The sequence below is a fragment of the Dendropsophus ebraccatus genome, chromosome 11 (genome assembly GCF_027789765.1).
Source record: "Dendropsophus ebraccatus isolate aDenEbr1 chromosome 11, aDenEbr1.pat, whole genome shotgun sequence".
Classification (NCBI taxonomy): domain Eukaryota; kingdom Metazoa; phylum Chordata; class Amphibia; order Anura; family Hylidae; genus Dendropsophus; species Dendropsophus ebraccatus.
Genome location: NC_091464.1, coordinates 71,802,496 through 71,932,906, shown reverse-complemented (window position 1 = coordinate 71,932,906; position 130,411 = coordinate 71,802,496). Strand labels below are relative to the sequence as shown.

Below are 130,411 nucleotides of genomic sequence, written 5' to 3'. Positions count from 1 at the left end.
AATTCCCATCATGCCTGGGCAGCCAAAGCTAATGCATGATGGGAATTGTAGTTTTGCAACAGCTGGAGGGTCATAGGTTCTCCATCCCTCCCCGAGACCATAACCCAATTGAGGGACGCATGTGACTGTCGATTTAAAGTGTACCTGTCGTTCTTTCAAAATTGAAATCAACGGGATGAGCTATAAAGCATGTTTGTAATGATTTTTTTTTTGGTTATCATGGCAAAAACGGCACTTGCTGTATTTAGACAGTGCCAGTGACTTGTATCGGGACCATAGGATATTGGGGATTGCAGGGGTGTCCACTTCTGGTAGATAGTGTACAGGCAACCTTTGACTGTAGGGTACTTTAACACAAACTAATAACCGCTCAATGCAAGTACCAATAGACTATGTACAAGTGGATCAGGACTCTTTGGACAGGCCAGCTCTTCACTTCCACCATTTACACAGGAAGATTGATGACCAACATAAGCCTCTATTATACGGGGTGATGGAGAGAAGCAAACAAGTGCTGTCGGCGGTCGCTTGCTCCTCGTTCCCTGCCAGCGCCATTACACGCGTTGGCAGCGAGCGGGTAAGAGCAGGGGGGCTGCCCGGGTGATTGCTAGATCGTCCTGGCAGCCCATAGAAGATAGCAGCGGTTTGCTGCGGCTGTTCCTATTCCACAGAGCGATGGCTGCAGATCATTGCTATCTTAGTCGTTTGTCTTTCATCATGTTGAAAGACAACGATTAGCCGACATCATTCATGTTCGCTGATCGTTGTCTTCTATTACACGAGATTATTATCAGCATACGGCTGATAATTGTTTTGTGCAATAGGGCCTTAACAGTGATTAGTCCCGACTATGCAATACATGGATGGTCCTTCATCTGACTGCCCACTATGTACATCCTGCACCAGACACTGCTCCACATTGGCACACATCCCTCTCCAGCTATAGAAATGTCTCTGTTCCTAAAGACATTATTCTGCAGTTTACCATGCATTACAAACATAATGTAGCTTCATAATAAAAGCATGTATAGTATTTATAGTATACACTGAAATCCTCCTTATTTGATGCCTGCACCTCACACATACATGAAGTTACATTAGTACCGTCTTAAAATGATCTGTGTGCCAGCTCCAGATTTCTGCTGCTTTTATCTATATGATAATTAGCCAATGCCATCTGTGATGGGTAATAAGGGCCTCGCCGCCCCTACCCTGCCAGTCCTATTATTTCATTCTTCCTTTGTCCTCTCATACCAAATAATTAGCACTTTCCACATTTAGTCATTTCCTTCTGAGTTTCTGGTTTGTTCTCAGATAAAGGTTTATTATAAAGATCAAGATGAAACTTTTTTGGAACTCGTCCTCACCATGAGTCAGATTATAGCGTCTGTTGTGTGACAAGGCCCAGATTATGTGTCTTTCTGCTTCATTTAGTTTTTGGGAATGTATTGCCTCAATTTATTTTTTTTAACTGAACGAAGCCAGGTACTGACACATTGTCTTTAATATTATTATTTTATTTATATTTTGTACCTTGTTGTTAAGCAGCCATCTTGCCTGAGCTGCTGTTAACCACACTTGGTGATCTGCTTTACAGCAACATGGGCATCATTGGTCAGGAGCTGTCCCACTGATGAGATTGGGAAATGTTGTGACTGAACATACTCCATGACCTCAAGGGTGCGTTCACACCTACAGGGTCTGCAACTGATTTTCTGTTGCAGATCCGCAGCAGATTTCATTTAAATAACTGAACACAACATTAAATCTGCACCATCAAATCTGCTGCGGATCCTGTAGGTGTGAACGCACCCTTAAAGAGGGGGAAGGTCAAGCTGTGAGTTTCAGCTATTGTCTTATCGATCTACTGGTGTCCCTGTTCACTGTAATGCTAAACAAATCACTTTTCAGGATTCTCCTACTTATCACAGACAGAACAGGAAGTCTCAGCTTAGTTTTAGGCCTCAGTGTCCAGACTGAAATCTGAGATTACAGAGTAAAATGGAAAAGTAGAAAAACGAGAGTGACTTCTGTTAAACCCATGATGGCAACTCTGGAGAGGACCCTGTGCTATGGGACTACTTCCCAATCCATTGGTGAATGGGTTCTGGGTCTGTGAGAGTCATTTATAAACCTGCATACAAGAGACCTATAAGCAAGGCAATACTTGACATCCAAACTCTGGCATATGGTGCAGCCTCTTCTGCCTGATAGACATCACAGTAGAACACAATGGACACTGGTTTACGTTAATGAGGTCCATTAGGCAGTGTTGGCACCTGTTTTGTAAAGGCGCTGGAACTGAAACATGACTACTGCTCAGAAAAGGAAAATAAATGATGTTTAGGCCACACCCTTTATACAGGACACGCCTACAACTGATTGCATTTGATTCATTAATTATACATATTAGCCCTTCATTTTACTCCTAAATGGATTACGATTACACAACAGAAATTCCAAAATACAGGTATAGGGGAAGATTTATCAAACCTGGTGTAAAGTGAAACAGGCTCAGTTGCCCCTAGCAACCAATCAGATTCCACTTTTTTATTCCTTACAGACTCTTTGGAAAATGAAAGGTGGAATCTGGTTGCCAGGGGCAACTGAGCCAGTTTTACTTTACACCATGTTTGATAAATCTCCCTCATAGTGTCCAGGCCAGGTATTCCTAAATAATAGCTGCCGTACTAACCAATATCCCCCATGATGTAGTGATCAAATAGTGGTAGATATAATAGCAGCCCTACACTGTACAGACCGTGATTGCAGTGCAGTTATAGCTAGCTGTATCTTCTCTGAGTTTTCCTGCTTTTTCGATGAGGCCGAGGTCCCCATGATGGAGTGGTCTATCCTGCTATGACTAACCTTTGTAGAAACATCTTGGACTATTTATCCTCCACACTATGCTCCCACACTGCAGTTGGGCTCACCTTTTGAGCTAATATAATACAGTTTTCTTTGTGCATTTACAACAGTTAGGACCTTTGTGCCCACATATTGTAGTTAGGCCTTTTTGTGTGCCTACATATTGCAAAGTCTTCTTTGTGCTTTTAAAGCAGTTAGTCTTACCTTTTGTGCCCCCATATTGTAATTAGGCCCCTTGTGTCCCCACATAGAGGTTAGGCCCTCCTTTGTGCCCATATAGTACAGTGGTACCTTGGTTTAAGAGCGTTTTGGAAGAAGAGCTTACAGTTTTGTGACTTGGTTTAGGAGCATTGCTTTGGTTTTTAGAGCTCCCTGTACTGGGTGGGAGCGCGAGTGGGGGAGGGGCATGGTCTACATAGAAGGGTCTACAGCACTGTACTCTGACCCAGGAAGTCTCCCTCACCTTCCAAATCATAGCAGATCCACTTCAGGCTGTGGCTTGCATCGGGGGACAGGGCTGCGGAGGTAATCTCTCCATAGCTGTAACCCTTCTCTCCCGAGACAGAAAGTGCTGCATGTATGTGCCCACATTTACCCTGCTCATTCCTTCATGTTCCTGCAGCCTCTGTCAGTCCTGATTGGTCCATGCTGAACACCCCCCCCTCTTCCCCATTGCTGTCATGTGACCACACAGACCTCTGACAGCAGCCCTGCCTCTCTATTCTAGCCTGTTGTACTACGCTACTGCATTATCTGCAATCTCATCCTGTATCTACAAAATGCTGCTGTTTTTCAGGTTTATGCAGTTACTATACATTATATACCACATGCTGATTGCTATACTATACAGTAACTTATCACATATCCAGCTGTTTATAAATGTTTGTTTCATTTGTTTTACATGTTATTCAGAATATAAAATCCTTATTTTTGGGGTGTGGAACCAATTGTCTGCATTTCAATAAATTTTTTAAGGGAAAATTTGCTTTGGTTTGAGAGTGGATTTGGATTACAAGCGCGGTCCCGGAACGAATTATGCTCATAATCCAAGGCATCACTGTATTTTATTCAATTATTCAAAACAACTTACCAATCCACATTCTCATGGCTGTCTCTCTTTGCTTTAAGAATGATAGCCTATGTGATAAGTCCTTACTAGTGTTCAGTGGACTTCCCGAACTGCTTGGGTTCGGCAACGTTTTCCAAATCCTAATGCTTGGCATTTTCCTCATGGCGGCTGGAGAAGTTGGAGGCTTGGAAAACATGGCTGTGTTTTCCAGGCAGCCCTAGGAAGGCATCCGGAAACTGGGAGTTAAATTCCAAGTGTTCAGGTTCAGAGAGTGTTGCCGAACCCAAACAGTTTGGCAAGTCCACTCAATACTAGTCCTGACCAACTACTTCTAAGTGTTTTATCAGGGAGCTCAGGATGAGCAAGCTAATGGTGTAGTCTCTATCTATCTATCTATCTATCTATCTATCTATCTATCTATCTATCTATCTCCTATCTATCTATCTATATCTATATATATATATCTATATATATCATTTTATAAGACTAAAACCCTCTTAGCTGTAATTTGTAGGATCCTGATGGATTGGTTCTTTATTAAAATCTATGTACATCTGGCACCTAGGCTTCGATATCACTGTCTGGATTTCTCTGACTGCTTTGGTTTCCCTGACTTGTAAGTAAATAGTATTGTACTTGTCTATAAAGATTGGGATTGACTTGGATCTTTCCCTCTGCTCGTCTCCTTTCCCACAGTCAGTATGTGAGTCATATGCAGTGACAGGATTCATGATAATTGGATAGAGGGTCAGTGTCCTCAGATCGCTGCCAGACATTTCCAGATTGATTACTATTAAGATTTTTCCTCCCTGAGTTGTGCAGCAGCCACCAACGATCAGCGGCGACTCCATATCTACACAGAGAGGAGGATCGAAGTGACATCTTATAAGTATATTCCTGTTCTCTACCTGAAGGAATTAAAGTGGACAGGTCAACAAAGGCTATTGACCCTGTACAGCAGAGGGTACCTTATACATACAGATCAGGCAATGGTACTAAAATAACATTGTGTTAATTGTACCTATTAAAATAACTATATTTTTTTAAAGAAAAAGTCTTTTTTAATATCTTACGTCTGTGCTGAGATTTGATTATTTGCAGTTACTGTAACCCCCTAGATGCTGGAGCAACTACTGATCGGGGCATATAGGAGGTTAAATGGGCAGGATTGGAGTTTACTCCAATCTCAGCTGTTGCCGTTGCTGTGCCTGTGCCATTGTTTGCTGCTACTGCTTAACTCCTGTATATTCAGACATCACAGACTCACACATGCTGCTCTCAGATGGCAGTATACCTCTAATCTGTGGGGTCCCATCATCCTGGATCCTCAATGATCACCAAAACAGTGTGCATATCATTATGCCTAGTGCTACAGATTACCCCATTCAGGCTTAAGGAGCTGAACTGCAGTACCAGTCACAACCACATAGGTGATAGTGGCACTGTATTAGATACAAGGACCCTGGGGCTCTAGAACCTCACACATTTCAAGCTGATGATCTACTAGGCATAAGTGATCAATGTAAATTCGTAATAATCCCTTTTAACACTGCTAAAGAGTTTAAAGATGCTGGGTGGTCATAAGATAGCCAAACTGGGCCCCACATATAGCAACTACTTTTACCAGGTCTTAACTGTGACTCTGATACCTTCAGGACTTACATCAGGGCTGAATTGAGGAACAACCAGACAATCATAAGAATAAATATATGTAAGCAGCCAGGTAACAATAAATTAAGAATGGAATACATTCCATGAAGATAGGAAAGGATATAAGTACAAACAAAGGATGAAGATAAACTAGGAATATAAAAATAAAAGGAACATGAACTACAGCTGACCCGAACTAGATTTCCCTTAATCTTTCCCAAGATCCGTCCCTAGACACTGACCGTAAAGTGATACTGTCACCCCCTTTCTGTATGAGGACTTTGTCTACACAGCTGTAAAGCAGTTTACTATTACTTTATAATGGATTTCCTGGTGCTTGGTCCAGTGAAAAATGCTTTTTACCATTAATGGATTGTGCCACCTCGGCGGGGCTTCACGACAGCTTTGCCACTTCACCCTGACCACATCTGTGCTGTAGGCCCCCTCAGCATCCATTGAAATGGACCGCCTTAGAGGTCTTGGCCCCACTTCTTCTAGGTCAGTTCATTCCAATGGCCACCGAGGGGCGGGGCGAAGTCGCACAGTGGTCAGGAAGCCCTGCCCAGGTGGCACAATCCACCAAGGATAAAAAGCCCTTATTTACTGGACCAAGCACCAAAAGAATCTATTATAAAGTAGGGTATGAAAACTTCAGAATTCAGGCTTTACAGCTGTGTAGAGAAGTCCTCATACAGAAAGGGGGTGACAGTGTCACTTTAACAACAGACACCAACTGAAAATATCTTCATTTCCAGGTATGCTTATTTCTGTGGTACGCTGGGTCTATAGACCGGTCAAGCTACATCTTCGCACATTGCACCGGTAGTCTGCTGAGCACAGTGTGGCTGCTTTAATAGACTACGACTCTCTATACAGATGTCTGTGATGAAAATCCATGGTAATGTAATCTCACTACAGCCAGGCAGACTGCTGGGAGACCACAGTGGTCCCTAAGTTATAAACAAGAACTGCACCATGTATAGGAACAAGGAGGGAAAACAAGATGGGAATCCATTATTAAGCCATTTGGTGGGTCGATCTAGCTGAACAGCTCATCTTAAGTGTTTATCTCCCTCTTATCCAGCGGGGAAATGGCAGATGGTAAATAAGATGCAAATCACCTTCAACAATGTCTTCTCCACTGGATGTTAATTTATTCTATTTCCAAACATTTTTTCTGTCTTCTTTTACTGTAAATTCTAATCCTAACCCCTCCAGCCCTCACCAGTCCTCACCGTGAACATATGTCTTGCTCCCTCGCTGCTTAGTGTTGACAACTAACACAAGTATCGGTATGTGGCCTCGGAATATCTCTTCTTCTTCCTCTACTACTTATCCAATTTATCTTGAGGAGAGGAACTCTCTGGGTACATTGTATACAGTAGTTATTCTTCTAGAATGTAAATGATTACTCTTATCCTAAATCGTTAAGAATATTTTGAACTCCTCTTTATAGCTTCTACTCATACTAGTACATTGTAACAAAGTGCAGGATACTTTTTGATTGTATAAAAAAATATTCCATTCCCCAGAAAACAAGCAGGGGTCTTAAAGGGGAACTATCAGCAGGTTAGACTAATCTAACCTGCTGATAGCCCCCTAATGCGCATAGGGTGCCATTCCCATGCAGTTAGTAGTTGAATCTACAGCCCGGAGCACTGCCCTGCCCCATCGCGCCGAGGCGGCCTGCTTTATCTAATGATAATCAATAGCGCGGGCGGGCCAGATCTGCACAATGGGGGGGGGGGGGGGGCAGAGCTCTCTATTATAATTTTATAAAAATAAACTCCAGCAGTCACATTACTCCATTCCCATTGCATACAGACTCAGTCTACATTACAATAGCGCTCTTCTTGTTCCACCAATGCCACCTCTTACATGACTAGAGACTAGTGTTGCTTCTTTTGCCATTTTGGATGTAAAAATTAATGTCTGGAGGCAGCAGCTCTAGGATCTACATTTCCCATTATACCTTATCTGGTCTGTTTTCCAGCAGTACACAAACATAAAGTTCTTTCCCTTAGCTGCCTGTCATGGGACAGGATCGACTTCTCATTGCACTGGTATAGTGCACGGGGCTGAGGAGGCTGACACTGGTCTAGGGATTGTTTACCCAGTACAGCTCTATGGATGGAATATGGGGGAGAAGGGGGTTATTAATGCATTGGGTTTGTAACAACAACAGAATCACAGGAAGGAAGGGTTTACACTAAGCACTGAACTGCTGCTGCTATGTTTATCTTGGCATCCCTCTTCACAGAGAAGAACTGAGCCAAACAACAGGAGGTGGAGGGCACCTATGGAGGGTGTCCACTGACTGTATGTGGCACCTTCATGCATGCATATTGTTTTCCCACCCCTGTTTGTGGTTGGTGCCACCAGGAAGAGTTAATATGGTTCCTGTTAATGTTCTCCCTCCCATTTCCTTGCAGCAGCCCAATCCTGGCTTATCCTGGCTTTTATGGCTTATCTTGTGTCCCCTCAAGTCTCTCATCCCTTATTCTCATTTACAAATGGATTCTGAACTAGCAGCTCCATGGTCCCTGATCTCATGTCTGCACACTACCCTCTCTACCACCCCTTCTCAGAAAGTCCCTGATCATACTAGACACAGTGTTGGGGTGGAAGGCAGTCCGAAAAACATTTGGCCTCCCATTTCTCATGTCCAAGAGGCTACCCCTCTGGAGACACCCTGAAGTTAATACATGAGTCTGAAAAATGATGGTTTACGGAGGTGGAACTCCGGGAGCGTTTGGCTTGGATGGACGTCACTTTTCAGCAATTAAACAAGTGACTTCTTTTTGTAAGAAGAGACTTACCAATCTCAATAAGAAGTTTTCTTCCAATGGCTTTGATGACTTTATGGGCTCTGATCCCCGACAGGTGACCCTTTCATGAACCTACCGGGCCCTTAATGACAATTTCCTGTCTATCGACAAAATGGCAATCTTCTCCAAATTGGTGGACAGATTGGAGTGACGATGATATCCAAGACAAGATCCTGGAGGGCTGGGATAACGTCAGGAAACATGTAATTCGTGAGGTCTGGAGGGAAACCTTTTTTGGGGCATGCACAATGCTTACTTTGGTTTTAACCTACCAGCATCACCATTAGCCCCAGATAGAATCCTGCACTGTCCTAAACACCGGACTACGGCGACGGACTTTTGGCATGGCATCTGGTCCTGTCCTTAGTCCCAGTCCTTCTGGAAGAGGGTCCAAGATTATATAGCTATACATTGGAAGCTGACTCTTCCTAAGGAACCCTTGCCTATGATATTCCAGTGTATTGACTCTTCCATAGTGGAATCCTCAGGACTGAAACTGGTTCAGCCCCTGATCCATGCTATATTGCTGATAGTCAAGAGAGGTTTGTTATGGGAGTGGCACCCACTATTTTAATGGTAATGGGAGATCTGAAGAGCTTTTTAGTAGCGGATCGGTTGGAGGCAGAACGAAACACAGAAAAGCATGGCAAAAAAATTTTTTCTTTCCTCTCTCCTCTGCTTCTGATCTCTTTTCGCTTCTTCTTTCTTCTTCTCCTCTGAGCCAAGTCAATTTCTCTTACTACTACTTGCAAGAATCTACATTGGTGGTTCATGTTTTACTGCTGTTGATACGGTTTGCTACCTGATATGTGTATCTTGGCTGCCATGTCATATTCATACTGTCCCTACGATAAAATTGTAAAATAAGCGCTCGCCCTCCCATCCTTTGGTTCAGCAGTTCACAAGTTACTTTGATAAGAAGTCACAGTTGGTGGAGAAGTAGCTGCCAAGCAGGCTCTGGGCAGTAAGGCAGGCATACGCAGTAGGACTCTGCTGTGGCATACTACTTACTACCCCACCACTAAATGGCTCTGTGTGCCAGTTGGTTTTTTGCTTATGAAGGTTTATATTACATGCTATGGCCGATCACCACCCAGCAAAAGATAACCTTGTGTCATATGAGTCTTATTCCTGATGTTGTTATTGGGGGGGGGGGAAGGGGGTTGCTGAGTTCAGTATAAGGCGTACATGCAGTCTAAACACTAAAATAGACCTCTGGCTGATTTTTTTTTACTGGAGTCACATGATGGCACAAGACAATTCACACGGGAAATTATGGTTTTTACGAGTTTCCTTTTCAACTCCAAACTGGATACCCTCTTTAGAGAATACCTGTTGTTTCCAAGGACTTTTATAAACCTGTCTGATTTCTTTATATTAACCCTTCAGAGTGGTGACAAGGTGATATTACTGCTGTTATCGATCCAATGAGAACCCCTTAATGGTGCACAGTTAGTCTTATCATGGTGCACAACAGCTAGTCTCATCATAGTACACAGCTAGTCTCATCATGGTGCACAGCTAGTCTCATCATAGTACACAGCTAGTCTCATCATGGTGCACAGCTAGTCTCATCATAGTACACAGCTAGTCATATCATGGTGCACAACAGCTAGTCTCATCATAGTACACAGCTAGTCATATCATGGTGCACAGCTAGTCTCATCATGGTGCACAGCTAGTCTCATCATAGTACACAGCTAGTCTCATCATATTACACAGCTAGTCTCATCATAGTACACAGATAGTCTCATCATAGTACACAGCTAGTCATATCATGGTGCACAGCTAGTCTCATCATAGTACACAGATAGTCTCATCATAGTACACAGCTAGTCTCATCATGGTGCACAGCTAGTCTCATCATAGTACACAGCTAGTCTCATCATAGTACACAGATAGTCTCATCATAGTACACAGCTAGTCTCATCATGGTGCACAGCTAGTCATATCATGGTGCACAACAGCTAGTCTCATCATAGTACACAGCTAGTCACATCATAGTACACAGCTAGTCTCATCATAGTACACAGCTAGTCATATCATAGTACACAGCTAGTCATATCATAGTACACAGCTAGTCATATCATAGTAACATAGTAACATAGTAAATAAGGTTGAAAGAAGACAAGAGTCCATCAGGTTCAACCTAGGGAAATCCTACTGTGTTGATCCAGGGAAGGCAAAAACCCCTATGAGGCAGACGACAACCGCCCCATCACAGGGAGAAAACTCCCCCCCCCCCCGACTCCAATGGCAACCAGAACAATCCCTGGATCAACGTATCACCGGAAATCTAATGCCCATAACTTGTAATATTATATTGTTCAAGAAAAGCATCCAGGCCTCCCTTGAACTTATTTAATGAATCGGCCATGACAACATCATGTGGCAGAGAATTCCACAGTCTTACCGTTCATACAGTAAAGAACCCGCGTCGATGCTGATGATAAAATCTTCTTTCCTCTAGACGTAGAGGATGTCCCCTTATCATGGTTACAGACCTAGGAGTAAAAAGACCACTACAAAGACCTCTGTACTGTCCATTCATATATTTGTACATTGTGATCAGATCTTTTTTCTAGCGTAAATAACCCCAAGCTTGATAACCTGTCCTGGTACTGTAACCCACCCATTCCCTTAATGACCTTTGTTGCCCTCCTCTGCACCCGCTCCAGTTCAGCTGTGTCCTTCTTATATACCGGTGCCCAAAACTGTACACAGTATTCCATATGTGGTCTGACCAGTGATTTATAAAGAGGCAAAACTATGTTCTCATCTTTAGCATCTATACCTCTTTTGATGCATCCCATTATTTTATTAGCCTTAGCAGCTGCTACCTGGCACTGATCACTAAAGTTGAGTTTACTGTCCACCAATACCCCCAGGTCCTTTTCGGAAGCAGTTTTACCCAGTGTTTTATTATTTAGCACATAACTGTATTTATTATTTCTATGGCCCAAGTGCATAACCTTACATTTATCCACATTAAACTTTATTTGCCATTACACTGCCCAAGCCTCTAGCTTCTCCAAGTCCCTCTGTAATATGATATTATCCTCCTCTGTGCTGATTACTTTACCCAGTTTAGTATCATCTGCAAAAATGGAGATTCTACTGTGTAGCCCCTCTTAAAGATCATTAATAAAAAATATTAAAAGAAGTGGACCCAACACTGACCCCTGTGGTACCCCACTAGTAACTAAAACCCAAACTGAATATGTTCCATCAATGACCACCCTCTGTTTTCTATCACACAACCAGCTACTTACCCATTTGCATACGTTTTCCCCGAGTCCCAGCATCCTCATTTTGTAGACCAACCTTTCATGCGGCACAGTATCAAATGCCTTTGAAAAGTCCAGATACACAACATCCACAGCCTCCCCCAGGTCCAGTCTATAACTTACCTCTTCATAGAAGCCGGTCAGATTAGTCTGACAGGACCGATCCCTCATAAATCCATGCTGGTGCTGCGTCACAAGATTGTTTTCATTAAGATATACCAGTATAGCATCTCTTACAAACCCCTCAAATACTTTACCTACTATAGATGTTAGACTTACGGGCCTGTAGTTTCCAGGATCGCTCTTTGACCCCTTCTTGAATATTGGTACCACATTAGCTATGCACCAGTCCTGTGGAACAATCCCTGTCGTAATAGAATCTTTAAATGTTAGGAATAACGGTCTGTCTAACACAGTATTTAATTTTTGCAAAACTCTAGGATGGATACCTTCTGGGCCCGGTGACTTATGGATTTTAATGTTTTTAAGGCGTCTCCCCACTTCTTCTTGTGTTAGGCAGGTGAGATTTATGGGAGGATTTATATTATCCCTAGTCATGTCGTCTGTTATGGGATTCTCCTCTGTGAATACAGTAGAGAAGAATGTATTTAGTAGATTGGCCTTTTCCTCTTCCCCCTCCACCATTACACCCAGATTATTTTTGAGGGGACCAACATTTTCAGTTTTAAGTCTTTTGTTGTTTATATAAGTGAAGAACATTTTGGGATTCGTTTTACTTTCTGTGGCTATCCTTCTTTCTATTGCAATTTTTACTTTTATTTGCTTTTTACACATTCTATTCTTCTGTCTATAGTTGCTCAATGCTTCCCCACTACCTTCTTGTTTTAGTAGTCTGAATGCTTGTTTCTTATCATTTATTGCACCCCTTACAGCTGAAGTTAACCACATTGGATATCTCTTGCACCCCTTACAGCTGAAGTTAACCACATTGGATATCTCTTATTTCTACTATGTTTATTCCCATATGGTATGTGTCGTTCACACGATTTACCCAGGATGCTCTTAAATATGTCCCATTTCTCTTGTGTACTTTTATTTCTGAAGGCTTTGTCCCAGTCTATGTTCCCAAGGTCCTCTCTTAGTTTTTGGAAATTAGCCTTCCTGAAATTTAATGTTTTTGTAGCCCCTCTGCTAATTATTTTATTGAAGGATAATTGAAAACTTACTATATTATGGTCACTATTACCTAGGTGACCCCCCACCTCTATTTTTGATATTCTGTCTGGCCTATTGGTTAAGATCAGGTCCAGAAGGGCCCCCCCTCTTGTTGGTTCCTGTACTACAACTGTGCACAACAGCTAGTCTCATCATAGTACACAGCTAGTCTCATCATGGTGCACAGCTAGTCTCATCATGGTGAACAGCTAGTCTCATCATGGTGCACAGCTAGTCTTATCATGGTGCACTGTGACCACTCTCTGGGACCACGGCCAGGCTCCAGGATCTCTAGCAGAGTCGACTTCACAACCCGGCTGATGGACAGCCCCCTCAGCCAGTCAGTGACTAGGGGGAAGGATTCCGCTGAAGTCACTGATTGGCTGATCAGGCTGTCCATCAGCCTGGACGGACATCAACACAACTCGTGAGAAAATACCTGGCTTTACACCTTGCCAGAAATAGGTCTCACATATACAATATATGTAGTGTTCCTTTAAGGACGAGCCTTTGAGTCCTATGAACCTTGCAAATATAAAATTTTCCATGAAACCCGTACTGACTACATAAACTGTAATCCCATCATTTAACATAAACACTTCAGTATATGGTGTGGGCAGATCACTTGTGAGCTTTGCACGGTCTCTCAGCAGCTGAGGAGTTTAATATGATTCCTATAATTCCTTGGCTGTCGTCTAATAATTGATGGGAAGCATCTTGTGTTAGGCAGGCCGCGGCTCACTATTGTATCTTCCTGTTATTCCCACTACGCCCATTCTCCAACTTGTTTTGACAATGATGCTTTAGGTGACATACCGAGCAATTATCAAAGATTAGACTAAGCCTAATGATACGTTGGCCCAAAGTGCGGATATTTATTACATCTGCACTTTGCGTCCGCAGACTTGTTGAGGGATAAGGAGGTGGGTGGATTCATACCAGAGACAGATTATAATAATATTGTCAGCCCGTCTCCTGCCATCAATTCCCCGCTGGTAATAAAATGTGCAGCAGCTTGATAGATGATATCCTTTTAATGCTGATGTTTGGCAATTAGCATCCAATTAATCAACAACCCCCTCTTGTGGTAAATGGCGCTAATGACAGATAACGCTGCAATCGTATAATTAAGAATCATTTCATCAGCCGATCCCGAGCGGATTACGGACTCTTGTTTTTTTTTGCTGAGAAAGATATTTTGTGTGATTTTTTTTTTGTTCCCCTCTTAATATTTATTCATATTCCAGAATTCAATAAAGTAAAAACAAAGATGTCACCCGCTGCCATTCCAGTATGACGTTTGTGTTTGTTGTTTAATCTTATATGAACAAATGGTTAATCGCTGGACAAGGAAATGTTTTTCAACTTGCTACCATACTTTACGTCTATTTATTTGTGAGATTTCACATATTAATAATGTATAACCCTTCTATATCTGGTAAAACCCTTCTATATGCTCTGTGCGCTCACTTGAACTCCAGACTGATTCCATACATTATAGCAAACCCTCAGGAGAAGGATTTATGCTGCTTAAAGTGAATGTTCCATCAGGCCTGGGCTGAATCACTGGAGGCGGGCCGACCCACCCCCAGTGGGAGGAAACCCTTGCTCCTCTATGACATGGCTCCATTAGAATCAATGGAGGGGAGGGGTTTCCTCCCACTGGGGGTGGGTCGGCCCGCCTCCAGTGATTCAGCCCAGGCCTGATGGTACATTGACTTTAAAGTGTCACTCTCATTATAACTTTCAAAATCTAAATCAACAGTAGATGTAAAATAAAGCAAGTTTGCATTATACATTCATTATTTTTTTTGTTGTTATCATGCTGTAAAACAAAGCTGAACTTACCAGAAATCCAGGTCCAGTCTCCTGAAGGCAGATTTTCTGACTTGTGCTGGTTGTGAAAAAGAGACTAAACCCAGGAATTCCGGCCAGTACAGAGAGTCACGACTCAATGTGTTCATCAATCACATGACTGCCCTCTCTCTGTGAGTGCTCAGATGGCCTGGGATACACAGGACTTCCTGTTTTCTGACTGTTTCCTGTTTTTTGAGAAAAAAAAGAGTCAGAAAACAGGAAGTGCCGTGTTCTCCATGATAACTAAAAAAAAAAATGAATGTAATTTGCAAACTTGCTTTATATCACATCTACTGCTAATTTAGATTTTGAAAGTTAGAGCGACAATGACAGTTTAAGTATCTCTTTAAGGATTGCCTAGACATGATAATTGTAGCAAACACTCAGCTGTGAGATGTATTAGGTCATTACACATTACAGCCTCTGCATGTAAAGGAGTTGTCTAGGTTTAGAAAAACACAGCCGCTTTCTTCCAAAAATAGCACCGCTCCTGTCCTTTGGGTTTTGTAACTTAGTTCTGTTGAAGTGAGTGGAGCTAAACTGCAATACCACACACAGCCTGAGGACAGGGCTGTTTTTTTTTTATTCAAGAAAGTAGCTTTTCTAATCCTGGATAAGCCCTTTAAATGGTCACTGTTGTTTCAACAAACTATTTCAATTAATAGAACCAGTGAATATAAGAAATGTAATATATCTTATTAGAGAAAATGATAAGCCTCCTACTAAACTCAATATTGACTCTGAAAAAAAAAAGTGGCTAAGATTAATACAATAGGTTACTGAAGTATATTGGTACAGCTACCTATACTATTCTATGGACAGGAGACAAGGGGGGAGGGGAGTAGCTGGAGACAGACAGAGACTCCCATACACACACACACACACACACACGGAAGCTTCAGGATGTCCACCATGCTGCTCCTGCTTCTGAGGGTTTATAATGGAGATGCATAATGCAATCCAATAAATAATACTTACAGTTCCTCCCTTCCAATTCATGTCCAAGCCCTAACATTGCTACATATTGGTCTTCATTGATTGGACTGTTACTCTATAAGGTAATCCTATACAACAGATGGCTGTCTCTCTATTCCACCATACACATGAATGCTCGGCTCTGCTAAACATCCATGTGTTTTCAATAGTAAGCCTGAGAATAGGTGATGCTTCTCTCCCCTGATATACTCTGTCTGGGTAGGGTCTGGAGGCCACTATACACTTTTGGAATTTTAATCAGCAGGTACTGTAGTCTTCTCTAACCACAACTCAGGAGAGTTATAGGTCTCTCACAGTGGCTGTACGTAGGCCTGGTGTTCTACTCTACATGCAGCATTAACATGGTCACTACTCCACTCACTTCTTCCTTGTACTATTGAGGTGTCCCACTGTGGGTGTTGCTATCCTTTATACCCCTCGTAAAAGTCTGTACTTGTTTGTGGTCTTGTCACAGCTATAGTGTTACCAGAGATGACCAGTAGATGTCACTTTATTGTATAACTAAGGTCTAGAACCTGTACGGCTGAAGTATCCTAAGGGGTTATTGTTTGTGTCCCATATTCTGTTAGGATTTCTCCTTTCTTCTCTCCTATTATCTCTTTCCTATCCTCTTTCCCTATTGCACTCTTTATACCCAACCACAGCACACTTTACACGCACGTTGGACGTTGGTCGGTATTTCGCACGGATAGGACGCAGAGCAGAACTCCCTGACAAACCTCTTTCTTGAGGCACCACACACGCTGTGTGATGCACTGTTAAGCCCTTCACGAGACCTCTAGCCTACAGATAACCTCAACCCACACTGAGGACAAGGAGTAACTACAGTGCAGGACAGTATCCGCAAGAGAGCTAAAGAGCTAGGAACTGATCCGGGTGGAGCAAATTTACGTAAAGTCTATAAACTCCATCTCACAACGCGGGTGTACTTAGGAAATCCTAACCATTCTGCTCATGCCAGGTAACAGGGTCTTGGGCCTGTGTCACCCATCAGTACGGTTCAGCCAAAGCTAGTGGGCATCAGGTGGTGTGAAGACTATAGGAAAGGTCAATACACAGGCACAGGTTGTTTTTCTTCTTCTACAAGTATTTTTCTCTACACTCCAACATCCCGGCAGAGCACATTACTAATTTGGTTGTGACTCTCACAGCACCCTCCTCTCTACTACTTCAGTACAACCTTTAACAACTCTACTACATCCTACTCAGCACTTATCTCACAGATCTGGTGTATTTATCGGAACTGTATCAAGATTATTTCAAGATTCATTGTTCTACCTGTTGCACCTTTACAAGTAGTAAACCAAGTCAACGTTATCAATTTAGTTTGTGATTATTCACTACCACCTGCACAGCACATACATCGCACCCTTGGGACATTACCCCTATTTGTGGGTGGTGGGTCCTACAAGTATTTGGGAGGGTTACTACACCACTCTGGCCATCTGCGACGTAATCCCAAGGGACCCTGCAGCAACCCGACAGGACACCGACCACAGGGGAAAATGGTACAGCCGGCCTTACACTCTAAAAGCAGGAGTGCCATCACACCTGTGTGTCCACCTGGCACTGGCGTCACATAACCCAAAGGTCCGGCTGTATCTCGGCCATCCACCACATGTAGTTGCGTCACACTTCCACCTAGCAAGTGACCGCCGCCCCACCGCTACAACACCATCCGGGGGCTCACCACACTATACCTTGCTGCTAGCAATGCCAGGCTATAGGGCTCAATGCCACCATACTGTCCCTATGCCATTGTTGAGCCCTGAGGGGTTGCACTGACACTGAAAGGTACAACAGTGACCCACCTAATATCTCCATAAAGGGGGGAAAACACATCCTGGTCCCTGCTCCCCATCCTCTGTGATATTAGATAAGAGGAGGACAGGCTGTGGCTACTGGCACTGGATGGACTAGTGGTCTGCCAGGCATTGGAGGAGGGAAGCAGCTGCCCATCTATCCTCATTTCTTCTCACAATTTCGTTGTGCAGATACTAAATTCCCTGATCTGCAAATCTTCTGCCGATGAATCATCCCTGCCCTCCCTCCCACATAGGATAACTATTATTATTAATGAACAATTGTTCACAGCAAGTGCTAAGTATACAGGAGGCGCACTCTGCCTTCTGTTCAGAATAATAGATATGCTAAATTCTGGATTTTAGAGGAAGATTGTCAGCATATTTGGGCTTAATTCAGCCACTTATTGCATTTTCAGCTTACAAAGGTGAGCAATTCAGTACCTTGCATACGATGCACTTACAGCTACATCCATGGGTGTTAAATTTCCAGTAAACTGCTCTATTCTTCCCCTAATAAATTCTGCACTGATGATTATGTGCAAGTGGATTCTTTTTGCAGAGAATGGAAAAAATATTTGTCATTGAACAAAGATGCCATCTAGTGGCTGAAAAAAATTTAACACAAATGTAGAATCGAAAGTATGTAAATCTCAGGTTACTACGGAGGGATGACCTAGAGCAGACGTGTCAAACTTGTGGCCCTCCAGCTGTTGCAAAACTACAATTCCCATCATGCCTGGACAGCCAAAGCTTTAGCTTTGGCTGTCCATGCATGATGGGAGTTGTAGTTTTGTAACAGCTGGAGAGCCAAGGCTCTCTACCCCTGAGCTAGAGGCTGTGCTTACCATACAACCCTTTGAGGAGAGCCAGGAGCTAAGGGGCAGCACTTTTATTTATTTTACCTGTTAGCTGCAGGTGCCAGGTACTTTTTTAGAAGCCTAAAACACCATAGGGTGAAGAAAGGGCCTTTGCAGGGTATAAGACCTCATTCACAAGTTTGCAAAATTTGTCCATAATTGAAGATCCCCAATTACAGACAAATTTAAAACCAACAGGTTTCTATGTGCCTATTGACACAACCACAATTTTTGCAGATCCGTGAATGAGTGATCTGTCCTGCAAAAATATAGGACATATGGTACTGTGGATCCGCAATTACGGCACCGGTCTCTGTCTAGAATGTAGTGGTCCGTAAGTTGGAGACCACTATAGAGGAACAAAGTGCAGTCAGCAATTGTGGACATCACTATGGATATAGTTGCATGAATGTTGATGCTTGCACTTATAGTCTGTGTGTATGAAGGTCGGCATTTTATAACAAATGTGTACTGTATGATGGGAAATGAATTGCTCTGTTATATATTGCTGATCTTGAAACTATACACAGACTACATAGAATTGTTTTTGTAGGTTGAAAATTCTCTGTTGCAGTGACCCAGAGGACATCTTGCTCTGAGTATCTATGAAAATTGTAGTGTAATGCTGCAATGTTGAGGAAATTATTATAAACTGTGCCAATGGATATTAGAAAATCCACTGCATAATATGTATATACAGCTATGGATGGTCAAGCTACAGTGTACAATACTGCAAGTGAGGGGAGGGGTCCGTTGAGGATGAGACTATGCATGACTACCATGAAGATTTCTTCCAGCCATCTGCAGAGATTTCCACCAAGACATCTTTGACTCCTCACTTATCCGTCACCCTCCCTACCTATTTCCCACCCTGACCTCCCATCCTGCCACCTCTTTTCTGCCAAGTGTAAAAGAAGCATTCGCAAGTCGCTAAAATCCTGAAGACAGTAACGCCTTCTTGCTGCCGCTCTCATCCCATCACATCTTGCACCTGCACATTTGTATGGACAGTGCAGGGATGAAATTTGGGAAAAGAGCTCAGCACTTTATGCTGCTTCCTGTTAATTGGGCAGGGTCAAGGATGGGAGGGGGAGCAAGGAGGTGTTCCAGTTCTTAGTACTTCAAGAGTTTGGGATTGCCTCTTTGACACCTGGCACAAGAGAAAAAGAAAAGCATTCTTCAATGTTACAGAAGCACAGACAGATATACAAGAGGTAGCATGTGTCTTCTTGACCTAACAGCATTTTGGAAAGTGAATTACAGCTGATAGATTCCCTTTAAAGGGGAACTCCAGGTAGAGGTATAAAAAAATAAATAAACCTGCAGCAGAAGCAAATAGCATTGCTTACCTATCTATCCCAGTTTTTGAAATACCAAAAATCCATTTGCTTTGGGGGGTTTTGTTCTGTATTATGTGGCTGTATTTCCTGGTTGAGCAGTTGTACACAGTACTACAGGTTCCAGAATGCAATGCTTTCCCTCAGCTGTTCATCACAGTCCCCCACCCTGCACATTCCGCACCCAAATCTGTTGCAGAATATCTAGGCTGTGTTCACACATTGCAATTTTATTGTGTTAATGAATTAATTGCAGTACTTTATCATTTCATTGTGGTCCCACCCACACAGCACACTGTTACTACCTATAACGCCAATATTGGAATAAAGTTTTTTTTAATTTATTTATTCCTTTCACTTTCCTTTACAATTTACACACTTTAAAACAACAGTTTACATATAGTAAAGTATACAAAAGTACAGAAGATCATAATATTACAATCACAATTTACCCTCACTTTCCACCGCATTGGTGATGTGCCGTTTAGCATCATTTCATTGTGTTACTGCATCATTTTTGTGAATACGCTTCAGTACTGCAATGAGACTCCAACATGTATGAACACAGCCCGAATTTCACTGCAGACTTTTGCACATCAGTGAAGTTGCAGCAGCTGCTTCTAGCCGGTCAGAGATGGTGGATCACTCAGGGGATTGGGGGATCCAGCCAAGCCTTCTGGAACATCACGCCCTGCCCCCTGTCTGCATCATCAGCCTGTGCTCAGCAAACACACACAATGTGAGACAGAGGCATGGAATATTTGTCTCCTTAAGGGGAAAACAAAGGAAGCAGGAGACAAAGTGGATTGGCACAAAGGCCATTTTTCTTCACTTCCTGGATGTCAATCAGCTACCAGTGTGGCAGAACCGTACATATAGGGTAATACATTGTATAGACACATCTATATAACTTTCAATGTACTTTTAATAGAAGTAAGGAAGGAAAATGTTTTTCATATTTGGAGATCCCCTTTAAGGATGCGTTGATACCACATTTGAGTGAACAGGTTTGTACCAGAGTGTCCTTTTGGCCTTTTGTGGGATAGTACATTTGGACCAGAGTTGCCACATGAGGCACCCCCTTTAAGACCTGTCTGACTGATAAGGGTGGGTTCACACTGCGTTTTTGCAATCCCTTTAACGGATCCATTTTTTTTTACGGTCAAAAAAGGAGTGTCAACAGTACTTTATTGTGCGTAAAAAAAAAACGCATGGATCAGAAAAAATGGATCAGTTAAACGGATGCTGAAAACGTAGTGTGAACCTAGCCTTACCTTAGTTTGCATGCCTCTGAATGATCCCTCACTTGGAGCTGAACATGTCACAAAAACAGGATGTGTAAATAAATTCACCTAGACTGGATACAATTTTACTTATTTGAGTTGTGCACAGGACTTCACTTCAGAGTCTTGAAGCTTTTTAAGATACAATAAATAAACCATTACTGTCCAATAAAACATGTACATTAAAGATGTGGCGGTCAGTGCCACGATGAGCAGCAGCAACACTGGGGGTAGATGTTAGGTAGGTTGGAAGTACAGGGGTAGATGTTAGGTAGGTTGGAAGTACCCCACAGGCACTTGTCACAGTGAGCCAGGAGTAGGACCAGCTGGCCCCCCTGAGCGCTGGCTCGGCAGCATTGTGCGCAGTTGAGAGTTGTAGTCACTGTATTGCAGTGTAGAGAAGAGAACCGTACACAGATGCAGACGTGTAGGAGTGCAAGTGAGACCCAGAGAAAGTAAACCAGGAATAGCATTTACTTGCAACTAGAGATGAGTGAGTAGTGCTCAATCAAGTAGCTATTCAATCGAATATTACGCTATAAACGCAGTAAAATTTTGTTACTCCTCCCACTATGCTTGGCGCTTTTTTCTAGCCAATAACTATGCAGGGGGCGGGGCGGGGGGGAGAGTGACAGGCCCTAGGAGCACACTGGCATCGTGAGAACTGCGTCTACACACATTGGCTGGCTTAGTAGAGACAGCAGTTAAAGGGGTTATCCAGCGCTACAAAAACATGGCCACTTTCTTCCAGAGACAGCCCCACTCTTGTCTCCAGCTTGGGCAGGGTTTTGCTGCTCAATTCCATTTAAGTGAATGGAGCTTAATTGCAAAGCGCACCTGAATTGGAGACGAGTCGTGCTGTCGCTGAAACAAAGTGGCCATGTTGTTGTAGCACTGGATAACCCCTTTAAAGGGGTTATTCAGCTCTACGAAAGCATGGCCACTTTTCCCCCTACTGTTGTCTCCAGTTCAGGTGCAGTTTGCAATTAAGCTCCATTAACTTCAATGGAACTGAGTTTTAAAACCCCACCCAAACTGGAGACAACAGTAGGGGGAAAGTGGCCATGTTTTTGTAGCGCTGGATAACCCCTTTAACCCTTATCCAGTTTTAGCAATTAGCCGTGCAGTACATCAGTGACACCTAGTGGCGGGAGTTGTGTAATACAGGCACATGGTGTTGACCTATACCTGTTTAGAAAAAGACAGCGGACCCCTCTCTGGGACAATGCAAAGATCACACTAGGTCTTACCGCTGCCATCACAAGATATAGCTGGGTGAAGCGTGCAGCAGCAGTGCTCCACATGGCCATATCTTATTATTGTAATGGGTTTCAGGAGTGACACTCTGTGTGATCTTTAACCCTTGAGTTGACATGTCTTACAACACATCGAAATTTAATGCTTTAAGCTTTACTGAAACAAAAACATGAATCCCTTTGATGAGTTATTACGTCATGACGTTGGGAATGGAGTATGGAATTACAGCTGACACCTGCTAGAGAGAACTCTGATCCCAATTGTTTAACACCCTAGATGCTGCAGTCAGTAGTAATGCTGCAGTCAGTAGTAAGGCCTCCTGTACACGGTCATATTAGTTTTACTGTTAGCCACTCCGGGCTGTGCACAGAGGCTATAGAAGTATATTCAATGCTGTCATCTCACCCCAGTAAAATGTCGCAGGAAGATGATCCACTGACAGTGAAGGCCGCCACCCATTGTCTAACCACCTATAGGCCGCAGTTAGGCCCCTTGGACACAACCATAATATATGGTCCAGATACTGCTCTCAGGGGCAGACAGTATAGAACTCATTGTATCTGATAGGCCATTGTACATGACTGCGGTTTCCATGGTCTGTGCATGTGCCTCGAGGCCCGACCGCGTACAATATGGGGTCCAGATTTATTGTCCAGGCATCAGACAAGTGCACCAACTGTGAGATCTACAATAATGTGCAAAAATGTACCCTCATTAAAAGAAAAAGGGCAAAATAATAATAATAATAATAATAATAATAATAATAACAACAACTTATGTCCTTAAGGGGTTAATGCAGCTCACTTGGGACAGATGGGATAATTGCATTCACATTCATTCCTCTCCTGTGGATAACATGCCACTTTACAGTATTTCTTTAGTAAAAGTCAATGAGACACTGCTTAGACCGGTGAAGTGAATATAGGAAACATTTTCCACATTACAATTTAACACCTAAACTTACAGATTATGGGTACTCTGCCCACAACCAAAATGGCGGCGACTCTTCTCAGCCTCCTCATCCAGCTGATTGGAGGAATTTATCCGGCGCCACAGCGGCATCTGGTGGTGAGAAAGTAAAAACGCAGTGGAATGCGTTCCGGATGGCGGCTGACGTCAGAGAGCGGCAGAGCGGGCGGGAGCTTCTCCCTGTGAGCATCACCCCGTCCCGGATCAGCAGCAGCGGCGGCACAGCCCGGCTCCCATGAAGTCTTCCTGGGGTAAGAGAAGCCTTGTGTGTTACCCCGGGGCAGGTGCAGCGCCTCCTGGCGGTGTCTGATACTTTGACCATTGTTCTATATGAAGTTTATTAGTAAATATTGTGACTTAGTGACAAGTTGTGTTCCTGTATAATCCTATAGCTGAGACTGGTGGGATCCTGTGCCTTATAACCAATGTGGTCAGTCAGTGACCGTAGCTTCGATTATCCGTCGCCATTACCGGACGTGAGTTACGTTTTCTTTACCGTGTTGCGTCCAACCTTATATCGATCAATGTACGGACCTAGAATGACATCAGAATATGACCCGAGGGAAAGGGTGAAAAAATGTATGTGTTCTTGAAGGCGTCGTAGCTTATTAGCGCCTTTCTTGTACCTGTTTGCACACAATGGCGCACCATATGACGTCCTCCCGTTCATCAGTGTGTGCTAGTATAGGCAAAAACAAAGGTGACCTGTTCTTAAATTTTCTTCCAAATGTATGTTGGGGACATTTATTAAGACCCGCATACTTGTATGCCGGTTTTAAATTAGGCCCCACCCCTTTCCCTCTGCTGAGGCGCATGAATAAATAGGGTGTGGTAGGAGGCCACGCCCCCTTGCGCCCACCTGCCCATCAGGGGAGCAGGGGTTGTGACAGGCGTACCCCAGGGAAAAGGGGTGAATCTGCTTCTCCTCCTTGGCGTATGCCTCGGGAACAGCAATGATAAATCCCCCATTGTGTTCACCCACCTATGTCGCCCTTGGTTGGTACTCACAATCTGGTTTAAAGTATATGGTGCCAGAGCTATTGTTTTGTAAATGGCGGCTTGAAATAGCACTGTGGCTTCAAGATTACCCTTAAAGTGACTGTACCACCAGGCCCAGGCTGAAGCACTGGAGGCGGGCCGACCCACCCCTAGTGGGAGGAAACCCCAGCTCCTCTATGATAGGGTTCCATTGATTCTAATGGGAGTCACGTCATGGAGAGGCTGGGGTTTCTTCCCACTGGGGATGGGTCGGCCCGCCTCCAGTGCTTCAGCCTGGGCCTGGTGGTACAGTCACTTTAAAAGTGTTATCCAGCACTACAAAAAAACATGGCCACTTTTCCCCTCTCTTGTCTCCAGTTCAGGTGCGGTTTGCAATTAAGCTTCATTTACTTCAATGGAACAGAATTGCAAACCCCCCCCAATCTAGAGACAAGAGAGGGGAAAAGTGGCCATGTTTTTGTAGCGCTGGATAACCTCTTTAAGGGTTTCTCTAGGACTGGGATAGGAAACCTTTGGTGCTCTAGCTGTTGCAAAACTATAGTTCCTATCGTGACAAAGCTTTGGTTTGGCTGTCCAGGCATGATGTAGTTGTAGTTTTGCAACAGCTTGAGCTCCATAGGTTCCCCATCCCTGCTCTAGTACGGTGCTCCCCAACTGCTATGAAACTACATCTCCCAGCATGCCCTAAGAACCTTTGGTTGAGGAGCCACAGGTTGAAGACCACCATGTTTGGATATTCCTGTTGCTTAGCTCTTGTCTTATTACAGCTTATAACCCGGCCTGCCGAAAAGCAAAGATCAGAGCCGCTATGTGTCAGTGTAGTTGATGCGCGGGTGTCATCTCATGTTTACCTGAAGTTATTCTGCCTGAAATTTACCGATGTCTGTGCAGCCCTTGCCCTAAACTGTTCATACATTACGTCTCCAAGCTCCCAGTCTCCTCCTGCCTTCTGCTCTCTTGCCGGCACCGCGCATTGCAGCTTCTCCGCGCTGACAGGCCGCTCAGCCAGTTGCTGGCGGTGGTCCCAGACAGTGATTGGCTGAGCTGTTTGTCAACTCAGAGAAGCTGCAGAGCGCAGTGCCGGCAAGAGAGCAGAAGGCAGGCCACAGGAGGAGACCGGGAGCGGGACCAGGAGACACCTAGCGAAGCGCGGCCGGTGACTTTGGGTCTGCTAATCATTGTCTGTTACACGTTTCGGCCTCATTCGACTAGTTATCGCTCCGTGTAATAAGGCCCTTACTGCCAGGTTTCTCCATAGATTACAACTAATAGTTGGGGGTCCCAGGAAATTAAAATCCGGAGGTTGCCTGTGCTCTATAAGTTACCATAAGCAGCAATAATGGACAAAATCATAAAGTGCAAGAGATGTACAATCACCCCAGGCCCCCATACATAATCCTGGATACGTGTGCGCTATGGCCGGAATGTGGAGTGTCACTTACATTGTCCCTTATCTGCCTGGCCGGGATCCATTTCCTTCTCTGTTCATGAAAAGTCCGGATTGTGTTCTATTGATGGTGGCATATAGTGAGGGGTACTGTGCACTTACTTGTGTTTCTGGTAGGGCTGAGGTCACACCATGGGAGAAATTTATTAAAGGGGTAATCCAGTGCTACAAAAACACGTCCACTTTCTTCCAGAGACAGATCCACTCTTGTTTCCAGTCTGGGTGCGGTTTTGCTGCCCAAGTGAATGGAGCTTAATTGCAAACCGCACCTCAACTGGAGACAAGAGTGGCCATGTTTTTGTAGCACTGGATAACCCCTTTAAGGGTTTTGCACCCATTTTTGGTCTAAGTTCTATTTATGAACCAGTATTGGGGCGAATATTTTTTAGATGCACTTTTTTTAAAAAAAAATCTGCAGTTTTTTTAGTATTCACCGAAAAGTTTGCATAATCTGAAATAAGCGCCCTATTAATCATTTGCAACTTTTTAAAAAGTCGCACAAACATGTGAATATGCTTGTGCAATTTTTGCTTTTTTGCATTTTTTTTTTTTTTTTTGTACTTTTTTTCTTTGCAACTTTTTTGGGTATGTGTACAGTACAGAATCCCGGCAGAACGCCCACCACGGGCATCTCCACTGGTCCCATTCTATGGTTTGGCAGATTTCGCCGTCTGCCCAAAGAATGAACCCGCTCATTCTTCAGGCGAACTGCGGAATCTGCTAAACCATAGAATGAAATCTATGGAACCAGTGTGAGCTGCGGAATCGGACGCAGGTGATATACAAGTCACAGGATATTGGAACAAAATATATACCAATAGTCTCACACACATTAGACTTCTTAGTAGATGTCCTCCATGTCTTTTCAGGTGTACACTTAGGGGGAGATTTATCAAACATGGTGTAAAGTGAAACTGGCTCAGTTGCCCCTAGCAACCAATCAGATTCCTTCTTTCATTTTCCAAAGAGCCTGTGAGGAATGAGAGGTGGAATCTGATTGGTTGCTAGGGGCAACTGAGCCAGTTTCACTTTACACCACTTTAAATCTCCCCTAAGTGCATGGTGCATAAGTTCCATATCTTTATCCTTTGAGCCCATAGAACTCAATTGGTTCATTGTACAAGTTTATGTAATGCTTTTACGTAATTCACGTTTGGGCTGAACAAATACAGATGAAGAACTGACAGTGTGTAAAAAAACTATGGAAGACATGATATATATCACATCTACTTCCATACAGAAGTGTGAATGAGGCCTGATGGTGACGTCTGTCACTCACAGACTAATACGGCATCTGTTTCTTTATGAGCCTTTTCCTGATGTATCTGTTACATACACCACACATTGGTATCCATCACCCAGAGGCTAATTTGGTGTCTTTACACAGATTATTTTGAAGCCTAAGCCAGGAATGGAGAAATCTCAGTTTTTCCTTTATGACCTGTTCTCTGTTTAGTCTGTTCCTGGCTTTGGCTTCAATAATCTGTCAGATAAATCTTTCTGTACACACCATTGCAGATTTAGTTACTTTAAAGTTGTAAACACAGCTCAGCAGATTGGTGGGGATCTCCTCTCTGCCACTCCAGCCGATCCTGAGAACAGAAACTTAATCATCCCTAAAATGACGGCTGTGGTCAAGTTCATTGTCTCCTCGGCCACTGAGCGACCAGGCAGAATCCGCCGGAGCTTATCCGCTTTATTTCCGTAGTGTGCAAGGGTCCTAACAAATGATACAACATATAGTGGCCAAACCGGTGCTTAATGCGACGCTCTTCCGGCCTCCATCTTACTACTTGTAGATGTTTGCTATCTACATCAGTGACTTAATGTACAAGAAAGAGTGAGCAGCCTTAAAGTGAAGCTTCTCCAGGTTCCTTTTGCAGAATACACAAGGTAGTTTCCTAAAAAGCCGATCCCCATGAGCGTCTCTACCTGTTGTTGATGCAGCTGAGGAGTCACGTTCCCTGTAGCTTTCATGATCGAAAACAACTACAGGTTGTCACTCTCCCATGGGTGCGGCACCGATGACGCCTGTCTTTTCTGTGTTTGTGGTCCCGGCGTCACATGTATTCATCCGTCTCTGTGTGTGTGTGGCAGTGGTTACAATGGAGGAAGGCCTGACCCTCCGCTCACCCTCCTACCAGTCACTGTGACTACATGTCATCTGGTTATTTCTGACCATAAGCTTCCTTACAGAGCAGGGGATATCTGTCAGCTTTGTGGTTCATTTTTCCATATAGTAGTCAGATGTGTTAGAGCTTCTCTACTGAAAATGATGTGAAATTCTGATTAAAAGTGTACATGGCAAACTTTTTTTTTTTTTTTTTTTCAGATCAACTGGTGTCAGAAAGTACCAGATTTTTGTAATTCTTGTACTTCTATCAAAATCTCAGGTCTTCCAGTACTTATCAGCTGCTGTATGTTCTGCTCTCCAGACTAGAAAACAAAACACCACTTCCTGTAAAATAGGTTTTCTATGGGGATTTGCTGCTGCACTGGCCCGTTCCTGACATGGACAGAGGTGGCAGCAGAGAGCACTGTGTCAGCCTGGAAAGAATACACCACTTCCTGCAGGACTTGGAAGACTGGAGATTTAAAAAAAAAAAGTGAATTACAACTCTCTAGCACTTTCTAACACCAGTTGATTTTAAAGAAATTTTCTTTCACTGGCATACCGCTTTAATAGTACAGGGTTAGATGGGCAGCAGTCGCCTTGTACTGTCCCCTCGCTTCTCCACCATTATTACCCCTTTTTATGCTGGAACCAGATATGGCAGATAATTTCCAAGGCAACTGATCTACTACCACAAAGGGGCCTCTGCTGGTTATAATAGAAGGGTGTGAGATCACACAGGGATTTATAAGAGCACATACAGACCCTGCTGTGTCCTTTTCACCCTGAAAAGTGCCTGACTGGGGAGCAATGGAGGTATGAGGGAGAGACCAGGTGTGTGTGTATTTATGTAGCTGCAACTATGACATGTATCACGTACCTAAACATCTTATAGGCCCGGACCTCCTCTTCATGGCAGCGGGACCCAGTGGACTTTTTTTTTTTTTTTTTAGCAGCAGGTTTATGCCCTGGCCACATTGCAAAAACTGTTCAGGAATTAGGAACACGCGACAAAGAGTTTAGGGTCTCCAAAAAGCCTTATCCTTTTAACCTTGGCAGATGCCACTCACAACTTACCAGGCTTTTGGTGGCTGTACACCTTCAATAAGTGCTGGTGGTGGCTTATCTCTATGAGAACAAAGGGGATGGGCAGAGATTTTTGATTGCGCCTGTTCCCTATCTGTTGGTGGGTGTTTGGAAAAGCCCCATACACCTCATACTAATGGCTGAGAAAAGTAGAAACTTCTGATCTCCCAGCAACAAGATGATGTGTTGATCAGTGGTTGTCTGGATGTAGAGACTGAAATGAACAGGCATTAGCTCTCGGCTATAGGTGCTGTGCCTATTTCTGCTCATCGCCACTCGGTTTTGTTAGGGGAGCATGTCAGCCGTATATAGATTCACAACGTCTGTAGGCTTTCTGTGCATCAGTACACTGCTTACACAAAGCCAAGTGGTGGTGATCTAAAACGAATGGGCACGGCCCCCAGGTCAGCACTGAACGATCATTGGGCTCAAATTTGACTATTCCAGGAGGATTAATAGAGCCGACAGATCCTGTGCAAGTGGCTGACATGTCTATGTATAGCGATCAGTTCTCCTTCTCTTCCGCTTCTTGCAGTGAGTAATATCCTGGATTATAATGTGTCTCTTTACTTTATAACGGCCGCTGTTTACAGAAGTGTCCACCATGATGCCGCTCTCTAGAGGATGTCTTGTTTGGTTTCTGCTCGGAGAAGGCCGCGTCCTTGTCAAGGATGACACGTGGAAACATGGAGTCCGCACACATTAACCTTTCTCTATGGATTTACCAGAAACATCCTGACAACGTGACCCTTGCGCACAGAGTACGAGACGTGGGCCTTGTGTACATGGCTGTCGGGTGACCTTTACAACCCTAGAGACGTGGGCCTGCTAGATCTAAACAGAACATGAACGACGCCTCGCAGGACTGGAGATCCTTGTATTTCACTGACACGTTTGTGTTTTGGAAACAAGACTCGGACATAGTAAGGGCCGGCGTGACATACAGACCTTACATGGGGGTTATATCTGTCTCGTCTACAATCCTGCAGTGTTTCCGTCCATTGAGAGATCTATGAAATTGGTGAAAACTGCTCCAAAATTATACAGATTTTTATTCATAGGGCAAAAGTCATGTAATATGTCGGGCTTCTTTCACAAGAATTCATGAAAAATATATAACACATCATTATTTGTTTTTAAATCTTTTAAAATCCAGTTTCCATTCTGGCCACTAAGCTGGTAATCTGAGAACGTTCTGCATTTGATTCCCAGCAGCTGGAGAAGTTGGATGCAGTCTTAGGACTGTATGGGCCTGTTCACACTATGAAAAACAGGCCGAAAGTCAGAGCCTTTTGGCTTTGGCTGCCAGGGCATGATGGGAATTGTAGTTTTGTAACCGCTGGAGGGCCAAAGGTTCCCTATCCCTGATGTAGGGGAAAGTGTCTTGGCTGCAGTCAGTCCATGAACATCTTTAACGCTCTTTGATTTATGTATAAAGAAAAAAAATTTGTAGAAGAAGAAGAAACCCACGTGCCTGGCAGCCATCACTCTTAGAAAGTTACTGCAAAGACATAACCTTTTATATAAAGCATCAGGGGGGATAGTGATATGACATCTGGAAGTAATCTGCACCTGCAGAGACTGTGACCCCCGCAGAACCGTCTGTGACTCATCTGCAGGTCGGAGCGTTATATGTTCTGGGGAGAAATGATTAACACGATGAGGAACACGAGAGGAATGGTGGTGGTGGGGGGAAGCCTGCTCATAGCCGGTGACGCCTCCGCTCTACCATGTAATCTGTAGATGATACCGGATCCTGTATCGCTGTTAGTTATCAAGATACTTTCCTAAAATAATAAAGAATATAAAGGCCCTATTCCACGGAACGATTATCGGCTGTTACGCCCGACAATCGTCCCGTGGCATAGAAAGCGAAAACAAAAAACAAATGACTGTGATAGCAGCGATCGGCTGCCGTCACTCTGTGGAATAGGAGCGTCAGCAGTGGGCCGCCAATATCCTCTATGGGCTGCCGGGATGTTCTAGCGATCACCTAGGCAGCTCCCCGTGGCCTCCCCTGTACTCACCCGCTCGCTGCCGCCGCTTGTAATAGCGGTGGCAGAGAGTGGGGGAACGAGGAGCAAACAAGCATTGACAGCACTTGTGTGCTCCTCACAGTCCGCCTGTGGAGTAAGGGCTAAACCATATTACCATTACAGACCGCAGCTTTCCCAGGTTTTTCATTAGAAGCCAGCTGAACATGCCAAGTAGCCATTGTAGGCTTCACAAGTGACCTGTCATGCTGCTGGGAACTATACAGTGTGACCTCTGCCAACATCAGTATATTTCTTTGGTGCTATGTTTTGCCATGGTGCCCTTTGTGTGTTTGGTTCTGCTGGAGTGTATTTTGTGAGGCTTGTGATTCATTGGGAGGAGGAGGGGTCATATATGCTTTTTAATTTATTTTAATTTTTACACCTCTGGTAAAGTATTTTGTGCTGCTAGGGAAGTATATTGTTCCACCCAGTGGTATATGGTGCTCCTGGGGGGTATGTTGTGCTGCATTGTGGTATATGGTGCTGCTGGGGGGTATGTTGTGCTGCATTGTTGTATATTGTGCTGCTGGGGGGGTATGTTGTGCTGCATTGTGGTATATGGTGCTGCTGGGGAGGTATGTTGTGCTGCATTGTGGTATATGGTGCTGCTGGGGAGGTATGTTGTGCTGCATTGTGGTATATGGTGCTGCTGGGGAGGTATGTTGTGCTGCATTGTGGTATATGGTGCTGCTGGGGGGTATGTTGTGCTGCATTGTTGTATATGGTGCTGCTGGGGGGTATGTTGTGCTGCATTGTGGTATATGGTGCTGCTCGGGAGGTATGTTGTGCTGCATTGTTGTATATGGTGCTGCTGGGGGGTATGTTGTGCTGCTGGGGAGGTATGTTGTGCTGCTGGGGAGGTATGTTGTGCTGCTGGGGAGGTATGTTGTGCTGCATTGTGGTATATGGTGCTTCTGGGGGGTATGTTGTGCTGCTGGGGAGGTATGTTGTGCTGCATTGTGGTATATTGTGCTGCTGGGGAGGTATGTTGTGCTGCATTGTGGTATATTGTGCTGCTGGGAAGGTATGTTGTGTTTATTCTTAGTGGTGGTGGGGAGACAATAGTATGTATTCAGTGATGATTCCCCTGACATCACCATGGATTGGCCTGAGAATCCCTGATCATGTCCAGCTTGGCTCCTGTTGGTCATGCCTCTGTGGTTACACCTCATCTGCGCAGAGTCCTGGCATCACATTACCGCGACTCATCTTATTTTCAGCAGTTTCAGTAATGTGTTGCTGTTTCCATTGCCAGTAACCTCTGAACCGTCCCTTGTAGTCAGCTGCTATTCCAGGAATCCCCATAACCATTGCATTTTTTTTTTTTTCATTGCCCTAAATAAGTGAAGCCACTTTGCGGTGAGTAGACAGCATAAAAGACGGATCTGATTACAGGACGCCATCGTGGGAGCTACAGCCGCTCCTTCCAGCCCTCATGTCACCAATATGTTAATGGGGTTGGCCACTTTATAATAATTTCAGTGTACAGTATTAGTAAGTGTACTCGCTGTATATACTGACAGCAGCTCCCTGTGTACCGTAGCGCTAAAATCAGACTCCCCTGCTCTGTGGTGAGTCTGTCTATAAGATGGCTGACAAGGAGGAGCATGTGACCGTGCCCCCCCCCCCCAGTGTCCACCACTGAGTCAGTAGATGCCTATAGAGGACACAGGGGGGGGCATGGTCACATGCTCCTTCATGTCGGCCATCTTATGGACAGACTCCCCACAGAGGAGGACAGTACAACCTGGAGGAGGGAAGTCTGAAGTATGTTTTCTTTTTTTCTTTTGCAGATCCTTATAACCAACCTACATTTCCATTTTTTTTTTTTCCTTTTAATTTGCGTGTGGTAGAAGATGAAGGACGAAATCTCCGCAGTGGTGCTTTTCCTTTCAAAACTGTTGAAGAATAATAATAGATTAAGTAATGAGGATATTGAGGTGTTTTCCGAAGAACTGAGCCGAGTTCTGCATGACAAGTATATCAATCACTGGTACCCGGAGACCCCGACCAAGGGACAGGCTTACAGGTAAGGTAGAAGGGGGTGTGGGCTGGCCTGATCCCACTTGTTTATATTGGGGACATTACAGAACTTCTCTGCTCAAAACAATTTCCAACGCCAGCTATTCTGCTTATTGACAATTTTCATGTTACTGTGGATTTAAAGGGGTTATCCAGGATTAGAAAAACATGTTTCTGTCTAGTATTGCAGCTCAGTTCTATCGAAGGCAATGAAGCCAAGATGTAATACCACACACAACCTGACAACAAGAGTGGTGCTGTTTTGTTTTTTTTTTTTTTTTTTAATCCTGGGAAACCCATAAAATCTACTGCACAGGTATAAACAGGAGTGGCCTTGTCTTATTCTGTATATATAACATTTTTTTCCTATGACTTGACAGCTGGGACTCCACCAATATCTATATAGATATAGTGTTTTTGAGGTTTTATTTCACATTTTTATTTAAAAACACTTAAACTGAAAACAAAAGACGTCATACTCACCTGCTCCGATCCCACCCTCCCTGTCATGACTGCTTTTAGTCTCCTCTGACATGTTGACCCCACAGGAAGTGCCTCCATAGCCAATCACTGATTGAGGCCGGTCACTTCTGTGGACAGTGATTGGCTGAGCAGGTTCTAACTGCAGAGTGGACACATGAGAGGATGCTGGGGCAGGGAAGTCTCGGAATAGGGCTGGGGAGTATGGTTTAGACCTGTTTTTAAAGCATCCCCACTATTGGGGGGGGGGGGCGAGGGATCTATAGCTTGAATGACCCTTTAATGGTGATTTAGCATTATCACAGCCCATGTGTGCCTCTGATTGTACAATTAATGTAGGGGCCGGATCATGTCATACTGCTGAGGGGAGTGAATGTTGTTGTCCTGTGTTTCCGCTAATGGCAGATGTCAATGGAGAAGGTGGATCAGGCTCTTGGATTTCTGTATGCCTGATCCCTTTGTTTCCAGGGGAGATAAACCATTGTCACAGGCAGGTTTGGCTGAGCATGTATTGGGGAATTGGGGGGGGGGGAGGACTAGGTATGTGTGGCCATGAGAAGCCAATCTACAATAGTCCAAGACAACTATAAAGCAGCTCTGTTGATTCTCTTTCCAGATGTATCCGTGTAAACCGATTCCACGGTCTAGATCCAGACTTGCAGAAAGCTTGTTTCAATAGTGGCCTTTTGTATGAAGATTTAGGGTTGCCTCTGGAGATGACCTTGTGGGTGGATCCTCATGAAGTGTGTTGTAGGTAAGTGGTGGGCAAATGTAATTGCCGTATAAAGATGACGACTGACTGCACCAGGCCAGTGATTGGGCTAACTTGTCTCCTCCCCTATGCACAAACCTAAAGGGGTACTCCAGCAAGATTCTAATCAACTGGTTTCAGGAAGTTGTACAGATTTGTAATTTACTTCTATTTAAAAAATCTCCAGTCTTCTGGTACTTAGCAGCTGCCGTATGTCCTGCAAGAAGTGGTGTATTCTTTCCAGTCTGACCTAGTGATCTCTGCTGCCACCTCTGTCCATGTCAGGAACTGTCCAGAGCAGTAGCAAATCCCCATAGAAAACCTCTCCTGCTCTGGATGTTTCCTGACTTGGACAGAGGTGGCAGCAGAGAGCACTGTGTCAGACTGGAAAGAACAACAACAAAAGGATGCCCCTGCGACTGCTCACTGAAACCAGCCAACAAAGCCCCATAGAGTGGCAATAGGCTTCTAGTGTTACACAGCGACTGACAGTGTGTATCATCTATAATCAGCCCTGCGGGAAGTAGTGTATTGTTTCCAGTCTGACACAGTCTGTCCATGTTAGGAACTGTCCAGAGCAGTAACCAATCCTCATAGAAAACCTCTCCTGCTCTTTAGACTAGAAAGAATACACCACTTCCTGCAGGGCATACAGCAGCTAAGTGCTGGAAGAATTGAGATTTTTAAATAGAAGTAATTTACAAATTTGTATAACTGACACCAGTCGATATAAAATATTTTTTACCTGCTGAAGTACCCCCTTGATGTGGGGAAAAAAAACCTTTTAATACTTGTGCCTCTTCACTTCTACAACTGGACAGTGAGGATGTGATGCCGCTCCAGGACGCTGCTCTGGGGGGGGGGATCAGCGTTGCCAGGTGCTGATGAATAATAAATGGAATTGGGGGGGGGGGGGGGGGTATGAAATATATTGAGAGCTCATTTACAAGATAGCCAGACGGTGAGAATCCCCCTGCACTCCGGAGATAATGTCCTCTCATCGGAGAGCCCAGAAGAAACAAGAATTCCTTCAAGATGAAACCTGCTTAAAATGTCATGAGAACAAGCTTCTCCCATTGTCTCTCCGCACTCCGGAGCAGACAATGCCGCCTCTGCACCTGATCATTTCTACATTAGATTAATATCCGTCCGTCTGTCTCTTTTTTTCTTCTTTCCTATAGTGAGGGGTAATTATTTGGTCGAGCACTCCATGCCATTCGGAACGTTGTAAGACATGGCGCAGGCTTCTCTCTCTAATCCCTTTACTTGGCATCTCTTCTTTTTATGGAAAATTCTTTAATCTGGCAATGACAGAGCCTAATAATTCCAGGATTACAGCGGGGCAGACGTGTAAAACCAACAATAACAATTGCCAGCTGGCTACCAGATATCCACCCGAGTACTGCACAGGCCAATGCTATAGGGGCAAAGGAAGGTCACCCTGGGTCCAGGCCTGCTTAAAGGGAATCTGTCAGTAGTTTTATGTTGCCTTACATGAGGGCAGCATAAACTAGTGACAGGATTCTTGCCACACCCCTCCCTGCCCCCGCCCTCCAGCTGCTGATTGACAACTGCCTAAACACAGCATGGATAATAACTGCCGATTAGCAGCTGTTGGGCAGTTTATTTCTTCTCATGAATATCCAGGACTACTGTGCTCATGCACATAATGGAGAGGACTACTCATTGCACATGTTATTCAGGAGGATATCTCTGGATCAGCTGCACAGAACAATGTAAGTTATACATCATTCTGTTCAGCTTTTCTGTTACTAGTATATGCTACCCTGAGGTAGGACACCATAAACCTACTGACAGGGTCTCTTCAAAGTGGTTATCCAGACTTGGAAAAAGCCTGGCTACTTTCTTGCAAAAACAGCGCTACCCCTATCATCAGGTTGTGTGCGGTATTACAATTCAGCTTTATTAGTTTCAATGGAACAGGGCTGGAAACCAACAGCAAAACTGAGAACAGGAGAGGTGCTGCTTTGGGAAGAAAGCAGCCATGTTTTTCTAAGCTTGGACAAGGTAGAATTCAAAAATGTTCTACCATTGTGGTTACATAGAATCTGTGCAGCTCCTTAACATGGCAGGTTACCCTGCTAAACAAGAGTACCTTAATCCTAGCTCCCTCTCCTCCTTCCCTTCTGTTAGAAATGGCATATTTAAGTGATCAGACACAAGACCTGAACCATATTATTAAAGAGATTGATGAACACCAATGAATGTACAGTGGTACCTTGGTTTAAGAGTAACTTGGATTGAGAGCGTTTTACAAGAAGAGCTCAAAGTTTTTCAGAATTGTAACTTTATTTAAGAGCATTGCTTTGGTGTAAGAGCTCCCTGTGTGGTGGGAGCGGGAGTGGAGGAGGGGCATGGTCTGCACAGCGGGGTCTACAGCCCTGTACTCTGATCCAGGAAGTCTCCCTCACCTTCCAAATCATAGCAGATCCACTTCAGGCTGGGGCTTACATCAGGGGACAGGACTGTGGAGGTAATCTCTCCATAGCTGTAACCCTTCTCTCCCCGGACAGAGTGCTGCATGTATGTGCCCACATCTGCCCTGCTCATTCCTTCATGCCCCCTGCAGTCTCTGTCAGCCCTTGTGTTTCCCATCCTTTTCATTCCTGCTATAATGTGCCCGCACTCCCACTCAGCTGTTCACACTGCTGCTATAATCTGCCAGCACTTCCACTCAGTGGAACTCATGTTATTCAGAATAAAAAAAAAATAATATTAATATATATATATATATATATATATATATATATATATATATATATATATATATATAATATATACACACACTGACAGCTCTGATATGCATATACAGTGGGGAAAAATAAGTATTTAGTCAGTCACCAATAGTGCAAGTTCCACCACTTAAAAAGATGAGAGAGGCGTCTGTAATTGACACCATATTTAGACCTCAACTATGGGAGACAAAATGAGAAAACAAATCCAGAAAATCACATTGTCTGATTTTGTAAGAATTTATTTGCAAATTATGGTGGAAAATAATTATTTGGTCAGTAACAAAATTTTATCTGAATACTTTGTTCTATATCCTTTGTTGGCAATGACAGAGGTCAAACGTTTTCTGTAAGTTTTCACAAGGTTGGCACACACTGTTGTTGGTATGTTAGCCCATTCCTCCATGCAGATCTCCTCTAGAGCAGTGATGTTTTGAGGCTGTCACTTGGCAACACGGACTTTCAACTCCCTCCAAAGGTTTTCTATAGGGTTGAGATCAGGAGACTGGCTAGGCCACTCCAGGACCTTGAAATGCTTCTTACGAAGCCACTCCTTCGTTGCCCTGGCGGTGTGCTTTGGATCATTGTCATGTTGAAAGACCCAGCCACGTTTCATCTTCAATGCCCTTGCTGATGGAAGGAGGTTTGTACCCAAAATCTCACGATACATGGCCCCATTCATTCTTTCATGTACCCGGATCAGTCGTCCTGGCCCCTTTGCAGAGAAACAGCCCCAAAGCATGATGTTTCCACCCCATGCTTTACAGTAGGTATGCTGTTTGATGGATGCAACTCAGTATTCTTTTTCCTCCAAACACGACAAGTTGTGTTTCTACCAAACAGTTCCACTTTGGTTTCATCAGACCATAGGACATTCTCCCAATACTCTTCTGGATCATCCAAATGCTCTCTAGCAAACTTCAGATGGGCCCGGACATGTACTGGCTTCTGAGTCCCTGGCGGCATAGTGTGTTACTGATGGTAGGCTTTGTTACATTGGTCCCAGCTCTCTGCAGTTCATTCACTAGGTCCCCCCGCGTGGTTCTGGGATTTTTGCTCACCGTTCTTGTGATCATTTTGACCCCACGGGGTGAGATTTTGCGTGGAGCCCCAGATCGAGGGAGATTATCAGTGGTCTTGTATGTCTTCCATTTTCTAATTATTGCTCCCACAGTTGATTTCTTCACTCCCAAGCTGGTTGCCTATTGCAGATTCAGTCTTCCCAGCCTGGTGCAGGGCTACAATTTTTGTTTCTGGTGTCCTTTGACAGCTCTTTGGTCTTCACCATAGTGGAGTTTGAAATCTGACTGTTTGAGGGTGTGCACAGGTGTCTTTTTATACTGATAACTAGTTTAAACAGGTTCCATTACTACAGGTAATGAGTGGAGGAAAAAGGAGACTCTTAAAGAAGTTACAGGTCTGTGAGAGCCAGAAATCTTGATTGTTTGTAGGTGACCAAATACTTATTTTCCACCATAATTTGCAAATAAATTCTTACACCATAATTTGCAAATAAATTCTTACAAAATCAGACAATGTGATTTTCGGGATTTGTTTTCTCATTTTATCTCTCATAGTTGAGGTCTACCTATGATGTAAATTAGACGCCTCTCTTCTTTTTAAGTGGGAGAACTTGCACTATTGGTGACTGACTAAATACTTTTTTTTCCCCACTGTATCTGTCCTCCCAGTTGTTTTATCACATCAGCATCACATACCTTTTTAGTAATGCTTTGTGATCCGGCATCTTCTAAAAAGCGCTGTTTATTTTGGGCTGGCAATGTCAGAGGTGGGTCTATGATACTGTCTCCGCCAGCCCTGCTTTCGAGTTACTACTATGTCTTTAGCCCACCATCCCCACCTCCTCCAGAATGATTGACGGCCGTCTGATCTTCAGCTGCCGGTTGCTGGTCATTCAGAAGGAGGCGGGGGCGGCCTGATGACAGAGCAGTGGCTGGAGAGCAGGGCGAGGGCAAACAGTGTCATAGACCCCTCCATGCAAAACTGTCAGCCTGAAATAAAGAGCAGGGTTTATTATTTTTACAAAGATGCAGGATCACAGAGCCATGCTAAAAGTATGTATACGATGCTCATGTGCTCGGAAATTATACACATGGCTATATGCATATCTGTGCTGCCAGTTTCCCTTAGAAAAATTTTAACTTTCTACTGTTCTGACGTTTTTCTGCTGTAGAGTTTGTATAACTTTTTAACATAGCAGACTGTCCTGCTGAATACATATAGATCTTGCAGCACATTGCTCCATGCTCTTTCCCCTCCTGCCTCTTGTGTTAGAGGTTGAAGACTGTACACTGTACATCAATTGTGGAGGTCAGGAGAAGTATCCAAGTCTTCAGGGAGGGCAGATCACACAGCCTGTAGTTGGAGAGAAAAGCATGGTATGGGGGGGGGCGCATAGGCTGTGTATTAGAAAGAAAAGACCTCCTAGCAGCTGTCATCACAAGTAGAAAAAGATCCCCCTCATGGACTGTAGAAGAAATCAGTCAAGGAATATAGCTAAGGTAATACTTGAGAATCCAACACACAGTAATCACATCCATTACTTATTATTGTGAGGTACAATACCACACACAGACATGGAGAGCTGGATTTGCTGTGGTAATAGTAGTAATATCAGCATCTGTTTATAAATCAAGAGGATTTCCCATACTGCACTCCTCTTAATGGTGCCCCTGCAGCACTGTTCATCCAGATCTGGCATGATGGAAACTGTAATTTTGCATCAGCTAGAGACCTGAGGTTCCCTATGCCTTTTCTAAGGGTATTTGATGGGCGGCAGGAGGTGGTTTTGGCCTGGTGTGCTGCTCTCCACACTATTTACTGGTTTACTTATTTTTGGACAGCAGAGGTCACCATAATGCTGAGTTATGTGTAGTACCATCTTGTGAGCAGCAGGTGGTGCTGTTTACTCAAAAATAAAAAATCTGTTTTCTCTTTCCTAGATAAAGCAAATGATTTTTTTTTTTTTTTTTGTAAATAGGACATTCCAATAAGGGGTGTCTTACAGTATAAACACTGTATGTAGTGCAGTAGGTAACCAGCAGGAGAGCAAACCTAAGGTAATGAGTGTAAAACAGGCACAAGAGAGGGGGAAAGAACAAAAAATAATGAAGTTATCTAGGATTGTAAAAACATTGTTGATTTCTTATAAAAAGAGCGCCACCCTTCTCCTCTGGTTGTGTGTGGTAGTACAATGTGGCTCCATTCACTTCAACGAAACGGAGATGCAACACCACACACAAACTGAGGACAGGTGTGGCGCTGTTTCTGGAAGAAGGTATGATTTTCCTAATCTTTGAGAACCCCTTTTAATGAAGACTCTTGTTTCATTGGTTAATTTGATGATTTGCTTCTAACTCTGTTGCATCAGGTATGGAGAGAAGAACCCTTCCTTCGTGGTGGCGAGTTTTGACAGTAAAGATGACAAGATGGAGATCTCTCAGAAAGTGAACTACGCCATAGAGAAAGTAACTTCGGATTACCACTCGGGCTCCTCCTCGGATGATGAAGTCTATGTCAATAAGAAGATACTCTGTGCCGGGGATCCTTCTCAGGTATTTGCATCCATCATGGCTACAGAACATGCAGTATTCTGTAGCGGAGCATCCCTACAGTTAGAAGTATTTAATGCTGTGATGCTTTTTTTTTTTTTATTTTGTAATGGCGGTCATTTCTATTCTAGCCTAGGGTTAGAGAACTTGGCTGTCCAGGCATAATGGGAGTTGTAGTTTTGCAAGAGCTGGAGAGCCGAGGTTCCCCTGCGTTTTCCCATCAGGGCTAGAATATGGTGGAGCAGGTTTCCCTTGTAGGAATTGAAGGGGAAGCTCCCACTGTAACTGCTAGGAGTAGAAAAACCTCTGTTACCGGTAGGTTAAATGGGTCTAATCCAGGATTAGAAAAAGCTAAGCTACTTGCAAGAACAGCGCCATCCCTGTCCTCAGGTTGTGTGTGGTATTGCAATTCAGCTCCATTCACTTCAATGGAACTGAGCAGCAAAACCCCACACCCAAACTAAGGACAAGAGAGGTGCTGTTTCTGGAAAGAAGCGGACATGTCTTTCTAAGCCCTTAACCCCTCACACACCATGGTCACCAGGGCTGTGGAGTCGGTAAGCCACAGCTCAGACTCCTGCTCCTTCATAAATGGCCGGTCAGATACCAGGGAGTTATTTATCACACTGGCTCAGCAGCTTCTCCCTAATGTCCTACATGATCCTGGGGCGATTTCTGAGGGAATAAGGAAAGATATAAAGCAGCTTCTCCTGTGTGTGCAGTGGATGCAGCCAGTCTCCAGCCTCCATGTCCTGAACTACTCTCAACTAGACTAGAAGGAGCAGGTGATCTTTTAGTTTCTAACTAAATATTCACCATACACACAGAAACACTGCTAACAATGCCAGATCCCTGTGATATAGAGGGGGGGTCACACATGGTGATATAGAGGGGTCACTGTGGGTGTGGGGGAACGCCATAGCGCGCGTACACACACACACACACGCATACACACACGCATACACACACAGCCTGCTGCTGCCATAGCACACATACATACACACAGCTGCAGCCATAGCACACACACAGCCTGTTGCAGCCATAGCGCGCACGCGCGCGCACACACACACACACACACACACACACACACACACACACACACACCTATAGCATATATACACACACACCTATAGCGCACACACACACCTATAGCATATACACACACACACACACACCTATAGCATACACACACACACCTATAGCATATATATATATACACACACACACACCTATAGCATATATACACACACACACACACCTATAGCATATATATATACACACACACACACACCTGCAGCTATCGCCTATACACACAGCTTCAGCCATAGAACACTGAAGAAAAACACCACATTGAGGACAGAGGTTACTGCTACACTACTTATGTCTCCTCCTCCTCTTATATATTACACAGGATATCTTCATATTACACTGCTGCTCATATACAGTCATCCAGCATCCAGGAAGAGAACAGCACAGATCTCCCCCCACACAATGGACTCTTTCCCCCGACCACCCTTATGTAAAGGGCCAGTGTCCTATTAGAATGTTGCTCATAATATATATTGATGAGCAAAACTTATAAAATCCACATCAAAACTCAATTCTAAATTGTTCTAAGATTTATTTTTTTTTTAAAGCTGCAGTCGGAGTCGGTACATTTTTTCCAACTCCAGCCAAAACTAGCTCCGACTCCACAACTCCAACTCCACAGCCCTTATGGTTACACCACGTGTGGGAGCCAGTGCTGACCAGCTTCCATGGTGCAGTGCATTATAGCAGTAATCTGTGGGCCAAGTACAATAAAAAATTAACCACTCCCCCCCCCCCCCCCCCCCCCCCCCCACACACACACACGGAAAAAAAACCTCATCTTTCTCCCCTTCCTGTACTTCTCAGGTGCCAGAATTCAGACCTCAACCAATTCCTTCCTGGAACAAGAACCCAAAGAGAAAGCAAGGCTCCCAATACAACTACCAGCCCCGCTTTGCTTCCGCTTACCAGCAGGGAAGAAGCAAGGCCTATGGCCGCGTCCCATGGCTGCCGCCGATCATGCAGGCCGAACGCAACCACTGGCACAGCCTACACCTGCTGGGCGCCGGGCACCAGTGCCTCATCTAAGCCCTCAGTATCTCTCATCTTCTGTGCGCAAAAATAATGCTGGACCAAATCCTAGGAGCATCTTCCTTTTTTTTTTTTCCCCCTATTAGATATTTTTTTTATGGTTATTTAACTAAAATTTTGCACTTTTGTACATTTACTAATAAGTCGAGGAACACTTTTTGGATAGGGTTAATAGTTAAGTGCCTAAGTGTTTTTTTTTTTTTAATATTTATATAATCCAACTTGCACAGGATCATGTTAATCGTTTGCTATTCTAGACGTTTCAATACCAAAATGTATTTATTTGCAAATCTCAATTTGATATTTTATGTAATGGACTAATAAATGGTATTTTATTAATATAATATAATAATAAAGGTTATGTATTACAGCAGAGGAATGGGTTACAATGTAATGATGGACTGATGTTACTTGTAATATTGTTACAAAGAGGTTACTAAAAAAAACAATACCAATGCACCTACAGGTCTCCGTTGTTTTTTATAGCACCGACATATGCCTCAGCACGGTACAGAGGATACACCTGCATCAGTCACTGCCCCCTGCAGAGCTTACAATCAAAATAGTAGAATTTTTCTCACACACACACACACACTCTCCTGGTGTCGCTGCCGTTACAAATAACATTTATGTCTCACACTCAAACCGATCAAAACCTTTTGACATTTGTTCAGTCCCGCACCAATATGGAGAACGAGTGGGGAGAAAACGCGCCTCAGCTTGTCCTCTCCCCCACTCTGTTAGGGGAAAATAAAGTCAGAATCCGTAGACTTTTTTTTTTTTTTTTTTTTTTTTCTCTTTCTCTACAAAAAAACTTGCAACAGTAACCTACAGGTGCAAGCGCTTACCGTATATACTCCGCCTGGTGTACACATGATAAAAACCTGCTCTGTAGATTTTTAAAAATTAGGATCTTGGCAAACAGTTTGCTCAGAGTGTACCATGTCACCATGTTATGGTGTCCTCAGAGACATGGTCCCTACTCTAGTATTCTCATGGCCTCTCCTGGGGGGTGTGGCTACCTTCTGTTGGCTTGCACTCCACCCATGTTTTGTAAGTGCTAAAAAAGAAAAGATCATTTGGCTCCTATCTGCGCAGTTGTAGGCTTATTCAGCCCAGGAGAGGCCATTGCTAGTGTGAAAATGCTTGACTAGGACAATATCTCTGAGGACACCTTAACGTGGTGACATGGTCCTCATTTTTTAAGAGCATCTATACAGCAGGTTTTTCTTGTGTGCACACTGGGGAGTATGTACGGTAGGCACTTGCAACTGTAGGTTGCTGTTGCACTTTTTTTTTTTTTTTTGTCTGTAATTCAGCCCCATGCAGTGTGAACAGAGACAGAGGTGTGGCCAAACTTTCCTTTCCTTTGTTTGTTTTGTTTTTTTTTTAGCTACAGTGAGCCTTCAAACAAGTGAACCTAGCTGTTCTTAATCACCAAGTATTTTGAGCAATCTCCTGTCTGTCGTTCTTGCTTCCACCATTCCCGAGTTACAAGTTTTTCTAAAAGCTGATCCATAATCAAGATGGTACCAGCCAGGAAACTACATTACCCATCATGCAGTGCCACACGATTGGTCCGCAATGCAGCAGAGCTGAAGAAGCTCTCTAACCGGAGTCCCTGATCTAAAGAGCTGCGGCAAAGGTGTGGAGCTGGCCTTCTCTGCAGCTCATGAACACTATGCTGGGAGTTGTAGTTCCACAGCAGCTGTCCATGATATGAAGCTTTTCTGCAGTCATATTACTGATAGCTGCTGAGGAACTACAACTCCCAGCACAGTGCTCCGCAGGAGAGTGTTCATGTACTGCAGAGCCAACAAACATCATATAGCTGTATACATTACTGCTGGAGAGCCACAACTTCCAGCAAGTGCTGTACTCACTGGCTGTGTCCTGCTGGGCACCATGCAGGGAGTTGTAGTTCCTCACACAGAGTAGTGGGGGGCAGCAGATGTTTGATGCGGAGGTGTAGGCTGGTTGTAGCTGTGGGTGCAGGGAGGCACGGCTGCTGTGGGGCACTTGTGTCGAGGGTGAAATTTGCTGGTGCTGGAAGGCACTTGTGTCCATCAGCTGATAGGTCTCACATGACAGGTCACGTGATCAATGTGATGTTTCCTGTGTGCCGGGTTAGTTCTTATTGGTTAGCTGCCCTGCCAATAGATCACGTGACCCCGTCTCGGCTGGAGGGAGGAAAAGAGGGAAGTGTTTTGGCGTGGACCTGGAGAAGAGCTGCTTTCTTCATCTGCATCAGAGAATTGGCACGAAAAGCTGGGAAATGGTGCAAGAACGGACATAGAAGCATATTACAGAATGCAGGTAAGTATGCTTTTACATTTTTACTAATAAAAATTTTGAGGGGAATACCACTTTAATTTCATTGGTGGCTAGGGTAAAAGATTGGGTTAACAACATTTTATACTTTACCCCTTATACCAGGGATGGGGGAACCTTGGCTCTCCAGCTGTTGTAAAACTACATCTTCCATCATGCCCGGACAGCCAAAGCTTTAGCTCTGTCTGTTTAGGCATGATGGGAGTTGTCGTTTTGCAATACTTGGAGAGCCAAGGTTCCCCCCCCCCCCACCTCTGCCTTATACTCTTCTGATACAGGTTGTGAAGAGTCTCCTGGAGATGGGGTCTTGCCGCAGCACTGTAGGCATCCATGGGAGGCGCTGTGTGGTAGGGGGGCCCAGTCAGGCAGCTACATGTTACACTGATTTGGAGGGGTGCTCCCGGTCGGAATACAGGCTAATGTGCTGCTGTTTTTCTGCTTTGGTGGCCAATTCTGATACTTCTGTACAAATTGAAGCTTGTTCTGCTGATGCAGCTTTCCTAGCGGCAGACACCAATCTAGTTTAGACATAAGTCTGGTAGGTTTATTTCGGAGTGAGCTGCTCCACTGTAATTTGTTCATCCACCTTCACAGCCGACATTAATGTAGGAATTGATCAGAACTCTCCTATCCTTTATGTTGCACACGAAGACCAGAAACACTTGTACACATTAGTGTTCTTTAGCCTGACTATTGCCACTGCTCTTCTATATTATGTGGGTTCCCCAGTATAATCCTTCCGTACTGACAGCTTTATAAATGTGCGTCACTCCGCCTGACTATTCACCTTTCTCACACTGATAAGACTTGGCGCTCTCATCCGTCACCCGGGATCACACTTCCAGGTTGTGTATACCTTCATTTGTGTGCTGGGACAGCATGCTCCAAAAGGCGGCACTGCTGCTGTTATATCATTGGGAGAAGTAGTATTTCTACATCTGGCTTGTTTGGGTCACTGAATTGTTGGGGCTTTTACATACAATGGCTCCTAATGGTGTGTTCACACGTACAGATTTTTTGTTGCAATTGGTAAAAAAAAAAAAAAAAAAAAAAAGCAAGGAATGGATCTGAAAAGAGGAGAAATCTCAGTCTTTGCTTATTGACCTGTTCTCTGTTTATAGTCTGTTCCTGGCTTTGGCTTCAATAATTGCAATGGAATTTTTCGTGCTTATATAAGTCTTTGGTTTGTTTTAAGAAAATCAAAAATAAAGTGTTAAAAAAAAAAAATCCATTGCAATTATTATTTTTGTCTGTGTGAACACATCCTAAGGCCTTACGAAACGTCTATATTATTGATGCAAGGTGTATTGCTCTGTAATTGTAGATATGCTAAAGGCGTGTTTAGTCTTTAAGATATTTTCTTACAAAGGTATTCTAGCTTATAAATAACAGATTTAACAGGATGATACTGGATATAAGTGAACTTACGGTAACTTCAGGTTTGTCTGAACCTGAACACTCGTCATCTGATGCCCGGTGGCTGAGGAGGAGGATGCAGCAATCTTCTCCAGCCACTGGGAATCTAGGGCTGAGCAATCAGGTTCAGACAAACCCGACCATTAAGTTCACTCATCTCTAGTTGATACCAAGATCCATATTTGCACATGAATTAGGGTATTGTAAATGTACGTGTACTTTACTTTTTGTTTTTTTTAATTGGCAAATATCCAACATAGTAATACAAAGATAATTGTTCTGTTGGAACAACATAAAATAGTCACTGCTGAACTATCAAGCGAATTTCCTACCTCTGTTTACAAGGGAACTAGCAGCTCACTTAGAGATCAGATTACATGCTGCTCTGTAATTGGGGGGAAGAGTTACAGTATACAGCAATATAGATGGCGCGGAGGGACAAGGTGTTACTGATGCACTGGTTTTGCAATGTGTTGTGTTAGAAGTGATGAGAAAACGGCAATGAAGGAGGTATCTTTGCTGCTGAGTAGGCTTGCTCGAACAGCGGAAAAAGCTAGGTTCGATCTAACTCGAACCTAGCCGGACCTTTTGCATTTATTTCCTGATGCCTTCCCAGCCCGGGGACCGCCTAGAATTCCGGGATACAGCCCATTACCTAGGCTGAATCCTGGAATTCCAGGCGGTCCCCGGGATGTCTCCTCCTGCACGGACCAGGAAGACATCAGGAATCAAATGCGGAAGGTCTGGCTAGGTTAGAGTTCGATTGAACCTAGCTTTTTCCAGTGTTAGAGCAAGCCTACTGCTGAGAAGCTAAAGGAAGGTGGAGATTACACTACAGCACTGTGAACATTAGGTAAACTGGTATTTACATAAGATACAGATGCATTGATCTCTATCTGTGTCATCAGAAATTAAAGTGATGTCTTGACTTACCTTAATGGTTAAGCAGGCAGATTGGACCAGCTTGCAGGCTTTCAGTCCTAGCTCCATCCCTCACTCTAGTACATAGTGGTAGACACCGCCCCCCTATATTTTGTCCCGGGTCTTGGTTACCAGAGACAGAATTTCACTGACAACACACAGTGGCCAGCAGATTGTAAGGAGGGGAGATATCCAGGCTTTAGATGTTTTGGTGGGTAAGGAGTAATTTTTGATAAAGTATATGATTTAGGAATATGTTATAAATCAAACAGGCTATCACATGGAGGGAAGTTGTTTGAAACAGCATTGTTCATTTGGGTATGTTCAGCCATGTACCACTCTACTACTACCAACCCCCCCCCTTTAAATTCTCTATATCCCCAATCAGTTGATGCACATTTACAGTATAAAACTACAGTAAGTTAGGTATCAGTAACGCGGTCTCTCGGAAATAAAACCTTTATTCATATTTACATAGAGAGCACGGGTCAGCATCACAATCCTATACAAAGTGTAAGAAATACTTCTCTAAGCTATAATGCCCAGCTTCATGCATTGTATTTGCTTATATTTCTCGAGTCAATGTAAATGTATGGAAATAATCTGGTCACACAGAGCGTCTGCTTCTAGCTGCATTAACAGGATATTTCTATTCTATATACAGGAAATTGTTCTCTATTGCTTATTTATATCTGTAATAGAGACGATCGAACAGCGGAAAATCTTAGGTTCTATCAAACGCGAACCTTGCCGTACCTTCCGTATTTGATTCTCGATGCCTTCCCGGTCCGTGGGGAAGAAGGAGACAGCCCAGGTCTCATCTGGAATTCCGGGATACAGCCTATTATCAAGGTTCGAGTTCAATAGAACCTAAGATTTTCCGCCGTTCGATCATCCCTAACCTGTAATAGAGTGCTGCACCCTCTGGTCAGGGTAAGGATTTTTTTTTTTTTTCGGATTGGGATCAATAAAGGTCTTGGTATGTGCTGGTTGCTGACATATACCTCTAAAACACTCTTGAAATGCAGTGTGAACCTAGTCTAAGGTGCTTCTCACACCGTATACTCTATTTCCTCCAGAAGCAGACATCTCAAGTGTTTTTTTTTTTTTAAACTAGAGTTGAGCGAATTTACAGTAATAACAAAGTGGAGCGTTTTGTTAGCTCAGTAGTCGGCTTATCAGCCAGCAGGAACAGCCGGATCCAGTCCTGGGAAATGTTTCCTAGGACTGGATCCAGCTTTTCCAGGCACCCAGGAAGAAGCGGCACAGGAGTTCAAAGGCAGCAGGCTGATAAGCAGATTGCTGAGCTAACAAATGGATTTGCTTCGTTATTACTGTAATTTGCTCATCTCTTCTTTTACTCTTCTTCCCAAACCAGCATGGTGCTAGCATAGTGTGCGTGCTTTTCTGTGGCAGAAATGTATGCAAATTTAAGTAACGCATAACCATTCCCCGTCTGTGGGGGGGCAGCCTCTTGGTAAGAGCAGAATTCATTAATACTCATTTACATCTTCAGTTATTTGTAAACTAGGAGCATTCATGTCAATTGTTTGCCACAGGCTGGGAATAAGCTTGTGAGAAAATGATGGGGACCAGTGTACAGTACATACATGTGGATTGTGGCTGCATATGGTACACAGAGGCTCTGAAGACCATCCATGGACTTGTTGTGCTGATAGGGTGCATGTAATGATAATCCTGGAGCTTTTGAGAAGATCATAGAGTTCAATGTAGTCCAGAGAAATTCAGCGCCTGCCCCTGAGGAGCTTACAATTTCATTGATTGGATGAGTCCAGTATTGCACTAGACTGGACTCCATTCACCATTAGTAGTTTCTGTTCAATTTGTTTGCTCCATCAGAATTGCACCAAAAAGTATTGTGGATTTAATAACTGCGGCAGTGAATGGTGATCAGTGCACGAGCCTTATAGTATTGGAGATATTTCTACTGTGTCTGAAGACACAATTCATAGCAATATAACTAAAATTCTACATAAAGAACTGGCCAACTAATCTAGTAAAATTCCTTTAATCCAGCAACCACCAGCCTAGACTAAAAAAAAAACCAATCCTATATACAGATCAGCCATGGGAATAAAACCACTGACTGGGGCATGTATCTAATTTCCCCCTCCCCCCCCCCCCCCCCTCTTAAAGGGAACCATTCACTGTTATAACACATATAACGCTGTTAGCAGATAATAATAGAGCTGCTAAGGCCTCCTCCTAGGTATATAGAATAAGTTTTATCCGGCAGACAGAGAGGCCGGAACTAGTCATCTGGGCTGTGTCCAGGTTTCTAATAGGCCTCTTTGCCTGTCTATCATCCCCGCAGAGTGTGTCTCAACCTGCAGTGCGTGCCAGAATACAACTGCCTTTTCTCCTATATACCCCCTAGGTGGACGGCACAGCAAGTATAGTAAGAGAACGCTTTATCAGCTCTATTAGGATCCACTAACAGTGTTATATGCATTAGAATAGTGATTAGTTCCCTTAAACTGATCAGCAGGTACCTTAGACCCTGTCCTGTTTAATGAAATCTGTTTCCATTTTCTGATCATACTTTTTTTTTAATTAAAATTTTAGTACGGTATTATAGGGGCAGCCATCTTGCCTGACCTACAGTATTTTCACAAAAAGCCACACAGGCCATACAACACAAAAGACTGGACCTGTCCCACTAAGATGAATGGAAAAGGCGGCTTCTGCGCATACTCCCTGACCTTCTTAGAGGTCATTCTACAGGGGCAGGGGAGAGGATTGGCATGCGTTGTGAGCAGCATCATTGGTTAATCCTCTGTAACTTATATACTAGTGTCACATATCACTGTACAACATTACAGTGAAAGTTGACTCAAGTTTATGTTTATGTCAATGGGACTTGCTGTAAAGCATATAACCAAGTGCTGTTGATTACAATTCGAGCAACATGTCAGCCCCTATAATACCAAAAAATAGTAAAAAATAGATGCATTCCCTTTAGGAGTCATATTGCCAGATATGGCAGGACCCCATTTAGAGATCTTGTTCAAACAGTCAGAGGCATTTTGGAGTCATAAGGATGCACTTTAGGCAGGTGGCTTTAAAGAGTCACTGTCATTTTTTTTTTTTTTTTTTTTGCAGAAATCAATAGTACAGGCGATTTTAAGAAACTTTGAAATTGGGTTTTTTAGCCAAATCTGCCATTATCTGCATGTAAAAAGCCTTTTCCCAGGTCCCCCCCCCCCCCTCCTCTCCGTTATCCACTGCTCAGAATCAGGAAATTTGGACTGTTTTTTCATCATTTGGATCTGTCAGGTCTATGAAGAGGGGAGGGTGAGGGGGAAGGAGCGAGATTAGTGGGCAGCTGAGAGCCAAGAACAAAGGATTACTCAGCGGGGGAGCTATTCACAGTGCTATGCAGAGGTCAGAGAGGTCAGTGGTGACTGTCAGAGGAGAGAGCCAGTGATGTGAATGTAAATTAACTCTTTGTTGTCCTGTTTTGCTGCCTCTACTTTCTCTCTCCATAGGAAAACCATAAAGACAGGGGGGGGGGGATAACTTCAAACTGCTTTTTCATGATAAAAATTCATTTTTTGACTAATAAACCTAATTACAAAGTTTCTTAAAATCACCTGTACTATTAATTTCTGCAATAAAAATTTTAATGACAGTGACACTTTAATGCTAAAGCTTTGGTGCATGTTGGAATTTTTTGCTATCCTAATGTATGTTTTTTTTTTTGCTGTATTAAAGGAGTATTACTATGCTAGTTTTATTCATCACAGCATTTCACACCGCCTCTCAACCACACCACCCCCCAAAAAAGAAATGTATGGTGTATATTACTTATAAATAGATCACAGCATTAGTAGTTGTACAGCTGTAAGTTATGAAATGGTAAAAAAAAAAATTCTTTATGGGTTAAGTTTGCTAAGTAAAAACTATGCTGCATTCTAGGGTTTGTACCACGGCTATAAGACCCAGACCCCACCAATTCACATAATCTTTACACAGATCACTATGGGGTTCTAGGAGGTCCGGATCTTTCGGATACAATACGTTAACGATTGACAAGAAATCATTGATGACCACCATGTTCCCTTGAGGTCAATGCTACAGCTCTTCAGCAAACCTGCCAAACAGCAGCCCAGGTCTCAGCTTCCTGTGCTCCACAAGATGACAAGGAGAGCATGAGAGGCTGCCACCCCATAAACTGTAGGATGATATTATGGGGTCTCCAAGTTATTCATGAATTTATATTAGAAAAGTACAAACTGCTGATCCTCAGGAACTCCTCCGAGCGGGCAGGAAGCCGTGTAAACAAGACAAGTCTGTGAGGAATAAACCTTAATGTACATAAAAGTGCGTCAGTACAAGGAATCATGTCCCGGTCGCTGCTCATACTGGAGGTGAGGTCCGGATTACACCACTGTTAGGCCATGATACTTGAATGAAGAGACAAAATGAATGATATTAGATGGCATCATGCAGCATACATTCTTGTCACATACAATAGATGAATATGCGGAGGAATCAACAGGGACAGATCTACCACTAAATCCTGTGCTCATTGTGGCAGAGGTTACAGGAAACTACATTATATACGTCGATGAAGCCCCGCCCCCGCTTACATTCATCATGGGCGTGGCAAAAAATTGTCTGTTTGCAGGAATAAAAATTTCTTGGGGGAGATTTATCAAACATGGTGTAAAGTGAAACTTACTCAGTGGCCCCTAGCAACCAATCAGATTCCACCTTTCATTTTCCAAAGAGTCTGAGGAAAGAAAAGCAGAATCTGATTGGTTGCTAGGGGCAACTGAACCAGCTTCACTTTACACCATGTTTGATAAATCCCCCCATGTCTTCTAGAGGTGTTGTCCTCTTGGCTAGTGAACATAATGTACAAATTAAAATGAATCAATTCTAGAACATTTGCTCTGGATAACGGGGGTGAGGGGTTTAATTGTATGCATTAAAGGGGTTGTCTGGGGAGCAGAAAAGTCATGCTACCCGATGCTTATATCCTATTCTGCTCGCCTCGAAGCAACATGCACCAGCCCTACCCTCTAATCTCGCAAGGGAATCGTCCAAGATAAGCGGATCACCATGAAATACCTAAAGGTAAACCCCTATTACACAGGCCGAGGAGGCGGTGAGGAGCAAGCGAGCGCCAAACTGTCAGGTCAGCGCTCACTTATTCCTCTTTCTGCTTGCTGTCAGCTCTATTATATGCACTGTCAGTAAACGGGTGAGATCTCGCTGTCACTGTTCTGGTACACTGCTGTCCCGAGCATGTGGTACTTGATTACCGGTGGCTGAAAAAGTTGTTGGATGGAGCCCTAAGGCTGCCTGGAAAGCATAGCCACAGCCACAGGCCATATCTAACTTCTACAGGCACCGCTAATCAAATGCCGCACCCTCATTTGAGGTTCACTCATCTATAACGTCCAGCCCATTCCATGCACAAGCCCTTTTCTAATTAACAGAAAAGCCAAAAATGTTGACTTGCAGAGCTTTTAAAGGGAACCCGCCATCTCTTTCATATCGTCCAAATCACAAATCTGGGCGGTCACAACCACTGCTTCTCCCATCCCCACCAGTCTTTATTAATATTATCCATCTCTCACTGTTCGAGTATAGGGAGATATCAACCAAGGCCAGTGAGGGAGGCAGAAGCCACTAGGGACCACCCCAATGACTAGTAGTTCAGGCAGCATGAAAGTGACATCAGGTTCCCATGTACAGTAGTTAAAAAACGATGGATAAGCTGTAATATAGGTAAAATAAATGAAGAGTGAATTTACTCTTAAAGGGGGTTTCCCAGTACAGTAAGAGCAGGCATATCATTGCCATCGCTTGGTGATCATTCAGCTCCACTTGCCAGGACCCCCACGATCCTTTTTGGTGTCTCCCTGCACAGTGTACCCCCACCAGACTATTAGGATATACCATAACCGTAAATTATATTTTTAAATAACATGAAAGTAAAGTTCGAAACTTCATCATTGGTAAAGTCACTGAAAGAGTCCTTGATCCAATCCTCACCCATTTCACAGGTGCCGTTATGTGCATCAATATGGAGCCATATATTGACTAGTTTACCTGTAAGTCACTAGTATTCTTGCACCTTACTTCTATATACAGCTCAATAAGAAATACTGCCCTGCCGCCATCCGGATATCAGCTCAGGTCACTTCTTACTGGTCACTGACTAAACAAACCCGAAGCTTACTGATACCACTTATCTATGACGATAGCCTATCAAGTGTTTACTCATTTCTATAATAACCTGAGACTAAAGGGACGTCAATGGCCATCTGCAAGCCACATTTTGGTTTTATAAAGCCAGAGCTCAACAACGTATTCTATTTAAAGCATGGCTTATGAAACCAGAAGACATATTCCCACTAGTCCAGTTATAGTACATGGTAACCTTAAAGGGGTTAGTCAGGATTTGGGAAAAAAAAAAAAAAAAAAGATACTTTCTTGCTAAAACAGCGCCACCCCTGTCCTCAGGATGTGTGCAGTATTACACTTCAGCACCCTTCACTGAAACAGAGCTGCAAAACCAACACCTAAACTAAACAAGAGAGGTGCTGTTTCAGGAAGAAAGCCTGAAAACTCCCTTTACGCTTGTTCCCACCCTGCTAGGACTTGTATGACCATACACAGGATTGTGAGAGCTGTGTCACAGCCAAACGCTTCCGGTACATTGGATTAGGGGACACAGCGCTCACTCATCCCTGTGCCATCGAAGCTTGGCCTCCACAAGACCCCTGAAGGCCATCCTGTAAGTTGTGAGGTGCAGCCTCATACTTGTTTTTCCAGAACATGCAACAGACGCTCAATCAGATCCAGAGGTCGGGTCTCTAGCATAAACTCTGTGAGATCCCTAATTCCGGAACAATGTCTGCAGTGTGGCCGGGGCAATATCTGAAGGACAAGGGTCCCTGACATTAGGGGGTCCCACTTCTATGAAGGGGGTGGACTTGGTGTGTACAATGGTTACGTAGGTGGTACATCCACATGATTTTGAATGTATTGAACCCTGTAGTGTTTACATCATCCTGGAAGTGTCACATTGCTTGGAAACAGATGATGGTGGTGGTGGTGGTAGTAGTATTAATGAGGGACGTGAGCTCATTCTAGCCTGGAATGGCTAAGGCATGACGTCAGATGACTGGAACAATCACCCATCTATAAATCAGAGCTGGAGTTTATGATCCTGGTTAATGAAGGAAGCGCCTAAACTCGTAAAAAAAACACAACATTGACTTCAAATGCTCTATTAGTCAGAAGATCAATATAAAACAATGGCCTGGTGCAGGTAAAGGGAAGTGCCACTTTGTTTCTGCAGGTCACCTGATGGCAATGCATTGAGGGAACTTAATAAAGTTAGGGTGCGTTTACACAGAAAGATTTATCTGACAGATCTTGGAAGCCAAAGCCAGGAATGGATTTAAAAAGAGGATAGATCCCAGTCTTTCCTTTATGACCTGATCCCTGTTTATAGTCTGTTCCTGGTTTTGGCTTCAAAGATCTGTCAGATAAATCTGTCTGTGTTAACGCACCATAACACAGTCTGAGCTCCCAATTGGGATATAAATGAAGCCAAACCAGATAGCAAAATGTCTGGATGATGCATTTGTTAAGGGAACGGTCTAGTAAAGCAGCACATCTGTGCATCGAACTACATTGAATCTGTGTCCTGTGGTATCTGGCACCAAGACATTAGCAGAAACATGCAATGTTATCCCACATCCACAGGATAGAAGACAACCAACTAATGGGTGCTGCAGGCCAGTGGGACACCACCAATCCGGAAAATGGAGGACAATTGGCTCTTCAATGAACTGAGCTTAAAGGGATTGTACAGCAAATATATATATATATATATATATATATATATATATTTTTTTTTTTTTCCAAATTAACTGACATCAGAAAGTTATATAGATTTGTAATTTACTTCTATTAAAAAATCTCAAGTGTTCCCATACTTATCAGCTGCTGTATGTCATGGAGGAAATGTTTTATTTTCAGTCTGACACAGTGCTGCTCTCTGCTGACATCTCTAGAGAGTTCCTGTCTCTGCCAGAGCAGGAGAGGTTTTCTACAGGGATTCATAGAAAACTGAGACACAGTTCCTGTCTCAGCCAGAGAGCACTTTGTCAGACTGAAAAACAAAACATTTCCTGCAGGACATACAGCAGCTAATAAGTACGCAAAGACTTGAGATTTTTTAATAGAAGTAAAACTACAAATCTATATAACTTTCCAATATCAGTTGATTTGAAAGAAAAAGATTTTTGCTGGACAACCCCTTTAATCTTCATAGATGAGAATAGTTCTACTAGCCCATCCCACAATCACTCGATCAGACGGACAGGTGGGGTGTGTTCACCATCATAAATCAGGTGAGGTACATAACATGGATTATGGTGTTACTGCATCACCTGTTAGGGGTGACATAATAGGCAGCAAGTGATGCTGAGGCTGGAAAAATAAGGATTTGAGCAGCTCTGAAGTTGAACGGATGAGTCAGAAAGTCTCTGACAAGGCAGGTTGGTGCCTATCAAAGTGGTTAAAGGGGTTATCCAGGCTTAGAAAAACATGGTTGCTTTGGGAGTGGATTTGCAGCTCAGTTCAGGGAGCAGACTCTGCTTCCAGATGTTATTCGGATCGATCATCTGTGGGATGTGCTGGGAAAACAAGTCCAAACTATGGAGGCCGCACCTCACAACTTACAGGATCTACTGCTAATGTCTTCACAGGTCTTCTGAAGTCCAGGCCTTGATGAGTTAAGGCCGTATAATACACCATATGGAGGAGGAAGCAAGCACGGACCTCCTCATTCCCTGCTTGCTTCCTGTGCTAATACGGGCACAGACAGGCAATATGGGGGAGCATCCTTAGATGGTCCAGGTGGCCCATTGAAGTCAGTGGTGGTCAGCTGCCATCACTCCTGTTAAATGATGCAACAAGCAGCAGACTGTCGCTGTCGTTATCGTGATTTTCCAACCTGACAGGCCACCATCAGCCAACATTGCGCATATCAGTTGTTCATGGTCTTTTAACAGGCGCTATTACACCCAAAGATTATCAGCCAGACGGACAGTAATTGGCCAAGTACAGACAGTAATCGTTTAGTGTAATAGGGCCCTTACAGCTGTTTTCACGCCATGAGATGTGGCTGTGGAAAAAAACATGTTACCTCTTCATATCATTCAACTGGAGGTAAGGAAGTCTTCAAGTGCTCAGCAAGGGGCTGCCCAAGGAATTCTTTTTAAGGTTAAATATCTGAAGGGTAAAAACAACAATGTGTACTCACCTGCCCCAATCCAAAGCTGCTATTCTGACAGCGACCTGTTCCACTATTGGCTTTAGTCTTGACAGAAGGAAGTGCTAAGCCAATCACTGACTGCAATGACTGACTGACGCACCTCAGCCACTGAATGACTAAGTAGGTACTTTATTGTGTTAAGACTAAAAAGTGGTGTGCACCGGTGGGGATGGGATAAGGGCAGGAGAGTACACTTTTTAATGTTTTAAGCCTGAGCACACTTAAAGGGGTTGGTATTAGGACTTAGTAGTTGGCCTCTATGACACTATAAATAATAACTTACCAACATACCATAAGACTGTTATAGTCTGCACATGCAAGGCATTAACCCATTCCGCTGCCCCAGTATTGTGGATTCTTCTCCCCACAACAAAGTCACTCACCTTCCTCGGAACATGTGATCAGTCGCGTTTATGCCGTCCACTACAGATTTGTAACTACACATGCACTGGTTTCCAGACTTTCCTGGAACGTCTCTTCAGGGCTTTGCATTTGTGCTTTTGCAGTACTTGCAAGTGCGGTAGTATTAGATCATTTAGATTAGCATTCATGTAATATCATGTGCATCAATGGCGGCTGCATGACTGACCAGCAGAATGATCTAATGCTATGGTGTCCATACTGGAGAGGGCCTGTTCTGACATAGTGCGGCAATGGGCAGCACTTGAGCTTATCTGCTCTGACATAGTGCAGCAACCCTCTGACGTCTGATGTTTGAAAAACCGCAATATCTTCTTTCTAAGACGACGACTACTCTCATGTGCCAAACCAAATGAAACAGGTGGGAGGAAGACTTGAGAGGGGATTGCTGTCCATCGCTGCACAAGGTCAGAACAGGCGAGCTTGAGGATGGGTATGGACACCATAGCGTTAGATCATTGTGCTGATCAGCCATGCAGCAGACTATAATACACATGCTATGATAAGAATTACAAGCTAAATTATCTAATGCTAAGGTGTCTGCGCTATATCTTCCTGGAGTTTCTGAAAGACAGTAGAAAAACTAATGCAAAACCCTGAAGAGATGAGCCAGCAAACACTGCTGACAACTGTGCTTGTGCTGTTCCAGGACAATCTGGAAACCAGTGTGTGCAATTGGAAATCTGTAAGGGACAGCATGGACAAGACTTTTTCTATGCTCCGCCATGTCTTGGGAGAAGGATACAATACCGAGGGGAGCAGCTTATGAAAGCAGCCTTATGGCCAATGAAGACCTATTAGTTTGTTTTATATTGGCCTTCATGCTAGTCATTAGTAATGGGTCTTCATAAGGTGGCCAACCCCTTTAACTGTAAATAGAATTCCCCAGACAACCCCTCTAAGGAGGAGCAGAAGACTCAGGCCTCCACCCCCACAACTTGGTCCAAGCACTGGGGAGGCCAAAGACTTAGGGTGGTATTACACGGAACGATAATCGGCCGAATTGGCCCGATTCGGCCGATTATCGCTCCGTGTAATAAATACAACGATCAGCCGATGACAACGATCATCGGCTGATCGTTGATATAATTTAGAACCTATTTTCGTCGGGCGCCGACCGCGCACCGCTGCGTGTAATAGCGGTGCGTGGCCGGCGACTAACGATATACATTACCCATCCACGTTCCAGGGCTGCTCCTGCCGTCCGCTTCTCCTTGCGTCCCGCGCGCGCTCTAGCGTCACAGAGGCCTGTCAGCTGATAGGCCGCTCAGCCAATCACAGGCCGCGGCGGTCCCGGCCTGTGATTGGCTGAGCGGCCTACCAGCTGACAGGCCGCTGTGACGCTAGAGAGCGCGCGGGACCCCCGGGAGAAGAGGACGCAGGAGCAGCCCTGGAACGTGGATGGGTAATGTATGCCAGTTTAGCAAGGGCTGCAAGGACATCGGTAACGATGTCCTTGCAGCTCTTGTCAAACGATTATCGGGCCGTGTAATAGGTCCAGTAAACGAGCAACGATCTAGCAGATCGCTGCTCGTTTACAGGTATTATCGGGCCCTGCTCGGCCCGTGTAATACCACCCTTAACCTCATCTATCCCTTGCGGAATCCCCTTTATCTACCCTAAGGGTGGTATTACACGAAGCGATTTTTTTCAATTAACGATTAACGATAAACGATCTCCAACGATCGCAATAGCGGTTGCCTAATAATCGTTCGTTTTACTACACGGAAAGATTATCGGTTATATTGGAGCAACAAAATTCAAGAACACTCCCCTTTCAATTTGCGAATGAACAGGGAACGGCTAACGACATCTTATTCAAACGAACGATGTGCGAACGATGTGTAAAAGACAAACGATAAAAATAGATTCAAAACCTATTAAACGACCAACGACCAATCGTTCGTCGTTTAATCGTTGTCTACTATTACACTTAAAGATAATCGTTCAAATACGACCGATTGAACGATTATTCGAACGATAATCGCTTCGTGTAATACCACCCTAAGAAACACAGCAATTACAAAAACCAATGAACAATCTGCCAGATATGAAACCAAGCACATTATAAAAGGATTTTGATTGATCCTTGGTTTACAGTCAGACTCAAAAAATAAAAGTTACATCTATGGCCGCCTTGTACATTAACCAATTCCCCTGTATTTGTTTTCACCTTAGGAAATAGACTTGCACTGTGACATGAAAATCCAGCCAGCTGTCCGAACCTTGAACTACAGATCGCACTTAGGTCATTCCATTATATCCTCTGAGGTACATAAACTTTATATCATTCGTCATCACAACATTAGCTAAAATAAGTCATATGTGAATCGTGCCAACCAACATGACCCCCACATCACCCTGATAGACCCACAGTTTATAGAGTCAGAAAGCCAGAAATGAGGACCTGGTTAGTATTCTCCACCCCCGGAAAGCGAGAAACCAGACAACGTTGAAAGACACACATCTGGATTTCACCAATTATTTTTATTTTAAAAAGTACAATAAATTCACAAAACTATGAAAAAAATTTACAAGTTTGAAAGCCCTTAGTGTACATAAAAAAGAGGGTAAAAAGCAACACCAAAGTGTTACTGAAAGTCTTTAGGAAAGCTATAGAAAATGGAGGCGCAATTGTTGCTCTCCGCTAGATCTTCTGAAAGAAACGTTATCCTCCTGGAGCTGAACAGAGCTGTACAGGTAGCAGAGCTTAAAGGGAATCTCCACCTTTTATTATACTATTATTTCCTATGTTTCCTGATACAAAGCTCCAGATTCCCTACACAGAACAAGACAAAGTGCAGCCACTAACAGGGGGCGCTTATGCTATATTATTATTATGGAATCTATATGCTCCTGAGCTTCCATGCTTCCTGGTGGTTTTAGGTAGGCAGAATATCATTTTAAGGGATTGTTTTGCCAACAGTGCCCAGGCCTACAGTAATCTCCACTTCCTTGTGGTGTCTCAGCAAACGGGAAATGCTTGCACAGCCAATCGCTGTCCACAGCAGTGACCCGCCTCAGCCAGTGATTGGGTGAGAAGGCATTTCCTGTATACGGAGACACCACGAGGAAGTGGAGATCAATGGTAGCCAGAAACTGGAATAACAGCAGCTGAGGATCGGGCAGATAAGGTGCTCTCATTATTTTTTTTTTGCTATTCTTAAAAAAGGTTATCCAGGATTAGAAAAAGCACAGCTAATTTATTGCAAAAACAGCACCACCCCTGTCCTCAGGTTATGTGTGGTATTACAATTAAGCTCCATTCAATGTAATAGAACTGAGCTGCAAAAACCCAAACCAAGACCAGAATGTTTCAGAAAGATGGCAGCCCTGTGTTTCTAAGCCTGGATAACCCCTTGAAGACTGCCTGAGTCATTTAAGAAAAATAAAAACTGTGCCTAGGGGATTTGCAGCTTTGTACCAAATAAGCTCAAACAACTTTTTTATAAAAATGGTGGACATTCACTTTAAAGAGAAGTCCACACACTGCAGTTGGGTCACAGTGTTCACTTTTCAAAAAAAATAGGAAAATTGTCTAAAGAACTAGCACTGTGACCATAAAGCAATGTGGTGACCCGGCCTTTGTGATTCATAAGATTAGCTGCTTGCTATACTTTGCCGTCACTACATTAAAGCAGATCGGTCAATGATAAATTATTGTGTATTTACACATATACTTTGGGAATTCAGCAATCAGGTCTTAGAAACAAAATAAAAATCAAAACACGTTTGGATTTCAATTATTATTTTTTTTTTTTTTTAAATATACTGACAAAATTTACAAATTATGAAACATTTGTAACAGAAAAAAAAAATTGTTAGGATTAAAGAGGAAACAGACAATACACGTTGGCGGAGATTTATCAAAACCAGACGAAAGGAAAAGAGAAATGGTTGCCATCAGATGCCATCTCCGATAGATTTATTGGAAAATAAAGGCTTATAGTATCCAAGTTATTTAGGGGGAAAAAAACCTTTATATAATAGACAAGTCTAAAGTTGTGACTCCTTAAAGTGTTGAGACCTTGGCCGATCTCTAGATATGGTCAGACAAAGCACGCCGCCATCTCTGTCCAGCTGCAGCTATAATGGAGGATGTCCAGGACAAATGGTGACCAGCCAGGAAGTGAAGTGCATTACCGTGCGCTTCTCCTGCTGATATGTAGAGATTGGTCTCAGACCTCAAACGATCAAAACTTGACAGTTTTTCGAAAAGAGGGGGCCATTTTGCATCTGACTGGTTCATCTGGGCTACTTCGCTTTTCCTTTGAACTAGTTTTGATAAATCTCCATCATTGACACCAATCACAATTTAGAAAAAAAAAAAAATTGGCACAGTCCATCATATTATATTTAAGAAATCAAATTACTGTAAACCTGACCAATAGGGTGGCAGATTATAAAATATACATAGGATATACAATATATGCCTTTGAAAAGTGGCATTGAACCCAAATCATGCTTCAAAATATTATTGACCCACCCATCTCAAAATACAAAAAGTGCTCATAGAAGAGTAAAGAACAGCAAAATTTTTCCAGAAATATCCCCACTCTTGTCCTTGGGCTATGACCCCTTTGTAGCTCAATATTCTATTCAAGAGAATATAAAGTAGAGTTGTAATACCAGACACAGCCTGAGGGACTCGTGTGGCGCTGGTTTAATCTCAGTCTGAAATTCTATAGAATGGCCACCACTACTTTTTGCAGGAGAATTTACAATTGTATGATGAACTGTGCCAAAAAGAGCAGGAAACACACTTCAGCCATTGTCACACCCAGAAATATTAGGGTTAAAATCCAAATAAAAGCCCCCATACTTGAATATCTCTGATTATGACAATGACTTAAATAAAAGACAATCAGAAAGGAGAGCTCCTGTCTTGAAGAATGTGCCTTCACATATAAAGCACCTTAAGAAAGACAAATGTAGGCACGAGCGTGGTCATGAAGTTACATTCCTGCATAAGGTTCATTTTTATAAAGGCACCATCTTACAGAGATTGAAACACGGCAGATCTGGAGCAGACGTAGAACTGGCAAAGGACCAAATGTACAACTAGCCCAACCATTGCTGTGGTGATTCCTAAGAGATTTATGGTGGTATTGGAACAATCCCGACTATGGACAGTATTTACAGAGTCACCTAGGAGTCTTGATATGTAATAGGACCTGACAGACCTTCACTACTAGAGAGACAAACTAAAGTTTTTGGCCAAACGGTCAAAAAGAACCCAAAAAAATCGTGGTCAACTCAACTCCTGTGACCAAGAAAAAGAATGCCACTGAAAAAGCTACTGATGTTCCAAAACATATCGGGAGACCATCGACGAGAAGGGTCAATGTTTACCACGTCTGTATCTACCTATAAGGATGGACGTCCAAGGACAATCCTGCGAGATCGCACTATTGGTGGTCTGTAACCCAACTCCAAATGGATTTTCCCATCAAGCAATGTCTAAAGCAAGTTTTACAATGGGAAGGAACAAAAAGATACCACATGCTCTGTACAATCTGGTTGACTATTAGTGACCTAAGTAGCCAAATATGGTATGTCAGAGCTCTGTATGTCCAATATAAAACAATGGATACTCTCTTAAAGCCCTGCTGGATCAACCAGAAGCTAAAGTTTCATGCCAGGATTTCTTCCGAGGCCACAAAAGAAGAGCGACATTACTGTGCACTTACTGTCAGCACTGAAGCAAAATAAATAAGAACGCAACAAGCATCATTCCTGCACTTACACCAACTCGTCATGCTATGGACAAAGGCTTTTCTAGAAAACAAGATCATTCTTCTGTACACTACAAGTCATTGAAAGACAAAAATTATACAACTATACATAAAAACGCTAATACTCGACTGGTACCTCCCATGAGAGACATCGGAAATCTGGGACATACTGGCTCGCTCCTCACTTCTGTCAGTTTTTTTCCCCCAACCCCCATAGACCTAAACTGGTTCAATGGATTTCTTTAAGAAAAAAAAAAAAAAACTAACTCAACAAATGTGATATGTCTATAAAAACAGAAAAATAAGTGTGTGGAGCAAGCCATGTAACTGCAGAGAAAGAACGGATTTGTCTCCTCCATTACAACAGAGCGTAAGGCGTCCTTATGGAATGTGAGGGAGGAACACGACCAACAAAGTCTGAAGGACGCCGAGACAACAACTCATGAGATCAAGAGACGACTTAAACTATAGAGCCATCCTTGCTTTGTGCTGGGATCATGACAGGGATGGCTCCCATTCTACTAAGATTTGGACCAAGTACCTTGGGCGGTACGTAGTTTGGTGCTTGGCTTGGTGGCCTCTCCATCTCTTCACCGGGTATTTGGTTGTATCGAGCCTTGGAGTAACCATCCATATTTGAGGGGGATAAAGAACCAAGCGAAGAGTGATTGCTTCCTATGTTGCTTCCAATGTAGCTCCGAGCCGTTGAAGCACGGCTTTTAGGGGGTGCCACGTCTTCTCTGTATGAATGGAATAAGAAAAATTACTACCTATTCACTCAACTTACATTGCTAGTCATCAATCAATAGTCACTGATCGGTAGCCATCTCTCCCCTATTTCACTATACACATGAACATTCAGCCAAGCATGTATGTGTCCTAGCCCATCTCTCCAACTTCATCCATCAGTAAAACACTGGGAAACCCCCATACATATTCTGTCACAAATGGGGCTATACCTCAGTAACCTCCCGTAAGAGGATGCTGACGTATAGCTGGCGAGTTGCCAGATGGTTGGCTAATCCTGTTGAAAGTGGCAGATTTGGACCAATACATTGCCAAATGTGTAAAGTGGCCTTTGGCTAACTGAGAGGGCCTCTTCTAGTACCCATTCAATATGGGTAGAGAATGGCTATAAAATGGCTCAGCAATACCATGCATTACATGGGCATCCCATTCTTTGCTGTAGGAATTATATCACATTTATGTCATATTCCAGTGGTGGTCTATGATGCTTTTTGTCAGGGGACCCATCAAATAAAAACAAAAGGACCAAAATGAACAACTCCTTTAAGACTTTGATCAAATCTAGTCATACAGAAGATTAGGGGAAGATCTCATTGGTTTAGAAAGACCTATACACCCACAACAACTACGGAAACCACAGGATTATGGTGACTAAATGAACAATGGAACAACCTGTTCCTAACACCTTTTTCTGATTGAGAACACATATGCCTAGTCAAGCTGTGTATGCATGCATATAGCTCTTAGCCAATCAAGATTTCTGAGGCAGCAATCTAATATGTTAGGACTTAAAGCAGAAAAACAGATGTAAATAAGTCCATGCATAGAAAGGGATTCCAATCCAGATTCTGGATATACCTTTTGTATATTCATAGTTCTTACCAGTGCAGAGATATAAGCTTTTTTGTTAATATAAAAATGGGCCTCAAAAGTCCAAGGGGTGTTTCCCAAAATGGCAAAAGCCCAGGTACTGTAAGTCCAGCCCATATCCTCTTCATCTAGTGACTGTCGGCCTAATGGGGTAGGTGTAAGAAAGCAGATACAAAGGAGGAGAGAGGAGAAACCATGGAGGAAGCGTGACTTAGTGTGGCATGGCCGGATAGCCACAACTCCTCTTTAACACACTAAGATTGCATATTTTCTGCTACATGGACAGATAAGCTACAGGTACCATTAGTTACTTCTTTCGGCAGATAGCAGAATATGCCGGCCCATAGAATGGTGTCTATGGAGCCAGCTGAAAGGCGCGGACAGCCAACGGAATTACGCAGAGTTTATCTGCGAGAATTCCGTAGTGTGAACCCACCCATAAGGTACAGGTAACGCTGTCAGCAACTTGGGTCGTGTCTGAGTGCTGACAGATTCCCTTTAAGCTTATATCTCACATCCTGTGGATATGCCATAAACCCCATCAGTCAATAAGGGGTTAACCCTTGATGCATGCCCTACTGAGAATCTATAGTTAACATGGAGAAAACCTTCCTTTCAGTAGCTAAATTGATCACTGAAACAAAAGCTCATTTTTCAACTCTATTGATCGCCTCTAAAGCACGACATGTAATTTGCCGTATGCCGCCCCTGTAGACAATTGCAGAATATATATTTTTTTACCTGATTTCATGCTGTATTTCTTTTTCATACTTTTTCTCCTTCTGTTTTCTGCAGCAGCAAAAGACCAAAACTCCCAATACAATAAGGAACAACAAGGTCCCGATGATGGCTCCGGCGATAATTCCTGCAGTGTTTGCAGCTGGAGAAAACAAGGCAAAGAGGTCAAGAAATGTACCATTTATCATCCTGTCTCACATCCATGTAATCCCAGCACTGCACACACTTGCAAGACTATAGAAGCAGGCTCCCTGAGCCGCCTACACAAGGGGGGGGGGGGGGTATTACAAGTTGCCAGACGGTGATCTTCATCCAAATCCACTTAACAGGCCCAGCTGCTACCAGGGGACACACTTGCTCTCGATGAGGCCCAATGATGACACAAGAGAATGGTGAATCCATGTAACTATAGCCACTGAGAAAATAAAGAGAGGACTACTTACGGGGCACAACGTTGAGGATGACTATGCATTCGTCAGTGCCGACTTTATTTTTGGCTATGCATCGGTATGTACCACTATACTCCTGAGAAGCATTTTTAATAGTGAGTAGACTTCCAGTTGAATCTGAATAAAGCAAAGCTGAGGTGAGTCAGGAACACCTTTCAGTGTATGTACGTTCAGCAAAGTTACACAGCGTCTTCACGGAGTCATAAAATGAGAGAACTTACCCGGGGTCGCAGTTGGTGGGAGCTTTTCCTGACCGCTGATTTTCTGCCAGGTGTAGGTGAGCGGTGAGGACCCATCTTTGGCATTACACTTTAGGCCGAGATCTCGCCCGATCTCCTGCGATCCCTCAATGTAGCACCGCGTCTTTGCCGGCCTGACTGTCAAAACAGAACAAGTAATGACGCCTTTCCATCGGAAACCTGCACATCTACAATTCACTTGCTATATCTGTAATTACCATTAGCAGGAACATTTATTATACAGTACAGATTTCCACCTAATGCACATTTCTAAAAATCCTGTCTTGATTCTGCTCTAATGGAAATGACCATCACACAGGCTGAACTATTTAACAATAATCATTTGAATTTCTCACCACAGATGTGTCATATGTATGTCCATAACCCCCAGTGACCAGAGGGGAGAAATAGCCAAGCAGGATAAATCTTGTTTTGTCAAAACCCTAGAAGCGCCACCATTAGGGTATAAGCGGCTGCCTCTCGATAGCACTGAGAAAAGAAAAGCCACATAGCAAAGCCGTGCTGGCAGTCACGTGATCCCCACTCAAGAAACTCTTGCACTGTGCGGGGGAACTACCTCAGAATTGTTTTGGAAGGCATGGTGGCTACTAGCCCCAAGAACCCCCAATAATGTAACGTCACATATGTGACTAAAGAAAGAAAAAAAATAAAGAAATGCTGAAACATTTGTAACATTTACACCAGGGCAAAGCTTCATTGAGACCGGCCCTGAACCCATGAGGAACAAGTTAGTTCCACACTGGAAGTACTTAATAACTGAACAAGAAGTTAAAGTGGTACTCCACTTAATGGGGAACTATCAGGAGGTCAGACAATTCTAACTGCATTAAACTGTATGGGAACGGCGCAGAGAGTGAAGGCAACAGACATACCTTAATCCTCAGTGCCCTGTGCCCACTAGGGAGCTATCAGCAGGTTAGATTAGTCAAAAGCTGCTGATAGTTCCCCTTAAAGATTTAACCCTGTTCAATCCCCACCCATAATCTAAGTTTGTGTGTATTACGTTTCTATTACATGAATTGGATCGTTTGTCTGCAGCACATTCTAACTCACACCCTGAAGCTGCAAAAAATCATCACTTCCTGGTCCACTCTGTCTCCACTCCTGTCCTCTCCTTCCTTCTGAGACCAAAGTCTCATGATCGCTGTAACACCCTCATATGTAACCGCGCCCACCACTGACATCACACCAATCAGTAAGCACCAATGTAAGGGGCAGGAATACAACAGAACAGTGACAGCTCCCTGAGCAGTATAGGGGAAAGCAAACACTGTTGTTTCATCTCTCTTTAACTGGAGACAGACACACATCTGGAGAGACACAGAGTGTGAGAGATATTTTATATAATTTACAGTGTAAAGCAGAAGCAGAATGAGCAAGCGATGGGCAGATATTAGAAGATGAGGCAGATACTTGGCAGTTGGCTCTGAGGGTAATTGGGTAGATGGGTAGTTTCCCAGCCGAAGCCATCTTTGATATAGACTGGCTTTTAGAACTAGAAAAGCAGCCAGAAAGGCAGGTAATGGTTCAAAATACTCATGGGAACTTGGGAAGACCAGCTAGGGTTGGTCTTTTTAGTTTTTGGCTCTTGGGTAGAATACCCCTTTAAGCCTTATAAAACAATTTCAGGTACAGTGGTATAAGGAAGTCCCAAACAAGATGAATACAGTTCAAGACTTCATATCTGAAGGTATGGTGGTGTGATCAAACGAGTACAAGGTACTCCCCAGCAGACACTCTGTTCTACTTTATCAAAACTTTAGTCACCATGGCAGAATTCCTCCTTAATTCAGGTCTAGTAGAATCCAGAGCCCAGTCCCTGACCGAGTCTCCTAACCTGGGGGGAAGAAGTCAGAGGAGGGGTCTCTAATCAGTATGAAGGGAGGTCGCTTGTTTCCTGTTTCATGCCATAGTGAGGGACACAGCTATAGGACAAGTGTCCTCTTCTGTGCCCACACAGAAAAATTCTGGAGGTCGCTTCAACACACAGTACGAGATCTACTCCAGTGCGGATAACGTGACCAAGCCTATATGCCAATCCGCTGTTGATAGGTGGCTGCCACCCTGGAGAACAAATACAGAACAGTACTTCTGCCCAGTGCAGCCTTCATGGACTGGACCCATTGGCTTCCTCCCTGAGGAAGCGGTATAAGCGAAACAACGTTGGAGTGTGAGGTGGGAGGCCTGAGGCTTTAGGGATCCAATCCCCGGGTAATTTTGTTGGCGTGCATTTGCTTACATGTGGTGAACATTTAGCTTATACAGCCTGTGGTTTACATATTTCAGCACTTGCACTTTATTTTCTGGTTCACAACCTGGCTGCAATGAGTTACTGTATTTATACCTAATATTTGCACTTGCACTTTATTGTTAACATATACCTGTCCTCCTGTCTCCCACCTCCCAGGTCTTGGTTTTAATGTTTTTCCTTCCCCTTTTTTTCTGCGATGTTTTCAATAAAGCTTTGGGCATACATAATTAAATTTTCATCTGATTTTTCTTACTGATGCCGGATGTGTTGATAGGTGTCGAGTTCTACGAGTAATGACCATCCGGAAACCGTTGATTCAGATATTGTTTTTTCTTGATAATAGAATCTAGAATTTATAGGTGTATACCATTGGCAGTTCATGCCACACCTTAAGCTCTCTATCATTGTCTCAGATGGATACTTCACCTGTACAATGTTTAGGTAGGCAGTCACAGTAACATGGTGACATCTGGCCTTCACCATTGCTCTACATCCACTTTCTTCCATTTACCTCTGGAGCAATGTAACACCAGTATAAACCCACAATGAACCAGATACAGGACAAAGCTAAACCAAACATTAAATGGGTTATTAAGGCTTAGAAACACATAGGCGCTTTCCTCCACAAACAGCACCAACCCTTTAGGGGGTGGGGTGTATTTTTGAAGCAAGAAGCTGTGTTTTTTCAAATCTTAAATAACCCCTTTAACCGGTCATCCCTTTCATGTTTTTTGTCAGTGCATGATGAGAGCTGTAGTATAGGGAGAGATTTGTCAATCCAAACCAGTGGGGCACCGGTAATACAACAGACAGTTCTAGCAAAACTCTCAATAGAGAAGCAGTGGATTAATAGACCTCATTTCTGATTCATCACCACTGGGGTAAACATACAGAGCCACAAAATCATTGCGGCACGACAAGCAGCAGTCCCATATCTATTTTGTGGAGATAGAAATCACTTACTATAGACATTCAGCACCATTTTCCTATTCTGTATTCCTGGGATCTTCTTCACCTTGCACTGATAAGTGCCAGCGTCCGATTCCTTCAAATTAGTGATCTTTATGGATGCGTCGCCTTCTTCAGGAGCAGCAGACACAAAATCCACCCTGCCCTTCAGCGGCCCGTCCTGGGGATATGTTTTCCCATTGTAAATTATTATCTAATGTAAAAAGTAAATAAGGAAAAAAAGTTAGGAAAAGGTAAAGCCGGTCACCCTGTTAATGTTGTTGCTTTGGAACACAACAATAGGAATTAAGATTCAGAAGTAAACAGGACTTTTAGGGAAAAAACTTCTGGTTAGAAACATGGCCGCCTTTCTTCCAAAAAGAGCACTGCACCTGTTCTCAGGTTGTGTGCGATATTGCAATGCAGCACCATTGACTTCAATGGAACCAAGCTGTGATACTGCACACAAACTGAGGACAAGGATGGCGCTGTTTCTGGATGAAAGTGGCCATGCTTTTAATCCTGGATAACCCCTCTAATGTAAAATTCTTGCCACTGGCATATGCATAGTCCACATTCTACCAATGGCAGTAACTATAGATCTATATAGCTTAATAACCCTTTTTTTCAAATGTATTTTAATAATGTACTAGTAATAAATTTCTAATGTTACTTTACAAGAACATCTGCCATAAAAACACTCAGGGTGTGATCCACCTAACATTCTTGTGTATCAAGGATAAGGGGCACCCAGACATCCCTGGAACCAATAATTGTTACCTGGGGAGGATTGGGCCGGCCCCTGTGTATCGCAAACGCTCAGGTACCCTCTATACACCTTCATTCCCATGTATCTAATGTTTATTACCATATAAACAGCACTGGTATTGGATAATAGCTATAATAAAAAGGTATAAGGATACAAGCAAGGCCTCATATACATACCATCTGATCTGCTTGTTGGGCATCAGGTGCCACCAAGAGCCATTCAATATCCAAAGTTCCTGTATCTTCCGGTGCTAGAGTGAACTTGCAGTCCAGTATTATGCTATCCCCTTGTATCCCGTCATACTTCTTGTCTGATGGTAGGAGCTCCAAAGCATTCAACAGGGCTATAAAACAAAAGCCACAATTCAATAAATAACATGAATTATTTGATGCCCCAAATGTCATGTCATCTAAAACTTTTGGGATCTAGAAGTCTAAACTAACCTGTCCCCAAGTAAAGGTTTGGGGGGGGGGGGGGGGGGTGTCTGAACCCTATATTGGCCCCCCAGCTCCTTGGTTCTCTATGGAGCCTACGGAGAGAGCAGAGTACAGCACTCGGCTCTCTCTGGCGGCTCCAAAGGAATTAATAGAGCCAGGGGATGATACAGAGATCGTTTGGGGGGGTGGGGTTTACGGAGGTTGGACCCCCAGTGATCTCTTACTTGTCCCCGTCCTGTGGATAGGGGCAGAGTTTGTTTTGTCTGGACAACCTTTTTAAGGCGGTTCTCCAAGATTAGACAAACATAGCTGCCTTCTTTCAAGAACAGTGTCACTCTTCAGGATGTGTACGGTATTACAACTTGTTTTCCGTCCCTCGTTGAATGCAACCGTGGTGTATTACCAGAGGACAGGTATAATCTCACACACACACACACAGTGACGAAATCCCTCCCGTCTGCGAAGCGTCACAGAGGGGGGGGCAGAACGTTACAGGGCTGGTGACCAGGAATAGACCAGCACCGCGTGGGAACCTGGCTGCGGTTATAAAAAAAAAAAGTCTGTTGATGCTAAAATATTAACGCGTAATTGTAATTTTTTTTTTTTTGCAGAAATCAGTAGTATAAACGATTTTATGAAACTCTATAATAGGTTTTATTAGTCAAAAAAGCCACTTTCTGTACTCAAAAAGCTATTTCCCAGCCTCCCCCCCCCCCATGACTTCTTATCTGTGCATTATCAGGCAAATCTGTCTTCATTACAGAGAAGCCAGTGAAGACGGGTTCTACTGTGTCCATTATATCCTATGGAGGAGGGAGGGGCTGAGGGAGATAAGGGAGCAGAAGAGGGGACATGAAGGTCAGAAAGGTCAGTGCTTATCTAGGAACTTGCTGAGAGAAGATTGCAGGGTGTTGTGCTGTGCAGGACTGCTTTGTGCTCACTCACTCCTCTCAGCCCCTCCCCTATCCATAGAGCATAACAGTCACAGAAATCCTGCTTCTTTTTCAGTACAGAAGGAAACTCTTTTGGTAAATAAAACCTAATACAGAATTTCTTAAAATCGCTTGTACTATAGATATTTATTGTTTTCAGAAAAATAACCATGAAATGACATTTACGCTTTAAAGCAATGTACCTGTGGGTACAATCACTTTAATTTTACATCACATCAGTTTAGATCCATTTATCTTCCATTTAAAAGGGGTTTTTAGGGAATAAAGGATTGTATATTTTACAAGCATATATTTAGCTATATAAACACACATCCTATTCTTAACGCCACACTTGGAGCCTATTTTCTGCGTTACTATCAGTCCCTGCAATGCTCTGTTAACACAAAGGACATCTCGCCCAAATCCTGGATTCTTATCCACAATGAAAAATAAACGTTACCCGCCTGAGCCAGGAAACCAATGGAAACATAAAATTACATAAGGCCAGAAAGCCCCTTTAATGCAGAGGTTGTTTGGTTCGGAACAACCCTGTCAGGATGATTTCACATCTAATACGCTACGACCAGATATTGAACGTGTGATATATAAGAGGCAGTAATGGCGACCATACTGGTGGTCAGCCGACCATCCCCGTTAGAGAGGAAGAAAAAGATGAAAAATTAAAAAATGCACCGGATGACATCAAAGAGTCCCAGTTATGTACACGGAAGTAGAGAGTACAGAGAGTAAAGGCAGCTGACCTGCAAAATACACAATCCACCCAAGGCAAAGTACAGTACATGCTAAAACTGAGCGCAGAGAGAGAGAAGAGCGCTTGTGAATCCAGCTCAGACCGGCTCACTGTGATTCACTAAAGAAATCCAGATATATATCAACATGTAAGGGTGGGTTCACACTGAGGAATTCTCGCGGATAAATTTAGCGGAATTCCGTAGGCTGTACATGCGCACGGCCACGCTCCTTTCCGCCGGCTCCATAGACACCATTCTATTGGCCGGCTGATTCCGCATTCCGCAGAAAGAATTGACGTGTCAATTCTTTCGGCAGAATGCGGAATCAGCCGGCCCATAGAATGGTGTCTAGGGAGCCAGCGGAAAGGCGCGCGTACAGCCGGCGGCATTCCGATGAATTTATCCGCAAGAATTCCTCAGTGTGAACCCACCCTTATAGAGCAGGAGGAGCACAGTACATGTATATCTTTGTGTGAAAATACTGACTAAAATCTCAGCTCATTCCATGCTTAGGAGTCCAGTGGGCGGTGCCATCATTGATTTTCCTGTTCTTTGGAGCTCTATGTCACTTAGAGATTTCAGTCAATACATGACAAGTTACATAGATTCTTTTCCAACAAAAGATATACCTTATTTCTGTAAGACGCATCTGACTATAAGAAGCACCCCCCGTTTAGACAAGAGTTCATGAAAAAACGTATGTCATGCTGAATAAAATCTAAGGCAGCCAAGAGGTCAAAGTTTATTGAAATGAGAGGACCCGTTTAACACTCTCCACCACAGTACATTATAGTCACACATACACAGCTCTACTACATCATACACACACACCCAGCTCTGCTACATCAAAATACACACAAATCTCTGCTACATAAACATACCCACAGACACACACAATATGCAAACACATACCCCTGACACATCTCCATACACAAACAGCCCTGATACGTACAGACACACATGCGCACACACATTAATTTTAATACAGATTGTTCCTACTTACTGTATCTGGAGTGTCCACTCCTGACTGTCATGTGACTAATCACATGAGTATAGCATCATGGAAGGTCCTGCAGGCCCTTCACCTCCCGTTCTGGGCAAGTTCTCAGATGGGGCTTTTACATGTAAGAATGTAGAGGTGACACACACCACAATCAGATTACTCTCTTTCCCGGCATTGATCTCACTGATCGGTGATGGTCTGGAGAAGGGAGAGGACTGTGCAGCTATCAGTTGCTGCACAGTTCACTCAGCAGTCGGGCGCAGCGCTTAATCAGTTTGGGCTTTTCCACCACAACACACACAAGTTATACAGGATTATCCTTTTGCATCAAAAAGTGTCAGAAAGTCTTACAGGTTTGTAAATAACTACAAACTTTCCATCAGCTATACAGTACATTGTAATACTACTATACTGCAGTGTACTGTCACTGTGGCAATATAATTATATTATAAATATATATATATATATATATATATATATATATATATATATATATATATATATATATACACACATACATACACACACACACATATACACATACATACACACTAATTATCTACATTAATTTTAAAAACTTAAAATAATTAAAAATGTCTTCTTCCCCTTTAAGTAGGCCTTTAGGTATATGAGAGAAGTGTACGGCTGTGGCTCTGGAGAAGCAGGGACCTGTGTGCGGCTCCTCCGCAGGTCTCCAGTAACTGGAGCAGGAAGAGTTTTAGCAATGAATCACATTAATCCCGTATTTACAGCAGAGACGGCAAACTTTACAAGCAAAGCGGATTAACTCCTTACCTTCCAGAGAGAGGAACAACAAACGCGTACAGCTCTGTTCCCAACACCCCATCTATTAGCTCCCCATGGTATAAAGAGAGAAAACAAAACCCGTATGGCTGGATAAGATGACAACCTCTGCCTACAGTCACACACTATAGAAAAGACTGTTTAGGGCACATTCACACATAGGCATCCCATTTTGACAAGTGTGTGGTATAATAGCACACTGTGATGTGAATGAGCGCTTACAGCACAGATGACAAACTTGCGGGCTTCCATCTGTTGCAAAACTACAAATCCCATAATGCCTGTAAAGGTAAAGCTAAACCTTTGGCTGTCCAGGCATGATGGGAACTGTAGTTTTGCAACAGTTGGAGGGCAATGTTAAACACCCCACCTTACAGGGAAGCTGCCTCCAGTAGGTGGCGCTACACAGACAAATTTCTTTCTTCTCAAGGAGCACTAGTTTGCATACCCTTTCCCAGAATGCATTGCCTGTACAGCAGACAACACACAGACAAGAGGCAGACAACCATATAATGTTTATGGGGGGGATTATAAGATGTGGGATTTCAGCTGCCCATCCTTTTGTCCTCAAGGAAATAAGCCACTGCCAGAGAGGGCGCCAGCATCTTACGACTCCTTCTGAATACATGCATGCTCAGCTGAGCACAGTGCGTATGGGGGGATTCCGAGAGAGAACTGTATGATGCCATCTTATATGTATGGCCAGCTGGCGGCCCCCACAAGGGGAAACACTATAAAGATGTCAGACCCACCTTTACTTTATGTTCACAAGTAGGGTATATACACTGCAGACATTGGTGGTGTTCGTATTGTAATTAAACACTGGATAAGATCTGCAGCATATAGGGTAAATTCATGATAAATCGCACAACAAAGCTATAAAGCCTCACGCAGCCTCGCCGCCCTCCGGCTTATGGCACATCCCCCCGGAGGAGGCATCTGTATACATGGACCTTGTATTACAAGGTAGGTGATGTAATATGGGCTTGTTACACCAGGAGCCATGATCTCCGCGCCTTCCTAGGAGTCATGTTTGGCCGCTCTCTAGGTTCCTAAGCAACAAGTAGAAGGCCGAGCGCGCTCCAGGATTACAGCTAATCTGTACAATGGTGCGGAAGACACTGGGCACTGTATATACAGACGGGGAAAACATAACAAAGCTTCTACAATCTGTGGCAGCTTTGTCCTCAGAGATGATACCCTGTATGTCCTCCCTGCAGGATGCACCTGGGCTACACACCAGGAATAAACTGGAAACCAGTCTATCAGGTAGAGCGAACCACAGTTCATACTGGAAACATTACTGTGCTGAGAAGGCGCTGGGGTCTGTGCCCTTATATCTGCTATCCTGAAGAAGAGGGCAGACAGTGTGGCTTAAAGGGGGTTTCTTAAAATGCTCAACAATAAGCATAATTGAAGTAAAAGGTGTCGCCCAGATTTTTTGGGATGCTGAAACACATTCTTGTCGCCAAAGTGAGACAAAAGCTGCATTGGGATCTCTTGGGCGGTTTTTCCTAATCTCCATTTTCTGATTATAACTTTTCGTATTTAATTTTTACATAGTTTTTTGTCCATTATTATGGGGGCAGTCATGCTGCTTTAAGAGCCTTTTGAGATATGCTTTACAGCAAACCCCATGGACATAAGCAACAATGCACAGGAGCTAACATGAATGGGAAAGGGAGGACGAGGCCGAGCTGGAGGACGAGGCCGAGCTGGAGGACGAGGCAGAGCTGGAGGACGAGGCAGAGCTGGAGGACGAGGCAGAGCTGGAGGCTTCATGTACTGCCTTTTTTTTTTTTTTCTTTTAAACTGCTGTTGTAAAGTGATGTTGTACAGATCACTTTACAGCAGTTTCCTTCCGACAAAGTCTTAGCTTAGTTTTAGGCCTAGCTAGAAAGTAAAATGGAAAATTAAAAAAATAAATAAAAATAATAATTAAGAAAAACACTTGAGACAAAAACTTTTTGTTGACACATTTCCTCAACTGTTAGAGAATGTTAGGTATATAAGTAATGTGAGCTCCGGGCTACAAGCAGTGTAAATGTACAGAATGTAAGACTTCTAGTTGTGCATAGAATGTAAGCCTTGTAAGTTCTGCTGCCATGAGAGGCCGTCAGAGAACGAATTCAGCGCAGATATAATAATATATATATATATATATATATATATATATATATATATATATATATATATATATATATATATATATATATATATATATATATATATATATATATATATATATATATGAGCACCTGGAAATCTGACCCTGCACTGTAAGCAAATCACCATAGATGTGACCTGTACTGTGTCAGGGGGTTCCACCATGGAGCTGAAGGGCACTGGCAGGTTATAAGTCTGAAGAACTGCAATGATCTGAGCTCACGGCTCATTTATCTGGTACATACCTGTAGAGGGGGAGAAGATCAATACTGGATGGCTATTGGTCACATGACACTTAGATTGCAGAGCTGCATGTAATGTTAGTGAATGGTGATGTAATCCATTTAAGATGTAAGAACAGCAAGGTATGCACTGGTGTACACAGCAGCATAGGTGATATGTCATAAGGCTGCTTAGGGGGTGGCTGGAGTGTCCTATGGATGTGGTATAGTCTCCATACAATTACACTGTGGGCAGCCTGTCTCTCTGGCTACAGATCACAAGGATGCAGATGAAGCATGTCGTTCCCCATATCATATCTAGCAGACTGGATTCCCACAGCTCCAGATTAAATGGTCACCAATGGAACCAGGGATTATAACACAGCTAATATGGTAAGTGTTTAGACTCATGAGACGCAGGCTATTTTACTCCCAGTGCCCTGTTATCCAGTGAGGAGATGTGCCCCATAATGCACTGTGACTGCAGGGATAGCTGAAGAGGAGGATAGACGCTGCAGGTGTGGAGAATTATCGCTCAGCCATGCAATGTAAATGACATACAAATCCACCCATCTACACACAGTATAGCTACATACAGTACATGCATGCGTCTATACACTGATCGGTATGCACCACTGTGTCTTGGAGATAGAGGGGATTTCTGCCGATTCTGTTAGGATTCTCATATGCTATGTGAACATATTCCAGGTGCAAAGAAATCAATATAATCTTGGATTATTTGTGGATATCATTTGAAGCACAGAAAGAATCCACAGGTGCTAAGTCAGGAGGATTTGAATATATTATAATATATATATTATACACACGCACACAGAAATACACACAGTACATATTCAGTAACTACAAGACACTGTGCAGACTGTGTAAGTAAATGTCCTGTACAGAGAAAAAGCTGACTGGTTGGGCCTGTCAGGCATGTCGTATTTCGCTGCTCAATCCAATTATTTTCCCTACAGATAATCCTCTCCCCCTGAAAACACATGAACGGTCAGCCAAGCTGGGCGTGCATGTGTACGGACAAATGGAGACAAAGACATCAGCAGAATTGTTTGTCTAACCACTATTGAAGGTGTAAGACCACCTTTAAAAGGCCCCCCTACACTTTATACTTTTGTCAGCCGATCCACTAAGGTGAACGACCAATGACAGAGCATATCCGTGCATATAGGGGTCACTTGTGATCACCACCTGGATCCTTTGTTCTGGGAGGGATTTACCCCATAGAGAACAAAGGAGCACTTCGCTGTGCTGAACGTCCTGTGTATGGGGAGAGAGGGCACCGGATGGGAGTTATTGAAGGTATATGGGGACCTTAACAGCAAAGTTGGCCAAGCCCCCGACTTCAACAGGAACGGCAACTATTTGTTGTGTATAGGGTTGTGCCAATAATCTGAATTTCAGCCCGTCTCTTTTGTTTTCCAGAGAGATAAGCCTATGGAGGGAGGTGTACCTGATCAGAGATTTATAGCCTCCTTAAATGGGTTATCCAGTGCTACAAAAACATGGCCACTTTCCTTCAGAGACAACACGACTCTTGTCTCCAGCTTGGGTGGGGGTTTTGCTGCTCAGTTCAAATGAAGTGAATGGAGCTTAAAAGGGTTATCCAGCGCTACAAAAACATGGCCACTTTTCCCCCTCTCTCGTCTCCAGGTTGGGTGGGGTTTCAAACTCCGTTCCATTGAAGTGCAAACCACACCTGAACTAGAGACAAGAGAGGGGAAAAATTGGCCATGTTTTTGTAGCACTGGATAACCCCTTTAATTGCGAACCGCACCTGAACTGGAGACAAGAGTCATGTTGTCTCCGAAAGAAAGTGGCCATGTTTTTTGTAGCACTGGATAACCCCTTTAATCCTCACATTTCCCACAAATAAAAGCTCAGAAAAACAGGAGAACTTAAGCGACAGGAGAACAGGCCTGAGTACATGTGGCCCCTCTATAACATGAGCAGGAAGCACACGGGGCGGCTCCTCTTCCGGGATGGGTTCCCATCAGAGCTGATGATGAACATTTCCCCCGTACAGTACAGGTGACACCTAACCTTATGTGCAGATACATAACCCAGCTATAAAACCCATCACTCAAGCTAAAGTCACGCTGCTATTTTTTTTTTTTTTATCTCCAAATCCGGACAAAACCTTTCTATATGGGGTCAATGGCAACAGTAAGCCAGAGTGTTTTTTTACTGACGGACTGAGGCCATCATCCATGTATTACTTGCTCTGGATTTTAGCAGGCTGATGTTACTTGCACGGTTATTCAGTAATGTATGGAGTCAGTCCTATAGGGAGGTCACGGTTGTGGGCTTGCAGGGGGCAGAGCGCATCAATCTTTTACCTACAAGGGAAGCGCTCATTATTTGCAGCAATCATGTGTTACAAGGCAGGAAGCGGCAAGAGTCGGAGCATGAAATTGCAGCGAGCTCCTCAGATGACTGGGATCTAATCACCGCTGTTGTTCCAGCAAACTATACCAAATCAGCAGCACCCGGGCCGCTCGCCTCAGCGCATGGCTGATAAAAGGGGCCACCAGGACAATGCTGTGACTAACACATCCACAATGGTGGAAATGTAGAAGAGGCAAAGCATGTCCATAGCACCCAAGCAGCCAGAGATGTTAGATGCCAAAAGTCTCTGGCATCAAGTTTGTAAAGGTTGTCGGAAACCATACATACCGATCCAGGCTTAGAAAAACATGGCTGTTTCCTTCCAGAAATAGCACTGTTCTTGTCTCCAGTATGGGTTTGCAGCTCAGATCCACTGAACTAACGTGTAATACCCCACTCAACCTGAGGACAGGGGTGGTGTGGTTTTTGCAGGAAAGGAGCTGTATATTTTTTTTAATCCTGGATAACTCCTTTAAAAGCCTTATTACACCAAACAATTATCGGCTGGAGCAGCTAATACCCGTCTGGTGTAATAGAAGTCCACGATCAGCGACAAGCACAATGTCGGTTGATTGCGGTTTTTTAAACATGTTGAAAAATCAGGATCAGTGCAGTGTCTGCTATGTGTCGATCCATGAACAGCAGCAGCAGACCACCACTAACTTCAATGGGTGGCCCTGACGATCTAAGGGTCATCCAAGCAGCCCCTCCCGCTGTCTGTGTAATAGCACAGCATTGCTAATAATGTAAGTCATGAGCATCCAACCTGCGACCCTCCAGCTGTTGCAAAACTACAATTCCCATCGTACCTGTACAGCCAAAGCCAAACTTTTGATGGGTGATGGGAACTGTAGTTCTGTAACAGCTGGAGGCCCGAAGGTTCCCGATCCCTGACGTGAGTGAACGGCCACTTGTGTGAAAAAGCTTCAAGGCCTCTGACAGATAGCGATTCCATGTGCTGCTATGGGACAATACATTCTGCATTCTACTTACAGGAGAGGAAAGTTCAACAACACGGCTATCACCATGCAATCCAAGAAGTCAGGGAAACATGGAGGTACAGAATAGGTCTACAATGGGCTCTGTGCATGATATCTAGATGACAGACTAGCAATTTCAAGGAATCCACCATAATTTATTAAAAAAATAAAGTTTCTTTCTTTATTCTATTAACTAGAAAAAGGCTGTGACAGTAACCACAATGGGGAGATATGAGCCACGAACCCAACCAGCAAAACACACACAGGGCTGGATAGATGCCTGGAGCCAGGTAGCCAACACGTCTAGACACTGGCTCATAGGATTTTAGGCTGTTTTTGTTGATGTGACTACTTATTGCCTGATCTCCTGAGGTTACCAGGATGCTGCCCATCCAATGACTAAACAACAGCCAGCACCCAGGGATCAGGGATAAACCCTCCCGTCTATGACCTGGACAAAGGCCTCTCTGTATGGTGACACCATAGTAGAAAGTCTCCATAGATACCTATTGTGTAAGGTCTCGCATTGAATGGGCTGCTTACTGTGTGATGGTTTCACTGTCCGCAGCCATAAAATAGGAGAGCCCCTGAGTGTCTGTATTCATCTGCAGGATGTGCTATAAAGGCTCATTTGCATCTCAAGATGCTGGAAGTTTCCTACAAGTCGTCCACATTCTTGGCAGGTACAATCAAAGCGGGATGAGGAGATATGAATTTCCAGACAGAGCATTTATTTTCCCCCCGGCCCAGATAAGAGGCCTGAGCTGTGGTCTGTCAGCACATAACACCCAGCCGGAGAATGAAAATCAACAGATGCCCACTCAGTGAAGATAAGCTCTGGAGGACAAAGGGCGCCCGCTCGCAGCCAGCTCCACAGAGGGAGGAGGGAGCGCAGGCTCCACACAAACTATTTCACAATACAAACAAGATGTGAGACAATAAATCACACGCTCAGGAACAGCTCCAATGGACGCACCGCCCTGTGCGCTACCCGCACATCACTCCCATATTGTCGCACCATTTTAGGTTCACCCTGCTTTTTGCTGTTTGATTAACGTATCCATTTTATGGGGGGGGGAGAATGAAGTAAAAACGGATGCTGTTTGCCATCTATTAGGATCTGTTTTCCATTGACACTTGTTAAAACAAAAAAATGTGGTTCACGGTTTTCTGTACATTAAACATTTAAAAACATATCCAGTGGACAGAAAAAAAGCAGTGTGAACCCAGCCTTACTACTCAAAATACACCTTAAAAAAAAAAAAATGCTAACCCAAATCCAGCATCCCATGACTGGTACGTTCATAGTTCCCACAACTCCATTTGCTAAATCCCAAATTGTTGTGATGACTATACGTACACAAATAGAGAAAGAGTAGGAGATGGGAGTCATGTGACATCACAACGGACAGCCTGCCACCCACTGCCTTAATGTGTAGTCACATGTAATGGATTTGCTGTTAAAAATATCTACACCAAAAGTGCTTATAGGGGCTGGCCGCTGGATTTTTTTTAAACAGATGAATAATTAAAGGGGGTATCCAGAATAAGAAAAACACCACCCTTATACTCCATGTGTGCGCAGTAGTGCAGCCCAGTTCCATTAAAGGAATGAATCTAACCTGCTTATATCCCCCCGGCACGCACAGGGTGCTAAAGATGAAGGTATGGGGCAGATTTATCCTTGATCCTCTGTGCCGTTCCTGTGCTGTTTAAAGTGAAATCCTCTGCCCAGTAAGGGCGGGTTCACACTACGGAATTCTCGCGGACAATGTCCGCGGAATTCCGTCAGCCTTTCCGCCGGCTCCATAGACACCATTCTATGGGCCGGCGTATTCCGCTATACGCTGAAAGAAGTGTCATGTCAATTCTTTTAGCGGATCGCGGAATACGCCGGCCCATAGAATGGTGTCTATGGAGGCGGCGGAAAAGCGCGAGGCCGTGCGGGCGGACAGCTGACGGAATTCCGCGGACATTGTCCGCGAGAATTCCGTAGTGTGAACCCGCCCTAAGGCAGTTTTGAGCACTGGGTGTGGGGTTACCGCACCCTAAGCACCGATTCAGCCCACCCAACCCATTCATAATCTTTAGAAGGGGTGGCCGGCCGGGGAGAATCAGCGCTTGAGGGAGCCATAGACCCAGCGCTCCTAATGGCCTTAACAGGCAGAGGATTTCACAACAAGCAGCACAGGAATTGTGCAGAGGATGAAGGTAAGACACCTACTTTCATCCTCAGCACCTGGGGAGATATCAGCAGGTTAGATTCGGCTAACCTGCTGATAGTTCCCCTTTAAAGTGAAAGAAGCCAAAGTGTAATACTACATACAACCTGAGTACAGGTGTAGCACTGTTCCTGGTAGAAAGTAGTCATGTTTTACTAATGATGGGTAACCCCTTTAAAGTTGGTGGCATAAGGTTACACTGTTAGAGCACCAAAAAAAAAAATTGCCTTTAATAGTCTCTATCGAACCAGATGCAGTAATATCATGCTGACACACATGGCTGCACTGGTCATATCATGGCTGGGGGTGTACAGAACCTGGAGGCACGCAGGAGCAGCAAAAGGATTTCCCAATTGAATGTGGGAAAAAGCAAGAAATTTGGCTACTCGGTGACAGAGATTGCACCATAATCTGCTGTGGTTTTGCCCTGCATAAACAGGGAATTAAAAAAAAAACAAAACAAAAAAAAAACTTTTTTTGCTATGTGTGAATACAACCTATTGGGGAAAAATTGTTCTCATTGCCTATTGGGAGACCCTTCATTCTTCTTCAATAACACGGTCCTACTATGTTACCATTGAGCTCATTGTGAAGAGTATACGAGAGGTGAGGACTATGCTACACACCAAGCCCATTTTTTGAATGTAAGCTGAGAAACAAGACACCAGCACATAAACAAGGTGTAAGAGAACCGGTTATTATATACCTGCTGTAAGACATGTATACTCCAGCCACCGCCAGCAGCAACAACCCCCAACTGGGTACTATATATAGTAGTCCCAGAATAGGGACATCATACAAAATACACACATACAGGGACCCTTCCGGCAGCGGCTTATCTCCACAAGAACACAGGACTGGGCTAGTGCAGATCTTGTTCATGGTGACATCAGCTTCAAGTAGGAAACAAGTAGTGACCTTTGAGGATTTGTTGCCTTACAAGTTTTTCCCCTTTAAGTGAAACTCCAATAGTACACAAAGGTTAATGTTCTACAACCTTTATTGAGATCAATACAAATGGCACGGCTCCATGTTGTGTGCAACACGTTGTAGTCAGGGCCAAGGGAGCAATGAGTCACAGATCTCATGGGACGTCACCAGTATCTCTAGAGAAACGGGGATGGCTGACGCCTGGTCACATAAGGAAACTTATATCCAAAACTCCGCTCAGGGTGGAGAACGGTCATCGCTTCTGTAGAGAGGGGAAACTTTGTACAGGAGCACTACTCCTGCAGAAAGGCCTGAGCTTCACTGGAACTACGGTTATCCATATAACGTTTCTGAAGACCAGTGCTAACCAACCTAGGGCTTTCCAGACGTTGCAAAACTACAACTCCGCAGGCTCAGAAAACAAAGCTAAAAGGTCGATAGCGGAAAACAAATAACCAATAACCTGCTCTTCCTAATGACTGTATCTCAGCGACAACGAGAGCCAGGAACAATTAGATGTGTATGAGGAAGAGGAGGGTAAACAGCAGCCGCCGAGCTGGATAAATAATTCACTGTGCCAGCTGGGAGGATCCACGCCGGGCAACAAACACTGCACAGCCACATACATAGATACACAAAAACGTCATAAACATTCTAACATCATCTAGAAACACATACACAGGAAACAAACACTAATTGTATATTATATATATACATACACATACACAAACACACACATAGAATCATACATACATCAAATATACATGTAGCCCTTGGGGTTTGGTCCTGTGACATTGGGGTTGCCGGGTCAGTCTATGACCTCCCTTCTCTGCTTGCGCTCGCTTTGCGGGGTTAGCGATCACTGACCGTCACTGTGTTGGTTTAGTGTAGGGACTCATGTGAACCAGGAGACCTGCACGTGGTACATGGGGCAATATGGTTTGATCAAATTATATACCAACATCCTGGCATTGGTTTTTAAATGTAGCCAAGAGGCATTAGTGTCAGCCATAGGTGTGAGGTGCAGCGCTCCTGTACATGTCTGTACATAGTAAACATACATGCACACATTGGGGGAGATTTATCAAACATGGTGTACAAGTGAAACTGGCTCAGTTGCCCCTAGCAACCAATCAGATTCCACCTTTCATTTTCCAGAGTCTGCGAGGAATGAAAGGTGGAATCTGATTGGTTGCTAGGGGCAACTGAGCCAGTTTCACTTTACACCATGTTTGATAAATCTCCCCCCATTGTGTACAGATATGATCATATACACACACACACACACACACACATTATAAACATATACAGTATTGTACATACACAAGGTAAACATGCAGTAAACACACATACGGTACACAAACACACAGTAAACAATATATAAACAAAAATAGTAAACACAGATGATATCTTATACACACACACAAACATATAGTACACCTACATAGACACAATAAGCATACATATACACTCACCGGCCACTTTATTAGATACACCTGTCCAACTGCACGTTACCACTTAATTTCTAATCAGCCAATCACATGGCGGCAACTCAGTGCATTTAGGCATGTAGACATGGTCAAGACAATCTCCTGCAGTTCAAACCGAGCATCACTATGGGGAAGAAAGGTGATTTGAGTGCCTTTGAACGTGGCATGGTTGTTGGTGCCAGAAGGGCTGGTCTGAGTATTTCAGAAACTGCTGATCTACTGGGATTTTCACGCACAACCATCTCTAGGGTTTACAGAGAATGGTCCGAAAAAGAAAAAACATCCAGTGAGCGGCAGTTCTGTGGGCGGAAATGCCTTGTTGATGCCAGAGGTCAGAGGAGAATGGGCAGACTGGTTCGAGCTGATAGAAAGGCAACAGTGACTCAAATAGCCAACCGTTACAACCAAGGTAGGCAGAAGAGCATCTCTGAACGCACAGTACGTCCAACTTTGAGGCAGATGGGCTACAGCAGCAGAAGACCACACCGGGTGCCACTCCTTTCAGCTAAGAACAGGAAACTGAGGTTACAATTTGCACAAGCTCATCGAAATTGGACAGTAGAAGATTGGAATAACGTTGCCTGGTCTGATGAGTCTCGATTTCTGCTGCGACATTCGGATGGTAGGGTCAGAATTTGGCAACAACAAGATGAAAGCATGGATCCATCCTGCCTTGTATCAACAGTTCAGGCTGGTGGTGGTGGTGTCATGGTGTGGGGAATATTTTCTTGGCACTCTTTGGGCCCCTTGGTACCAATTGAGCATCGTTGCAACGCCACAGCCTACCTGAGTATTGTTGCTGACCATGTCCATCCCTTTATGACCACAATGTACCCAACATCTGATGGCTACTTTCAGCAGGATAATGCGCCATGTCATAAAGCTAGAATCATCTCAGACTGGTTTCTTGAACATGACAATGAGTTCACTGTACTCCAATGGCCTCCACAGTCACCAGATCTCAATCCAATAGAGCATCTTTGGGATGTGGTGGAACGGGAGATTCGCATCATGGATGTGCAGCCGACAAATCTGCGGCAACTGTGTGATGTCATCATGTCAATATGGACCAAAATCTCTGAGGAAGCTTCCAGCACCTTGTTGTATCTATGCCACGAAGAATTGAGGAAGTTCTGAAGGCAAAAGGGGGTCCAACCCGTTACTAGCATGGTGTACCTAATAAAGTGGCCGGTGAGTGTATAGTAAACATACCTCCAAGCATAGTACACACAACATACATATAGTAACCACACACCGCACTCTCCTACACGTTCCGAGATGACATAACCTGTCAGGGATTTGTAAGTCCGACAAACGTCCTCTTCTGTCAGGTTCTTAAAATCCTGTCCCCCCTCCCCTTGGATACAGTACGTGTCTTCCCTCACTGCCTGTAAGAAAAGGGGCAGCAGAAGGCGTCTGCCATTACAGCTCCTACATGGGCTGTCACCCAGCTTTCCTGGAGCCCTGGATGGAACACAGTGATAGCTGAGGTGTAATAAACAGTGAGATAGGTAAACATAATCTTACCCAGACCTTCTACAAGACAACGTCACCTTAGGGTTGGTCCGCAGGCTTTGTAGAAGCAGCACTTCTGATATTTAAAGGGGTATTCCCCGTACACACAGGATATCTTGTAGGACCTGCACTTGTATTAAGACCCCCAAACATGTCTGTGGGCACAGAGGACCACTCTCCATTCACTTCTATGGGAGTTCCATAGAGCGGTGCAGCTCCAAGGATATGTGTCTAAGAGTGGAACAGCCCTTTAAGCCTACAGCTCCATAAAAGTGCTGCTGATGAGATGGCTACATGGCAGTGCCCGGGTATACGCCATACAATGCTTACATACATTTGTATACATGGCAGTGCCCGGGTATACGCCATACAATGCTTACATACATTTGTATACATGGCAGTGCCCGGGTATACGCCATACAATGCTTACATACATTTGTATACATGGCAGTGCCCGGGTATACGCCATACAATGCTTACATACATTTGTATACATGGCAGTGCCCGGGTATACGCCATACAATGCTTACATACATTTGTATACATGGCATTGCCCGGGTATACGCCATACAATGCTTACATACATTTGTATACATGGCAGTGCCCGGGTATACGCCATACAATGCTTACATACATTTGTATACATGGCAGTGCCCGGGTATACGCCATACAATGCTTACATACATTTGTATACATGGCAGTGCCCGGGTATACGCCATACAATGCTTACATACATTTGTATACATGGCAGTGCCCGGGTATACGCCATACAATGCTTACATACATTTGTATACATGGCAGTGCCCGGGTATACGCCATACAATGCTTACATACATTTGTATCTATGTGGTTACAATAAGATGAATCGCTGATATTTTATCACCCAATAAATGTTTCATTAGTGGAGCTGGCAGACACCAGGACTCCCTCAGGCTGCCCCCCTCCCCTCATGTTAAGACCCCTCTTATTTATTGTTTAATAGGATCAGGTCACCATCCCCCCAGTGTAACACCCCCCCCCCCCAGTGATGGGAAGGCGATAGAGAAGAAAGCACATGGACACTGGAGGGGGAGGGGGGGGGGGGTCGCTGGTAACTTTCAGCTAAGAAAATAAACGGGACCATGGGGCACGGGGGCCATAGCGGACCACTATCAGGGACCAGGACCATGGGGCACTGGGGGCCATAGCGGACCACTATCAGGGACCAGGACCATGGGGCACGGGGGCCATAGCGGACCACTATCAGGGACCAGGACCATGGGGCACGGGGGCCATAGCGGACCACTATCAGGGACCAGGACCATGGGGCACGGGGGCCATAGCGGACCACTATCAGGGACCAGGACCATGGGGCACGGGGGCCATAGCGGACCACTATCAGGGACCAGGACCATGGGGCACGGGGGCCATAGCGGACCACTATCAGGGACCAAGACCATGGGGCACGGGGGCCATAGCGGACCACTATCAGGGACCAAGACCATGGGGCACGGGGGCCATAGCGGACCACTATCAGGGACCAGGACCATGTAGACCACACCTGTGTTACCTTTGGTATAGGAAGATGTGTGGTTGTGGTGCAGCTACCAGCCTATGGCAACAGGTGGGCACTACATGACGCCATCCCATAACAGCTGAAGCCACCAGGGAAAACTTATCTATGTGACCTATCAGAGCAGGCTGCAGATTTTACAAAATTACAACTCCCATCGTGCCCCGTCAGCCAATGCTATGATGGGAGTTGTAGTTTTACCCGCTGGAAAGCCACAGATTAGAGGAAGACTGTATTGCAGTATATAGCGCACCATGCAGAGAGCAGCCCTGGCACATCATATACCACAGCTCCTGCACCGGCAATAAGGCATCTCCTCCTCCTCCCCCCCCCCCCAGAGTAGTTGTAGTTTCTAGGCCATGTACCCCAAATATTCACATGAGAGTGACCCCCAAACTACAATCCTACACCAAGCAGCCTCTAAGTAGAGTCAGGAAACTACAACTCCCAGCATGCCCCAACCACCTGTAGCTGAGAGCGGTTGGAAAACTACAACTCTCTAGAAGTTGTACAACTACAACTCCCACCATGCCCAGAGGACCTAGACCAATTGAAAGATTACATCTCCCCTTGTGCCTTGACAGCCTGGGATTCACTAACAGTTGGAGAACTACAACTCCCAGCATGCCACCAAAGCATGTAGCCCCCCCAGCAGCTAGGAGACTACAACCCACAGCATGCCCTGAAAACCTGTAGCTCTCCTGGCAATGGAAAACTACAACTCCCAGCAAGCTCACCAATGTGTAACTATACAGAAGCTGGAAAACTACAACTCCCAGCATGCCCTGGCCAGTAGCTCTCTACCATTGGAAAACTACATCACTCAGTATTGTCCTGAATACGTAAAGCGCCCAACAGTCGGAAAACTACAACTCCCAGCGTGCTCCGACAAGATGTAACATGAGGAGAGACCCCACTGCTTGGAGGGAAGCTCTGCGACAATTGTTCCAGCATCCGTACAGCGCACTGTGGGGCAGACAGGACCGCGGCGGAGCCTCTCCGGTCCCGGGACGGGACATTTTAAGAAAGAAAATAAAAGCCGCAAGCGATAATCAGTTTGAAAAGCTTTTAGAGTAGTGGGTACATGTCGCACCATCAGGGAGAGGAGGGAGCGGAGCCGTTACTCCTGTGGGTACTTACCGCAGCTCAGGATAAGGAGCAAGAACCGCACAAGTGAAGAGCCCCGCAGCAGCAGCGCCATCCCCGCAGTAATATCCGCAGTAGTATATGGAGTATATATAGCAGCAGGTACACCGCACAGCCGCCCCGCGCACCGCCGTCTCCTCCGCTCACTCCGTGCTGCCTCCCGGCTCTGCCCAGCCAGCAGCAGGTGAACGGTGACGTCACTTCCGGCCGGACACTCCCAGCCCCCCCACACTACTACGGGGTGTGATGATTGACAGGAGAAACGGCAGCACCTGTCACGTGACCAGCGCGTCTACAGTACACCTGTCCGCGCTGAACTACGAATCCCAGCATCGCTCTCTGCTGTCCTGGAGAAGAGAGAGGACATCACCTGGGCAGAAGCAGCACAAGATGTGACATCAGGGGAAGAAGACAACAGGTGTCCTGCCGCAGGGTGTCCCGGCTGGGTCTTCAGGGCACACAGAGAGTCAGAGACGAGTCCTGACCGGCAAGGAATGCTGGGAGATGTAGTTCACGGACTTATCCAGAGTTACCTGTCCCTAATTGTTACAAGTAATGGTGTGTTTACACAGACAGATTTATCTGACAGATTTTGTAAGCCAAAGCCAGAAATGAATTAGAAAAGAGTCTATGAACTGATCCCTGTTTATAGTCTGTCCCTGGCTTTGGCTTCAAAAATCTGTCAGATAAATCTGTCTGTGTAAACACACCCTAACACACATATATATATATATATATATATATATATATATATATATATATATATATATATATATATTTATTATTACTAAATAGAAGAAGATGGATGACCAATACACAGACTCTCTTCTTACTTCACACACAGCAGATTCCTGGAAGACATTGCTCCAAGTCTCACATTCATATGGGAATCCATAGACCTGCTGCAGAAACCATCCCATTCATAGAGGAAGGAGACTCGATTTCAGTGGCAAAAATGTCAGCAAAGGGCAAATACTATGAGGTCACATGACTAATACTATGTTACTATACTATACTATGACATCATTAATACTATGACACCACTATCACTATGACACCACTAATACTATGACATCATTAATACTATGTGACGTCACTAATACTATGACACCACTATCACTATGACATCATTAATACTATGACATCACTATTACGATGATGTCACTAATACAATGACGTCACTAATACTATGACATCACTAATACGATGACGTCACTAATACGATGACATCACTAATACGATGACGTCACTAATACTATGACATCACTAATACTATGATGCCACTAATACGATGACATCACTAATACTATGACATCACTAATACAATGACATCATTAATGCTATGACATCACTAATACTATGAAATATCTAATATGACATCTCTAATAGACTGTAGCCAGCACAGAGCACCACATAGCGTCGTGCACAGTGCACCAGCGTCGTCTCTGCATTGGAATTGGATTTCTTGTTCATGCAGCGTAAAAAAAAGGAGTCAGAAAAGTAGATGTTTATTTCTCTTGGAATCGGTGAGGAACCCTTGTCTATTTCCATGCATTTTCCTTTCTTGTATAATTTTACACTACAGCCCAGTATAATACTCATGGAATATACACGGAGGTGACCATGTTTTTTTTTTGTTTTTTTTAACACATTGTATTTTAAACCAGCAGCACAGAAATGCACAGTGTGAACGATGGCATATCGATGAGAGCAGAGTACACCTGTCCAGCCCCAAAATTCAAAAAGAATAAACTTAAAGGAGGGTTCCCATCTAATAAAATGACACAGAATGTAGAATAACAAACAGATAGTGGGGGGTCTGACCACTGGGACCCCCAAAATGATTGGTGAGCACCACGCATGCACACATAGTGCTCTATTCATTCCCTATGGGGCTGCTAAACATTTTTACAGACTGAACCCAGAAATATTCAGGGGCCTCATAGACAATGAATGAACAGAGTGCTGGCCGTGTAATGTGCAGTCCAGGGACTCCAGGATTCCAGGAACAGTTTTGTCCCCATTTTTGTGATTGTTGGAAATTGGAAAGGACATTATGGAAAACCATAAGGGATGATAATGTGTGTATGTATATATATATATATATATATATATATATATATATATATATATATATATATATATATATATATATATATATATATATAGTTCAGACTATAGGCATCAGCAGCACTTCCTATATACATCACAATAACCTGTACGATCTCCGCTTACTATTATGGGTTTCCTCCAGGTTCTCTGATTTCCTCCTACGCTGCAAAACTTGCTGACAGGTTGGGATTTCCAGGACTGAACCACTGACCTATTGGCCCCTCCATCAGTATCTGCCGGTGGGGGTCTGATTCCCGCCACCCCCACTAGTCAGCTGAATGACTAAGCTGATGTCCTGATATTTCATCCAATGAGATCAATCATTTGCAGGTCTCTCCGCTATCAGTTTGCGGCAAAAGAATCCTCATTTCCCATTGACACTGGTGAACAATGGCAGCGGGAAAAGTCATTAGATCTGTTTTACTCAGCAAGAATTTCTCCTATTTGGCAATACAGAGGCTATCACTACTAGGCAGGGGCGGATTAACTTTACCATAGGCCCCGGGCTGTTCATCTAGCCTGGGCCTTCCACACCACTGTAACTATGGCAGCACTAGCGTGGTGTTCATAGTACAGGATAGATAATGTCATGATGTCCTGATTTGTGCAAAATTACCATAAAAAAAAAACTGACTTTTTGCAAATCATGGCGGAAGTGTAGCCAGGAGACAGTACATCACTGAAAGTATAAGTCTTTTTGGGTGGTCATGGGCCCCCCAGGAGCTCAGGGCCCCGGGCTGCCGCCCGAAACGCCCCTATTATAATCCACTACTGCTACTAGGACAGTATTTGATCAGTATTTTCAGTAAAAAGCACATGTGAGATCTGCGTCTTAATGTTTTTGAATAAAAATCCACTTATTCCATGTAGATTCTGTATGGGAACTGTGCCAGGTAGTCAGGTCAGGGTTAGCTTGGTCACACACATGATCATTGGAGGTCCCAGGCAGTCAGACCCGCACCCATCAGTATGTTATCTCCTATCCTATAGATAGGAAGTAACTACTACAAAAAATGTTTTTCAAGTAAGTGTGTGTTGTGTTTTTGTTGCATTATTTCATATTCTTCATGAGAAATTGTTGGAAAATGCATGTGTAAGTGTGTGTTGTGTTATTTTGTGATACTCTTTGTGCAGCCCTGCAGTACCCAACATAACCACTAGTGGCAGTAGAGAGATCGTGTTTCCCCTTAGCACTGCTACCCAATGTAAGGGTGGGTTCACACTACGGAATTCGCGCGGATACGTTCCGGCAGATTCCGTAGCTCGTACCCGTTCACGGCGGCGCGCCTATCCGCCTGTGCCGTTGACACCATTCTATGCACGGATGGATGTCAGTTGCATGTCAGTTCTTTCGGCAGATAGCGGAATTGGCCCGTCCTAAGAATGGTGTCTATAGAGCCGTCGGAAAGGCGCGCAGCCTTGAGTGGGTACGAGCCACTGAATCCGTAGTGTGAACCCACCCTCAAAATTAAAGGGAATCTGTTAGCTGTAATTTACATTCTAAACTGCTGAGACTGATATCTAGCTGAGTACAATGAGACATATGGTACCTTTTATATATCTGACTGTACTTTCAGGGTGCAGAAAAATGCTTTTATTCCGTAACACAAGGAGTTAAAGAAGCTTTTCCAAGCTTATGATTTGCTGCATGCTGGAAGCTTCTTCCCCCCCCCCCCCCCCTCTCCGCTTGATTGACACCTGGAAGCTGAGGCCCAATCAGCCATTGGTATACAAATCCTGAACAAATGGAATCGAGTATGCTCCGGTTTCGCTCATCTCTAGTAAAAAAGTGAGGGAGGACTATATGTTTCTTGCAGGTCTATGGCAGTGTTCCCCAGCCTGTATCTATACCCTGTACCCTATTGCAGCTCCTATACTGGCCTGTCAGGGTATGATGGGAGCTGCTGGAGAAGAGCAGGTTGGGGTGTACGGCTCTCTGGAATATGAAATCTCCGGCGTCTTCGCCTCCATGGCGTTTTATTTTTAGCTGCGGCCTGATAACATTCCACCTTCTAGTAACCGGCTACCTGCTCGGGGTGGGTGTACTGGGGAATAACACAAGCTGTGATTTGTCAGGAAACTTTAGTGATCCGCTTGCTGTTATAATCCCTATTTCTATAGCCTTGGGCTTTCTCTTCTGATTGTTATTTTGTACTATAATTTATACAGCGAGGAGCTGTGCATTACACCATATAATTACACTTCTCTGCACAGCGAGGTTAATCCACTTATGTGCCCAGACAGCAAACACAGAACTGAGTTGTTTTTTAGATTCAAACTGGAATTTCTAGAATAAATTAAATTTATTCCCTATATTATTTATTTATTATATTTCTTGGCGATGAGATAATTACTATCCTTCTGCTCGCTCGCTGCAAAGCATCATGGTCCGTAATAATCAAGAGCAAATATACAGGAAATAAATTTATGGGGGTCTCCTTCATGTCTGAGATGGTGTCTAAGTCAAAAGAACTAAGGGCCCTATTACACAGGACGATTATCATTCGAAAAAAATTTAGAGAGCTCAAATTTAAACGATAATCGTTCTGTGTAATTGCAGATAACGATAAAAAAATCTAGTGATCACCCGGGCAGCCTCCCCGCGGCCCCTCCCGCACTCACCCACTCGCTGCCGCTGCATGTAATAGCGGTGGCAGCAAGCGGGGAACGAAGAGCAAACAAGCGCTGAAGCCAGGAATGGATTTGGGAAGAGGAGAAATCTCAGGCTTTCCTTTATAACCCGATCTCTGTTTATAATCCATTCCTGGTTTTGGCTTCAAATCTTTGGCAGATAATCTGTCAGATAATCTTTCCGTGTAAAAGGGCCCTTAGGGTGGTATTACATGGGCCGATGGGGGCCCGATAATACTGGGGGCCGATGGGGGGCTGCTAGATCGTCGCTTGTTTACTGGACCTATTACACGGGCCGATAATCGTTAAACAAGGGCTGCAGGGACACCGTTACCGATGTCCTTGCAGCCCTTGCTTAACAATATACATTACCTCCATGGGTCTCGTGCGCTCTAACTTCAGAGTGGCCTGTCAGTTGACAGGCCGCTCAGCCAATCACAGGCCGGGACCGCCGCGGCCTGTGATTGGCCGGGCGGCCTGTCAGCTGACAGGCCACTCTGAAGCTAGAGCGCACAGGACCCAAGGAGAAGACGACTGCAGCAGCAGCCCTGGAACATGGATAGGTAATTTATATCGTCAGTCGCCGGCCGCGCACCGGTATTACACGTAGTGGTGCGCGGTCGGCTCCCGACAAAAATAGGTCCAAACCTATATCAACGATCAGCCGATGATCGTTGTCATCAGCTGATCGTTGTATTTATTACATGGAGCAATAATTCGGCCGATTATCGTTCCGTGTAATAGTACCCTTACACAGAGCAATTTTTAACGATTAACGATCACAAACAAGATTGTTTATCGTTAACCTGAAATCGTTCACCATATTACACAGAATGATGATCGTTAGATACGATCCTTATTGAGATCGTTACTATGATCGTTTATTCCTTCTGATCCCAGCAAAACAAAGGACAATGTGCAATTACACTGAACGATTAGTGAACAAATGCGGAACTACAGCGAACGAATGTAGAATTACAACGAGCGATTAGCGAACGATTAACAATAATTTTAGGTTCAGATCTAAATCAACGATCAACGACATACGAACGATTTTTCGATCGTTGCCTGCAATTACACAGAACAATTATCATTTAAATTCGAATGATACAACAATTTTTCGCACGATAATAGTCCCGTGTAATAGGGCCCTAAGGCTTCCTGGTAATGGCTGCCACCATTTCTGGTAACTGTGATTGCGGCAATTTTGCGCCACCACAAAACCGCATCCACCATCATTAACTGCAATGTGTATTATTTGGCTTTTTATTAACTAATCTTTGTACAAATCTTTTATTTATCCTAATCTCATCCTAATTTAGTTTAGTTAATTATTAACCAGTGGTGAATACGGTGCAACATTAAGTCCTCGACGCCAGGACGTAGAAGGTCAGCGATCCCTCGCAGAGGAGTGCGACACTTTACTGTTTATATTATATTTTATAACTTTCTAACCTCAGCCGAACGTCTCTCTGTCCGGTAAATATCCAAACTCTACACATGGACGCTCATGTTTTGTGACAGATTCCGTAGTCATGTTTTTCCTGCTAACAAAATGATGATCTGCGACGGATTAGCGCTAAGAGCAAATCTTTGTTACTCCAAAGCCCTTAGTCAGCTGGGTGATTGTAATGGGGAATAATGCCCTCTTGTTAGAGCACGGCTAAAGTCTTCCCTCCTGTCTGTCACCGTGATATCCCCTAATTGGATAAGACATATCTAATTGAGGTACCGATACATTTCTTTGTTTGCAGTTCAAATGGTCGGAGATTCCCAGGAATAAAAATAGAGGGGAAATATGTTACATTGTATCATCTGGGAGGAAATATTTATAAATAAAAGATTGACATTCTGGATCCCTGTGTCGTCCTATGGGTGCTGGACGTACTACTGACTGTACTGTAATGTTTCTAGTAAACAGCGCTGTCACGTCCATGTAACGGTAAGACGTCTAACAAGTGAATTTATTATCCTTTACTGAAAGAGAAGGGAGTTTTTGGCTGTAACAAAGTCACATTAGTGCTGGTTTTATTTTGGTTACAGTCATAGATAGGCCAGAGATTAAAGGCCCCCATACTAATCCTAACCCATCAGACAAAATGACTGTCCAGTGTGAATGGGGGCTTCCTGAGAGGAGGATCAGGCATGTTGAACCTGAATTGCCTTATCCTTTTGTTCTTGGTAAAACTAGAGTACTCTGATGAAAAAACTGGTGTCAGAAAGTTATATAGATTTGTAATTTACTTCTATTTAGAAATCTCAAGTCTTCCAGTACTTATTAGCTGCTGTATGTCCAGTGTCGGACTGGCCCACCAGAGAACCGGAGGATCCTCCGGTGGGTCCCCAGCTATCACTGATCACAGCTCCTGTGCCTGTGTCATCCTGGATCGTAAATTAACGTCGCTGCAGCATCAGGCGTAGTTTTTTTTTTATAAAAATCTTTATTTACAAATTTTTTTCATCATCAGGCGTAGGTTGCAGCAATGTTAATTTACTGTGCAGCGGTGGAAAGAGGTTAATGTATACATTTAGAATCACAATACAGAGGTGCCTTGGATTACGAGCATAATTTGTTCCGGGACCGTGCTTGTAATCCAAATCCACTCTTATACCAAAGCAAAATTTCCCACAAGAAATCACTGATATGCAGACAATTGGTTCCACACCCCTAATAATGATTTTATATTCTGAATAACACGTAGAACAGACTAAAGAATGAGAAACAGCTGAATATGTGATAGTATAAGTTACTGTACAGTATAGCAATCAGCATGTGGTGTATAATGTATAGGAAGTGCATAAACCTGAACACACAGCAGCAGTTTGTAGATACAGGATGGAGCTGCAGATTCCCATAATGCAGTAGTGTAGTACAATAGGCTAGAATGGAGAAGCAGGGCTGCTGTCACAGGTCTGTGTGGTCACATAACAGCAATGGGGAAGGGGTGTGTGTTCAGCATGGACCAATCAGGAAGTGAGAATTACAGAGCTGTGCAGGAGGACAGTGACAGAAACTTCTCTATACAGCAGTGTGAATGGCTGAATGTGAGTGCAGGCACATTATAACAGCAGTGTGTATAGCTGAGTGTAAGTGCAGGCACATTATAGCAGCAGTGTATAGCTGAGTATAAGTACAGGCACATTATGGCAGTGTGTATAGCTGACTGTAAGTGCAGGCACAATATAGCAGCAGTGTGAATGGTGAGTGTAAGTGTAGGCACATTTTAGCAGGAATGGAGAGGATGGGAAGCACAAAGGATAAAAAACTTAAGGAAGTATGAAGGAATGAGCAAATCATATGTGGGTACAGCATAGCAGCACTATCTGTCCAGGGAGAGAGGGGTTACAGCTATGAAAAGATTACCTCCACAGCCCTGTCCCCTGATGTAAGCCCCAGCCTGAAGTGGATCCGCTATGATTTGGAAGGTGAGGGAGACGTCCTGGGTCAGAGTACAGTGCTGTAGATCACACTATGCAGACCATGCTCCTCCTCCACTCCCTCTCGCACGCAGTACATGGAGCTCTTAAACCAAAGCAATGCTCTTAAACCAAGTTACAATTTTGAAAAACAGTGAGCTCTTCTTGCAAAACGCTCTTAATCCAAGTTACTTTTAAGGCTGGGTTCACACACAGTATATTTCACGCAGTATTTGGTCCTCATGTCAGGTCCCCATAGCAACCAAAACCAGGAGTGGATTGAAAGCACAGAAAGGCTCTGTCCACATAATGTTGTAAGTAAGTGGATGGCTGCCATATAACAGTAAATATTTGCTGTTATCTTAAAACAACGGCTGTTATATTGAAATAATGGCAGTTATTTACCGTTATATAACGGCCATCCACTCAGTTTCAACATTGTGTTAAGAGATCCTTTCTGTGTTTTTAATCCACTCCTGGTTTTGGTTGCTATGAGGACCTGACATGAGGACCAAATACTGCCTGAAATATACTGTGTGTGAACCCAGCCTAAACCAAGGTACCACTGTATAAGGTCAGTAATACAAAAGTTCAGTCCGTTGTTTAAATAAAAAAAATCTCAATCATATCCTCCAGGCAATGTCACAGATGATAGATGATCACCCCGTCTGGTGAACCATCATTGTGGATACATTCGTACTGTGGCCAAGCAGAACATGTGGTTCTAGCACAAGATGTAACAGATCCAAGTGCACACTGTAAATAAATATACGTCAGATGTGTCTGTATATGAAATATAATCCATCCGTCTACTTAGCTCAGAGGCTGGTGGGATCACGTATTGTGTCAGAAGATGATAAGAGGGTCTTGTTGATGCGAATACACACGGCCCCCAGTCCTACTAGAATATGACTTTTTCTTCCCCTTGCATGGTTTCGGGGCACTTCTTGTACTAGAAAGTGTGAAATATGAATTAAACAAGAGCAAATCTGTGAAAATTTACTTTGGCCAGTGGGCAGATTTCCTTTCACAGGAGCGTATTTCATGTATTTAATACAATGGCGATTGAAATGGGGAGAGCAGGAAATTCACTCATTGAGCAAACACTTAAAGGGAATCTGTCACTAGGTTTATGCCGTCTTAAATGAGGGCAGCATAAACTAGTCATATAAATGCTGAACAGATCAGTGTATTATTTCCATCATTCTGTTCAGCTGTTCTCCTAATATGCAGGAGAATAGGATTCTTGCCACACCCCTCCCCCCGCCCTCTAGCTGCTGATTGACAGTTGACTGCCTATACACATCATGGATAGATAACTGCCAATCAGCAGCTGGTGGGCGGAGTTTTTTTTTCCCCCTCATGAATATCTAGGACTACTGGGCTCACGCACATAATGGAGAGGACTACTTATTGTCCAGGTTATTCAGGAGGATATCTCTTGATCAGCTGCACAGATAAATGTAAGTGATATATCATTCTGTTCAGCTTCTCTGTCACTAGTTTATGCTACCCTGAGATAGGACACCATAAACCTGCTGACAGAGTCTCTTTAAGGGTAAATTCACACGGGCGGATCCGCTTCGAGTTTCCCACAAAAAAATGGTGCTCAAATCACACAGACATCCTATGATCAATAAAAAAACGTTACAAACACGCTGCGCGTTTTAATCTGCGGATTTATCGCAACGTTAAACTCGCGGCAGATCCGCCCGTGTGAATTTACCCTTAAAAGGGAATCTTGATGAATCATTGAAAATCTTTACTGATATAAATTGTATAATTCATTGAGAACAAAGAAGTTAAAATCGCAGGTAGACGCAATTTGCATGAATTTCATCATGGGATTCCTGATATGACCCAGTAATGTGTTTGTCCTGCACCTCCCTGTTGCACAGTCCTGACAACATCTGGGCATCCTCCCAATGAGATGGTAGATGGGGGATCTCCTCCCAAACTTTGATCAGGGCAATAGTTTCTGAACAATCAGTGTTCATACTTGGTGACATTGAATGCAATAAAATATAAGGTCCCACAGGTTTCAATTGGATTAAGGTCTGGAAAACATAGACATAGAATGTAGCGGCAGCAAGCAGGGGCATTAAAGGGTTATCCATCACTACAAAAACATGGCCACTTTCTTCCAGAGACAGCCCCACTCTTGTCTCCAGGTCACGTGTAGTTTGCAATTAGTTGCAAAATCTCCAAGCTCGAGTGGTGCTGTCTTTAACCAGGGCACACAGGATTTTTATGGTGCGTTTACACAGAACGATTATCGTTCGAATTTGCACGATAACGATCGCATTTGAGCGATAATCGGCTTCTGTAAACAAAGCGAACGATCAATCCACGAAAGATAAATCGTTCATCGTGATCTTTCAGCAAGTTCTCAAATCAGATCGCTTTGTGTTAACAGTCTTTCAACGATTCACCCTATGTGATGGGCTTAAGTGATCTTAAAACAATCGCAATAGCGATTTCTCCAAACGATATATCGTTCCGTCTAAACGCCGATCATTATAAAAAATACGTGGTATTTTGAAATCGAAATCGTTCGATTGGGCGAATTATCGCTTCGTGTAAACGCAGCATTATTCCCCTGAAGATAGGGGATCCTAGAAGTCAGTCCCCACCGATCAGACACTCATCAGGGAACGGACTGTCTCTTTTACATTATTTCCCTGGTCCAATTTACTTCTTCAAATAATATACTGTCAGTAAATTCATACATTTATTGTTTGAATGGTAAAAAATGTCTTTAACCAGATCCCATAGAAACTAACAATTTCTAGGGTTGGTCCTGCTCACACAGATGAGAACTTGTTACAGTGTAGGGCTGGGTTCACACTACGGAATCCGTGCGGATAAGTCCCGGCAGATTCCGTTCGCGGCAACGCGCCTCTGCGCCCATCCCGTAGACCCCATTTTATGCATGGGCAGATTCCGCTGTCTGCTAAAAGAACTGACAAGTCATTTCTTTCTGCGGATAGCGAAATCGTCCCCGCCATAGAATGGTGTCTATGGAGCCGGCAGATATGCGCGCTGCCGTGAACCGTACGAGCAACGGAATCCACCCACAAGCAATGAAATCCCCAGTCCCACCTAGTTTGCCATATTGTTGCTTCTCTGTGATTGCTGATTTTATAGGCTGCATGTTCCCGCTCCTGATGTGTATATAGATGCACTAGACACGTCCGTCTTTATCACCTGTCTCAGAATTCTGTTTATTCAGTGATCTGACAAGAGGTGTTAGGAGCACTCATCCTGATGGAGTATTTCTCTAGAGCTCCTTGACCGCAGCCAAAAGAATGTAAGGAAAGATAACGCTGCCAATGACAATTTTAGTAGTTTTACATATACAGCACACAATATACAGTTTTTTTTTTAATCTTTATCCTTTTTATATACAGTTATGAAAGTGTAGACTACATAAAATAAACACAACATAAACATTTAGTGATAGGTAGACATCAATCGAAACAACACTAACAAATTAATACTCACAAAGACAAACAAACAAGAGAAAAAAAGAAAGAAAAAAAAACAAAACGTGTCACTGTTGTTATAACTTTCAAATTTTAGGCTAACAGTAAGAGCCCTATTCCACCGGACGATTATGGTTTGCATAATCGTTAACGATTAACGATCTCAAACGATCGCTATTGCGAAAGACCTAAAAACGTTCACTCATTTCCATGGAACGATAATCGTTACTTATGATCGTAATTGCGATCGTTTTTCTTCGCTTTTTATTCGCTATTGCGTTCATATCTATTGCGAACGACCAAACGATGTCTTATTCAATGTGAACGATTTGCGAACGAGCAACGATAAAAATAGGTCCAGGTCTTATAAAGCGATCAACGATTTCTCGTTCGGTCGTTAATCGTTAACTGCATTTCAACCGAACGATTATCGTTTAGATTCGAACGATTTAACGATGATCTGAACGATAATCGTCTGGTGGAATAGGGCCCTAAATGAGATATACAGCAAGTTTGGAATTTACATTCATTATTACTTTTTTTTTTTGTTATCATGGAAAAGCACATCCTGTTTTCTGGCTTTTTTTTCTCAGTCAGAAAACAGGACGTCCTGTGTATCCCAGGACTATCTGAGCACTCACAGAGAGAAGGCAGTCATGTGATTGATGGACACATTGAGCCGTGACTCTGTACTTGCCGTAATTCCTGTGTCTGTTTTGTTTTCAACCAGCACAAATCAGAAAATCTGCCTTCTGGAGAGTGGACCTGGATTTCTGGTAAGTACAGCTTTATTTTACAGCATGATAACAACAACATAAAAAAAGTATATTGCAAACTTGCTTTATATGACATCTACTGTTGATTTAGATTTTAAAATGTTATAACGAAAGGAACACTTTAAGACTGTGTCCTATTAAAAGACCCCGCTCACGTGTTGGATTTGACATGGATTCTGCAGCCAAATTCATGTCAAACTGCTCAAATCAAAATCTGCATTTTATACATATGAATGGGATTTTCTTACCACTTTTCACCGGATCTCACTGGATTTATGCCAAAAATTACCTCCATGAATATTTCACCCTACACTAAAGCAGTCGGGCCTTAGCCTCATTAGTCACTTTCAATAGATTTCATTAAAGTGAATGGCCATTTATACACTCGTCTCCTGAAATGAGTTTTTGGCACCGATCTTTGTCAGTGGATTAGATGAAATAAAATATTCCACTCTGAGATCCAGTATCTCTGTAAATCAGGGATGAGGAACCTTCTACCCTCCAGTTGTCGCAAAACAACAATTCCCATCATGTCCAGGCATAATGGGGATGGTAGTTTTGTAACAGCTGGAGGGCTGAAGGGTTCCCATCCCCATTTGTTACACATTGGTGACATCTTTTTTTTAACTTTTCATCTTGTAGTTTTTAATAAACAAATGGCTGACAATGTAATCCATGTACATGCCAGAGTCAGAGACATTCTTATGGCCCTATGTGTTCATTACTGGCTATATATTATACAATGTATTATATAAATTGCTTGCACTTGTTGTGAACCAAACGTCAATAAAACAAGTTAATAAAAAATATATGCATACGAATCAATGGATCACGTGTGAACATAGGCATACGGCACCACGACGTGTCACAGTGACTCATACAAGTACATAAGTGAGTCTTGATTAACATTCCTATGTGTTTTGCTGGGTATAATGACTCACTAACTACTTTGATGTTACTATACTGTGAAAAAATACTTATTTTTCCTCTCCTGATCTAGATGTCTTGTTATTGCATACATATCCAAAGCTGCAAATTAGAATTAAAGGGGTACTCCAGCAAAAAAAAAAAAAAATCTAATGAACTGGTGCCAGAAAGTGCCAGAGATTTGTTATTTACTTTTATTGAAAAAAAAAAATTTAAAGTCTACATAAGCTGCTGTATATCCTGCTGATGTTTTCTATGGGCATTTGCTGCTGCTCTGGACAGTTCCTGACATGGACAGAGGTGGCAGCAGAGAGCACTGTGTCAGACTGGAGAGAATACACCACTCCCTGACAGACGTACAGCAGCTGATAAGTACTGAAAAGCTTAAAATTTTTATAGAAGTAATTTACAAATTTGTTTAACAGAAGTGGATTTATTTTATTTTTCTTTTGAAGTGCCCCTTTAAGAAAACATCTACAATGAAATATCTATCTTTTATCTATCTATCTATCTATCTATCTATCTATCTATCTATCTATCGATCTATCTCCTATCTATCTATCTATCTATCTATCTATCTATCTATCTATCTATCTATCTATCTATCTATCTCTATCTATCTACTATCTATCTATCTATCTATCTATCTATCTATCTATCTATCTATCTATCTATCTCCTATCTATATCTATCTATCTATCTATCTATCTATCTATCTATCTATCTATCTATCTATCTATCTATCTATCTATCTATCTATCTATCTATCTCCTATCTATCTACCTATCTATCTATCTATCTATCTATCTATCTATCTATCTATCTCCTATCTATCTATCTATCTATCTATCTATCTACCTACCTACCTACTTGCCTACCTACCTACACCAGCATATTCTGGCACACATATGCTAATGGACCATAGGCAGCCATATATGCCTTTACTAGGGCAGCCTTAAGTGTATTCTGCATCTGACAGGGGATTTTGCTGCCTGATTTATGTAGTTTACATGAACTTCCTTCATCTCGCTCTATTGTATGAGTCTTTACAGCTGTGAGTGATTTTCCTACACGTTTTTCTTTTTTTTCTTCTAAATTAATCAGAATTTGGCTTTGTGTGATATGCAGCCTCATAGTAATGTGGCTTCATGAGTAATTATTAAAGAAAATGTTATTGCCTGGAGTTACTGAGCAGTGCTGGAGCCAGAAATAAGTAACCTTTTCATTGCTTGGAGAAACCTGTAATCTGTAGAACTACAAGTCTCAGCACGATTCATTGATCTGTAGTCCTGAATCATGAAGCTTCTCCACAATATCTAAGGAGTTAATAAAATCAAATCCCCAAAGAGGGAGAATTTGCATGTAGATTTGGTCCCATCCTTCGATGACTTTGATGAATAGACCTCTCATGGACAAGTGGCTCAGCGTTCCAGCATCATTCCACCGCTAACAAAGTGAAGAATAGATTCCTGCTCCAATCCCGGCCATTAATGGATAATTAAACCAGAATCAATGAGAGAAAACAATTAGGAGAGAGGAGATTTATGGAGGAGAATCGTCCTCACAGAATGAAGGCCCCAACAATACTAGGAATTCAATGGGACGCATCAGCTGTGTTTATGGCCCCCAAAATAACCTCTATTGGGAGTAGAGCAATTAGAGGGACAGGCAATGTGTGTCTGCACTCAACCACCTCAAAACCAACATTTCTAAAGAGCAAAAAATAGAAATTTAATGCTATCACAAAAAAAAAACAACAAAAAAAAAACCTTTCTATTGTTAAAGACAAAAAATGAAATATGCCAATTGTTTTCAGATGCTGATAGTACCAGTCCAGAATAGTGATGTAGCATCTATTGTTCCAGTCTTAGGGTATAAACCCACACACCGTATATGCAGCAGATACGCAACAAATATGCGGCAGATTTGTTGGTACAGATTTGATGCTGTGTTCTGTTATTTAGATCTAATCTGCTGCGAGTTTGCTGCGAGTTTGCTGCGTATCGCAGCAGTAAAAACGCTGCATATACGGTGTGTGGGTTTATACCCTTATAGCGCAACTCACATAACTGACCCACTTTCATTGTGGACAGCAGGAAATTCATTTACAGAAGTTTTATCATGGAGCATTGCCTGAAGAATAAGTCTGCATACCAGTGATCTCCTCCATGTCAGTCAGTGCCTTCCTAGTCTATCTATCTACCTATCTATCTATCAGAGATGAGCGAACCAGGTTCGGGTTCGAGTCGATCCGAACCCGAACGTTCGGCATTTGATTAGCTGGGGCTGCTGAAGTTAGATAAAGCTCTAAGGTTGTCTGGAAAACATGGATACAGCCAATGACTATATCCATGATTTCCACATAGCCTTAGGGCTTTATCCAAGTTCAGCAGCCACCGCTAATCAAATGATCTATCTATCTATCTATCTATCTATCTATCTATCTCTATCTATCTATCTATCTATCTATCTATCTATCTATCTATCTATCTATCTATCTATCTATCTATCTATCTATCTATCTATCAATCTATCTATCTATATCTATCTCTATCTATCTATATCTATCTCTATCTATCTATCTATCTATCTATCTATCTATCTATCTATCTATCTATCTATCTATCCCTTCAGTACTTGTACAAGTAAAAGGAGATCCTTTAAATTTAAAGGTGTATTTTGGGGTTTGGGTAAAATATGGTTGTATGGGCTAAAAATAGAAAATAAAACCATACTTACCTACTCTGCACCCACAGCTGCTGTTCTTCTCCATCTTGATCGCCCCAATCTACTTTCTTCTTCCTGCTGGCTTGGTGCAGGACCCATGAGCTCAGCCAATCACTGGCTGGGACCGCACATTGCTGTGGCCAGTGACTGGCTGAGCCCATGGGTCCTGCCCCAAGCTGCTTGTCTGGGAAGCATTACTAAGAAAGGATATTGGGGGTCTGGAATGAGAGCAACAGCAGCTGTGGGGTCAGGGCCGTTTTAATACATTGGTGGGCCCAGTGCACAGCCCTCAAGAGTGCCCCCCCCCCCCAACCCAGCGTTATCAGAATCGGAGCTCCACACACAGTATAATGCCCTGAATGCCCCCACACTGTATTAGGGGCCCCAATACATACAGTAGTTACCTTATAACCTTATAAAGATATCACCAATGATACCATTACACAATACCGCCACACCATGACCCCTATCACTACAGACCCTATAACAGTTACATCCATTTACTCACAGGGGGCGTCTTCTCTCAGAGTCTTTCACCTTTTCTTTCACTCCTTCCAGCCTGGGCCACCTTTAAGTCTTCCCCGGCTGTGAATCCTCTCTCCAGAATCTGCCAGAGAAACATTTTAGGCTCCAACACATACAGTAGTAAGGTCCCCTGTACCCCTATACAGTAGTCACCCCCCCTCTGTGCCCCTATATAGTAGTTACACCCAGGGCCGATTCTGGGGTTTCTGCCGCCTGAGGCAAACCTCAGGCGGCCGCCCCGAGTGATGGCCGGCACTCCACCCCCCCCCAACATCCCCCCCCCCGTCGCCGCAGCCATCCACTCCACTCACCTGTCCCACGCCGCAGCCGGCCCGCGCTCTCTGCTGTCTCCACATCCCGTCAGGTCCCGCAATGTCACGGACCTCCAGGCTGTGGTGAGTGAGTGGGGTGATCGGGTCGCGCGGGGCGGTCCCGCGCGACCCGATCACCCCAGCGCGTCCCCCACCGACCCCGGGCACTCACCACAGCCTGGAGGTCCGTGACAGCTGCAGGGTGACATCGCGGGACCTGACGGGATGTGGAGAGCGCGGGCGACGGGACAGGTGAGCGGCCGCTGTCATTTTTATTAAGTGATACTTAACAAAAATGACAGCAGGGGGGACATAATGCCGCCCCCTGCCGGACCGCAAAATCTGCCGCCTGAGGCGGAAGGCTCATACCGCCTCATGGCAGAAGCGGGCCTGGTTACACCCCTCTGTGCTCCTATATAGTAGTTACACCCCTCTGTGCCCCTATATAATAGTTACACCCCTCTGTGCCCCTATATAGTAGTTACACCCCTCTTTGCCCCTATATAATAGTTACACCCCTCTGTGCCCCTATATAGTAGTTACACCCCTCTTTGCCCCTATATAATAGTTACACCCCTCTGTACCTCTATATAGTAGTTACCCCCTCTGTGCCCCTATTTAGTAGTTACACCCCTCTGTGCTCCCACTTAATAATTAGGTATGCTCTGTGCCCCAATATAGTAGTAAGGTCCCTATATAGTATAGGCCCCTCTGTGCAGCCCTAATGTTAGTATAGACCCGTGTGCTGCCCCCAGTAGTATAGAAAGCTGTGTGCTGCCCCCAGTAGTATAGAAAGCTGTGTGCTGCCCCCAGTAGTATATAGAGCTGTGTGCTGCCCCCAGTAGTATATAGAGCTGTGTGCTACCCCCAGTAGTATATAGACCCCATTGTACTGCCCCCAGTAGTATATAGACCACTAGGTGCTGCCCCCAGTAATATATAGACCCCTTGTGTGTTGCCCCTAGTACTATAGACCACTAGGTGCTGCCCCCATTAGTATATAGCCCCTTCTGTGCATCCCCCAGTAGTATATAGACCCCTTATGCACTGCCCCCAGTAGTATATAGACCACTAGGTGCTGCCCCCAGTAGTATATAGACCCGTAGTGTGCTGCCCCTAGTGCTATAGACCATTAGGTGCTGTTCCAATTAGTATATAGCCCCCTCTGTGCTCCCCCAGTTATATATACCCGCCACTGTGCATCCCCCAGTAGTATATATACCCCCTTGTGCTCCCCCAAGTAGTATATAGTCCCCCTGTGCACCCCACAGTAGTATATATCCCCTGTGCTCCCCCAAGTAGTATATAGTCCCCCTGTGCACCCCACAGTAGTATATATCCCCTGTGCTCCTCCAAGTAGTATATAGTCCCCCTGTGCACCCCACAGTAGTATTAATATCCCCTGTGCGCCCCTATATAGCCCCCTGTGTGCTCCCTGACTTATATATACCCCCCTGTGCACCCCCCTTTTATATAATCCCCCCTGTGCACCCCTGTTATATATATCCCCTGTGTGGCCCCAGTTATATATATACCCCCTGTGTGCCCCCCCAGTTATATATATACCCCCTGTGTGCCCCTAGTTATATATATATTCCCTGTGTGCCCCCAGTTATATATATATATATATATACCCCCTGTGTGCCCCCAGTTATATATATACCCCCTGTGTGCTCCCCAAGTTATATATATATATATATATATATATATATATACACCCCCTGTGTGCCATCCAAGTTATATATACCCCCTTTATATAATTCCCCCGTGCATCCCCCAGTTATATATATACACCCCCTGTGTGCCCCCAGTTATATATATATATACACCCCCTGTGTACCCCCAGTTATATATACACCCCCTGTGTGCCCCCAGATATACATATACCCCCTGTGTGCCCCCAGATATACATATACCCCCTGTGTGCCCCTAGTTATATATATACCCCCTGTGTGCCCCCAGATATATATACCCCCTGTGCCCCCAGATATATATACCCCCTGTGCACCCCCTTTATATAATCCCCCGTCACTTTGCGCTCCCCCAGTTTAAATATACCTCCTGTGTGGCCCCCCAATTATATATACCCCCCTGTGCACCCCATCCCCCCCCCAGTAGTATATAGACCCCCGCTGTGTGCTGCCCCCCGTTATATAGCCCCCCTTTGGGCTCCCCCCCCTCCCATATAGCAAGTAACAAAAAAAAAAACACTTTATACTCACCTGCGGTCGCCGATACCGCAGTGGTATCGGCGCTGAGTGACGTCACTCAGCGCCGACACCGCAAGAGGGGAGAGCGGCCTCTTGTGACCGCAGGCAAAGCACTGCCTGCGGCCACAGGGATGACTGACAGGGAGGGAGCCAATAGCTCCCGATCTGTCAGTGCCGCTGCCTGTACCTATGAGAGCTCGTTTGAGCGCTCATAGCTACAGTACAGAGCGCCGCAGGGGGGGCCTTACCCATCCCGATGGCGCCCTCCTGGCAGGCTGGTGGCCGGAGCCCTGTGCGACCGCAATGGTCGCATAGAGCAAAGGCCGGCCCTGCTCAGGGTGGGCCCCTTTAACCAGTGGGCTCGGTGCACGTGCACCATGGGCCCTCTGGTTAAAGCGGCCCTGTGTGGGGTCAGGGTAGGTAAGTACAGTATGTTTATTTTTTTTTATCTTTAGCTCACCCCACCACTATATTTTGTTTTACACATACTCTAAAATACCCCTTCAAGTTATAGGCAGCTAAAAAAAAAAAAAGTATCCAAACCTTCCAGGCAGCTTCTCCTAGTTTTGCGGCCTTCCATTCCCATCTCTGTAGGAGTAGCACATACCACACATTTCACCATAATATGAACTCTGCATTTTACATCTACGTGACTGAGACACGTATCCTGTACTCAGCGTACTGTAGGAATGCATTTAAGGGAACACATATAGATGTGTATAGGTCACACTGTAGTATATAACTATATTTACACAGCATATAAAACATTGCTCAGGGATACACAGAATAAACAAGATAAAAGTATGTTTATTATAGGTAAACATACAATATCTCACCCTCCTATCAGGCTGCATGGTACTTTACATACACTGGGCTGCTTCATTTAGCAAAACTATATTGCAGGAAAACTTTTTTTTTCTTTTAAGTCAACTGGTGCCAGAAAGTGCCAGAGATTTGTAATTTACTTCACTTAAAAAAAACCTCAAGTCTTCCAGTACTTATCAGCTGCTGCATGTCCTGGAACAAGTGGATTTTTTTTCCAGTCTGGAGAGTAGGAGAGGTTTTTATGGGGATTTACCACTGCTCTGGACAGTTCCTGACATGTAAAGTGGTGGCAGCAGAGAGCAATGCGTCAGACTGGAGAGAATATACCACTTCCTGCAGGACTTACAGCAGCTGATAAGTACTGGAAGACTTGAGATTTTTTTAATAGAAGTAAATTACATATTTCTGGCACCAGTTGATTTGAAAAAATAAAAAAATAAAAAAAAATTGGTGAACAACCCCTTTAAGGCTATGCTCACACATAGTATTTCTGTCAGTCTTTTGGTCAGTATTTTTTTCAACCAAACCCAGTTGTGGGGCTGACAGGGCAAAATTATAGTGGAAAGGTTTGCACAGTTTGTGTTTTCGATCCACTCCTGGTTTTGGATAAAAAAAATACTGCCCAAAATACTGACGGAAATACTGTGTGTGAACATAGCCTTAAAGGGTAGTCTAGAGAGTAAAAAAAACACATTTAAAGAAGACAATTATCTATAAGCAAAAGTCTGAGGGGTCAATGCAGAGAAAGCATTATACTGAAGGAGTTCTCTAATGATTAACTTTTATGACTTAGAGATTTCCCTTTGATTCACTCAAATTTAGAGGGACCGTGCATGAGTGACCCCCTTATCCATCTACAATCAGGAGTGGGACCCCCTTGTAATACAATACAGTGTGATGAAAGGCGATTAGTGGAGAACTCCTTTGTGCTGAAGTATGTTCACATTATAGAAGTGCAGTATATGTCTGTTGTATATGTCGGGATACTGGTAGACAGGTATGTCAGCCTGCAGTGGACCGATTCACCGATTTGAAAAGACAAGGAATCTCAGTCTTTCCATTTTTACCTGTTCTCTGTTTATAGTCTATTCCTGGCTTTGGCTCAGAAAAATCTGTCAGATAATCTGTTGGTGTAATAGGGCCCTTAGGCTATGTTCACAAAACGTCAAAAATTGAGAAAAGGCGGACGATTTTGTTATTTAAAAAAACATCTATTTTTGCCGCCATTTAACTGACTGCAATGGCAGTGCATTGAAGTCAATAGGAAGACGGATGTCCAGTGCACGCAATGTATTGAATAACGGACGTTTTTACCGCGGACGTCAAAATAATGAACATGATCAAACAGCAGACTTTTTTTTATTAGTTACGACATGGAGAGAAAGAAGCTGCTGCACCTCACACCTATGGCTGACACTAAGGCCACTCGGCTATATTTAAAAACCAACACCAGGATGTTGGTATATAATTTGATCAAACAATATTGTCCCATGTACCACGTGCAGGTCCCCTGGTTCACATGGGTCCCTACACTGTAAAGCCAACCCAAACCCTGCAAAGCGTGCACAAACAGTGAAGGGAGGCCATGGAATGGCCCTACAACCCCAATGTCACAGGACCAAACCCAAAGTGGGTAGCCGAGTGGCATTAGTGTGAGCCATAGGTGTGATGTGCAGCCGTTCCTTTCTCTCCATGTCGTGTTTTTTATTAGTTGTTCACACACAGTTTTTCTTTTTCCACCGTTCTTTCTCAGTTTTTACTATTAAATTCAATGGACTTTTCAATTAAGCCGCACCGAAAGTCCAATTGGTAACCCAAACTAGAATAATGTACCAACATTTTTATTTCAGACCCAAAAATGACGAACGTTATTTAAAAAAGAGCTAATAAAAAGGCTTTGTGAACATAGCCTAATAAAGTGTACATGGATTTTACAAGTGTACATTTATAGCATACATTACATACAGTACATACACCATATAGCATACGTTAAATACAATATACAGTCAGTGAGGACTGTGTTGCACGAATTCCTCCTAAGAGGACTGCTTATCAATAATAATGATTCTGTATGGCAATCATGCCTATGGAAGCATACACTCATGTGAACTAGCCTTAGCTTTAAGTGTTTTACCTTTATTAAAAAAAACATAGCTCATTTCTTAAAAAAAAAAAAAAAAACAACAACAAAAAAAAACAACAGCACCACCCCCCTCCTCAGGTTGTGTGTGGAATTACAACTTAGCTCCATTCACTTCAATGGAACTGCGCTGCATTAGTGTACGAAACCTGTAAACAAGATTGGTGTACCCCCTTAAACCCCTTACGGCCAGGTCATTGTTCCTTTTTCCATTGTTTGTTGATTTTTTTTTTATTGGAAAAGTCTCCTCTAAATATAACAGCACTGCTAGGTAATTGCAGTTAAAGTGATTTCTTCATATGGTCATAGAAGATCACTAAAGAGGTTATAATCTTTCTGGATGTGCATCCACAGCCGACAATACTGCTAGCTGATAGATATAGGAGGCCTTTCTCTATTATCGCCCCATCTCTATTGTCATGCTTAGAGGCGTACCAACAAGTGTATGACAAGCTGTAAGGAAACACTCCAGCTGAGGATTAGCAGTCCTAAGGACTTGGAAAGTCTTCACCAAAGTCTTTCTATACTCTGCACGTCTGTAACACATTCCTCCAGGTTACAGGTTAGAGTGGATGTTAGGGTTAAATGTAGAGTTAGATCTTTGTGTCCCTGGTGGTCTGTGTGTGCTGGCCTGTGCCCGCCTCATCCCAATCTGTCTGCATTCCTCAGATAACAGGCCCTTGAAGTCCCTGGCACAAGGTGGGGGCCGCTGTTATTCTTCATGTTGCTCAGATTCTCCTGCAAATTGACTCTGCTTTATTGTAGACCTGCAGAGAGCCAAACAGATCATGGTAATGCAACTACAAGACTGTATACTACTGTCTAATATATCTACAGGACTATACACAACAGTCTATTGTATCTACAGGACTATACACAACAGTCTAATGTATCTACAGGACTATACACAACTGTCTAATGTATCTACAGGACTATACACAACAGTCTAATGTATCTACAGCATTATACACAACAGTCTAATGTATCTACAGGACTATACACAACTGTCTATTGTATCTACAGGACTATACACAACAGTCTAATGTATCTACAGCATTATACACAACAGTCTAATGCATACCTCCCAACCGTCCCGGATTTCGCGGGACAGTCCCGTTTTCGGGGTTCTGTCCCGCGGTCCCGGAACGGCCCCCCGTGTCCCGCAATATATGTGGCCCCAGCGGAAAAAACAATAAAGCAGTAACTCACCTGTCCGCCGGTCCCAGCAACTCCTCTCCCGGCAGAGCGCGCACTCCCGTCATCCTCCGGGGCGGGCAGCGGGGTACAGAGTCACTGACTGTACCGGAAGTGATTCATATAGAGGCTGCAGGTCACTTCCGGCACAGTCAGTGTCTCTGTACCCCGCTGCCCGCCCCGGAGGATGACGGGAGTGCGCGCTCTGCCGGGAGAGGAGCTGCTGGGACCGGAGGACAGGTGAGTTACTGCTTTTTTGTTTTTTCCGCTGGGGCCACACTAATGGGGGGTTTTGGCTACTATGTGGGCACTATATGGGGGATTGGCTACTATGTGGGCATATATGGGGGATTGGCTACTATGTGGGGCACTATGTGGGGGATTGGCTACTATGTGGGCACTATATGGGGATTGGCTACTATGTGGGGCACTATATGGGGGGATTGGCTACTATGTGGGCATATATGGGGGATTGGCTACTATGTGGGGCACTATATGGGGGGATTGGCTACTATGTGGGGCTCTATATGGGGGGATTGGCTACTATGTGGGCATATATGGGGGATTGGCTACTATGTGGGGCACTATATGGGGATTGGCTACTATGTGGGGCACTATATGGGGGATTGGCTACTATGTGGGGCACTATATGGGGGGATTGGCTACTATGTGGGCATATATGGGGGATTGGCTACTATGTGGGGCACTATATGGGGGGATTGGCTACTATGTGGGGCTCTATATGGGGGATTGGCTACTATGTGGGCATATATGGGGGATTGGCTACTATGTGGGGCACTATATGGGGGCATTGGCTACTATGTGGGGCATATATGGGGGCATTGGCTACTATGTGGGGCTCTATATGGGGGCATTGGCTACTATGTGGGGCATATTTGGGGGCATTGGCTACTATGTGGGGCATATATGGGGGATTGGCTACTATGTGGGGCACTATATTTGGGCATTGGCTACTATGTGGGGCACTATATGGGGGCATAGGCTACTATGTGGGGCTCTATATGGGGGCATTGGCTACTATGTGGGGCACTATATGGGGGCATTGGATGCTATGTGGGGCACTATATGGGGGATTGGATTCTATGTGGGGGATTGGACACTATGTGGGGCACTATGTGGGGGATTGGACACTATGTGGGGCACTATGTGGGGGATTGGACACTATGTGGGGCACTATGTGGGGATTGGCTACTATGTGGGGCACTATGTGCGGGATTGGATACTATGTGGGGCACTATATGGGGGCATTGGATACTATGTGGGGCATTTATGGGGGCATTGGATACTATGTGGGGCCCTATAATGGGGGATTGGATACTATATAGGGCACTATTCAGTCAGCAGCATGTGGTGACTGTAGGGGAGTGGCTATGGAGGGTTGCTATGGGGGCGTGGCTATGGAGGGCCGCTATGGGGGCGTGGCTATGGAGGGTCGCTATGGGGGCGTGGCTATTGGGACCGCGGCGCACATGTCCCTCTTTGCTCTTTGCAAAAGTTGGGAGGTATGCTAATGTATCTACAAGACTATACACAACTGTCTAATGTATCTACAGGACTGTATACTACTGTCTAATATATCTACAGGACTATACACAACAGTCTAATGTATCTACAGGACTATACACAACAGTCTAATGTATCTACAGGACTGTATACTACTGTCTAATGTATCTACAGGACTGTACACAACTGTCTAATGTATCTACAGCATTATACACAACAGTCTAATGTATCTACAGGACTGTACACAACTGTCTAATGTATCTACAAGACTATAAACAACAGTCTAATGTTTCTACAGGACTATACACAACTGTCTAATGTATCTACAGGACTATACACAACAGTCTAATGTATCTACAGGACTATGCACAACAGTCTAATGTATCTACAGGACTGTACACAATTGTCTAATGTATCTACAGGACTATACACAACAGTCTAATGTATCTACAGGACTATACACAACTGTCTAATGTATCTACAGGACTATACACTACTGTCTAATGTTTCTACAGGACATAAGGACTATACAAAACAGTCTAATGTATCAACAGGACTATAAAGAACAGTCTAATGTGTCTACAGGACTATACACAACACTCTGATGTAGCTACACGAATATGCACATCTGTCTAATGTATCTACAGGACTATACACAACAGTCTAATGTATCTACACAATTATACACAACAGTCTAATTTGTCTAGGAATCTATAGAGAACAAACTAATCTAATGTATAACAAACTAGTATCAACTACTATCACATGTCTGTGTGTCTATAAAGTAAGGTCTGATCATAGTGAGGTCATGAGTCTATACAAAACAGTCTATAGGATGTAGGTGTCTAAACAAAACAGTCTATAGGATGTAGGTGTCTATATAGAACAGTATATAGGATGTAGGTGTCTATATAGAACAGTATATAGGATGTAGGTGTCTATACAGAACAGTATATAGGGTGTAGGTGTCTATATAGAACAGTATATAGGATGTAGGTGTCTATACAGAACAGTATATAGGGTGTAGGTGTCTATGCAAAACAGTCTATAGGATGTAGGTGTCTATACAAAACAGTATATAGGATGTAGGTGTCTATAGAGAACATTATATAGGATGTAGGTGTCTATACAGAACAGTACATACAGTAGGTGTCTATAGAGAACAGTATATAGGGTGGAGGTGTCTATACAAAACAGTCTATAGGATGTAGGTGTCTATACAGAACAGTATATAGGATGTAGGTGTCTATACAGAACAGTATATACAGTAGGTGTCTATACAAAACAGTCTATAGGGTGTAGGTGTCTATACAGAACAGTATATACAGTAGGTGTCTATACAGAACAGTATATAGGGTGTAGGTGTCTATACAAAACAGTCTATAGGATGTAGGTGTCTATACAGAACAGTATATAAGGTGTAGGTGTCTATGCAAAACAGTCTATATGATGTAGGTGTCTGTACAGAACAGTATATAGGATGTAGGTGTCTATACAGAACAGTATATAGGATGTAGGTGTCTGTACAAAACAGTATATAGGGTGTAGGTGTCTATAGAGAACAGTATATAGGGTGTAGGTGTCTATACAGAACAGTATATAGGGTGTAGGTGTCTGTACAGAACTGTATATAGGGTGTAGGTGTCTATACAGAGCAGTATATAGGATGTAGGTGTCTGTACAGAACAGTATATAGGATGTAGGTGTCTGTACAGAACAGTATATAGGGTGTAGGTGTCTGTACAGAACAGTAACAGTATATAGGGTGTAGGTGTCTATACAGAACTTTCCTTCACCCCGTCCTCTACCTTCCTATCCTAGACTTGTCATAGTAACAATGATATCATTTATCATAGTGCCCACCGCTGGAGGAGGCACACTGCTTTTACAGTGCAGGAACCCCGCATACAAGCTTCAACATACATCAGGGTTGGCTCACTGTGTGTTTGAGTTGGACACCGCTGGTGTAATACATATGTGGGTCTTTACAGAACAGTCTGATCTATCTACATCTACACATCTATATAAAGTAGTCTAAGGGCCCTATTCCACAGTAACGATAATCGGCCGAATCTGCACGATTCGGCCGATTATCGCTCAGTGAAATAGAGAGAACGATCAGCTGATGATCGTGTCATCGGCTGATCGTTCATTTAGGGCCAGACCTAAAATAATCGTTCCCCCACCGCGCATCGCTACGGTTGAATAGCGATGCACGGCGGGCGACCGACAATTTGAGTAGCAGCAGCAATACATTACCTGTCAGGGCTTCTCCTCCGCTCCGTCTTCCTCCCCGGGTCCCGCGCGCTCTAGCGTCAGAATGGCCTGTCAGCTGACGGAGCGCTCAGCAAATCACAGGCCGGGACCCCCGCGGCTGACAGGCCATTCTGAAGCTAGAGCGCGCGGGACCCAGGGAGGAAGACGGAGCGGAGGAGAAGCCCTGATAGGTAATGTATGCTGCAAGGGCTGCAAGGACATCGGTAACGATGTCCCTGCAGCCCTCGCTCAACGATCATCGGGCTGTAGAATAGGCCCAGTAAATAAGCGGCGATCTAGCAGATCGGCGCTCATTTACATCGTTGATCGGGCCCTCCTCGGCCCGTGAAATAGGACCCTAAGGGCCCTATTCCACGGGACGATTATCGTTCGCATAATCATTAACGATAAACAATCTGAAACGACCGCTATTGCGAATACCCCTGTCTGGCCCTCTAAAACCCTTCCAGTTTCTCATATGGCTCCATGGAAAAATGAACTGCTCACCCCTGATTTTATACATATAAATCTATATAGAACAGTGTAATGTATCCATAGGTGTCTACAGAACAGTCTAATATATCTATGAAGCTATATTGAACAGTCTAATACATCTTTATAGGGGCATTCTGCTCCTTTTAAACTTTCAATATGTTGCTGCCCTGGTGGAGAACATAACAAGATGCAATGCTTACCTCTTCACGCTCCCCCGCTGTATGTTCGGGTCCCTGGCTAAATAATTTTGCCTCCACTTCTGAGACAGACTGGTCTTAGGGGTGACAGCCTGCTCAGCCAACCACTGGTCGTGGCACTGCCCAGTTTCAGTCAGTGATCGGCTGAGCAGGCTGTCACTGCTGGGACAAGTCCCTGCTTCTGAAGGAAAGATGCTATGTTTTTCAGTCATTGATAACCCCTTTAAAGCGAATGTACCATCAGGTACATTCACTTCAAAGGGGTACTCCAGCGTGGGGGCTATTTTTAGATGTGGCCGGGGAGGAGGTGACTGAAAAAAAAGACGTCCACTCACCTCCCCGGTTCCAGTGGCGGGTCCCGCATCGCGGCGCTCCGGTTCCCAGACGCTTCCTGGTCTCTGACGTGGGCCCGAGACGTGACGTCTCAGGTCCGCTCAGCCACTCAGTGAAGGAGGCAGGATCCCGCCTCCTTCACTGAGTGGCTGAGTGGACCTGAGACGTCACGTCTCGGGCCCGCGTCAGACACCAAGAAGCAGCCGAGAACCGGGCACCGGAGCGCCGCGATGCGGGACCCGCCACTGGAACTCGGGAGGTGAGTGGACGTCTTTTTTTTCATCCACCTCCTCCCCGGCCACATCTAAAAATAGCCCCCACGCTGAATAACTCCTTTAAGTCTTGGCCATGAATAGAATGGCGCGGACGCAGGGAAGCCGTTGCTGAGATTCCTTTTCTAAAACCGCGTAAGGCTCCATTCCCTGTTTAAGGCTCTGTTCTATTAACAGGCATCGGGGCGGGGGGTGAAGCACTGGCGGCGGGCCTGCCCGCCCAAATGGGAGAAAACCCCCGGACCTCTATGACGTGGTTCCATTGGTTTTAATAGAGCTGCGTCATAGAGGGGCGGGGGGTTCCCCCAACTGGGGGCAGGCTGGCCCGCCTCCAGTGCTTTACTCCTGGCTCAGTGCTTGTGAATAGAATGGCGCCGTACACAGAATCCGGACCACGGTTCTAAAAAAGGACTGCAGCACCGGCTTTCCAATGCTGGTGTCATGTATTCCAATGGTACATTCGCTTTAAACTTTACACTGGCTAAAAGCCCCTATTATACTTGGCAGCAGCGAGCAGATAAGTGCAGGGGGGTCGTGGGGAGCTGTGGGGGGGGCTGACCAGGTGATCGCTAGATTGTCCGGGCAGCCCTTAGAGGATAACGGCGGTCTGCTGCCACTGCTCCTGTTCCACAGAGCACTGGCAGCAGATCACAGTTGTTTGACATTAATGATGTCGGCTGATGGTTGCTTTCTATTACACGGGACAAATATCGGTCACAACGATGGTCATCTCTACTCTCCCTTCCTACACACTAACCTCCTCAAAGATCACAGAGCACGCCCACAACACACAGTATACTGGGGAGCTTTGTGACACCTCCATATACATTAGCTATATGGCCGTGTTTAGGAACCCTTCCAGTGGAGAGAAGTATTGTTGGAGGATGGGAGGGTGTAGATGGGAGAAGCAGGGGCTTTGTATACCTCCAGACAGCTTGTGTGCACCCACCATTCTACAACATTTATGGGGTACAGCCTGGACATAAAGTTACCCAAATATGATAATAACATGTGGCGGGGATGTATGTGAGATCTGCCGGTACACCGCCTGTCATCCCCATGACACATATATTACTGCAGTCATTACGCCAGATGAGTGAACTTTATCCTTTGCTCCTGCTGCTCACCACTCCCTATTATACGAGCAGAACATGATCCCCACGTTACCAGTGCAGAATACAGCATAGAATAATATTGATATAGTCCTGTGTACATTTCACTCTTTTCTCAAGAACGTTTGAATAAACCAAAGCTGCTCCCAGGAAGTTACCGTATTGGAGAAGTTACAATGTAGCTGAATGTGTCTCTGTATCTTATCACAACAATGGAGACTTGAAGGCGCATATTTTCTTGTATTGATCAGTGACTTCCTACCTACTAAGGCTCCTATGATTCCCCTAGAACGCTCCACCCGTGTAAGTTCCATCACTGAGAGCACAGACAACTAAACAGACAGGGATATCATCCTTGTCGGCTCATCTGTTAAGGCCTTATTCCACGGAACGATCATCATTCATAAACTCGCTCCAACGACCGCTCGTTAAAGATCACTAAGCGTTTTTTTTTTGCGAACGATAACACATAAAACGCGGGAACGTGAACGATATATGTAGTGTAACAATTATTTTACGGTCTTTGCATAGTCGTTTAAAACCTTTGCCGAGGTGATCGTGACCATACGACACACCTACTTTTTTTTAAAACCTTTTTACGAACGACTGAAAGATTTCTAATTTTATGAACCAATTAGCGAATTATATTTCAAAGACCAACGATTTTTTTTCCGCTCGTTTACGCCAATTCCACGAAGCGATTATCGTTAATGAGCGGTTGTTGGAGCGAGTTTATGAACGATAATCGTTCCGTGGAATAGGGCCTTTACAATGTATACCGATTAAACTTACTACTTGATGTTACTCCCAGGGGCAGATTTAGTGGTTGTGTCATAAACCTGTGTCCGCGAGATGAGGAGATATAGGAGCCTGGTGGCTGATCACTGCTGAAATGGTAATAGCCATAAAATATTTATCCGCTGATCATAGGAAGAGCCGGCACATTGTGATATGACATATAGACATCTATAAGTCTGGCTGCCGTATACTGTACATCTCATTGTCACCAAATGTGGCCAGATATGCCCATGGTAAGCTGTAGGTTATGTTCACACACAGTAAAATAAAAACAGAATACAACAGCATAACAGATATAAAACGTGTCTGTATCTAATAATGTGCTATATTATATTCTATGGAAATATGTCAGTCTATGTTTTTGTAATGTAGCACATTATTCGATGCAAAATACAGATGTTTTACTCTTGTATTTTGCTTTCAATTTACGGTGCGTGAACATAACCTTAAGGTAGATGTTTTTTTTTTTTTTACCAAATAGAGCTTGATACTGAAATGTTTTCTTTTCTATTATTGTAAATAGTATTTTTTTTACAACATTACAGGGACTGCAATCTTACTTGAGCATTAAGAGTTAAGAGTTGTTTGACAGCAAGCGTCATGGACATAGGAAGCAATTTCCTGGAGCAGAACCTTTTAAATTGTATGGGAGAGTTTTCTAGGCATGCACCGTGGCCCATGCAGAGGTCACTGTACAAAGGCGGGGCGGAAGGGGGGGGGGGGGTTGAGTACTGATCATTTCCTTATTTTTAATGACCTTATTAATTTTATCTATATACAGTGTCACCTTTTTACTGTTATCCTTTCTGTGATGATAAGGAGGCTGCTTAAAACGGCAAGATTTTAGAATTATGTTTTAAAGGGATACTCTAGGAAAAATTAAACTTTTCTCCTATACTGAAAAGTACCCCCCACTCATCTCCATATCAGGTCCCAGCTTCTGTATTATGAACAGGGGCACAGGCATGGCACATGATCTGCGGCTCTATTCATTTCTATGGGGTGACAGAAAGAGCCGAGTAGGCAGGATGAGCGCTGTACTCCGCTCTTTCCATCAGCTCCATAGGAATGAATGGAGCCGCAGGTCACTTGCTGTACCTGCACATAATACAGAAGCCGGGGGCCCAATACGGAGATTGATGTGGGGTACAGAGGTTAAACCCCCACCGCAATCTCCTTTTTTTCCCCTATCCTTATCCTGTGTTGATTTTTCCTGGAATACCTCTTAAATATTGATGGTAGAATGGAAAAAGAATGTATAAAATGAAGAATGAAGAAAACAACAACGCTGCTTTTATTCACCCCAGAAACAGCACCACCCTTGTCTTCAGTTTGTTTGTGGTATTGCAGCTCAGTTCTATTGACATGAATGGAGCCATGTTATTTTTTTTTTTTTTATATATATAATTTTTATTATTTTCCAAATAAAACACACATAGGTAACAACAAGTTACCAAATAAAATGCAAGACACGCTATGAAGTAAGGTGCATTAACAGACAAAACGACTAACATAACCAAACTAGGCAGGCCTGCGGAGCGCACAAATGAACAAGCAAAATCATAAGGTGCAAATGTATGGCAATATAAATCAGAGATCATCAAGCGACATTGGAAAAGTGGTGGCAAGAACACAAAAAGGAAGATATCAGGCGAGACAAAGACAAGCTTCGTTCTCTTTACACACTATGTGGAGTTCTAGCTGTCGAGTCGTAGTCTCTCCACTTAACCCATCTACTTTACACTGTATGGAAAGAGTTCAAACGACGCGCTATGGATAGTTCCATCTGGTAGTTATAGCGTACTACTGCTAGAATTTCCTCCATGGTAGGGAGGTCAGTGCTTTTCCACTTTTTTGCTATGGCATTACGTGTACTAAGTAGAATATGCAAAGCTACTGTCATATCTGGAGCATTCCACTTATCAAGGCCTAAGTTGAGTAAAGCTAGTGCAGGTGACCAGTCTATTCTAGTGTGCAGGACGTTTTCCAGGAGCGAATGTATGTGCTGCCACAGGGTAGTTATTTGTGGACATGTCCACCATACATGTAGTAGAGTACCAGTATTTCCCCCACACCTCCAGCAAATTGGGGAGGAGCCGGGGAAAATTAGTGAAAGACGGTCAGGGGTCATGTACCATCTATAAACTAGCTTTCTCGCTGACTCAAGATGGTTTATGCAGCGAGACGCCTTAGAAATTACTCCAAACGAGCCTCTCCATTGTTCAGGGATAATGGTTAAATTAAGGTCCTTTTCCCATTTCTGCAGGTGAGGGATAATTGGGGGGTCAAACTGGAGTGCTTTGTACGCCTGAGAGAGTCCTTTAGGTTTCAGGGAGCTGCTCCTGAAAAAACACTCAAACAAGGGCATTGTTGATTTAGTGGGGGGGGGGGGTGAGACTGTTCAGGCAATGTCGCGCCTGTAAGTATTTGTAGAAGTCTTTCTGGGGTATTCCATATCTGGAAGTAATATCGGAAAAGGAGCGTAGCACCCCCTTATCATGAAGGTCAGCTAGGCTCAATATTCCCACTAATTGCCAGGGAGTAAGTTAGAGTCAGGGATAAGGTCATGCAGTATATCCAAAGGGAGGGTAAGATAATTTGTAGGAAGGAGGGAAGATTTTATCTCTGAGCTGTTCCAGACATGGATAGCCGCTACCATGGTTGGTGAGAAATCTTTCATGGGGATGTGTTTTAGTCTGGTAAGGTGAAGAAGATTACAAAGATTCTTAGTAGTAGCTAAGGACATTTCTATGTCCACCCATAGTTTGGATTTGTCGTTTAGCCACCAGTAACGTAATTGATCTAGAATCGTGGCGTGATAGTAGTGTCTGATATTAGGGCAACCTAGGCCGCCCTCTCCAACTGTTCTGCACAGGACTGTATTTGCTACCCAAACCCTCTGCCCAAGCCAGACAAATTTGGTAATTAGAGATTAAAGACGGTTTAGGATGTATATAGGGATTTTAACTGGTATATTCCGAAAGAAGTACAGAATCTTGGGGAGTATTACCATTTTGGCAGACGCTATTCTCCCAGCCCAGGAGATTGGCAGTTTGGAGTATCTGGTGATGTCTTTGGTTAAGTCCGATATGAGGGATGTAAAGTTCACTCGGACCAATTTAGATAGTGGGTGTGTCAGAATGATGCCTAGGTACGGCATTGATCCAGAGGCCCATTGAAAGGGAAAAAGAGATTGCAAAGCGCTCTTAGTTTCTGGTGGGACATTTATATCCAAAATCAGGGACTTAGAGGGATTAATCTTATAGTAGCTGATACTTCCAAATTTGTGTATAATCTCGGAGACCCGGGGCAGTGACTCCATAGGGGAGGATAAACAAAGTATTATATCGTCCGCAAAGAGACCAATTTTTGTGGACATGTTCTCCCACGTGGATACCTGTGATTCCTGAGTCCAATCTCATAGCTTGAGCTAGGGGCTCTATAGATAAAACAAATATGGAAGGGGAAAGGGGGCACCCCTGTCTCGTTCCATTTGTAATGTGGAATAAGTTGGACAGGGTGCCAGAGGAGAGTATCTGCGCGGAGGGGCAGGTATACAGTGCCATCACGGCTTGCAAAAAGGGGCCCTGGATCCCAAATTTGGTTAGTACTGATCTTAAATAGCCCCAATGGACCCTGTCGAACGCCTTCTCTGCATCCAGGGTAAGGAGCAGAGAAGGCGTTCCCCGTGAACCCACCGAGTGGATAATGTTAATCATTCTCCTCGTTCCGTTGACCGTCTGAGTCCTTTGACAAAACCGACTTGGTCGTTGTGAACCAGAGAAGGGATTAGGTCAGCCAATCTATAAGAAAGAAGTTTAGCATATATCTTTATATCTGCATTAAGCAGCGAGATGGGCCTGAAATTAGCGGGAGAGTCTGGGGATTTGCCTGGCTTGGGCAGAGTTATTATTAATGCCCTCAACATCTCACCGGGGGGGGGGGGGGGGGGGGGGGGGTCGGAACCCGAGGACATGATGGCATTGAAAGTTCTGGTTAGGTAAGGGGTAAGAGTTTTTTGGTGGACTTTAAAATACTCATTTGTGGGTACTGGGAGATTTATTGGGTTTTAAGGACTTAATTATCTGTAGCACTTCATCTTCACTAATAGGTTGCGAAAGGGATTGTGATTGTTCTTGTGTGAGGAAGGGGAGGGAGAGACTATTCAGAAAAGAGTCTATGGCAACTTGGGAGGGCTGGGGTGTGGCTGTATCCTGTGCCAGGTTGTACAGGGAGTCATAGTACTCCGCTAGGGCGTTAGCGATGCCCTTGGGATCCATGATTTTCCCATTACGCTTGTCCAATAAATATGGAATCCTGGATTTTGCAGCCTGGTTGGATAAGCACTTTGCAAGTAAGGCCGAAGGTTTATTGCCGTGCCAATAGTAGTGCCAATTGTATGCTAATAATTCGTGGAGTTGGTTGGTCAATTTAGATATTTAGGTTGCAGTAGATTGACTGTAATGAGTTTTATTCTGCCTATGAAGGGTAGTTAAGTTCTCCTGTATAGCAAGGAGCTGTTTTAATTTTTCTTTTTTTATCAAACGACGCCTGTTTAATGAATTGTCCCCTAATGGTCGCTTTATGAGCGCACCACAGAGTGACATCACTAACTTCCTGGTTGTCGTTAATAGAAAAGAAATCTGAGAGAGAGGAGGATAGATCAGGGAGGTAAGAGGGGTGTTTTAGAATATAATTGTTTAATCTCCACACCGAGTCCCTAGGGGAGGAGTGGGTTTCAGACATTTCTAGCGTAATAGGTGCGTGGTCAGACCATAATATCGTTCCTATAGCGGTAGAAATGACCGAGGGGAGAGATAGATGGTCCACCAAAAAGTAATCGATCCTTGAGTAGGATCTATGGGTGTGAGAGAAGAAGGAATAATCTGGAGTCTCCAAACATCATACAGCCTATGTTTGTGGAGAGTAGACGTGAATGTGGAGGGCTCTGGGAGTGATTTAGGATTGGAGGAGTCCATAGAGGGCCACAATGTTTTATTCATGTCCCCGCCCATAATCAAGGAACCTTTCCGAATTTTAGCTATGGCAGAAAGTAGGGACAGCAAAAATTTATGCTGACGCTTATTGGGAGCGTAAATCGCTACTAGTGTGTAGGGAGCGTTGTTTAGTAGGCATTGCAGTATCACACAACGGCCTTCCTTATCTACAATGGAATCCGTGATAGAAACCGCCACACAATCGTTTATGGCAATGGATACACCACCTTTCTTTCGAGCGGCTGGGGAGGACACAATTATAGGATATCTCTTATTTTTTAAGCGGAAAAGATTTGAATCATTAAGGTGGGATTCCTGTACAAAGAGGACATCCGCGTTTTGGGATTTTGCTTCTTTCCATAGTAAGCTTCTCTTATAAGGGGAGTTCAAGCCTTTTACATTAAGGGAAATAAATTTAAGGTGGTTAGAGAGGGCCGCTGGAAAGAGTGATGATCCAATGTCACAGTAGGTAGATTACCACAGCATAATGGGTGATAGTACACTTTGCAGGTTTGCCGTAGAAACTTATAACTAACAAAACATAAACAAGAACAGACAAAACTGTGATTAACTCTGGGTGACTCGTCAGGAGGACAGGTCAAAAGTCGACAGATCATGGCAAAAATGACTATAAGCCTACCCATGAGAGGGAGGGCTGAAAAAAACTCGGAATATACTTCATGTCCCAAGCAGCCTATGCGGCTCAGATTTGGGGTACCTGTATAGAAGAAATGTTAAGTTAAGTTTAAAACAAGGTAAAAGGATATGAACTCAGGAAAATTATAAAACTTATAGGCACAGGAGCATCCGGTCAGAAACTAGTGGGATGCTAATACCAAGGCACAAACTTTAGCACTTAAAGAGCTGAGAATAATGCTTCAGGTGAGCTTCTGCCTCAAGGATGGAACCTTAGACCACTCTGGATTCATGCGTGGTGATGAGGCTCTTTTGCCCCCAAGGGAGCATTGATCCCGAGGATGAAGGTCCCAAGTGTGGCACAACTCAACAGCCTCTTCAGGGGAGTTGGCTATGATCTTGGTGCCATTGTAGGATATAATCAGTTTTACAGGAAATCCCCATCGGTACTGGATGCCATTATCCCTCAGAATTCTGGTGCTCTGAGCAAATGCTCGGCGGCGTAACATGGTGGTGGCAGAGAGGTCCGCAAAGATAAATATGTTCTGAAAACGCTCTGGGAGTGATGGTTGTTTCCTCATTTTGTCCATAATTTGCTCCTTTATATGGAAAAAGTGGATTCTGAGGATTACATCCCTCAGTATAGCAGCTGGGAGGTTCTTAGGTTTAGGCAGACGGTGGATTCTATCTATGATAAGATCGGAATTAGAGGCTGAAGGCAACAGAATGGAGAAGAAATCAGTCACAAATTCCAGCAGATTATCCTGCAAGATGGTTTCAGGGACCCCCCGGAGGAGCACGTTGTTCCTCCTGGAGCGGATCTCAATGTCTGCTAGCTTTAGCTTTAGAGATTCCACTTCCTCCTCCAAAGCAGTATTAGAATCTGCCAAGTCATTGTGTGCAGTAGAGAACTCCGCCATCTTTGTTTCTATGTGGCCCGTGCGCTCTCCAATGCTATTAATGTCCTTTTGCATAGAGTTGTGGAGTTGCAGGACATCAGCGCGTATGGAGTCTTTCAGCTCCCCTATTAGGACTCTCATCATGCGCATGGTGAGAGCGGCATCCTCATTAGTGATTAGACCAGATGCGCTGGATAGAGATTGAGGGGATTCAGGTTTCCTTTGTGAGGAAGTAGGAGTCTTCCAAGACAGCGGAGTAGGAGGCAATGATGGCATGTCTAGCTCCAGGAGACACGCTGTCTGCATGCCATGTTTATCCCTCTCACTGCAGCATGAGACGGGGTTATGACTGGAGGTTGATGAATCCGAAGGGGAGCTGCCGCTGGAGTAAGGTAGGGATAGTAGGGGTTGTGGTACTTCAGTGTGGTCACTCACCTCCTCTAGGGGAGCTTCCAACGGTGACTGTGTCACAGATGTAGCTGAGCTCTGTGCTGCTGCGCCATTAGCCTGAGCGCGCTTCAATAAGGACGGGCCGGCGCCAACTTGACTCCCAGTGAGGGCTGGCACAAATTTCAGGATTTTCGCTGGGTCTTTCTTCTTGCCTTTGCCTCTCATGGCTGCCGGAGGGTGGACCGTGCTCTCAGGTAGCAGGTGAGCTGAAGTTTACCCCAAATGAAGCCGGTTTGTGCCGGTTTCTGGCTGCTGTAAGCGGGAGCTCAGCTAACACGCTGCCTCCTCCATGCACAGCAGGACCGAATGGAGCCATGTTATAATACCACACACAACCCTAAAGACAGTAGTGACAATATTTTGGCAGAAAACAGCTGTTTTTTTTTTAATTTGTAAAATCTGGAAAAACCTGTAACTTTTATTAAAAAGTCACACATCATAAATATGTCCGTCTGCACCAAACAAAGCACGTCCTCTATAATGAAAGAAAAAAATAATTCTCCCCATCTCCTCCGTCACACCCATGTTTGTTAATAGGGTATGTAGAGAGGGAATCTAGGGAGGGAACCAACTAGGTCTGGCCCCCTCCCTCATAGCAGCGATAGAAATCTTTCATCATGTAATAAATGGTGTCATCTGATACATATATATTACAAGCTGAACTCCAGCTAATACTCACTGTGTGTGAGGGCCCCCAGGGGGCTGTTAGTATGACTTTTCTTATATTAATTATATTATGTCATACTCTCAGTATGACTCAGGGTTGGAGAGAGACTATAGAGCAGCTTTAGTACACATCAGTCTACATACTATATCACCTCCCCCCAACCCTGTATTGCAGATAAACACTTCAATTTTTTAGAATGTGTTTTTTTTTTTTTTTTTTTTTTTATTGACGACTGACACTGTCCAAATCCTTGACCATTCCTTATACTAAACCACACCAACAACATAATAAGTGGAATATAAAATCACATAATGTCACAGTCAGGGACAGACAGATTCTTACTTTTCAGTCGGAACTGGTGTAGGTTACCACCATACAAGCACTAATGTTTCCCCTTATATCGTGACCATATAATGATTACTGCACCGTTATAAACAGTGACTCAAAGGTAATGTCTCTTTGAAGTAATTTTCCATCTGGCCCAGACCTCCATGAAGACATTCAGCCAAGACTCAACTCTTCAAATTCTGTAAAACATTTTAGGTTCCACACTTTTCCAGCACTCTCCCCACCTTTTCTACACCCACAGTATCCCAAACAGTAATAATGCCCCCCCTCCCCTAGTTTCTTCTAGAGTAATAATGTGAACTGTAACATTAAGAGTACCCTAGTTTGTGCACCAATAAAGTAAATGCTCCTCATTTTTGCCACTTAATAGCTGTAGTCTTCTTTTGTGCCCCCAAACAGTAGTTAGGTAAACCCAGATACAGTAGGCAGATTCCCATTTGGAAGAAACACCCCTCCCCCCCATTTAAAAGATATGAAGGACTCTATTCAGTGGGTGGGTATGTAAGGAAGTAATCCAACCACTAGGTGGCTTGCCCTTAATTTAATAGCTTGTTCCCCATATTAGCAAGATAGATAGCCCCTACATATTAGCTACATAGCCCCTACATATTAGCTAGATAGGTGGCCCCTACATATTAGCTTGGTAGGTACCCCACAATATAAGGTAGGTGGTAACTGGTCCTCATATGAGGTAAGCAGGTAACAGGAATCTCTCCAATAATAGCTGTGTATGTAGTAGTTAGCCCCCCCACCCCTATATTAGCCATGAGATAGCCCACTATATTTACTAGACAGTTAAGTAGTAGATAGCCCCCCACCTATTAGCTAGGTAGTAAGTAACCCTCCCCCACCCCAATATTGCCCTCTTGTAAGCATTAATGTAGGAAAAAATACTCACCTTCATGCTCCTACACTAAACAGCCCGCTATGGTCCGTTACAGGCAGTGCTGTGACCTGACATCACCTCAGGACAGATGTTCTGAGTTGGCACCATATGGCATCATGTGTGAGCTCCTTGGGTGGGGAATGGCCCATGGAGGAGACCTACCTATCTGGAATTTGTCAGAAATGCCAGATGGGCAGTCCATCCCTGAGTTAACTTTGAAAATAAACTATTCATATTTTTTTATCAGTAGTACAGATGGTACAAACCATTGCTAACTATCATATCACAGACATACTCCAAAATAGTTTCAGACACAATTGGTCAAAATTGTACTGTTGCTGAAAATGTTTAAAACCCAGAATAAAAACGATCAGCCATATGGACGTATCAGCAGACAAAGAGAACATCATATCCATAACGTACAAGGGGTCTAATCCTTTATAGATTTTTTTATGATCACAAAATTGCAGGAGTGTGAAACAGCAGGCACACGTGTAATTTCATGCACCCACCATGGATTAACATTAGCAGTGATAACATGAAATATCACACAACGCGCGATCACATGGCGTAAAATTGCAGTCCAGCTTTATGTGCAGTATGTTTAGCATATAAATGTCTAAAACCGGTCATAAGGCTAAAATCATAGTGCATTTAGTGTTTATGCTTTAATAACTTTATGTCCATGTTTATATAACTTCTATGAATCTGTAAAAGCATATGAATGCATATAATATGCAATTGACTGCAGTATAGATATAGAATATAGTATGCATGTGCTTTTACAGCAGTGCAATTTACTGTACTTTGCAGTACAGATTGGGCCATACTGTACATATGCTAATAGGACTCCCTTTTAACATGCTTTCTCCATTAAAATGAATTGACTCATTGCCTGTTACATCTGGATTTTTTTTTATCATATGTCAACAGTGCACCAAAAACTGGGTATAAATTGAGGGGTACTTCAAAGAAAAAAAACCTGTATTTTAAGGGATTATCCAGGATTAGAAAAACACAGGTACTTTCTTGCTAAAACAGCACTGTCCTCAGGTTGTGTGTAGTATTATAATTCAGCTCCATTCACTTCAATGGAACTGAGCAGGAAAACCTACACTTAAACTGAGGACAGGGGAGGTGCTGTTTCTGAAAGAAAGCAGCCATGTTTTTCTTAGCCTGGATGAATTACTTCTATTTAAAAATCTCAAGTCTTCCATTACTTATCAGCTGCTGTGTGTCCTGCAGGAAATGGCAAATGGCAAATCCCCATAGAAAACTTCTCCTGCTCTGGACAATTCCTGACATGGACAGAGGTGGCAGAGGAGAGCACTGTGTCAGAATGGAAAGAATAAATCACCTCCTGCAGGACATACAGCAGCTAATAAGTACCGGGAAGCTTAAGGTTTTTTGTTTTTTTTAAGAGAAGTAATTTACAAATCTGTTTAATTTTCTGACACCAGTTGATCTGAAAACAATATGAATTCACTGACTAGATCTTTAAAACTTAAGTGTTTGTTCATGCTGAAAATAGGATTCCAAGCGGTGTGCGTGTGTGTGGTGTTAGCTTGTATACATCAATATGCCCTCAAAGGATATATGGATAGAAGTTGTCTGCATAAGAACCCTTGACAGCTTTCTTTTTAGGTTTAGAGAAAATAACAGCTGAGTACATGGCCATTGCATGTAAATCCACTTTATGATTGTTGGCAATAAAAAATGTTAAGAGCCGGTATGAGCAGAGTGATTCCTGTATGCTTGGTACTTTTGTGACCTGCAGCACCATTGCCACTTTTATAATACCTAAAATGCATTTATGTATCAGTCACTAAATGATTGTGTTCAAATGAATAGTTTTATGCATAGTTAAGCAGGAAATATATATTCTTATATAACATTATATATACTCATGTACTGATGCAATGATAAGTTATTTCACTGTATAGATGGTTATGAGTGGTTAATGAATCCCCATGTGATCACCAGTTTCTCTTGTTTTAGCTTTGAAGCCAGATAAAATACCAGGCATCTCTAGAGTCTAAAATGCTGAGATGACCATAACACATAACACAAATGTCTCATCTGAAAGTGTTTAAATTGAGTTTTTATAGTTTTACAAAATTCCCATTTAACTGTCTATATTTTAAAATTATTTTCTCTTTTTCTATTTTTTCTTTCTAGGAGGCATAAAAGGAAGCTGGGACTTCCTCTTCTGTCTGTGACGATAAGGAGAACGAGGTGGCTGGAAAGTGATCAGAATTACAGCAAAAAGGTAACACCAGTAGATAGAGAAGGCAATAGCAGCTCAGCCTTCCCTTCTCTTTAAAACTACCTTGTTAAAGGGCATGTTTACAGCTTGTCCAATACAAAGAATAGGGCCTGGAGAAGTTTATTCTGCTTATGTCCATGGGGTTTGCTGGGGTGTGCTTATGTCCATGGGGTTTGCTGGGGTGTGCTTATGTCCATGGGGGTTGCCATGATAATGTGTTTAAAATGAAATAATAATAATAATAATAATAATAATAATAATAATAATAATAATAAAAAACAAATAATAATCAGAAAATAGGAATAGATTAGTACCCCCTTAAGGATGGATTAGAGAGATGCAGTTGTGTTAGAAGGCAGGCCACAGATTAGAAATGCTAGCGTGGCAGAGTGTGCATGTGTTTTGGGTTTTTTTTTTAGTGGAGAGAGGGGTAGGCTCCTCTAGTGGTTGCTTATCTTCCTAAGAACATAAGGATATGGCAGTTGAAAACCAGTCCTTCTCTCCTCCATATCTGCCATTGGTGGGGAATTAGAAGATCATCATTCACATTAGGGGTAAAATGTGAAGATTCTGCCAACACTTATCTAATGTGTATTGGCCCAACTTTATATGTGAGGTCTGAAGAATATAACTGAATCAA

The 130,411-nt window shown here is 43.7% G+C and overlaps 2 protein-coding genes and 1 long non-coding RNA gene across 6 annotated transcripts; 2 read left to right on the top strand and 1 right to left on the bottom strand.

Annotated features, from left to right (window-relative positions):
- The first annotated feature begins 23,377 nt into the window (after positions 1–23,377).
- BTG3 (BTG anti-proliferation factor 3) lies at positions 23,378–43,078 on the top strand. Of its 3 annotated transcripts, none has more exons than XM_069945129.1 (5): positions 23,378–23,490; positions 32,777–32,949; positions 34,039–34,176; positions 40,318–40,501; positions 42,395–43,078. In XM_069945129.1, the coding sequence occupies exons 2-5, from the start codon at positions 32,777–32,779 to the stop codon at positions 42,614–42,616; spliced, it is 717 nt and encodes a 238-aa protein (XP_069801230.1). In that variant the 5' UTR covers positions 23,378–23,490; the 3' UTR covers positions 42,617–43,078. The 3 variants fall into 3 exon arrangements, with proteins under 3 accessions (XP_069801230.1, XP_069801229.1, XP_069801228.1); XM_069945128.1 differs by having other exon boundaries at positions 32,774–32,949; XM_069945127.1 differs by having other exon boundaries at positions 32,714–32,949.
- Positions 43,079–49,419: 6,341 nt separating this feature from the next.
- CXADR (CXADR Ig-like cell adhesion molecule) lies at positions 49,420–88,555 on the bottom strand. Of its 2 annotated transcripts, XM_069946007.1 has the most exons (8): positions 88,350–88,555; positions 69,976–70,142; positions 69,046–69,244; positions 65,793–65,948; positions 65,566–65,688; positions 65,126–65,264; positions 63,309–63,507; positions 49,420–51,714 (listed from the first exon to the last, which is right to left on the bottom strand). In XM_069946007.1, exons 1-8 carry the CDS (start codon positions 88,408–88,410, stop codon positions 51,691–51,693), a joined length of 1,068 nt encoding a protein of 355 aa, XP_069802108.1. In that variant the 5' UTR covers positions 88,411–88,555; the 3' UTR covers positions 49,420–51,690. The 2 variants fall into 2 exon arrangements, with proteins under 2 accessions (XP_069802108.1, XP_069802109.1); XM_069946008.1 differs by lacking the exon at positions 49,420–51,714 and having other exon boundaries at positions 61,608–63,507; positions 88,350–88,554.
- An 8,399-nt stretch (positions 88,556–96,954) lies between these two features.
- On the top strand, positions 96,955–129,768 carry LOC138767327 (uncharacterized). The gene is made up of 3 exons (XR_011358791.1): positions 96,955–97,089; positions 100,731–100,776; positions 129,684–129,768. It is a non-coding gene; the product is annotated as an uncharacterized lncRNA (long non-coding RNA).
- The last annotated feature ends 643 nt before the right edge of the window (positions 129,769–130,411 follow it).

Bases quoted from the DNA above. Each gene is read 5' to 3' on its own strand.
- BTG3 (XM_069945129.1), top strand. From the start codon at position 32,777: ATGAAGGACGAAATCTCCGCAGTGGTGCTTTTCCTTTCAAAACTGTTG. The intron at 32,950-34,038 runs GTAAGGTAGAAG...TTCTCTTTCCAG, and splicing joins ACCAAGGGACAGGCTTACAG to ATGTATCCGTGTAAACCGAT. The intron at 40,502-42,394 runs GTATTTGCATCC...TGTACTTCTCAG, and splicing joins GTGCCGGGGATCCTTCTCAG to GTGCCAGAATTCAGACCTCA.
- CXADR (XM_069946008.1), bottom strand. From the start codon at position 88,410: ATGGCGCTGCTGCTGCGGGGCTCTTCACTTGTGCGGTTCTTGCTCCTT. The intron at 70,143-88,349 runs GTAAGTACCCAC...TTTGTTTTATAG, and splicing joins GCTCCTTATCCTGAGCTGCG to CCCTGTTGAATGCTTTGGAG. The intron at 65,689-65,792 runs GTAAGTTCTCTC...TGCTTTATTCAG, and splicing joins CCCACCAACTGCGACCCCGG to ATTCAACTGGAAGTCTACTC.